Below are 135,393 nucleotides of genomic sequence, written 5' to 3'. Positions count from 1 at the left end.
TTCAGATGTTCTTTGAATGGTGACTGATCCTTTTTGAAGATGAGCTTGAATACGGTGCTTTGTTACAAACATAGCCAATAATAGGATGTGCAGACTTATACAACCATGTTACTGTAGTTCTTAATTGACTGTTTTTCTATCAAAAGATTTTTTTTTACTGGAGCTACATGGGGCACGGCTTATATTAAAGGAGGAAATAATGACATATAACAAAATCCTGGCATTTCAACCTTGGTGTGTATATATATATTTTTTATAACCACTGCATTTACAAATGTATAAAGCAGTTAAAATGCTGATTCATAGCAGCTTACCTTTTGGATTAAAGGGGTTATTTATACTAACAGGGAGGGTTCTTTATTCACAAGAAATCAAAATCACATCCTCCTTTGCATTTAAGATGATGGATGCGCCCCACTTTTCTGGGCTTGAGTGGACTAATGCAGTATAAACCTGCCAAAAGGACTTTTACTGGGAGAAGATGAATGTGTTCCTGAGCTGAGGTCCTGAGCAGTCTTCTCCTTTCTGTCATCCTTTTGCTTTAGTCCAACCGCACATACTTTTGGCTGTGACTCACCACGGATAGCGTTGCCAGGGAGCAGTCACAAGCCATCGGGATGAAATGTGTTGAGTAAAGCATTACCTCTTTCTTTCTGGAAGAAAACAAGCAGAAAGAACTCTGGCATTCGGACCATCGCTGTAATTCACTTCTGGCACTGAGAGCGTTGCACCCAGTAATCTCTTGCTCCGATCTAACTGAAAAAAGCACCTTTGAAAATACTGGAGGTCTGTGTGAGAATCACAGGAACTGGAAGTAAATCCCAGATGATGATCTGTGAAAGATAAAAAAGAATCTGCTCTACATATTTTTTTCATTTAAAAACAGATATTGCAGTATTACTAAACACACATGACAGGGAAAAAATGCCTTGTTAAAGTATTCGCACCCCCTAAACCTTTTCACATTTTGTCACTTCATAATCCTAAATCTCACTGGGATTTATGTGAAAGGCCAACATGATTTGTACATAAATGTGAAATGGAAGAACAACCTGGTTTTAAACAGCGTGTTGTGGATATGTATCCGGCCGTCTTTACCCAGATTGTCCTAAATAATACCTCAGTATTCCATAAAAAGTGAACAGAGAGGCGTGTTAGTGAACACTGGTGATCAAACAGCAACACGAAGACCAGTTAAAACTGGAGACAGGTCAAGTATAGAGTCATCACCCCAAAACGTAGAGAATGACAAAGCCGTAAACCTCAGAGACCCAAAGGTTTCTGGCACAACTTCATTTACTTCCAAGCTGGATGCAGAGGGACACATCTGGTAAGATGAAGACTCCAGGAACACTCAAAATACTGAGGGAACAACTTTATTAACAGACAAACACAGTTCATTTTATGGTCTTCAGAGTCATGGTAGACAGTTTGTGTTTAAATAAAAATATATACATAAGAAAATGATTCCAGTAACTGTAAATCTACCAAGACATAGCCGTATGCCTAACCAACAAACTGTGGAGGAGATTTGGAAATACGCTACTCTAATCTGTCCACAGGACTGGTGTTGATCACACACTCGACAAACTTATGGTGCTTTGAGTCAGTCTATGATATACCCACCCCCGAAATTCTCAGATGATGTTGTAGAAATGGTAAAAAAATAAATATATCAAGAGCTATAAATGTTTTCATAAGAAGGTCATAGATTCTTTTTTGTCCAATTTGTGCAGTATTGGTAAAAAATGCAAATATATATAAGGAAGAAAGAGTTCCCCATCGTTGGGAGCATCTAACCAGTTACCAGGGATAAATTGGAGCCCTGTGTCAATTCTTTTTGAATGACCTCATCTATCATATAAGCCTAGATTTACTTCACTGTTGCAGTTCTTGTCACACAACACCAACAGCTATCTGCAGCCAAAACCCAAATTGTAACAATGGCAGGGCTATTGTAGCCAGCATAATGTGCTGTACAATATCCTCATTCATTGCATGAGGGCTTTATTTACAGAACCCTCTAGGTAATGCAATGCCATGCTCTGATCACACACCAGCCCACTGCTTGTAATTATCCTGAGCCCGCTCTCCAATCTGTCACTGCCTAAACTCATTCATAAGTATGCATGTACATTGATTAAAGAAAATTCCGGTGCCACTGTGAGAAAAGAGAAAAAAAAAAAGTGAGGTGGGTTGTGGGGGATTGTGTCACTTCCCTCCCACCTTTCTCCATGCTGAAGGAGACAAAGCTACCAGAATCCACAAGGGAGACGGTGCAGATCGCCGACATTTCCAATGCATCTGTGGTACTGGGCTGGTACAGCAGTTGAGTTATAATAATTAAAGACATACAGCATCTCCTGGCTTCATTAATCATGGTTTATACGGACGTTGAAGCCATAATGAAAACCAGCTTGCCTCAGAGGGTTTGTTGCATGTGTACAAATTGTGGGGAATGGTGAAGTCCAAGAATGTCCACTTCCTGAGCGACTGCCACAGGTCTTGATGATAGAAAAACAAAAATGAATAAAAAAAAAATTTGCTGAAAACAATGGTACAATGGTGGGTATTTAGAGATGATTGGTCAAGGCTTATCCCCCTTGACCTTTTCTGTAATTTGGTACATTATAACCAAATGGATATGTTAAAACAACATAAGATAAGTATATAATTCTGAAGCTGGATGAACTTCAGATAGTTTTTACAAATTAAAATATCAAAATGTGACATGCATTCGTATTCAGCCCTCCTTACTCATTGAGATAAAGACACTCGATGCAATCTCTGGTGAACCATCTATAATTTGAATAATAAACTGATGTTCAGTCAGATTAAATGGGGAATGCGTGAAGAATTTTCCAAGTCTTGCTGTGGTTTCTATTAATTGAGTTGGGCTTTGATTGGGGCATCATAACACATTAATATGATTTGAGTTAGTCTCATGTCTATGTTCAGTGTAGTCCCAGTGTATGGTGTAGATCCACTCTATAATGGGGGTAGAAAAGGTTTTCCTTCAGGATGGTCCTGAAAGAAATGGTCCTCAATAGGACCATTTCTTTTTCGCGCCAACTCTGACCAGCATCATGGTACCACTGAGATGCTTCACAATTCAATAAGCTGTTCAGAGTGAGTTACTTTGTCAATTTTTATCTACACATCGTGCTTCATGTGCTTCTGCTTTTGACTCCACCACAACTTTATTCTTGAAGAAATTTGATTAATTTCTTAAAGTTCCTTAAACATACAGAATCTTACAATGTAAAAAGTGTGTCTCTGTGTCTTATTGGGGCCTGCAGGCTATGCATGTCCTTTGGCGGTGCTCTAATATTAGCCTTTTCAATCTTTTTCTCTTGGGTTGGTGCACTGCCTTGCTGCGCAAATGCAACATAATGAATGGCTCAAGTCCAATCACTCAACATGCTTGCGATTTTCCACATGCTATTGATTAGATTGTAGCTTTTTAGCAGTGTTGCTAATGTTTAGCATCAGAACGCTGGGTTCCAACTGACAGGCACACTTTGGCAGGCCCCGTTTAAATTTCTTCAGAAATTTTCTAGTCTTATATCTAATACATTATCACTGTCTTATCTTTTATGAAAAATAATCCAAAATTGTAAACGAAAAATTTCAGAGGCCTGTGTAAAATGCTTATCTGTCTGGTTTTGATCTTTTTATGCAGCAAATGCAATAATAAATATTTTCCATCGTATTACTTTCAACATCAGGAAGATTAGCCCATCCCTTCTCTGCAGACCAGCTTCAGCTCTGACAGTCGGTGGATTTTTTCACATTAAGTGCTCACTTGAGGCCATTACGTAGCATCAGCTGCGACTGTTTGTCTTTGATTCTAACCCATTTGATTTTTCCTTCTTTAACATTTGTCACACTGAAAAACTCCATTTATTTGTTTCAGATTCAGGGCCTGGCTTTTTTTTCTAAGTTAGCAGGAATAACTCAAAATACTTTGTTTAGTCTTGTGTTGGAAGGACATCACAGTGGGAATGAACATATATCCGAAACAGCTCGTTGCAGATCAAAGAGAAGGTTTGTGTTGATGAGGGGTTTGTATCACAGTCAGAGACAATCAGTGAGCATTAACATACTGCTGCTAATCATCTTAGCCCTTACACAGGCAGCCTTTCATGCACACATACAGAAAACAGAAGCCATGTTTGTGTTGGGCGTACTCCCACAGTCTGATGGTTCATCAGGTATTCCTGTTTATTTATAATGAACAGGATGGAGGGTCGCGGTCAAAGACTTCATGCATGCAGCCTATGTACGGCAGGTACAATCAGCCGTAAAATGAGGTTGCATGTAATGCATGAGCAATAGGTCCACACACACACGCATACACACCCACACACACATGCACTCACATGTGGGTCGTTTTGCAGGGGGAACCTTGTCTTGATTAACCTGGCCTGGGGAACCTGGTATGTTTTCCATTTTACGTCATCGCTAGTTTCCTGTGAGGCTCAGTGGAAGCCATCAATTTTAATTCTTCCGCGGTTTGAATCTTTTGTTAATCTGCATTTATCAGTGAGTCCCTGGTGGTCTTGAAGCCAGTGCTGAGTGATGATTGTAGTGTTATATTTTTTTACACATATTTTGTGGATGTTTTTGTTTTGTTTTGATTTTTTCTTTTTTTATTCTGTCTAGAAGTTAGCCTCACGGTTTCAGGGATCCATGAAAATTTGCTATTGATGTTTTAGAGTCAACGTTTTCATTTAGAATTACAGCTGCAGTGGAATAACGCTGCTTCCCTCTGAGCTGCGTGCTCTAAAGCTTATCACCCCCTTGACAGTCTTTGTTTTCACAAAGCATCAGAATGTCTGCTGATCTTGAGTGGATGCAAAGATGCTATGCCTGATTACAGTGACAGGGCAGGTCTTTGATGTCGCCACAGTGAAATTTGTTACATGTAAAGGCGGTGCTAATGTGATTATGGACATTGGTCCATTAAATCTACTGTAAAATGCTGCCCGCTCCAGTTTTGAAACCGATACGAAGAAGAAACGTGAGAGGTGAAACATTAAAGATGCTTTGATGTAATATTTAACCCATCTGCAGCGAATGGAGGGAACTGACCATAACACACACACACACACACACACACATACACACACACACACACACACACACACACACACACACACACACACACACACACACACACACACACGCACCCACACACACACACCCACACACAAGCTTTTAGGTAGAAGAAAGCTGGAGAGGTTGGTGCGAAAAGTGGCATGTGGGCTTTTTTCTACGGTTTCCATCAGCATTGCAGTATGTGGATGAAAAAGGGCAACTGGCTCTCATGATTACCCAAGAGTACGTTTACCAGAGCAATAAAAATTTGGTTCTGAGGAGCTGAAATATATGGTGAAACTCCCGTGCCTAAACCGAGACCCGACTGAGTTTCAGCCTGCCCGTCTCAATGCTCCGGTCAGTGGAACGTTTAGATTCATTTGGGGAAGTAGTACAGACAAAAAGCAACCAAAAAAACTAGCTGTTTTGCTCATAAATGGTTCCTCATTTTTTAAATCGTACATTATCAGATCCTACTTTTGTCATCATTCTGGTTTCTTGGGCCATCTTGTGATTAAGTGATCAAGTTTCGTCATCCTCCTAGTTCCTCTTCTCCCCATGCCGTCACACGCCATTGGGCAAATAAGAGCTTGGGGTTAATGAACTGAATTATAGCTTGTGAACATGAAAACTTGGTAATTATGTAATTAATTGGTTATTGCATAATGTATTTTTTGTATCTACTGTTAAAATATGAAGCAGTTATTTTTAGAATGGATCCAAAGCATTTGTAGATTTCAGGTACTCACGATAGGTTGTGTTTCGTTGTAATAGGGAATGAACAGACTGAGAAATCTAATACCAGAGACATGTTTCGTTACAATTTCAACCTGTGGAAAAAAGAAAGCCATAACTGTGCTGAGAGAAATGTGAATGATTATTACTTTTATTTGGATCTCCAAAAGTAATCAGTATGACATCTTATTGGAACATCCACAGTTCGAGGCCTTTCAGTCTGACCCATAATGCAACAAAGGTGTGGTGACTGTGTAATCTCCTTAAGCAGGCTCTCTATAGCAAAACCACAGCTTCACTTCTGGGCCCCAGAGCTTTGCCAAAAGAAACTGCATCCCTCCATCAGATCGCAACTTAGATAAAACCCCGTGATGACATCATGATCTCCCCCTTTAAAAAAACATCCCAGCGGTCTTCCCTTATTAGCATGTGCAGTGCAGCATGCAGAGAGAATAATAACCTGCTGTCTCTCCCTAACTCTAACTGAAGTATTTGGGTCGAAACCACAATGCCCAAGCCGGCAGCCAAGCTAAATACCAGCAAAGGGGGAAGATAGTCAAAGCATCACATTTGAAGGCGGTTTCGTTGGTTTTCTGCTCGTGCCAACAGCGTTGTTTATGCCAGAGATGTTTAGAAGTTTAAGCTGTCGAAGGAATCTGTGGAAAGCGTATGAAGATTTCGGATAGGAGAGGCTATAGTCGGCGGGTGCTGAGTGACCAGTAAAATGGGAATGAGATTTTTTATTTTATTTTATATATATATATATATATATATATATATATATTTATATATATATATATATATATATATATATATAGATATATATATTTTTTTTTTTTTGTTACAAGGAATGTCTACTGGAGCTGGACTAAATTCAAGCGAGTTTGTGCGAAGTTCAAGGAACGAGCAAGCCCACAAGAATGAATGAAGTGCCTTGTTCTAAACGGGGCAGCGGAGAACTCAAACAAACACTTCAGTCCGCCTCAGAGTTAGCAAGCTTTTTCTGTGATAGGAGCTCTGACTCTGACATATTAATTATTGATCCTTTATGAAGCAAAAGCACAGTTTATGCAACCCCTGGGCCCTGTCCAGGCCAGGCTCAACACTTCTCAGAGTCCCAACAGGCCCATGTGGGATTTCCCCTTTCTACAAACATGGCAGGCACAGTTTGAATATATTTGTGAAGTCCTAGGTTTTTGGCTGCATTACATGTTTTGCGAAAAGAAAAAAAAAAAGGTCTTTTGATGATATGTTGATTTTGAATAAGAAATATGTCTGCTAATTAATATTCTACATGCAAAACGGCCAGCTTGAGTATAACTTGCAGAATAGTTCAGATTTTGTCAAATATGTGAATCAGTTTCTTCTTCTTTTTTTCCATTTAGTGAGTCAAACATTCAGTGTAGGCATAAAGCATAACCAAACTATCCTGCTCCAGAGAGTGCAATAATAGCACTCGACCACTGCAATAAACAAAAGCTTAAAAAAAACTAAACAAAACACAAACAAACTGATTCCACCTTTAATTTTTTTATGCAGTTTATAGAAGTTTGTGAATAGCTCCTATAAAATTTTTTACGTTTACATTTCTAAGTTTTATTGTGAAGATTTAAAAAGATTTATAGCCTGTAGTCATTTTTAATAAATTAGAGTAAGAGTACCAATGAGGCTCATTTATCAGATTAGAACAACCTTTCAAAATAATATCATCCAAGCAGTTTTAAAACATAGTTCAATAACTTTTCAGAATAAAAACATGTCTTATAATATAATGTATTTTCTAAAATTATAAAGGTGAATCCCAGTCAATTAGAATTCCACTGTACTTTATTTTCCTCATTTTATGACTGCAGGTTCTTTACTTATTTTTCCAATTAAAATTTCAAGACTTTGTTCATTAAAAAGTTTGAATAGTTTACAAAAACAAAGTAAATGCTTTTTTTTCCCTTCTGGTGGTCTGTGTGTGTTTTTACGGTGCATAAACTTCAGTACTTTGTTGGGGCTCCTGCTGCATGAATTACTGTGACATTGCAGCAAAGCAACATTCACCTCCTCTGGATTACCGTTGCCCACAGTTGAAAGGACAACTTTCTACTAATATGCTAATAATATTCTGCAATAACTTGCAGAACTCTGGAAAACAATCTTCTTTAGCAGTAACAGTCTGTGGCTTACTATCTAAATGAGGGATGTTAATAATAGTCTGCTGGACAACTGACAAGTTCAAAGTCTTTCTCATTATTTAGTAAGTCAGACATTTTTCTGTATTTGCATTTTTCCAAGGATATGATTTGAACTTGTACATGTAGGCAAAGTTGTTTAAAATGAACAACAAATAAAAATACTCTGGAAATGTGGTAATATTTTTCTTCCCCTTTTTATTAAGATTATTGTGTTATATAATTATTTTTAAAGTAATAATTTCATGTTCAAAGTTCATTGTTCTTTAAATACTTTTGCTACTTGTTTCCAAGTTAGAGTCATATTTTATAAAGGTTTTTAACATGAATCAAATAAAATATGCTCATTAACGACTTGCCTCTCTGTCCTTGCTTTACCTCGTCTTCACTGAAACAACACAAGTCAGAAGATAAATAACACGGATACCATAATTTGTAAAACAAAATGCTGTTTAATTAATTAATGTGAAGTTATAATTTAAAGATGGAATAAATCCCATACCGACAGTTTTTTTTTTTTTGGGTGGGACCCAAATTAAACAGGAGAAAGAGGAAGTTCAACAAAATCTGGGTGCGAAGCTGGATCTATAAAGAAAGAAAGCAGCAGAGAATCTGAAAACCTGAGCACAAATAAAACCAGGAGCAGCAGGTAAGAGACATAATTTACACCGCGGAGACTCGAAGGAACAAGAGGAGAATAATTAAGTGAAAATGCAGCATTTACGAAAAGCAGAAAGAACGTAAACGCTTGAGCCATGTACAAATGACAAAGAATCATAGAGTAAGAAAAGAAAATGAGACCTACATAGACAGAACAAAGAAGAAGAAGAAAAAAAAAGAAAAAAACATTCAGTTAAAACTGAAAGTCCCACATATTGTAAAATGTTCCATAATTACGTCTATTTAATTGCTGGCCTAATAGCAAATCATGAGGAATGTCAGGTGCACAACACAATCACTTTGGCAATTTAAAACCAATATCCCGGTGTTGTGTTGGCTTATGGGCTTATTTGGACATGAGGCCCCAACCCGAGTTCAACCTGATGGCCTCATCCAATCTTGTGTTAGAAGTAATATTTTAGATATGTTTTTGCCAAATATTATTTCACTAATTATAGCAATTAAAAAGTTTGTTCACTGGCTATAAAGTAAATTGCTGCAGAAAATATATATATGTAAAAAAAACAAAAAAAAAACAACTGCAACAAGAATGTCTCTGTCGCCAGACCTGATGAGATAAATGTATTTACTCAGAAATAGAAATGAGTTTTTTGGCCTGACCCGTATTAGTTTTTTTTTTTTTTTCCCCTCACAACTGTAAAAATGAGGTGAAATAATTTGCCATTTGAACAGTCAGTGACCCCTACGCTGTCTGCTTCTCGGCGTGTCCACTAGATGGCGATAGGTGTACATGCACGCGTTCTGCTGGTTTGCGCGGCCTCGGCCTTCCGGGACGGGACTTCCAGAGCTCCGCTGTGCAAAGCGGAGGACAGCAGACACAGAGGGACACCTGATCGGCCTCGCTGCCCTCATATGCTCTCCTCACCGATTAACCGAGAGGACAGCTTCATGTAGTCTCAAACAAACAATCCTTTGCCAAATTAGGCTTTTAATGAAAACTTGTCTTTTTTTCCCCCCTCCCCAAACCAAAGCAAGCTTATAATATCGACAGAAATGAATACTCATCGCTCACAGCATAAAAGATGGGAAAAAGTCAAAAAATAAAAAGAAAGAAAAAATATAGGCCTATACATATATTTGCATGAAAATTTTTCACAAATGAATGCTGCTGATACTTTTTGTATGAGATAATTTAATACTGCTACTAATAAGAAATAATACTACTAAAACTAAAATACATGCTTTAATATGTATTGCCATCATGTAAAAAAAAAAATGGACAACTTGATGTCGATAAACGCTGATCTAGTGGTGAAATAAGTGTGTGATGACCAGGTTTAGTGTAATTATTTAGGGATTCAATTTTCTTAATATTCTGCATTATTTCTACGCTATAAAATATACAAAAATAGAAATCCCGACGTTTTTTTAAAAAAAGAAATAGAAAAATATTGCATCATATGAAAATAATTAATTATTATTATTATTAATAATAATAATAATAATAATAATAATAATAATAATAATAATAATCAGGCCATCCCGTTGTGAATTATTTACCAGATTGTCATTGATCGACTGTGGGCTGCAGCAGATCCCCGCACACGGCTCTCTCTGGTGTGCGGTGCAGTGGGCTGTACAGTGAATGTCCCGCAGCGAGCCGAGCCGGGATCGATAACCCCGGCAGGTTTGGGACGCTGCAGTTCGGGTCACGTGGCTGCAGATTCCATGAGAGAGGCAGCGCGGCGGGGCCAACCTTGACACTAAAAGGAATCTCGAGTTTCAAGACGCGGAGCGTTTCGTGTTTCAGCCCGACATGAGGTGGCCACAATTAATGAAAGCAAAATTACAGAAAAGACGTCTGCACGCCAGAGTTGCCCCTGTAAGGCTGTGGGTTTCAGTATGTATAACTACGTACATATACATGCATATTTAAGGGAAAAAGTTGCTATAAAAATATTTAATCAAAACTCTTCAATCTGGCACTGGAAATAAATTTAAAGAAATCGCACGGTACTCTAAGTAGGCTATATTTTAAATATGGATGTTGTTTGCATCGTTAAAAGGAACGGGGTGCTTTGGCAGTAAACAGTTTTTGCTTCTTTGGCATAAAGCAAAGACTGAGTAAGTGGAAAATAACCGTGTGTCTGCTATTAAATGTGCTGGAGGATGTGTGATGATGTGGGCTTGTTTCGCTTGCACAGCATCTTGTACTAAACGCAAAATACATTTAAGTAGGATAAACTTGCTGACTGCTGGTAAGCTGGAAATCTGTCAGAATAATGACGAAAAGCATATTGGTAAATTAACGGAGAAATGTTTTTTTTGGACATGAAGTCTATTTTCTTCATGGTCATCTCGGTCTCCAGACATAGATATGACAAAAACCTGTGGCTGTGGAGTCTCAGGGGTAAAACACAATCTATGTATGAAGGGTTTTGGTCCTCAATGCGACCGACACAGGTTCGAGTCCTGGCCTGATGACATTTGCTGCATGTCTTCCCCCTCTCTCATTGCCCACCTTCCCATCTGACCTTTCTCAAAAAAAGGCCTCTCGACACAATAAAAACTTAGAAAAAATAATAAAAAATCGATGGCATGAGCTAAAAAAAAAGAGAGGATCAGGCTGTGGGTTATGCGTTAAAAATTGTTAACATGCAATTATGCTCTAGACCAATTTATCCTGAGGCTTTTTGCACATTTTCACCAGGCTGCCAACAGACTTATGCGTTATTCTCTTTAATAGAATTAAGAGCAGAAACGCTGGCTTGGAACTTGTAAAAGTCCACAACAGAAAAGCGTTTCAATTAAACACAAAGCAATCAAGGCTGAATATCTGTTTTCACTTTTCCTTCTGATCAGACTCCAATTCTGCCCTGCCTCCAATAAAGTTCCCACCTGTCCTGGAAAGTGATGAAGCCACTCATCTCACTTGCATGCTTTGCCAGGAAGTGACGGCCTAATGCTCCTACTTAATGATTTCCACAGGATAGGCCGCGCATGACAGACGCCAGAGAATCAGCCCTCATCCTCACACCCCATCACACACACACACACACACACACACACACACACACACACACACACACACACACACACACACACACACACACACACACACACACACACACACACACACACACACACACACACACTACCGAATACTATCTATCAGAGGGACCTTGCACTTGGTCCAGTGCATCTCAGTCTTGCCTGTGTTTATATAGGCTTGATTTTCACAACTGGAAAGTAATAGCCATCTGTCCAAGCAAGCTGCAGGGGTATCATATGTGAGCAGGTAAGTAACTGATGGCTATTAAAATCACACATAGGTTCCCCTCTTTCTCCCTCTGACACAAGCATAAACACTCGTGTGCACACACATCAAACTATTGTAAGAGACTGAAAGAGAAGGCAAGAGGCAGGAAAGGGTGTAACACAGAGCAGACGCCTGTCTGTCAAAAAAAAAAACACACAAAACAAAAAAAAACTGGCCAGTACAACATATGATGGCCATGATTTATTGGCGTAACATATGAGACGTCTCCAGTTGAAGGCAGAGATTATACCGAGAGTCGGAGAAGTGACAGAGGTTTCTGATGTTGTGGGTGATGCCTGCCTCGTCCCCGTTCCCAGGCTTTGTCCCGCCAGGTTAGTGTGGGAAGGTAAACCTCCACTAAGCCCCTCCCCGTCGGCTTCTCCTCAAAGGGCATGTGCGACCCCGTGATGACACATGACCTCTTCAATGGCCCTCCCGAGCCGCATCTGTCATTTCCCACAATCCCGCTCCCATTTTCATCTCAGGGTAAGCTCGAAATTACAGGAAATAGTGACGGAGGCTTCCTCTCGCCATCAGGCTTTTGTACCAGTTAGTGTCAAAATGTTAGAAATGTAGGGACAGAAATCTGCAATATGACAAAAGTGCATTAAAAATCTGTTGTTTTTGTATGTTCTTTGTTTTACAGACATACAAAGCAAAATTATGGATTTGCCAGATAAAGACAAAAAGGAAGCATTTGTGCACAGTAACTGAGCAGAAAAGCTGCTCTTAACATCTCATTTATTTGGAGGATGTAGCGAGTGCTGATTTATTCCCCTGACTATCTATAATGGTCTAATTACCCTCTAAAAGCTTCTCCATTGGCGTCTGTGTAATGAGGCCCCTGCAGACAACAGGTTGACATGAGACTGCCTTCAGCTCACCCCCACAGCATCTTACTCCCCCCGCCCCGCCTCCTAGCAGGGGCAGAACTCTGTCCTGCTCCGGGCATAGCCTCCAGCAACCAATTGTGGATTGACCAGCAGGGTTCCATCTGCACAGACGGAAGCCGTTGAGGTGGAACATACAGGAGAGGTCCTGACAAGATAAAGATATCAGGAGCAGACAAGGGCAAAGGAACATATTGATAGAGAAGGCCTCTCTCAGGGCAGGCTGACACCAGATACCTGCTATTTAAAACAGTGGTTTCGCTTGCTCATGGATTTGTCCGTGCTGCAGTGCCATATCCCAACTGGAGTGGGGGTGCCATAAACTCTTTTGGTTCCATCTCGCTTCCCCCTCCAGCCACTTCAATCCCGCAGCACTTCTTCATCCTCTGAGCCGTCTTTTACACAGTGTGAAGCAGACAAACACAGCCACCGCTGTAACTGCTAATGCCACTGACACAAGGCTCAGGGTTTGGCTCCTTGTGAAACTGGAATACGTGTCACAGAGCTCCAAACTGGATAATATTAAAACGGTCATCCGTGGACTCTTCCACATAGTTAACCATTAGTACTCCTTTTAGTCTGTCATTGCGACGGGGGCCCCCAGTTCAGGCTTCGTTGGCTTAGGGCCAGGTCTCCTCGTAGGGATGAATGTCTGGGTCCAGTCTACCTTTGGCTTTGCATTGTGTGTGTGGGTGTGTGGAACAAAGTGACAGTGAGTGGTGGGCAACAGCTGAAAGCTCAGCTGGGGGGAGGGTTGTAGTTGCTTTTTGAGCTCAGACAAAATTGTGGACCGGAAAAAAATAAAATCAAATCATATTTTGTTGTCTCAGACAGGTAGTTTTTGAATTTAGATCTGCTAAACAAAGCACTCAAAAACCAAGTAATATTTCCGCCACTTGTTCTGTCTTAAATTTACATAAAAAAACGGTTGAGTCCAAACCCATAATATGTCTGTTTCCAAGTGAATGAATTTTGATTCAAAAAAACCTTTTTTGTTTATTTATTTCCATCACTTTGAGAAACCAGGTAGATTATATTGCAAATGGGTGTAACAGTTTGCTTTTTTTTTTCATAGGTAGCTATCTGTAGCTAATCCCCAAAACAAAGGTTTGTTTAGTTGATATACGTATTAAAGACAACTTACATATAAAGTTGTCAAATAATGTTCGACTTTAGTTGGAAGCTGGCCAGCATGACTTACGGGGTTATTGTTAATGCTACAAAGTCAACACATTTTCTTTGTCCCTTAAGTCAGCCACAAAAAAAAAAAAAAAACAAACAAAAAAAAATGTCAGTGGAAATCTTCTGTTTGGAAGGAAGATGTGCTGTTCAGTAGCAAACATTAGCAAATTTAACTTTGACATTAGTGCTTATGCTAAAATTGCTAAAACTGCAGCAAGGAGCTCAGAAAAAACCATGAACTTAGATTGAAATTTTGAACAAGCACACCCTGCAGGTCCCTCGTCTTTACTCTGCTGTGCCACAGCCCTCACAGCCCTCACAGCCCTCCGGCTACAAGAACTACCAAGAACTTGAGAAATCAACAGTTTTTCTGCCATTTCAGCTTGTTTTTCCACCATTGGCACAGTTGCAGCACACTGGCAATCTTTAGCTTGAACAGCGACATTAGCTGAATGTAGGAAGAGTGTGGGCAGTATACATGAGCTTGATTGACACTGCTAAGACAGTCCTCCCTCCTCACTCTGATTGTTTTTGAAGCAATGCATTTCTGAAAATGGCCGTAGGTCTACTGGGAGGAGCCAGGGAGACTTGATTTTTGTTTTTCACAGATTATCTGTATCATGTTCTACTGTTGGGATATAGTGACAGTTTTAACAGATATGCAAGAAATATTTTTTTAATCAAAGTTAGCTGCTGTAGCTTTAAGGCATATAATTTTATGAAAATGGGAAATGGAAATCGGTTTGAAAATGATGGAATACAAACTTTATCCCTGACAGTGACAACGTGTATGACTCGTATTGACAAAGACCGCTTTAGGGTTAAGAAGCTCAGCTTACTAGCAAGGTGAATTTCAGCATTAACGCTGTTCTTGTACCATTTAACACAAAAAAGACTGAAATAGTAATAAACCTTAGAAAAATTCAGAAAACCTCATTGCTTTCCTTGACAACTGCAGCTAATTTGTGTCATTCACTGTCAAAGACATCCTGAAAGTCCATAAGCTCAGTTTGCTAGCCAGTTGGACTTTAGCATCAGCACTGTCGCTGGCATAAAGTGTTACCGGAATAATAAAAACAATTTATCAAGAATATAAGCTAGACACAGTCTTAAATCTTGCTCAAATGCAATGGTTAAACTCTAAACAAAAAACTTGGACTTTATCGTCTCCATCTTTTGACAGAAGACTGACTTTTTCTTTTTGTGTGACTTGTCCCTCCAAAGCAGTAACACCCACTATAGCTCCTTCTGCCCCAGTCACCAGCCCTAGACTTGACTCTACTCCCTCCTGTCGCATACCCTTACCCCCGCCTTGTCTCACTCCAGCACTGATGGATGGTTAGGGTCAGTGGTTCAGCTGTGGAGTTCAAGCCTGCAGGCCCTGTGGAAACACCCCCATCCCCACCTCCAATCCTCTTGTCCACCCCCTTGTCACCCCCCCACAACATTTTACTAGTCCTGCTCTTCCTGCCCTCACCAAGATAAAAACAATGTCAGAAACCTAAAGCTGGACGCTCAGCTGAGAAAACTCATAACTCTCCCCTTTGCACCCAAGCGTCCTCAACACCCCACTGTTAACACTTTCATTCCTCCCAGGGCCCCCTCAAATAGAAGCGGCTTACCAGGGCCACATAAATCACTGAGAGGGTCAGGCAGGGCAGAGAGTAAAGACTCATCTCGCTTTGAATGAGCAGCGGCAGGTCCCACACTGTCGCTGGACTGTGAGTTATCTCTTCATAATGACGCCTCTTGGATGTCTGTGAATGTGTGTTTGTACATGTGAATGGTAGTCTTGCTTTTTATCATGAGAAAACGTTTTTGACGTTTTCTTGAACATTACCTTTGCCTGGGAACTCTATTAGCCCATCGACTCTTTATGGAGCTGTATCCTGCATGATTGCGCGATCCAACTGTTGTGGAGAATGAGCGCCGTTGCTGTTACTCACTGCTGTCCTTACGACTCTATAGTGGGGAAGTTTCTGGAGAGTCTCAGGTTGTAGGCCTAAATCTGTACTGACACACACTCTGCTCTTATGCTAATCACAATGTTTTGGGTGTATTGAACAGACAAGGGGTTAGGGGGGACTCGGTTCAGCTTGGAGGCTCGACGAATTCCAGTAGTCCTGAAACATGGCAATTATCAGCATAAGCCTGCACCCCGACCCAAACCACCAAAGCAAGCGGAAATGGCAGCAATCAAGCCCGATTTCCCTCCGAGATGCTCGACGGCCCGGACACACACATCCAGAGGAGATGGGCCCTCCGTTACGAAACAACCAGAGCTCCTCGAGCCCCCTGACAGATGGAAACTGAGTGAGGGCAAGTCCTAGGGCTGACGGCAACGCTGCCAAAATTGCTGTTGGATTGACTAACAATTAAGATATCAAAAGAGATCACGGCAGCTCACTGACAGCTGCTTCAATTGTTTGCACCTGCTCCTCTGGTGTTCTGCACATGTCTGGCATGGATTAGGTCGACTCGTGCTGGCCACATTTCACCTTTCCACAAGTGATTTACTCCAGAATCATCCTCCTGCCTCTCCAGCTTGTTGAACACGCCCTGTAGCTGCTCTCCCATTATGAAGAAGGTGGGCGGGCGGAGATGCGACGGCATCATTATCTTTGTCATTAGCAGTATTACTGCACATTGCTTTTGTCTCTGCTCTCTGTTGTTCAGCTGCAGCAGTGTGGTAAATGCTTCCAAGCATTGCGTTTTTTGCAGGCATAATTGCTAAATTCTGCTAAAAAGTCTTCTTGTTACAAATGCAAAATAAATAAATACAAATAAAATACACAACAGGGAAAGTAAATTATTAAACACAACCACTTTTGGTTAACATATTTCTAATGAAATTCAATTCAGTCCAACTGAGAATCCACACTTGAAAATTGCTGTTCTCAGACACCCTCCATCTAATCTGAAGTTGAGCTATTTCCTGAAAAACAATGGGTGTGGCACTTTTTGTTCACAGCCAGCCAATGGAGAAATAATATGAAATATTTGTTATTCTACTTCGAGTGAAGGCTGGTTTTACAAAGGATTGGCACTTCTGAGTTTTATTTCTAGAAAATGTATAAAAAAACATCAAATCTTTCTCCTCTTTCACGTTGACATAAAGAAGGAAACAGGACTTTTTGCATCTGTCTTAAAAACATCCAAATTAAATGGACTGAGCAGACTTAACAAAAATGGTTATGAAGAAAAGTTTGCATCTTTGATAGATGTGTGTATCTTAAAAACAAACAAACAAAAAACTACTCCACGAACTAATTGGACTTTTGCATGCACATATTAGATTGTTTTCAACCTTTGAAGAAGAGTGATTATTTTGTGGCAATTAATTATTTTTGAGTTGATTTAAGATTAAATTATTAGCAGATCTTGATGCACTAAGCCCTTAGATGAACACTGAGAAAGAGAGTTTCATGTTTGCTTCAAGGGATGTTGACCTAAGTTAATTTAATCTTCCATATTCTACCTGCAGCAACATATGGAGGAAGGGAGCCAATCAACTCAGGTGCCGTTTAGGCTGAGCTGCTGCGATTTACCTACCGATAGAGTTCACCATTTGGACTAGACATAGTTTTCCAAATGCACCTGAGTTAAAAGTGGCATCCTGTGTGTTTGTTTGCAGGTGAACAGATGGTCAGCATCGCTGTTCATTGTTCCCAGACTTATGTTTGTAAAGGGAAACAGCTGAAGGATAAAGAGAGAAAGAAAGAAAGACAGAGGGAGCGAGAGAGAGGAAAAGAGAGAGAGGGAGGGACCAAGAAAAAAGGGAATATATGCTCACACACATACGGGAGTGTGTGTACACGTAGTGGTGTGTTTGTATTTGTTTGCGTGTGTGTCCAATTATAATATATGCAGTTCAAACATGGCAGCTACCTGTTACTATTATTCCCTTCAGATCTATTAAATCCACATCCTTCCCCACACAAAGAGGCTTGGCTTACCTGTGTGCAGTAATTGTCCAAGATCACAAATCATGGTTATTTGTTTTCAACATGATGGAAAGTTTTGTCTTTGTGCATATATATGTATTTTTCCTATATGTAGATCCAAAGCTAACAAGCAAAAATATTTTTTTGAAAACAAAACACACAGCACTCCTCCTTTCCTCCCCTTTGACTGCCAAGGGGGAGAAGACCTGGTTGTACCCAGTACCAACCCAACTGGATCCTGGCCAGTTCCCCCGGATTCTCTAGATCTTATTCTGGTTTTGGCCGTTATGGCTGGTTGGTTACACTGTGTAACTCGAGCTCAGCCTCTGACACAGTACAGGTATGTCCCCTGTGGCCCAGATTACCAGGGGACTGTGTAAACAGCCTTGCTAATCTGAGGAAGTATCCTGCTGGCAGCAACCACTTTGGTATTTCATTTACAAAGTCACTGTGGGCATCGCAAGACTGATAGTTGAGGGGAGAGATCAACACAAAGCAAATTCTCTTTACATTTTTTTTTTCAAATTTTGAAAACAACATTAAACAATTAAAAATACACCTATAGATTTACAAAAATGAAAGAAAACAGACTTTTTTAAAACTGTCTTCATCAAGTAAAAACACTGTTAATGAAAAACAAATGTGTGTAAAAACACTGACACTTTTAAAAGTTACATCAAAAAAGAAATAAATAGGTGGGTATTTCTTTGACTTTGTGATAGCTGCTGAAATTACAAATACTTTCTTACAGAGGACAGTGTTGAGAGTGATCTCAGTTTGGAGATCTGGGATAAATTCTCAAGAAGAGTCAAGCTAATGAAGGAAGAAAGGCCTTTGATCAATAAAGGAATGCCTTAAAGGAGTGTGTGCACAGTTAGTTGTACATAGAAAGTAATAGACCAAGATACAAATGGAATTTGTATAAATTGAATTTTTCTCTCAGCATATACATTTTTTATTGATAAAAATGTTTAATTACATCAAAAATAATCTTATTTTGTGTTTTACATATGCACTAAACAGCTAGACATTGCATTTCTTATGACGTGCATTTAATTTCAAAGTAATAACAATGCTACAGTGTATAAAAGCAAAGTTTTGTAAATTTGAAAAGCATAGTTTATATTGTCATTATCTGGTAAAAAATGTATATATATATATATATATATATATATATATATATGATTTTTTTTCAACAAAAGCTGTTTCCTTCCAATGAAATCTCAGTGATTGAGAAGAATAAGGACCAAAATCAAAGCAAGCATTGTACCTGACTAATTGGGTAAGAAAAATTGCCTAATTTTAGATGCATCTCACTAAAACTGACATCAAAAACTTCAGTTCAAAATGAATAACTGTGTTGTATATTGACTCAAAATTACAACCAATCTCAAAGAAATTCTGTCTCATCTGCTTGACATTCTGTAATGGAAATTTTAGACCCCTGTGTCTTCAAGTCTCTTTAATTTGCTAACAGCTTGGGGTAAGACTACTTGGTCATTTCTGAGGCCCTCTTTCCATTGTCCTGCATGTCATCTCCAAGCAGACACTGTTTAGATATTAATGGCTGCGTGATGAGATGGCCTCTGTACAAGCCTGACCTTACTGGATAATTGATTGTGTAATGAATGACATGATGTGGTTCAGGTTTAGTTCGAGCCGTTGGAACGCAAATGCAGAATGATATTGGTAGCAAATATGAAATCTTTTCTTAAGTGCCTTCAATCTGAATAAAACTTGAAGGAAATTGGGTAAAATCCTGACAGACATAAATCATACATTTAAGTAATTATTCTTAGTGTGGAATACAAACATCTCTGAGTAGTTTCTTTGATGACTTTTCTTTTGCAGTAACTAATCCTAAGGCCAAATGAGAGAAAAAAATGAGCATTCTTTACTGACATGAGTGTGTTTATAGAAGCACAACTCTAGCATGTAAAGAGAGAGGCATGGAAGCACTTCTCTTCCTCAGAATAAAGCAATTAAGGCTCTCTCATGTGTGTGTTTTTTTTTTTGAGCCCTGTATGAGCCAAGGAACGCAACTCCCCGTATGCAAGCTGATCATAGCTGCAACTTGACATTCTGACCCAGACATTTAATTTATTGATCTTCATTTTATTCGGATGTAAAGACCTTTTGCTCTGTTAAATTAATCCAGGTTAATTTGGCCAGGCCCCTTATCCCACCCAGCATGAATGGGCTTTCTGTTGGACAGGGCAGGCCCTGGCCACCCAGTTTTATGGGAATCTGCAGTGAATTAGAAAATCTGTCAATGCGAGAGGAGCTCCGCGGCGCGGATATGCCGTGTCACTCCACCTGTAAAAGAACTGCTCTTTGTCCATTATCTCCCAGGCTTACCTGAGGAGAGTTAACCTTGAGGTCAATAACATCTCCATGGTGTTGCATGACTGGCTGGGCTTGGGCCGGGGGTCTGAGGGGAGCCATTGTTAACATGCAGGCTGTAGACCCACACTTCCTCCTGCTTTGGCTCTCCTCATCAAATACCTCTGGGAAACAGATCTGTAAAGAGCAGCGACAGGAGCCATAAAGATGTGATCACTTTCACAGGAGAGAGTGGCCACTGTACTAGTTGTGCTTAACAGTTAATTTCTTTGAATGAAGTTGTAGCTTCAAAATTTGTTTGATTTCTCCGCATTGTAGAAGACCTTTACCTGGAAATGTTTCACCTAGGTAATGCACAGCTCCTGTGACAAATTTTTTGTCATTGCTTGGGTTTGCAGTTAAGCATGATGGTATTATAGTTTAAGCATCCTGGATTGGAGTATGATTTGTTTGTCCATTTGTGTGGGAGATTTTACTATAATCTCCCACATCTTGGAAAATAATGAATAAGATTCTAATAAAGAGTTAGACTATCCTAAACTTTGAACTTGCTAACTTGTAGAAGAAGGTATTATTTTATTTGTTTTGCTTTTTGCTTACATGCAAAAGCTATGTGTGACCGATGTCTTAAAATACACATTACAAAAGTGATACATAGTCATGGCAGCATTATGCTGTGGGGATACTTTAAATTACGAAAGAAGCTGAATGTTTCCTTGAAACTCTATTGGACTGCAAGTGTTCACTTTCCGCCAGGACAATGATGCTAAACGTACAATCACATCTATAACAGAATGACTAAGAGCAGTGGCGCCCAAAGTTGGTCCTCGAGGGCCGGTAACCCGCATGTTTTAGTTCTCTCCCTGGTTTAAAGCACTTGGATCCAACAATGACTCACAGAAGGGCTGAGAAGAACATTGAAATGCTGAAAAGGTTCTTATTACCACCAGGGAGAGAACTAAAGCGTGCAGGACCAACTTGGGCAGCCCTGGTTTAGAGCAAAGTGCAGTCATGTGTTAGAACGGCCCAGTCTAAGTCCCTATATTAATCCAACCAAAAATCTTTGGCAAGAGATGGAAGTTGATACACAACCTCATTTCACTGGGCTGGAGTAATGCTCAAAACATAAACCATGAAAAAGTGGCAGGAGTTGCAGGAAGCCGCTAATGAAAGTTTACTTGCAGCGGCATTAATTTGATTATTATAATTTTTGCATCTGCTCAGACCTCATCCAAATCGGTGCATAATTCCAGGTCAGCGGGGTGTCTGTTTTGAAATGCTCCTCTGCTCAGACGGAGGCATTTGAATAGGATGTGGCCCACATGTAAATGACAGGTCGGCAGAAGTTTACTGTGAAAGCACTGAGGCAGGTGCAGAGCAGAAACAAGTCCAGGTGTGCTGAGAAGGACAAAGACCCAAACCCAGTCTATGATGCTGCTAGGCTTTTGTTCATAGACACAGTGATATATAATTTAAAGTGGAAAATGACTTGACTGAAATATTCATGCTCTTTTGCCGAGTTTCATTTTTGCAGCACAACTCTCATCAGACGACCCAAGGAAAGAGGAATTTGCCTAATTTGAATGGGTCTTTTTTTTTTTTTTTTTTTAAGTCAGCCGAGCATTTGTCAACAAAAGCTAGCAAAGCGAGACAGACAGCTCTGTGCTACGCAAGCTGACAGCAAATTAAACAGTGCTGGATTGATTACCGCTGGCTGTCCAGCATGGATTCATTTTACCAAACAAAATCAGAGACGGATGTCTTTTATTGAGATGATCATGTGAAAGTTTGTCCAGAGTCAAAAATAATCATCTAATGCCAAAGTTGTGCTGCATACACATTTTTTTTGTTTTTATTTTAACATCAGACAAATATAACCAGAGCAAAAACATAATTGACTAAGAGGAAATGGCTGAGCCTACCCTGGGCAAATTTTTGACTGAGCCATAACCGCCATTCTGTGTTTTCAATATCTATTATGAGTCTTTCATATTGTGGAGGAATTTTGGACTCATCTTCTTTGCAGAATTGCTTTAATTCAGCGACATCGCAGGGTTTACAATTGAGCTGAAAGTCACAAATCAATAGCTGAACATTTTACGTCTAGATTTTCTGGTACAGAGTGGCTCTTTGGTTCCATTAGTTGTAATAATCAAACTACAAACACTATGTTTGACTGTCTGTATAACGGTAGTTTCTGAAATAATTTGTAAGTTTTATGTTAGATGGTTCCATCTTTCTTTCACCAGTCTGCAGAATATTTTCCCAAAAGTCTTGGGGATAATCAAGCTTCTTTTCTACAAGTGTGAGAAGGACTTTTGAGTTCCTTCTGTTAAGCAGTGGTCTTATTTTTCCCCAGGCTCTTTCTTGTGGGTTAATTAAGAATACTGATATAACTTTGAGGCAAGTAGAGGCTGCAGTGCTTTGAATGTTCTGGATCATTTTATGACCTCCAAGACGAGTCACCAAGGCTCTCTTGGAGTTAAGTTTGGTTGTTTGGAAACTCCAAGAGGGCTCACCTTTCCATATTTCCTCCATTTTTTGGACAATATCTCTCACTATGGAATGGTCTTCCAGCCTTCTCAGGACTGACAGAACTGAACTACTCTGTTTTTAATCTGATCTTAAATTTTTTGAATGAAGGCATAATGTGCTAATTCATGTTATTATGTTCTCCTTAAGGGATGTTTTTGATTTTACAAGTTTAGCACTAATTGGGACTGGGTGTGACTTGTGAAATGTCCTGTTAAGGTATCAATTTGTGATGTAGAAATAGAGGATAATCTCTACTTTGGGATTTTTTCTTGGAAAACCATCCTATTGTCACACTTCTTAACAGCCCCCTGGGGCTGTTAAGAATTACTGCCAATATCAGAAAGTTATGGGGGTAAGAAAACATGATGGTGCAAAACATATCACCTGTTGTTTGAACAAAAATAGGCCACGACTCAAGAATCAGCAATAGCAGTGAGTAGTGCTCAGTAAGAGCAGCGACAGGCGTGTAACGGCTGATGGTGAGTGATGATTGCAGGCCTTCATTCACAACAAGGAGTCCCCAGTGGCCTCATTTCACTATACCTACCGCTAACGGTGGCCTGCCAGCAGCCATACCCAGAAATAATAAGCCTGGATTTGGTTTTCTATTTAGACCTCAAGTGAAATTACCAACAGGATAAATGCAATTATTTGTTTGGAAGTGGCAGTTTGTGCTCTGTGGCTGAGGTCATCTGTCCCATAAAGAAAGGATTAGAAAAGACAGAGCAAGCTAAGTGGAGTAAATCCTTTGAGGGGAAAAAAAGATGAAACTCCCATTTTCCCTCTGAAATCTGCATCTGAGTAACACAATCAAAAGATTAAAAGTGAAATAACCAGCCCTGATCAGTAATCAAAATCACAAATCTTTCCTAAAGTACGATTAAGTCATGGCTTATTCGTAATTGTCAAAGACAGTGGACTTTTTTGTTGACTTCGGCAGCTGCTTTTGACTTTTTTCAGGTTTCAGCTTGCATCTCATCTCGCTGCCATATTAAAACACAATAAACCACAAAAACAAATATTTGTTTTTGTTTTTCTCTGTGGAACCTGAGGGCTTTGAAATCCAAGTCAGCAACATTGTTGCTCAAACCAGTCCTGTGAAATCTAAAGTGACAAAGCATTTTTCTCTCTCCCCAACAAGCCTTTGGCCAGACTTTCTTTTCTTTTTTCAAATTTAACAACTGCAGATGTCTTTTTTTTTTTGTTTTGTTTTGTTTTGTTTTTGTCATCATTTGGAAAATGTACTCCTGTCTTTTTTTCCTCGGTTGTATACTTAATCGTTTGTGAAGGCTTGTGGTTATTTGCGGTCGTAATTAGGCTGTTTCCATTAAGAAATATTACTGCTAAATGGATCCATTACTCTGGACCCCACTTAGTCATCGGAAAATGCTCAACCACCATAGTAAAAGGCAGAAGGCTTAGCCAAGGCCTCAAAACAAAAAAGAGTCACACCTGAGGGAGACAGAGGCAAAAGTCGGGTTGCAAATTGTAATCTGAATCAATTATCTGTTGCTCTTCATGGTCCAGATCAAGTGGTTACAATGTCCTTTGCATCTTATATCTTTTCACTTGAAAATGTCTTTTTTCTTGGAGAATGCTTGTGATGCACCAATATTATTTTTGGACACAATCCTAAAATATGTTTTTATTGAGTACAACACACTTGATTAGACTTAGAACAAAACGTTTTTTTTTTTTTTTTTGGTTAATGTCTTTGATTTGTGTAAAAATGCTCTTTGACAATAAACCATCCACCATTATAAGAAAGGCTGTTTATTTGTGGATCGTCTCAGTTGAATATGTGTTTCACCCATGAAAAACCTACCGATACCAAACAACTGTTGGTGGTGGAAGCATGCTAGTGTGGGGTGGAGACTGTCCCAATGAAGACATGAGTTTATTCAACAGGCACAATCTTGTATCCCCACTCCAACCTCCAAGATCTCAGTGCTCTCATGAACTGGAGGAAATCCAGGTTAACAACAGGAGTGTGGAAATAGCGATATGAGGTGTGACAATGGAGAACACCAAACAAATTGAAATAAAGACCAGAATTACTGCTGTAAAATTAACTCAGATGTAAGTCACCCAGTCCAAGAAAGAATGACGAAAGGATTTGGTACTGTTAAAATAAAAAGGCTTGCTGAATCTCAGAGTGGCATCCATTCTGGAGCAAGTTTAACCTGTCAGTGGATGTGTAATGGTGCATGATAAAAATAAATCCAGAGAAAATTTCAGGGTACTGATTTCTGTACTGGGGAAAATACAAAAACAGCACCATTAAAACAATGTATCACAATGAGTTTTCTTGCTTAAGCTGGCTGAAAAAAACAACAACTGTATATAAGAAAAAAAAAAAAAGCATCCTAGTGTAACGTAAAGTCCTTTTGACTTAATAAAGTCAAAAGGACTTTTTTTAATAAGCCATGTGAAAAGTAAATAACTAGTATGTTCATAAAATGTTCAACATTTCTGAACATACTGAACATACAATCAAAACATTGTACTTCACTCAATGTTTTGAGTGGAATACATTCAAAACATTGCCAAGATGCTTAATCAGAAACACCTTAACTTTTATTGAGGAGAACACCTTTGCTCTCTAGGAAAAACAGAAAAGCCAGACTGAACTTTGTCAATATAGAAAAAGACCATGAGTTCTGGAACAATGTTCTTTAGACAGATGAGTCTAAAACTAACTGACAAACAACAAAACTGTGGACACGACAGCCTTAAAGCTGGGATAAGTAACTTCCATTTTAAAACAAGTTTTTTTTTTTGTTTTTTTTTTTTACGTTTGTTAATTCCTCCCAGTGCTGTTACTACATTCTGAAAAAATACAACACTCCCAATCTTAAACAACCAATCAGAGCCAGGAGGAGTGTCTCAGTGCTGTGAGTCATGCTTGTGGATGTGCTGCTGAATGAGAACCTACCATTTATTTGCCATCATCAGTAGCCATGCTAACTCGCCTGAGCATTGATGACAAGCTCTGCTGTGGGGAAGTAGCTGTAGCACAGCAGAGAGTAAGGAGCCTGATTTTTTCACATATACTTATCTTGTACTGTTACAAGATTTTATTTTAACAAATATGTAAAAAAAAAAATCATATTCAACAACTTTAAAATAACATGACATTCCTGGAAACGATCTTTATACCAACTGTGAAGGGCAATTAGGTGGAGGCATCATGATTTGAGGGTGCTTTGTTGTTGTGTCTCATTAAAGTAATTACTGCTGCATTTTCAAAAATTGTAAAATAATGTTAACCTTAGGTGTCTATTTTTGTTGTTGTTATTAAATCAGTTTGTATTCCAGTAATATTTTTTATACACTGATGTGTAAACATTTCCTAATAAAGAAAGGAATAGAGAGCCATTTTTTTCCCCACATACACAGAACTGGGTCATTCCAGAGCACCATCAGATTAATCAACTATAAGAACCACCAACATTTCACAATAGGTAGGGACATCTACCCAATGCGCATTGTCTTCTTAAAGTCTCTGACTCTGCTCCTCCCTATAAGGATCACACCACCACAGACAGAGTCCAAGAGCCGGCAGCATTTTGTGTTGCTGATCCGGCTGCTCTGTCCCCTAAATAGGTGACACCGACACCTGAATGTCTCCTGGACTTTGTTCCTTAACATCCCTGCGCCTCTCCACCCTCACCCCTAAGGGTGATTCCCAGCCTCGGCTCCGCTCACTCCTCCCTTTTTTATTGAGAGCAAAACAATGCATCCCGAGGCCTTAAGGGTATTTTTGCACCTCCAATCTTTGTCTCGTCTTCCCTCCTCATGCTTCTTGTGCAATGTGAAAAATTCAAAGGCACAAAGAAGGAACTCTGGAATAAGTGCACAACACCCATAGGACTATTCCATAAAAGCTTCATTATTGTCTTTTGTGAAGGCATCCATAGCACGGCTGAACTGAGGCAAGACTTCCTTTCAGTTAGAATAACATTCATTTTAATCATAGGGATAATTACTGCCAATATCAGAAAGTTATGTCGTTTTTCTATAAAAGACAGAACAAAACCCTTGTTTTGTTTTGTCACAATGTTATGACAATTTATAATAGCAAGAACAAAACCCTTGTTAATATTATGTTGCTCCTCAGTTCTTGATTTAGCTGATGGAAGTAAATCCCCCCTGTCCCCCAAAATAAGAAGAAGCATTACTGTCCATTATGAGCAGAATGAGCTTATTATCATAACTATGGTAGGAGTAGTTTAGTCTTTTACATGAAGCTGAAATCAGATCACCTCTCTAAAATAAACACACAGCACAGCAGAAAACCAAAGATCCTCCGGCAGATGATCTGTTTTTTTTACCTACTTGAAGTCATTAGAAAATAATGCACTTCCTTAAATTCTGCAGCAAATGCGTTCCACAGAAAATCATGCCAACCCTCAAATTAGCTCTAGTATTCAAAGCTGGCTTTGATTCCATCCGACATTATGCCCATGAAGCGTATCTATGGATCTTTATTCACTGCTATTAAGTTCCTTGTGTCCTTGTAGCCTTTTCTTGGGCTTAACTGTGACGACAACGATTTTTCAAATCCCAAACATTTAGAGCCCAGTGAACAGATTGCCGCTTTTATGCGAGCAAAAACTAAACAATAAATACCCGCTAACAGCACATATAAACAAATCGCCATAAGAATCTGAAAAAAAGAAGATAATATAAAGGAGGAAAACATTCTGAAGGTTGGTTTATCCCTACTGTAAGTCTGGAACAAACTACATAAATAATACCATGTGAATGCTTTGGCCCAGAAAGAATCGTCTGAACAGGGGAGTTTTGACCGTCTAGAATCCATAAGAGTTTGAAGAAGGCGGAGTTGAATGCCTTAATTCATTATACTCTTCTCCGCTTAAAATCCAAAATTTATTTGATAGTCAGAGTTCTGGGACACACACTGGTAGAGAATGCAAGGGGAAATACTCTGTCGAGCCTACTCTACATAAAGTCATGCTATTGCATCTCAATTAGATTTAACTTTGGAATTTGACTAGGCCACTCCAATGCTTTCACTTTAATTTTCTCTTTAAGTTTGTTCCTAGTACAATGTTTTTTTGTTTTTCTTAAATACTACATATTTTTGATGCATGATGTAAGTGTAATCTTTAAAAAGTTATACTTTTGTCTAGTCAGTCAACACAGTATTTTCAACAGAATGTTTAGTGGAAAACCAAAGAAGGGTCTTTTTGGTTTGATTTGGAACTTTTCTACAGATACAAAGTTTTCTCACATCTTTTCTTATCGTTGAATTACGGCCATTTACCTCCAGATCCTTGGTGTAAGTTTGGTAGATCCAGCCACTCCTGAAAAGGAATGCCACTATGTTCCGCTTCTGTTGATAATGATTCACTGGAGTGTTAAAAGCTCCGTCGTAGTCCTTTCCAGATATATGTCAATGACTTTGGTTGCAATCTGTGCTTAAGTTTTATTCAGATTAGAAGGTGATGTGCAGGTTTGTGTTTCCAGTTAGATTCTCTGAAATGATTTCTCTATTCCCCAGGTTTAGCACTAATTGGTCCAGTGCAAAGGGAAAATTACCTCAGCATTTTAGGATGTGTTCGTGTGTGTGCATGATAAATATAGCCCTAACTTGAAATGTGTATTTTGCATTCATTCCAGAGATATACCTATGTCTGATATTAAAGTTTGTTTGTTTAATTAAATCAATATGAATAAACATAACCATTTCCAATAACAAAATTTGACATGGTGTTTTTTCTTTTTCTATTTTTTTTTTTTTTTTTTTTGAGAGACCTCAATTGCAAAAAATTGTAAACTACAGCTGCCACAGAATTGCTCTGTCAAGTGAGCAGCAGGGGTGTAGCACTTTGGACATTTTTACATTAGCGCTGAATGCATTTGTATCCACTTTACGTTCGGCAGTTGGAAGCTAAATCCTTTATACTCCACAGTCTGTGCTTAAAGCAAACTCAGTGATGGATGGATTATCAATCTAATTACTTCCTGACTACTGTTAAGATTTCAATCAATCTTTTTTAGATCAAACCATCTCTTACTTTAAGTGTAGCAGTAAACCAAACCACATTGCAACATTGTATGATTTAAAATAATGTGCAAAATTGACAGACTTAAGTAAATATATATTTTAATTATTAATTATTGAAAACACTTTTGTAAATATATATTTTTATTTATTTTATGTGGTTAGAATTTTGTTAAATAAGATATCTTCTTTCCTTCTTTTCTATGAAATGAATACAGAAGTCCAGAAAAGACAGTGAAGGAGGCTTCTGTCGACTGTAGATCCTGGCAATCTTCCAATCAGAGCAACGTCTGTCTCTGCCTTCAGCCTCATTTGTGTGTGTAAATAAGTCTGAGACGTGACCGCAAAGGCCTTTGGCTCAGACATCAGCAATGGAAATGAGCTGTAGCGTGTCAACAGCCACAGAGCAGTTTTTATCAGCCTGCTCATCTGTCCGTCATGCAGTATCTTCTGTTTAGTCAAAGTACTCAAAGTATGACTCGGCGTCCGCCATGTTAGCATGTCATTTGTCTGAGTTTTGATTCGGCTTCAGCGAGTCGAACTTGCAGCGGACGCAGCCAACATCTGTTTCACTGTGAGCTGAAGTGACTCACCGAAAAATATTTTCATAACCAGCCAAAAACCATGAAGCCACCGATTTTCTGAGACAGTTTTGAGATTTGAGTATTGAAACCAACTCGGTGAGAGAAATCCTGCTGTCTGCGAGTTCTGCGCCTGCTAGCCAAATATGTAGCAGCAGGATAATGGTTGCCGTGAAGCTGACCTCCAGCAGCCCAGTCACTCCTGTTCCTAAGAGATGGAGCCTGTCTTTTATCAGTCCCCATTAGAGGGGACAGCAGTCTAGCATGGGTGTGTTGGTGTGTGTGCTTTTGTGTGTCTTTCTCTAGCAGCCACATTAATCTCCATGAGTGAGCGCTAGCAGGTGTTAACCTATGTCACTCCTAATCCTCATAGCAACCGAGTCGTGGCACCTGGAGGTGTCTGCGAGGTTGTGTCACGTTTTGATCATCACTTCCACCCACATCAGACACAGACATGTTTATTGCACTGTTAGCATTTATATAACTCGCATGTGACTCTTTTAGCATTAAGCGGGCAATTAAAAATAAAAAAATAGAAACTTGTGGAGTTTGAGAAACACTTTGAATGTGAGGAGTGAATTAATGTGGTCATTTTATGTAAGCAAAAACAGATTTGTAAAAAGTTTTAGTACCTTTCTTAAATGATCCGGTTTTCTAATTTAAAGAATTAGGACATTGAACGTGACACATGTGGTTTAATATTCAACTGAATAACAAACTACCTATTAGTAAAATTCAAAAGTTTCAAACACCTAAATACACACTTTTAGAAGAATACTTTCTTCATGTATTGTTTGATTCGCAAGCAGCTTTCAGTATTCTTTATTCTGACATGTTCAAACAAATGTGTTCCCTGCAGATTTCTCCAAATCTCCCAGATCTCTTGTTCACAATCGTCTTAAGGTGAACCCGTCTGCAATCTTTAGTTCTGGCTTTTCCAAAATATTACTTTTTTTTCCCCTGTCAAGGCCATCACATACTATAGGACAAACACATAAAAAAAAATAAGTCCTTCATTCCTGAGTGCATTTCCAAATTTGGTCTTTAATGTTGCCATTGGAAAAGAAAAACACTTCCTCTCCTATGGAAATTTGGTCCATGTATGTCCAAGAGTTAGTGAGTATAAATGCTGACTCTTTCTGGGGTTAAAACAAACATTTAACACGAACACGTCTGCAGGACTCAGATCCTTCTTCTTCATGGACAGAATAAAGACTGGACACGTGCTTGGTGTTTATGCCAGTGACTAAATGTTTGAACAAATGAATCTAGCATCTTCAGAGACCTGAAAATTGGACCTGGAAGAGATGATCAAGAGTTGAGGAGGCCCAAGAATTCTCTTCTAGGCTGAATTTTTAAAAGTTTTCCATGATACATGCGAGGAAACAGTATGCTTGAAGTGTTGCCTAGCACACAGCCACAGATGTGCCTCCATTAAACTCATAACTTTCCCAATGAGGATTCACAAATTGTTTACACATGGAAGTATATGTGAAGTTCTGTCTTTAGAGAAAGTAAGTGTATTTTCCAACCAAAAAAATACATTTTTCTGACAATCAGCAAAAAATAAATAAATCTTTCTTATACAAACTGGATACATTTTGGTTTCACTATGCTAACTGTTAGCTTCCAAAATTAATACCAAGCGACCATAATAATTCCAGTAGTTATGCACAAACAGGAGGAGGTAATATCCTTAATATTCCACAGCTATGTGAATAAGGAAAAAAATGGATTTGGTCATCTGCCTCCATTATAAGCAACTAAAGTATAGTATAATTTCCTACAAGGGATGTATCAAGCCATCTCTTTTTTAAGTCCTTTAACCTAAAGATGACACTATTTTTTGAGATTAGCTTCAAATATGTTCCGTACAGTGTAATCCTTTCGTCTGAGGTCAAGTACTGATGGTTTTTAGGAGAGCTCCCTTAATGCGGGTTTAAGTCCTTGGGCTCTTTTGCTTCCATTGGCTGGCAGACAGAGGTAAGCGATGGTCTGTGGAGGAAATGCTTTGGGAGCACTCGGGGCAGGAATGTGGCGCGGTGTGTTCCCAGAAGGCCCTTCTGCGGAGGCCCCAGTGTGGCTGCCACACGCCATGATTGCCAGGGGTCACTGCCTGAGCCTCGAGCCATCGCCTCTGTACTCATCACGTATGATTTGGGGTTAACGTGTCAGAATATTTCTCCCCCTGCAGGCTGAAACCCCCCCACTTACCGTTCTTGGGGGGACTGGGAGAACTCAGGAGGACGTGAATGAGAGAGATGAAGAACATGAAATAAGCAGAGATTTAAAAAAAAATGAAGAAAAGTTCGGAATGAGATAAACTGTGTCACTGCTGTAGTAGCAGCATTGTTTCCCCTCTCAAGGATATGCTGATGAAGCAGAGCCCGGCTAGCTAATGCTGGGTGGCAGCTCTCTGAGGCCGAGTTACCCCCTGGGTTTTGTGTTGGCTTGGCCCAGCTGTCATCTTTCTAATGATTTCTTTATTTTGCAGGAAGAACTTGTCGCCAGGGGAAACGCGCCACTTCCGGCATGGGGAAACCCGACGCTGGGCCAGGCCGACGCTGGGACCCGCTACGTCTGCGGCCACATCACAAGGGACTAACTCACCCTTTCATCCTGCCTCTGTTTCTTTGCTTTCTTTCTCCCTCTATCCACACAGTCATCAGTATCACCCTTTCTTTTAGAGCCCCCACTTGTCCTCAGGGGTTTAGCTTTACTTCTCAGTAGTAATAGTTGTCTTTTGACTACTAAAATGATTATTTAGTATTCATTATGCAGCAGGTTTGTTGATACTTTGATAAAATCTCATTAAAATTTTTATTTGAACAGTAGAGAAAACATGATTTAAGATAAATACTCGAAGGGAATGCCTTTCCAAATATTTGATGCTTATGAGGTCAAGACCATTAAGGAGAATATCCGACCTTTCATTAAAGTTTAATAGTCATATTTTATATATTGAGACGTCTGTGTGTTTAATGTGGATTTTAGGTAATAAACCAAATGATCTATGGCTACCAAAAATTTTAAAAATCCTTTACTATCAATTAAGTTCTGTATGATAACTAAACAGTTTTCTCCGATATATATTTTTACACACAGAATAAATTGGCTTGTTCTGTTCTAGGCTTTTAATGTCTAGGGTTCCAGATGGCCAAGGACCATCAAGCATTTTGAACAAACAAGTATAAATGGCAAGATAAAATAATAGTGTGAGTTTTGCTAAGATTTTTCTTCAGCAGTGTAGCATGTTAGAGTTGAAGGGAAGACAGATGGAGCTGAAAACCGGGCAATTGTGAAAGAATTTGAATTTCTTTCACAAAGGTCATGCAACGGGGTTGGTAGTTTATTTTTAGCAGGGCATTTTGACAGAGGCACTATTTTAATTATAGTTTTAAATTAGCAATAAACTCAGGGGATTGTCTAAGCATGCAATGCAACCTTCAAGAACTTTATATATAAATCAATAAAAACCTTGCAACATTTGCACTCAAAAAGCACTACTTTCTGTTTATCAAAGGAAGTCCCAGTAAAAAGAAAAAAAAAAGAAAAAGCAATTCAGGAGTGTAAAGAGTTTTTTCAAGGAAGTTAAACAATGATTTTGAACAAACTTAAGGAAATAGTTCCACTCTTGGAAACCTCACAGCAGTAAGATACACAGGTTTCTGTCTTAATCAACCACATCATTTCAATCAAATCTGAACCTTTGTGACTGATTTAGTATATCTGAAATCCATTAGTGAGTTTGGCCCTTGAATCATGAGTGGGATTACAGGCCTGTAATGACTGATCTCACCCTTAGTGAGGCTTCTCTCTGAGGCCGAGCTTGTGCTGGTCCCCGGAGTCCCCCGGCCCTCCATCAAAAATCTTGAAAGGGCCTTGAAGAAAAGAAAAAAAAGAGAAAAAACCTCCTTTCTCCTAACCCTTAGTCAAGCATAATCAGGCCCAGCCTCCCAATCACAAAACCCCAGCTAAGTGCGGCTTACAGACATTTCTCGGGCTTCTCTCCGGGCCCCTACTGCTGATTGTTCCAGAAACAACAGATGGAAACTGTGAGCGTAAACATGTAAACATTGGAGGAGTCATGGCCGAGAGCAACACGGAGCAGAGGTCCTCTCTGTTTCATCACGAGGAAGATATCAGAACATGCAATGGTGTAAAGCCTTTGCAAGACAGCTGTTCTGTGTTAGTTATCATGTCCACCCCAAAAAACAGGAGCAAAAATATGTGTCCACCCAAACATAAGACCAGCTGAATGACACCGTCATACTGGCGATTGTTTATTTTAGTACAAGTAAAAATGCGAGGAGACATCAAACAAGTACAATTTCAAATGAATGTGGGATCGCTAAAGGTTTTTAAACAACACTCTTCCATCTGAAAACCAAAGACAAAAGGTTGCATAAAGAAAATATGTCTGTGGACCTGAGCGAGGGTGTTCGGCATATAAAATTGCTCTAATTTTGGCAGATCTTAATTATGGGGCAGCAATCAATACAGGGGCACCTGAGAGTCAAAGCACGCAGCACCGCTGAAAAATGTAAACATTTTGAGAGACTGATTGGTATCCAAACCACAAGACCGTTACCTGTCAAGTCCCAGAAGTGAGTACTAACCTGATGACTGTGCGTGGGTGCGTGTGTGTGTGTGTGTGAATTAGTGTGTATGTACGTGATTATATTTGATTGAAATTGAGGCCTGCACGGGACATAAAAAAAAAAAAAAGCTCTGGTTAAAATCAGGGACTCTGCTCTGGTCTGACACGTCATTATATCATTTAAATTCTCGCAGGTGTGCATTTGAAAATACAGCGAGTCTCTAAGTCAGAAAAAAAGAGACTCCTTTAAAAACATGGCATCAAAAATAGAAAATTAAAACGTAATGTTTGCATACGTTTTGAGGTTTTTCATTTTTGCTCCAAAGAAATAAACAGAAGCATGATTTAAAAAAGCATTTATAAAGGTTTAAGAATATAATTAAGCATTTCACTTCTTCTTTTTCTATTTGAAATTAATATTTTGAAATATAATTTTCTTCTTATATCTAACAAGCAGAAGATTCAAAATATTTTTCATGTGAATAATAAACATTTTCAAACAAGTAAAAGGAATCAAATCAAATGGAAATGAAGAAAAATTATAATTTTTTCCCCGTAAAATAATATCATATTAAATTTTTGATATTTTTAATTTATCAAGTCACCTGCAATCTGCCTGAAATAACTGGCTATCAATGCAATGAATGACAAAACACTGTCATATCAGTTCCAGTAATTTTTTTAATTTCTATTTTTTCTAAAGTCTTGATTTTCCTGTTGTGGTTCCTGGAGATTCATTCCCTGCGCCGACGCTTCCGTGTTAAAGCGCACCGACGAACAGCTGGGGCGAGCCTGGAAACGCTGCTTGAGGCTCGACATTATGGGGAGGCTGCCATTGATATCCATTGTGTAATTTTCTATTGGCAGGTGGGGGATGACGGTGATTAAATCTGGGCTTTGGCTTCTGCCATCCGCATTATTGTGTCGGGATTCCCCGGGTCCCTACTCTGCGGATCCTCTGTCACATTCTGTCATGCCAGCTTTGGGCCATGCCAGCTGGCCCCAGCAGTATGGCACAATACTGACTCCCTATGAGATGTTCTGCCTTTATTATTATTTGTCAAAAAAAAAAAAAAAAAAGAAAGAAAATAATAATAAAAAAGTATTAGATGAATATATTCAGAGCTCTTGCTTTCGTCTTGAAGCCTCTTGATTTAGATTACTTTTCTGAAGCAATGCATCCATGCTGATCAGCAGCAGAAGAGATTCTCCTGTGGGTTTATAAAGTTGTTCTTGTTGGTACTAGGGATTATTTCTCAAACATGCGGGTCTTGTCTCGGCGGACACACACTGGGACAGCGGCTAAAGGTCAGGCATGCTCAAACAGAGGCGCTTCCTATCGCTGTCTGACTGGGTTGTTTGTTTAAGAGCAAGGAGGCGAGGAGAGCCACAAGAGCTCTCATTGGCTTTGAATGAGGCCACTTTACCTCACACATATAATTGAGGAGGCTTCAGCTTGGGTTTGAATCATCTCTGGAGCCACAACAACATAATTATCTCATTCGCCATCCAAACACGAGCAAATTATTCTGAAGTAATCTGACCTTCCCTGAACATGTAAAAAAGGGTTGATTCACTGATTTTAATTGTCAGAGGAACATGAAGTTAAATGTCCCGAGTATCTTTAGAGAAATTACTTTGAAAGGGTCAGATTTGGTCAGAGCCAGCTTGATTTTCTAACTATTTATTTATTATCACTTAAAAAAAATAAAAAATCAGTAAAAATTGCACTAATTAGATGCAGTAGGTGTGTCAGTGCCACAAATTTGCATGGATATCAGCTAAGTTGGGGAACAAAAATTGACCTAACAATCAAAAGTGGTGATTACCCCCCCACCCTCCCAATCTTGATCAACTATTTTTTAAGTATATCAGAACATCAAACTAATTTTAATTTGCCAAAGACAGCGCAAGTAAACACAAAATGCCGATTTTAAATGAAGGTATTTATTATTAAGGGAGAAAAAAGAAATCTACCCTGTGATCATTTTCAAGGATGAAAGCATAAGATTCAGGTCAGGACTTTGACTAGGACATTTCAAAGCCTTTGTTTTGCTTCTCTTCAGCCATTCAGAGGTGAAATTTCTGGTATACTTTGGCTTATTGTCCCACTGCAGAACCCAATCTGGTTTCAGATTGAGGTCACCAACAGCAAGTCTTCCAGATATGAAAGCAGCAAAAAAATAGCCCCAGATCATCACACTAACACCACCATGTCTCAGTGTTGGTCCAAAAAGCAGTTACTTTCATGCCAGATGCAAGACTTTGTCCACAGAACGTTTTCTCGAAAGTCTTGTGAATCATCAATATGTGTTCTAGAAAAATTGAGGTGAGCTTTAATATTCATTTTGCTCAACAGTGGTTTTCATCTTGGAACTGTGCCATGCAGGGCGTTTTTGCCCAGTCTCTCATGGTTCAGACATGAACCTTAAACTTAACTGATGCAAGTGAGGCCTGCAGTTCTTGGATGTTGTTGCAAGGTCTTTTGTGACCTCCTGGATGAGTCATCACCATGCTCATGAGACCACATGACCACCATTTCATGTTTTCTCCATTTGTTGTTATTGGCTTTTACTGTGGTTCACAGGATGCCCAAAATTTTTAGAAATGGCTTTGTAACCAAATGCTGTATTTTGTGTTAACTTGTGTTGTCTTTAAATAATATTTAAAATGGTTTGAGGTTTTGAAACACTTAAGTGGGACAGCCATGCAAACCCCCTCCACCCCGCAAACAACAACAAAAAATCAAAGATCAGGAAGGGTCAAATTTTTTTTTTCACACCAGTGTAGGTTGGTGAATACACAAGAGTTGAAAAATAATCTCCAAAAGAATATCCACAACCAAAATTAGACTTCGATCTCAATTCTTCTCACTCATGTAATTGGATGCAAATTGTCACATACGCAGTTATATTTCAGGATGAGTGCTGTGCCAGGACTGTGCACAAATATATTTGTGCATACTTAAATGGTTTTCTTCAAGTGACTTTTAATAATTATTCACACATTTTGCACTGTGATCAAAAATAATTGATTAGCAAAGATTTATAAAATATGAAATTAAATAATTTGCACCAATCAGAATGAACCTAATCTCTCTCAGTTCACAGGTGCTATTTTGTCGAGTTACATCTCCTCAAGGCTGAGCTTTCTTTAATTTTGTCACATGACCGAGGCTGTTCAAAATTAGCCCATGACACGTCAACTGGGTACAGTATATCACCAGTGCCTCGGACTCTCCAATAGCGCACCCCATGCTGTGAATGTGTCAATGTTATGAAGTGCTGTTATTTGATCTATTGGGGTCCATGTCGGTGGACAAGCTGTGTCTCCACACACGTTTACACACACACGCACACAAGTGAATGGGGAAACTAGTTACTGTGTTTATTCCTGATTATTGTTTTAATGAAACTGTTTATCGGCTCGCAATTTGTTGAATGCTGTCTTTCTGACTGAAAACACACCTGACTTTATTTTCACTACTATAAGATCGCGGCTCATAGACACTCAAGCTCTGTCAGCAGCATTGGCTTGAAGCCCCACGGATGTTGCTGTAGTTCTGTTGACTCAAAATCAAGGCCGGAAGGAGTAACGTGCCGCAGTCTGATGTTTGAAACATAACATAATGAACACTTGAAACATAGTGCCATTTGAAAAAAACTAGTGTACAATTTAAATCTCCTTCTTCTGTGTTTTCATACTTTCTTGGGCTGTGCATGCAGCAAAGGCCAAAAACAAACGAAGCCATTTCCAACGAATGCTCAAAGGCAGCCTGTCTACCTGATTTCAGCATTGACAATATTTACAAAATAAGTAGGAGAGTGGAAATCCACTATTAGTGTTGCTTGTTTTTGTTCCAGCTTTTGTTCATACTGTATCTGTAATGTATGTTGGCTTGCAAAAAACGTTCTTAAATGTTTATCAAATCTGTTTAGCTGGGATTGTGGAGGATTCCTTTGGGAGCTTGAATGGTTTTTGCTAATGACCTCATCCAATTTTGACAATTGTCAACTGAAATGAGGCTGTGACAGCTCCATGCAGCACAATTTGCTGGAGCATTCTTCATTAAAGCAGATCTGAAAAAAAATGTGAGAAACTTAACAAGGGCTATGTTGAAAAAAAAATAAAAATAAAATGCCTGTTTATTGAACAAGAATTTTGCTTCCATTTAAAATTGAAATGAAAGTTTCTCAAAATATAACCATTTATTGAACCCATTTTTCAGTGGGTTCAAAGCCCAACACATCCTGCCAGGCATAATTATTAATTTATTTAACACAAAGGGCTCTCAAATCTGAATGACATTTGCAGTAGTTTGTGGGCAGGATGAACTCCTCTGAAGCTCCAGGTGAGCTGCAGGAGTTTTGACTCTCCCAGAGAGAATGAGGAACTGGACACATCAAAGTCCTGTTCCTGGTCAAGTCAGAGGCAGAACTTATCACACTCTAGATATTGAGTTGCAATGTTTCTCTTTGTTTAGTGTGGAAAAGAATGCTGAAATGGGTGGATACTATAGGCTTTCCAGGAGTTTTGCAATTACTTTTTTTGTGAAGTATGAAGTGTTTGAGTCAGAATTTTTTGCATTTTGGGTTCTCAAGTAGACAAGACAAAAATTGACTTTAAGCCTGACAATCCGAGGTTCTAAAAATCATTTATTGAAAATCTTGAGTGTGCGCTAAACTTTTAGACGTTTCATCTTTTTTATTGAAAAATAATCAATACCTTGAGTCAATTTTGATTTATGTAATTTTTTTTTTTTTTACATTAGAGACTCTTGTAACTTATCAAGAGTACACTGGGAATCTACTCATCAAAGAGAGCAAAATTGAATTTTTAAGCTTGACTTCACTTACAGTCTCTTTGAAGAATTGCCCAAAAGTCTAACAATCCAATCAATGATTTGCGTAATGTCTGAAATTATTAGACATTATTTAAATCCATGTGTTATTCAAATACAAACAGACACAATCTTTCTTACTCCACCCGTGTCTGGGACGCGGCGAATATTGCATCGGGGCGGAAACCACATTAAAGGTGAGTGTTGTTATTCTGCCTTTGGTCCTGCTAGACTCATCAGTTATCCTCTATGGCCTCCAGGATGTCTGCCATCCCCTCCCCTCCCTTGTGTTTGTTTTAAGAAAAATCCCGCTCCAAGATGGGAGCGCGGAGTCTGACACAAAAGTAAAAACACATCTTTCATGGCTAAATAAATCTGACAAAGAAATGCTTTATGGACTGCCACCTGAAGGTAGTCCTAAAAGCCGCGGTGAGCAAAGTGGCCGTAACGTTTAATCCAATTGGCTTCCTCACTCCAAAACAGTCTTAGCAGATGGTAGGGTGTAATATGAAAGTTATTCACCCACTCACTACTGCAGCGCGTCTGTTATATCACCATGTCCTATTATTCTTTATGGGTTCCATAGGCACTAAAGAGGAGAGAAGTTATTTTCTTTTCATTACTCCTCTCTCTTGGGGACTGCAAGACTTGGTCCAGCTCTTCCCTTTCAGTCCAGAAATTCTTTTCAATTAAAGGCCTATCCTACCAGATGGTAGAGACATTAGACCAGGGCTCTGCTGATGTGCAGTCCCTGCAGCCAACGGACAGCCATTTCATTTACCAGGCAGTAAATCTTATGGCACCTATGCACCCACCGAACAGGCAGGCGGCAACCCATCAGCTCGCACCAGCCTGACAACAGTGTCACAGATTGAGTTGAACTTTTGCCGTGCAGATTTCCTTGCCCTCAATCACACATGTATTGTCTTTGCCTCGGATCAATTAAAAGGAGGAGGTCTAAAAAAAGGGTCCATTTGTAAAATGGACGTCCTCTAAGAACTGAAACAGCAGCAGAGAGCATTGGAAGCGTGAATAATTTATCCCGAAACCCTATCACAGTGTTTGTATCAGTTTCCATCATAAAGCTTTGGCCAGGGAGCAGGGTGGAGGGGCATACATCAGCAAGTGTGACAGGCTCTGCAGGGAGGGTACAGTAGTGGGTTCTTCTGGGCAACCACATACACATAAATCCATTTGCTGTCACCGGAGGAAGAGGATAGGAGGAAATGGCGCAGTGAAAGTGGTCTTGGCTAAATCACATGCATTTAAAAGGTCTCTTTATATAGATAGATGTTTTACAGTGTTGTGCACTGTACATAATTTATGTTGTCCTTGGCATCTGTTTGTTATGTTGTTTTACTTCTTAACTATTCTTTTTTTTGTTCATGATCGTAAATTATTGCCTTGCAAAAGTATGAATACTGTGTAAACTTTTCTACATTTTAAGTCACAACCACAAACTTTAATCTGATTTATTGGGAGTGTATGTGACAGACAAACACAATGCAGTGGAGGAGTCTGTGTGTTTGCTCAATGTCCATGTCTTGACAGAACAGCTGGATTTACACAAAGATTAAATTACACACTAGCGGTATTTAAAAGGTACTGGTTGCATCGGATCTTATTTATGCATAGCAGAGAAAAGGGGACACTTTTTAAATTTTCATTTTCAGAGACGTTTTGAAAACAAGGCATAATTTTCTATTTCCATAATAGTCATGTGCTATCTTATGTTGGTTTATCAAATAAAAAAAACCCCTCAAATTTGTGTTTGTAATATAACTAAATTGTAAAAATATTGACTATGTTTGGCACTGCACACAATTAGCCATATGCAACTTCAACAACTTGCACTGTGATTGTGCACTTTAAAAGTCTGGGTTCAGCTACAGGATTGCACAAACATGTAAAGGAAGTGGAGTCACTCATCACCCGTCTTCTTTCTGTTTGTTTTTCCTTTCATAATGAAACTCTGAGTCCAGGATCAAACCTGCTCCTCCGCCAATTTTTACTCTATGCCACTTACATCAAAAATACTGCTTATCACAGGAATGTGCGAGAGCCAGAAATAAATTATGCATGTGTTCTGTGTTATTTTAGTTTGGTTAACATTATTTGTGTGTCATGAGATACAGGCTCCACCCTACTGGGAAGAGGAAATTCAGTTGGAAGGATTAATGATGACATTTTATTTTTTTGGGGCCAAAATGTAATACTTCTGTCAGCTATGCCTAATCTCGTGGTACATCATTATCCACGCTCATTTTTTTTCTAAGTAGCCCACATGGTGGGGAATTGTGTATGTCAGGCTGAATCCTTATCTATTCTATGAATAATCACCACAATCTCCTACCACTCTATCACATTACAGTGGCAAGTTTCACATTTCCTTGGAAGAATCATTTAAAAGCACATTGACACCCATTGACTTGATTACCAGATTGATAAATCTTTTTTTTTTCTCTTATGTGATGATAAGAACTGTGGTTTATACAGATTATTTATCCCTAATTGTTTCTCTTATTACAGTTAATAGGATCAGACACCATAACTTTGCAGATGACAAACTTCTCTATGAGAAAATGTCATCAGTTGACTATGAACACATTGAAGCACCGAGCGGAGGCATAGAACAAATCAATGCTTGAATAAGCCTTCAACTGAATAGAAACAAGACTAAAGTTTCGACAAAAAGAAGAGCAGTCTAGAGTCAGCACACATCTTCAGCTGTAACAACTAAAACTTTCTGATTGGGACTGAAATCTTGAAATAATGACAGACTCAGACCTGAAGTGACCTAAAGTTTGTTTGAATATTTAAATGTCAAGCAGAACAAAAATGCTCCAAAAGTACGAACAAGCATTGCATTGTGGGCTAAGACAAGCAAAAAAAAAAAAAAAAAAAAAAAAAAACACAAAAATGTACTTCCTTCAGTAGTTCTTGGTGCAGCACCACAGGCAAGGGGCAAATAAATGTTTTGCTAATTTCACACACTGCAGTGTGAAAGAGAACTGCACCAACTGAGTTTTCGGGACTTTCAGAGGAGAAAACACCCTAAAAACCTTTTATAGTTTACCAATCACTTTTGTTATATCAACCTTCCAGACCAACTAGGCCGTCTGGTTCAAGTCCATACCCAGAAAAAGAACCAAACATGGAACAACAGCATTCAGTTTTTATGCTCCACTACCCTAATGAAAATAAACCTATCCAACAGTTTTTCTGTGACTTGTTTGGGAAAGAAACCCTCTATTAAATACATAAAATGTTTTAATTTTAAGTTGATTGTAAGTCATTTTAGTAATATACTTTATGTGGTTGTTAAAAGTTACGTCAGAATCCAAACCTGTCATAATGAGTGTGGCAGTTGGACACAGGGAAAGCTGGAGCCAGACACACACTTGAATATTTAATAAAGATACTAACTAAACGTACAGGCAAGGAAGTTTATTATCAGGCATAAATCCAGGAAGAACAAAGAACAGAGTGACCCATCCACCTATTCATATGACAGATTCACTGAGTTGGTAGCTTTAATCTGCCTTTAAGTGAAGTTTAAAACTATTCATTCTGCTGCCAATACATTTGTTTCTAATTAAAAATGACTCAAGGATTTCCTTTCCTCACTTTGTACTTTGAAGCTTCAGTGAAGTAAATAACCAGAATGTAGCAAACACAAATAGCTAATAAATAATGTTTATTAAATAGTTTACCAATTTTCAGCCAGAACTTTGAAATAATCACAAGCAAAGATACTTCATGTTAAAATGGCACTGACAGCCATGGAATGACAAAATACCTAAACATAAAAATAGAAAAAACTTTAATATGAGGGAAACAAGCACCAGCAAAAGCTCTTATGAAAAGATTTTTATAACAGCCCACTGCTTCTTAGATTGCAAAATATTAGTAAAAATAAATAGGAAAAATGGCTTCCTGTTTTTATGACTTTACAAAAGTTTGCATGTCTTCCCAAAATAAAGAAAGAATAAAGAAATGTGCAAATCCAATTATTTGGGTGAATATTCTGATGAGCTTAGCACTGCTACGAACGTAAGAACAGCTTGAGTTTGATTTCTACTTCTGCAAGTCCCGTCCCAATATGTCCCACATGTAACATATGAAACTGGTCTGCATTTTCCCCCCTGGTTCAACAGCACATTTTGAGGGTGAAGTGTCATTTTACTCAACATCCAGAAATAGAACATGCACAGCATATCCCCAATGGAGGTGAATGCATATCATGTTAGCAGGGCTGAGTAGGTGCTAACCTGCTGCTGGCAACCTAAACGCTAAACAATACTTGTTACAGAGAAACACAGAAATTGGATCACTGTTGTGTGAAAAGTGAACTAATGTTATGTGGAGTAAAACACAAGAAAGTGTAACGCAATCTAATGCTTATTGTTGTCAAGTGCTAACTCCCTTGACGGAATTATATTACAAGCAAAAGAAACAACACGGATGTCTTTAGGTTCCATCGTGGCACGTATGTGATTGAAGATAAAGTGAAACTATGAGCTGGAACTGAAAAAGTCACATAAATATTGGGTTGTCTGGTTTTCAGCTGTGGTCTTTTTGTTAACGCCAGTGGGACAACAGATTCAATCCTTGCCTTATCCTACTGGCGTTGCCTGAGAAAAAAAAAAAAGTATTTCAACACAAAAATGTAACATCTGCTATACAATTCAGCAAATGTATGGCCATTATAAAGTATCATCTCATCTAGCATGTGCAGATTAACACTGGAAAAAAAAAAAAAAGAAGTATGATGCACTGGCATCTAAATTTGTTATGGGTATGAAAGATTAATTCAATGAAAAAAAGGTAAAAACATATTTGTACACATTTTTTTCTAAATAAAAAGAAAATCCATATCTTTCTGGCTTCCAGCTTTCTTCAATAAGAAAGAAATTAGTATTTCATAAATCTTGGATCTCAATCCCTATATCTTGCATAATCTTGTCTATTTTTTTTTCTGCTGTGATCATTTCAGACCCTAAACAAAAAAACTTAGGCTTGTGGTTAGCCAAGCAACAAAGTGTGAACATCTGATGCAATAGGACAACTTCAATTATAAATACCACAACATTACTTTTGAAATAGAGCAGAGACAGCACCATTTTCATCTTTGACAAGACACACATGCAGGTATTCCCCTGAATTTCTATTGGAAAATCAATCACAGCCCAAAGTATAGCCTTAGGCTCAGAACAAGCTGCCTGCAAAACCACTAACAAGTCTGCTTCCTTTCTGAACACTATCTCTTACCCAGTAAAAGTTTCCAAGCCATTCCACTGACAGAAAGATGTGATAAGTAATATAGTCTTGGCTACCCTAAGCATACCCGAAGCAATCACAAGCCTATTGTTGTCACGCTCTTATGAAGCCTGGCAAAAAAATATCAAAGTGTTGGAAGCAGAAAGAGCTGCAAACAATTAGTTTCTGGCTGGATGTCAGAAAAATGTTAGACAACGACAGTGAAAAAGAGTGAAACTGGCAACCGAGGAGAGAAAAACCTGTGTATCTGCGGCAATTTTCTTTTCCCATTTCTGACTGATGAGACGAGGCATGGGTGTGTGAACTGAGATATTAGTGTCCCAGTGCATGACAGCTTGACAAGGCAGACTTCAGTTTAAGCTTCACAAGAAGGAGCATGATGTTCACAAGCCCTGGCATGTGAGTGGACTGCCACAGATGCAAACATTCAACACTGTCACACACCAACACACACGTAGGCATGTTCAGGAATTTGTCTTAGTATAACACTATACTGCTACAAGACTTTTCTTCAATGTGTTAAGAGCAGACAGGCCAGGATGGATGCCAAGTGCCTTGGTTCATCTTGTTTCCAGAAGAAACGTATCTTCCAACTAGGTATCTATCTCATGACCGAGCAAGAGAAGAAGAGGAAGCATAGCAGCTGAGGAAGGTCTGGTCTAGCTGAAGCCTGTGCTGCAACCTGGTTCCCAGCCAGTGCAGGAAATGAAGAAATAGGATCACACCAAAATATGCACTTGCTATCATCCTCGGTACACGTTTCCAAAGGCCACACACAAGCCAAGCACTTTTAGTGTTTGTCCAGATGAAACAGTTTTATACCACTTATTGAGAAATGTGTTGTACAAATGAGCAATAATCACTGTAATGATTGCAATATAAACTAATTTTTTCAGTCAACTTGTCAGAAATTACCACAAATAATTTCAAATAAAAGGTATTATGAATGGTAAACAAAGAAGCTCAGACTGAACACTATGGCTAAGACATTTTCAAAATCTTTACTCACTGAAATCTGATTAAAGTTGATCTGAACTCAACACCAAATCAAACCACTGACTGTAAAAGAGTCATGGATAATTGTTAAATGTTGTAGCCATGAGCACAAAGTTTTACTTCTATTGAATCAAGACTATTCAACAGCAAAAATGTACATTAGTCCGAGCAATATAAGTGTTTACTTTCAAAAAATATGACTAAATATGACAGTTATAAAAGTAAACTGGAACATTTCTGTAGAAACTAAAAAGGGGATGCAAAGATGTCATAAATGCCTATTCAAAGTCAGGCTTTAAACGTAAACCACAGCATCACTATTAAACATGCACTTCATGAAACAATATTAAAAAGTGTCTAGATTCCAGTGATGAATAAAACTCATCACCAAATGTCGCAAACGCCGGAAGATGGTGTCAATAGCAACACAACTCAATGACTTTCCTTCTTTTTACATTGGACCAGGTAAGTAAAATTTTTTGCACTGAATGAAATTACTATCAGAACAAGGTATTTTATGTGTAACCAAAGTATTTTTGTCTGATGTTAAAATTTTGTCCCGATAAAGGAAAACATTTACCTATTTTCAAACTAAAATCTTTGCTATTGACATTTTCTTGCTGATTTAAATCGTCAGCAAAAACTTGACGCGTTTTGGGACAAAAGACGAAGTCAGAAAGCATTAAGAGAAGGAGTGGTAAAGAGAAGTGTGTAGGGGGCACAGGAGATGAAGATGTAAATATATCACTCTGAAGAGCTAAGAGAGGAGGAAGCTGCAGGGAGCGGCGCAGGAGCAGAGGGGTGGGCTGTTTCTCTCCTAGTGTGCAGTGATTACTGTTGGCTGAGGTCCACCATGCCTGCAGCTAGCAAAATATTATCTATGACTTGGTGAATTCTGTTTTATTCAGTCTGATTTTTTATTTTTCCTTGACGGTGAGGGATGATTTAGCTCCAAAGCGGGCAACCATGATGCTAAACTTAGAAGTCTAGAAGTTCAAAGCAAGACTTTTGGTGTTATCTTAAACTTTCTATCACTTGTAGACAATTGTTAGAACCAGGGGAGCTCGACACAGGCCCCTGATCAGTTTACTGTTCATTAGGAAACACTTACACTCTTCTCCTGAACATTATCTGTCAGTTCGTGACACACATTCGTAGAACATTTGTCAGGATTTCTAATGTCTCCCAGAAGAAACAAAATCTCAGTTGAGGTCCTTAAGCTTAAATATTTCTTATTAAATCCTTGGAAACAATAAATGTTGTCAGGATAAACTCCTAACGGGGTAAAAACTGAGTCATGGGTATAAGCTTGGCTCCATTCTTCCCCTTACAGTCAGTCTCTTCATTGAGATGTGGGGAGCTCATAAAGAGACAGCGAGTGGAGGATCTGGGTGATGTAATTTGCTCTTAGCGTCAGTGGAGGAGCAATCCAGTGATTTAGCGGGAGTGCGCCGAAGACATGACAAAGACTAATTGCTTTCATTAATCACGTTTCTGCTGGGCCCATTCTGAGGTAAACTAATAGAAATCCTCTTACCTGTCAGGATGCCAAGCATTGTGCACCCGGCAGGAGTCACGGAGGAAAGAGGGGGGCAAAAAGGTGCAAGGGAAAGAGTGCAGAAGGAACAGACAGGAAATGAAGCTCTAACTACAAATAAACCCTGTCTTTGTCTAGACAAATCTCTTTTCAAGCCATAATGCTCTCTGAAATGTGTTAATGTCATGTAAAGTCTTTCAGGGGGCTGTGGAGCTGAGGAGAAGCCAAGCACAAATGTGGCTTGGGAAGAAAGGCTCTTTTCCAGCATAAAATACCAAATCAAATTATTCCCCTGTTCCAGCTGCCAGCGGCAGCAGGAGAGAAAGAGAAAGAGGCTTGAGGTCTTAATACCTTCGTGTGTGACAGGGGCCCTTACTAAGACCCCTATATGGTGGAACACAACAGAGACGTCAGGACAGGCACATCTTAGCAGACAGATGGAAGGCAAGACAGAGATGGAAGAGAATGCATTCCCCAACAAGGAAAGACTGCAAATAGCCTCCAGCAGTAAACTACTTTCACCATCACTTTGTACTTAAAATGAAGCACTCAGAGTGGCTGACTGGTATCTTCATAAAACGTGAAGAAAAACAGGTTATACTTGGGCCAGGATGCATCTAGAAAGCGTTGCAGAACAAGAACATCATGTGAGATTGGAACGGAAAAAGTCCCTGCATGATGTTACAGGTGTCCAGTGGGCACACTTCAATTTTGTTGAAGTGTGCAGCCAGCATCGCAGTTTCTTTCTACACTTTTTTGCCACTACTTGCAATAACCAAATCTAGTTCCTCACATCTAATTGAAATTGCACCTTCAATGTAGCAATAACATTAACACCATTAACACCAACACAATGTTCACACTCACGTTCAACAAGACTGTGCCAATCATTCCTCCTCTGGCTGCGATAGACCTTTAATGTTCATTTCTTCTTCTTCTTGATTTTTAATGGGGGTTGGCAAGAAACGTGAAGCATTTCAGTGGTCATATATACGTTTTTTTCAAATGACTCATTGGAGAATTTTCTTGCCTGTCGTCTTTTCTTCAGTGTTGGTTAGTAATGTAAAAATTACTCTACTTCCACATGGGTTCTTCCTTTGGATTTTTGGCGTTTGGCAAAAAACGTGAAGTAGCATTATCTCCACCTACTGGTATGGAGTAGGCACTTCCTACCGACCTACCTGTGTATATGTGTGTGTATGTATATATATATATATATATATATATATATATATATATATATATATATATATATATATATATATATATATATATATATATATATATATATATATGTATGTATATATGTATGTATATATATATATATATATATATATATATATATATATATATATATATATATATATACTAGTTTTTAATCTTAGATAACAGAAAAGTTTATTCTTTCTGTTTGAGTCTTTCCATTTTTATGACATAACTTTAGGAATTATTTTCTTATTCTTTTAAAATATGCTCTAGCCTTTGCTATATTTATGAACAATTTACAATTTTTTTGCATTGAAAATGTGTGACTTTGTTGTGCTTTTACTTGGCTAATATCCTCCTACTAATCAATACAATGCATTCTCCTGTATGAGTTGTAAATTAAAGCGGTACCCCCACCTGCATATGCGTGCACTCTTAGGCACACAAAAAGACACCTTTTTGTCTGGCGGTGGTATTCAGGAGTTGCGTGGAGGACAAATGCAATAGTGATTGCCGTGTGAAAGGCCCTCCTCCTGCCTTCAGAGTGCGTCTCCAGTTACGAGGTCACAGACAATTAGACAGAAAGGATCAGACAGCTCCAATGTTGTCATGGTGCTGCGTTGTGACTCTGCTGCAACATACTCATGTGAACCAGCACGCATGGTCATAATGCATAAGCAGCACACAAGCTGACAGCTATTTACAGTGACTTCAGCACTCTGTGGCTACACACGAAACAGGGTCATACATGACCACATGAGCTAATATGTAAACATGCGTTTTTACTGTTGCAACTACTGTCAGCTCACACCATGTCTTGCCTTGCATTTCCTCTTCCTACTGCACCAGACAGACATTGCCTGCAGCTTTGTGAGGCTTTGAAAGGTGACTGTAATATAAGCATCAGGAATAATTTTATGCACCAAAAAAAAAAAAAAAGAAAACATCTGCTGATTCTGGGGATGTTCACTTTCCTCTGTACGCCTCTTGTTAGTGATGTGCTGCCTTCCCTGCTGTTGTACAGAGGTGGAGTAGGGCCTGCAGGGACACGGGCAGACTCAAGATCTTATCGCTGTTACCATCCCGTGTTAGGTTACATCCATTTTTTAATTTAGCATACTGGGAGACAAGTCAGCATTAACAATGAAGCCTTTATGATCCGTGTCACCTCGGTACCAGCTATGAGTAGCTCGCCTCATAACCTGTTACTCAAATGATTTCGCTCTCAATCTAGAAAATAAATAGAAAAATAAATTATTTGTATGTATTTTAACAGTTATTTTACTGTTTCATTTATTTTATAGACACTATTGACAGAATAATTGGATTGGAGGATATTTAAGAAAAGGGTCATCTTTTGATGATGCACCTTTTTCTTATCTCCTCGGAAACAAATGTTTATTTGTAATTATGTTTCATTCAGAATTTCAACAGAGTTTGTAATGCTATTAATTGTTAACACAAATCCTATCAGTTGTGAGAAATACCCTCCATTGTAGAAGACAACTTCCATCCTGCTGGCTGTTTCCTCTTTGTTGCCATTTTTAACTTTATGTGCATACCTTCTGGATATGTTTCCAGGATTTTTATACTTTTTGATAATACGCTGATTTACAGGCTGCCCATTTAAAAGTGAAATTCTAAATGATTGTTGAAAATCTGAACCAATTTTTGTCCTTATAGTTGGTAAGTGATAACTGACATTAAATCTTCTTAAAATGTTTTTTTTTTGTTGCGCCTTTAGTACCAGCGTTTAGGTAGAAGTTTCATTATGCATTTATTGAGTTGCTATACATGGGACTCCCTGATTGACAGCTAACCCATTTACATTTCAAATATATCTTTCTGTAAGATTGATCTCAAATCCAAATAAAGTCTTGAAGATGTTGGGTGGCCAGCATAGCCAACATTCAATTTTGTGAGCCGAGACTCAAACTCTCATACCACCCACTGTAGACATCTAAGTTTATGTGCTTGTCAGTGACGAGTTGAAGATAAGGAGACAAATAAGTTTATGTTATCAATTATTTAAAACGAATGAATAAATAAAAACTTTCTTGCAAGTAACATGGTATGTGACCTGCATTTGCGTTGCCACTTGGCCATCTGAGTACCTCCACTAAGGAAGCAGAGAGTGAGATGGACAGAGTGGGGTTTCAAATCAACAACCCACCAGTTTTAGGACCGACTGCTACCCCTTGAGTCACTGTCACCTTATGAAAAATTACCATGGTTCTGACTTTTCTGACTCTGTCTCTTACAATGATTTTGTATTAGAAGTAAAATATGCCACTCAAAAATTCTTGACCGTGATCCATGGGTGGGGTTTATTTGTTAGAAGGTAGGACACTAATCTGGGGATGAGGAGTGAACAAAGTGATGGTCGTCATCCCCAGATGGTTGCATTGTTAGATTATCTCTGGGGAAGGGTAAACATTCAGGTGAGTGAAAGGTTGACTTTTTTTCAGGTTTATTTGTAATTGGCATAAAAGCATTTTGCCATCATTAATGATCGACTAAGGAATAAGTTCAGGTGAACTAGTGCACATTGCACCATGGGTCTTGAGCAGCTCATGGACAACATGGTCCAGTTAGCATAGTGAACTATTGTCAGTGCTCCAGTCCTCTGTGTTTGTGGTTCAGAGACGATTACACTGAGCACATAGTCATGTATCTGCTGTGTAATACTCCTCAGTTTATTTAAGTGAGGTCATGATGCAACACATGTATCCTTCACATTTAAAAGCAGAGGAACAAGCCGCCCATCCTCTTATCATTCCTACCTGGATGTGTGTTTTGTATGACATATTCCGCTGTGTGTTCTCTCACAGAACTACAAATGATCAGTGAAAGTGGAAGGGTTTAGCAAAGGGTGATGACAGAAAGAGGGCACCACATTTGGTGAAAGTGGGGTGTGTGTTGCAGGGCAGCTGGGGGCATGGGGAATGGGACAGGGGGAAGTGTGGGGAACAGGGGAAACAGGAGGGGGGGAAGCAGCCTTGGTTTCCTGTTCCCCAAATTCCCAGCTCCTGTCTGCAGAGCAGGTACACAAAGCCTCCCTTGAAAGTTTTTGGAGACGGGCGGCGGGATGAAACGCAGCCACTGATGGTTAACAGATCTGTCCCCCTGGACTCCCTCTCCCTTCCTTACACCCTCCCACTCCGCAAACCAGCACTACCAGTTTGTTTACTCTCTTCCAAACCTTTTTAGCATTTTCTGGCCAGGTCCGTTAGTCTTGGCGCGGCTCCATGCTGCTGATTGCTATATTCCCAGACCAGAAATGTCACTTACCACTTTACTCTCCTTCATCCGCCAGTAAAACCCTTTGTAATCCCCAAAAACAGCAGAGTCACCCAGGATATAGAATATTTTATCCTGTCCCCAATGACCCCTACATCCCTTCTGTGTCCCCAGCCCAGCTAGAGGCAGAGCAAACCTTTTTCAGCCAATTGGAACAGAACATTAACATTCCTACTAAACCAGTCAAGACAACCTAAGCCAGACAGGAGAAAAATATGCTGTAATACAGTGATGGTTTGTCTCTGTAGGAAAAAATGTGCTTCCTGATTTTTATGCTTTTCAAAGCTGAGACAAAAAGGTAAATACCTTTAATAATTCCTTTCCAGATATTGATTTAAGTTTATAAAGTCCACAAGTAAACACATTTCTTGTGAAATTAATATTTACATTTTGAAGCGGTTCTGCCAGAGTCTCAACTTAAATCTGCAGAGAAGGCTAACGATTAGGGTGATGGCAAGGAGGCTCTCCAACTTGTGGAGATATGCAAAATGCTGGTCAGCTGGTTGAGCCATGAGACAAAAACTCTGCTGTTCTTTGTAAAAAAGGTACTGAGATGTTAGATGTTTAGAGGAAGAGTCCTATTATTGGATAGTTGACTAAAGTTTGAGTGGTCATATCAACGAGCTGTCCATCTAAAGGTCTATAAAAAATAAGGAGATATACTCTGGAAACAAATGTATTTTGATCATTTGAGGAGAGGAAGACTTCTGATGGTGCATTTTTTTTTGATGAGCTAAAAACATTAAAGTGTGAAAAAAAAACATTTTCATAGCATTATGCAGTTAAATAAAAATATTCTGCAGTATGCAAACACACAATGTGTTAGTTGAAGTAGAAAATAATGGCATTTACGCAGTTTGGGGAGAAATATGTCTCTTTGGACCTGTGCTTGGACAAATTCAGAGGAAGCTAATTCAATTTCCTTTTCATGATAATTAACAGCAGCAGCCGTTCCAAGCCTTTCAAGGAAATACCTGCAATTCAAACACAGCAAGTTCACCTTAGAACTAGAGCTAGTGTTTCTTTTCTATGTTGACACTCTATGGCCACACAGTTTAGTGCAAAAATATGGACAATATCCCAGCTTATCTATTAAGCAAAAACAAACTGAGCTGGAACACATGTGCATTAGTGACAGTTTGTTAAAACGGCTCCTTTAAAAAGGAGCCGTTTTGGTTTGAAGGGGGGACTGCCTGGCCGAGAACCAAGGCTTGACCAAGGAGCAGTGTTCCACTTAACAGCAGAGAGGGACAATGTTACAAAGATACTCACACAGGCTCACGCACTCAACACAGGGAGGTCCGAGGAGATTGCAATTATAAACCCTCAGGGACCTCGTAGCTCACAGCTCATGAGTTACCTGGAGAAGTCATGAACGAGGACACCGGCACACACGTTCTCACTGTAGTGGGGTGGCCTCAGCTCTCCTTATAAATCTTTGCCACTCACCTTTAGATGGGCCGGTGCGGTGGGCCCTGTAAATAGTGGGGTGTGTATGTGTGTGTGTGTGTCTGACCACAGATGCAGGTGGAGCTGTGGTGCGGTTGGGTAAGACGGCAAGCATCGGTTCAACTCCGGGCTGAGCGTTGCCACTCAATCTCGCGACAACCCAAACACTGCAGCCTCACAGTGGTTATGCACTGCGGGGAGAGGTTACATAAAAGTGTTGCTGAGTTTATACAGCCAATTAGTTTGAGTCCAGACAGAGATGTACCTTCTTCTGTATAAGGAATACTTTGTAGGAGCAGTTGGAGGGGAGTTTTGATTTCCAAAATGCATGAAGGGGAAAAACTTAGTAGGCAGCGACATAAAGGCCAACATCTCTAGTTTTTTCATAAACGAGGACAGACTGGACAAAAGGGACGTTATTCATCCCCAGTATGGGCGCTATTCTTATTATGAGACCTATTCTTAGTTTGAATCACAAATAAAACAGATTTCACTGATCCAGATCATAAAATTACAAAGCCTTGTTTGGCAATGTTTCATCCCTTCTTATTATTCAAATGTTGACACTCTATGGCCACACACTTTAATGCAAATAATTTTAAGTTTATTTAAAGTTTATGTAGACCAGAGAAAGTAGTGCACAGTTTTGGGAATAGAGGGACTTAATAACAATTCTTAAAAGAGTCAATCGAGTTAACCGCAGAATTTGTGATCGATTAATTGTAATTAAATTTTTTCCTTATTCTTTAAACGTGTGACACGGTTTTAAGCCATTTTTCACTCTTAAATTTGTCACTCGTAAATAAGATACAGTGTTACCAATTGACTCTGACTTAAGTATTTCTGTATTCATGAGAAATTTATTCTCTGAACAAAATACAGCTGTTCTGTGAAGGCGCCATTAGTTTTTTTAGAGAACTGGTTCAGTGAACCAGCAGCGTCATTAAAACTCCTTAGTTTTATTCTTCCTCTTTCTGGAAAATGTGATGTTTTTTTTGCGTAATATCACTACTGTCATGTAATGGAACTTTAGTGGTGAAAAAGGTACAGTAAGAAAGTTCTCATCTAGTTGATCCCTGGATGTGTAGGGTAGCCAAACCATAAAGACCCCTAGGTGCCTCAACTGGCTCTCTGGCTCTATTAACCCCAAAGACCAGAACGTTGTTGACCCCACTAAAATACATTAATAGCATTTGACAATCCTAACTCATTTGGGAATGCCCAGTCTGCATCGGACAGGCATGGCTGTGGACACAGGCCCACTCTGGAGCTGGCCCTCCTGGCTGAGATCCCTGGCATCCGTGGCTTCCTGATGACCAGCTGTCCCTGCCCTGCTCCGTCGTTCAAATCCCAGGAACTGAGAAATGAACAGACGGTAAACAAAGGGTCTAGTTTAGCACCACCACCACGACTGCTACAGCATGACAACAGGTTTGCTACTGTCACTGCCTGCCGCGGCTGACTGAGCGAGTCAAGGGCTGGGATCTGCTCAACGGGAGCAAGAGGCCTTTGTTTTGTTACTGCAGTCAGACACATTAGCTTTGTCTACCCAGCTTCAAAACAAGTAAGATAAGTCAAAAACAAGAATAAAGAAAAGGATAATGAAGCTCACAGCTTGAGTTTTTCAGGATGGTCTTTTTCTAAGGATGGTCTTTTTGCCTAATTCTTCCTTTTTAATTCCCTCTTTTGCCTATTGTCTGAATCTGTGGACAGCTGTTCTCTACAGATGCAAATTCCCCTAACTTGAGACACTTTAGCCACCAAAAGAACACAAGCCTATTAATAGGCTTCCCGCTCGTAAAAGAGATGTGGCTCATGTGCGTGTGGATCAGGTTTTTTGGGGCGACTTTGATACGTGTGTAATACGATATCAGTTCAATTGCGATGCATCGTCAGAGGGCCCCTTCTATGGAAATCTGCGTGAAATCACTGTCTGGGCAAGGTCGTAAATCACCAATGGCATTGTTTGTTATTCCAGTACAGTTTTATGGAGGGTGGGCACTTTGATGGGACGTCACGGAGAAGAATGACCAAATCAAGACTTAAGAGGGAAGAGATGCTTTATTTTTATTCCGTAAATGTAGATGCGCATGAGAAACCACCAATAATAAGCATAAAACTCAACCATGCAGCAGCCACAAATATTAAATTGACGATGATAAATCTCAGCAAAAATCAAAGCTATGACAGAGAAATTGAGAGTAAGCTAAAAGAGACGAGTTGAGCAGAAAGAATCTGGCTCCCCTCTGTTCTGCTAAAACAGCCAGAGCGGCTGGCTGGCTGGCTGGCTGGCTGGCGTGCATCGACACCCACTCTTTTCAAAGAAATGTCTGGTCTGGTCCTGTCTGGCTATTTCTTCCAGATCTCCAAGCATCAGGAAAACTTATCAGAGGGAGAAGACATTTAGTCTGCGACAGAGTAGTGCTTCTCTCCAAGAAGGAAAGCAAGCCAGGATCTCAGACACTTTCACCTGTTCAGAAGTTGGAAAAGCACATTTAACAATCACTGTGATGCGAACTTCTGATGAGAGGATCCAGAGTTTGGTCGGCTCAGTCTTGCAGATGTCCGTCACTCCTCTTTCGTATGTTAACATAATTGCTCTGGATATTAGACAATTTGTGCAGCTGTAATAAAATTCCATGCATTCTTAATCATTCGAAGTGGTTCAGGAGGCCGGAGGTATGAAGCACAAGTCTTACATGTCAAGACTTGTGTTACATACTGAAGCTTTTAAGCAATGACCACCTCATTAAAACCTACCTCACATGCATATGCATTTTTTTAAAAATATTGTTTAAACAGTACTTTAACCAACTCGGCTCCCTTTGGATTTGAGTGGTTTGGCCATTTTGCACAGAAGACTTCAGACATAAACAGTGATTTTCTTGCGTGGGTTTTAATATATTAAGGATATTAGGCTTCTTATAGGCTTGATGAAAAATACAGTTAGCAGATGTGGGACTTTAATAAAATTGCTTATCCAGGGAATCAAAGATGTATTTCGAGAAGTTGATGTATATTTGAGCATTTTGAGTAATGCTCAAATATACATTATTAGCAAATATACATTGTTTGAGCAAGTGCGCTCAAACAGCAAGCACTCTAATTCAGATTTCTTGAAATATTCAAAGGTACAGATCAAGTGAGGAGAAAACCCTTTTCATTAAAATGAAAAAAAGACAAAGACAAAAAAGGCACCAAATTCCTGGTGCAATTGTTTGTTCATGCTCCACTTGCGCTAAACATTTTCAAGAGCAGCTTTTTTGTCTTTTAATTGCGTCTAATTAAAAGACAAAAAAGTACCTTGATAACTTCTTTACTTATTTTTCTTAATCTAGTTTTACATTTTTGATGTTTCACAAAGTTAACAAATGTTTGCCCTGAAAATATTTGATCATATATCTGAGTGTAAATTTGAATGGCTCAATTAAAATAAAATAATAAAAATAAAAAAACGGGAAAAAAAAAACATTTATTGTGATTTTTTTTTTTTCTGAAACTGCTAAAAATCTAGCAGTAAGTATTTTTGACAATTAAAAACAGAACGGGTGTCGAATACTTATTAGGTTTAATAATCATTTTGAAGGTGGTGAATGTTTGCTGAGGGGATACGTAAACATGAGCTTGTTCTATTTTGATTTGACTTGTTGATAATCTGGATCATAAAACGTTTAATGGTGGTTTCAGTTGTGTGGATGACGCTTTACTTGCATGATTTAGAAATGAAGCACTAATAAAAGCTAATATTATTGTCCTTATTTGTTACAGTAGCATGATCCATTATGCTCAGGTTTGTCACATGAAGCAGCCAGTGAAGACTCAGCTGAACATGTCCTAAAAATAAAAGGAGTCTATATTGACTTGCTATTTGGTCCACATCCAGGTTTGAGTGCAAACTTTATAAATCAATGGTGTATGGGATGATTACTTGCTACTAAGTATTACTGGATTAAGTTCTGGGCCATCAGATTTAGTCTGAAGTCCAGAATGATATTATTGAACCTTTTAAATCTTGTAACCACATTAATTCACATTTGAAAAATGGGAGGAAAAAAACCCTCTATTTTAACACATGCTAAAAATACGCTTTTGCATACCAAAGAAATCAAGACGACATGCAACAGCTCACAAATCAGTTTTATTAATTTAAACACAATCAAATAATAATGTCAAAAACATCTGTACACATATTTTTGCAGACACAACAATCTTTTGCGTTTTCACGATGAGGCCCATGAAGTGTAAATTATTTCCAGTTTGCATTTATGATTGCAACATAATAAAAAAAGCGTGCTGTATGAATCTATAAAACATTTTCTCTATTTACCTACCTTTTCCTTGATCTAGCAGCAGTATGTGAGTGTGTGTGTGTGTATGCGTGTGTGTGGAGGTTGTTTCGACACAAGGGGGGCTCTGTTCGAGCAGAGAGGGATCTGAAGTTAAATGCGAAGGCCAAGAGTGAACATGTGCAAAGGAGGGAAAAATTAGAAACACAACAAGTTGGTTTCTATTTAAGAAATTCACAGTTGATAGCACATGTCCTGTAAGTTCCCCAATCCCTTAAAGTTAGTGGCTTTTCTTTCACTGTTAATTATGATTACCCCGTCGAAGTCAATGTTGAAATAAAAACACTACATCATACAAAATTATGCTCACTGTACAAGAGTTCTTATAGTGCTTGTATAAAAGATAATAAAACCTATTCAAGCTTGCTTCTTTAAAGATCAGATTTATCTGAAATGCAGTTAAAATGCCCCGCAGGAGGCAGGAAACTGCCTTTTGCTGCGATTCTTTAAACCTTCACCAGAGTTAATTTTGTCGTTTCAATATGTTGAGATCAGGGTTGCAAGCTGGTGAAATGCCATAAGGACACAAGTGGAGCGCTACCTCTCTGAGTGACTAACATAAACCCTTTTCCCCTTCAAATATGGAACATATAGTAGAGGAGACAAGGATGAGACACAACTCAGAATCAAAAGAAAGCTCCTTGACCCTTTGATATCAACGATTTTGGTCTTGACGAACAATTGATCACACGATCCCAATATCTACACCGTTTTAACAAAATTCAACTTGAATACATCCAACACTTTCAGGTGTCCTCCACAAGCTTGTGGGCAATTTAATTCCTTTATAGTTTTACTTCAATTAAAAAGCAAAGCCGCCTTTCAAGAGCATGTACCTAAATGATTATAGGAAGGAATAGTCCAGTGATTACAAACTTACACACAGAAAAAAAAACAGGATTTCCTCTGTACATGATTGTCTTAGTGTTGTAAATAAGTTTTTTGTTAATTTTCTTAAATTATTAGAAAACCCCCTTTTATTTTTATTTTTTGATTCTTCCATGAATGTCTTCCTCTCACCGTTTCTTTGTAAAAGGCACAAGTCTTATCGAGGTACCTTCTCAGTGGCACGGGGGCCACTTGCAAAGTCTGTTCATAAATAAGAAGCACAGGACTCCCACGCTAAGGCTGACAGAAATCACCTCAAGTCTGTCTGTCCGCTTACAGAGAGAGGAGACCAAAAAGGTGGTGAATCGAAAGAACAACTGGGAAAGAGCAAAGTACGTGGAGAAAAAGGCGGAAAGCTTGGCCGGCAGCTGAAGCTGAGTTCTGCGGCGCGGAAGGCGAGGCCATCAGTAGCTCTGCTCTCCTCTAAGGTGTGAAACCTGATGGAGCCCCGGCACAAACGGGAAGGTGTGTAGGGGCCGTAAAACACTTTGGCAGCTTCAGAAAGCAGCCGATTCACAGTAACCAGGGCGAGCAGCTGCTGCGCCATAAATTCACCTCTCTCTCCCGTTCTTTGTGTCGCAGGGAAGAGAAATGAAAAATTTCAGGGTTAAGACAATGCGTGACTTTATGTCAGCACATTAACCGCATGCTTCTTTTTTTCCCCCCCACTCTCCTCTTCTTTTCTTCTTTCCATTCATTGTAGCGAAAGACAGCCGGGCAGCACATGAGGAAGAGCTGGGGTTTGTGTATGAGAGTATTGTGGGGGTGCTCTTCCTATTTTCTGAGCTCTGGAAGCCACAGCAAAGCAAAGGATAAGGGCTAGAGGGCAAAGGTGAAAGGTCGCTTGATGTCCTGATGTGCAGAGAGGGGTTTACTGTGGTGTTGGTGTAGTGCTACAAGTACTCCAGGTCGAGAGCGTGGTGCAGGGCCATGAGGTCCGAATGACTGGAGATCCTCCAGAAGGGCATGTTGTGCTGTGAGACAAAGAGAAGCATCATGTTAGGACTTCATCGAAACATTCTGCCATGATGTATGACTCGTTATAGAGTAGAAAATCATCAGCTATTATTATTGAAGAACTACAGGAAATGTTTAATATTAGACATAAATGTCCAAAAACAATGCTTTGAAAAGCTGGGATTGAGGCATACAGTAATTGGAAAAGTATTTATAGCCTTTGAATTTTTTTTTACATTTTGTCACATAAAAACAACTTTTGAATGTAAATTTATTGAGATTGTATGTGGTTGTCTGACAAAGTAGTGCATAGTTGTGAAGAAATACATGTACAGACAGACAGTTTTGCTTTATCTTCGCGAAGACTCAGATTGGGTGGAGGGGGGCGGTCAACATAGTGTCTCGCATGTGGCACTTTGAGGATTTATCTGTATTTCTTTTGCACGGCATGATGCTGCCACCACCATGCGTTGTGTTTTTGGTGTAATATGCAGTGTTAGTTTCCTAACATGGATGGTAGCTAGCTTCAATGGGACTTCCTCTTGCCACTCTTTCAGGTACGGGGAGTGTGTGAGTAATGATGGTTGTGTCAACAGAATCCTACTCCAGAAATATGAATCTTTGCACCTCCCTCAGGGTTCTTGGTTACGTCTTTAAAGTTAAGTTTGCAGTTGTGTCATGCTTCTTCCACTTTAAGATGGCAGACTGAACAGTGTCTTATGAGATTTTGTAATAATAAAGCTAATTGAAAATGTGTTGTTTCCCTGAGACCTCACATTTAAGCAGTACTTTGTGTTGTTGCATCAAGGTGTTTAATCTCAAATTAAACACCTTGAAAGGTGAAGTTGTAACATGACAAAACATAAAAAGACTTGCAGGGGTGTGAATATTTTTGCAAACAATGAGCAATACTTATGTATAATTATAAACCATGAAAGTAATTATGGTAGATTTAATTTTTTTAAATTTAAGGCTGTCCATTAAATAAACCAGGACCAAATTGTCAACTTCCCAGAAAAAACAAAAACAAACAGTTGTAACTCTGAGACACATCATACCTCAAAATTACTTTCTCTGCAGCATCAGTGAATTGTTTTATAGCCCTGATCTAAGCCAGCAGCTTTTTTCAGGCATAACAGAAGTGAACTCCCCATGGTGTCTTTTCACTGAGCTTCCTGCTTGCCAGTGTGTTTTTAGGACAGTGCAAATGAGCTGTTGTTCCCGAGCAAAGGACGGAGGAGAAACCTGAGTCGCAGAGAATGAAAGGAGCTTGTCAGGTAGAGTCCTCAGCTCTTCAGTGTGTGGAGCCCATTACCCTCCCCTTATTAAAGGTATTGCCTCTCCCAGGCGTATGTTCCGCTTAGGAGAGCCTGCACTGACCCTTAAAAAGCTCTTTGCTTTTTGTTTTGTAAATTGTCTTTGCTTTTAAGTTTAAAAGCAGGAGATGTTATCTCAGCCTTTTCTCCCAGGCGATGGTAATAACTGAAGACAGAATTGTTTCGGTGATTTTTTTTTTTGTTGTTTAAAAGGTGAAGGAATGAAGACTTTGAGACTTTTGCTTTTGTAGTTCCACACGGTGTCACGTCTGATGTGCGCCTCCTGACGGGTGAAATTGTCGTGTTATTCCACGTTCTCTCTGATGTTGACACAGAAACCTTTTACTCTTGTGCCATCTCATGGGACTCGCACCACTCAGATGGGAAAAATAACACCTTATCCTTCCATCAATGTCACACTCCAACAACTCAAGACTGAGCAAAAATATTTGCATCTATTTCAACAATCGTCTCTCAAGATTGGATTCGCAGAGTGTGTTCACTTTTCATAATATAGAGCTATTGTTTTACACTTTAACTCACAGTAAAAAGTTGTTGGCTCTCTGCTAATCACTGTCCATTTACCCCAGTGCTTCTGCTTAGGGTTTTCTGACAAACAGGTGAAGGGACAAAGAGCTGGCGACGTTTCAAAGAAAATGTGAGTCTTCAGCCTGACAAAGAGCTCCATGGTAACTGTCAGGGAGACATGCTTCAAAGCCGCTAATAAATTTCAGAATGAATACATTTGCGGCAAACAGCCTTTTGATTTGCATCTAAACTTGACATAAATGCTCAATACACAACAGAAGGAGCAGAAGCCAGCTGGCAACATTTAAAAAAGCCAAGTCAGACTCGTCTGAAGAAAAAAAAAACGTTTCCTCGAACGGCTTTGAGCCCAATCCATCTCGTGCTAACAGGCCTGTCATTGCAGTAAATATTCTAATTTCATCAACAATGATTTAAGTCTTCTTTATGTGCGCTCTATTTACGATGTGCCTTCAACATGCCTGAAAGGGCTTGTCTAGCATTACACATGCAGCTTTCACACTGCTCCGAGCAGAGAGCAGGAATATATAATTATGCCATCTCCCTCCTCTCCGGCTCTGTAAACCTGAGCTGGAGGAGGAAGAGCGCTGATTACAGCCTACCAACTTTCCTTCTTGTACTTGGACGCCTAATAAGAGGATAAACGGATGAGATTGTGAAGGAGAACTGGAGTGCTAATTACTTTCTTCGGAGTGGTATGGCAGGTATGTTTTGTGTGTTCTCTGAGTGCCCATAACAAGCTTCTGGCATTATGGAATGAAAAGTTGGAAGAAATAAGCCGTTTTGTGCCTCTCACCTTTTTTGAGCCTTGCTCTTCTTCCACCCCGTCTCCGATAACAATGTAAACAACTTTCCTCCCGAATCTTTGAATTACTCTCTCAAAGCAGCTTTCCTTCCCTGCGAAGAAAGTCAGGATGTTAGTGGAGCGTCGCATGGATGCAAGCAGAAACACACTCCCGCAATGGCCACCGAGTCCCACGTTGATTGTGACAAGAGCCCCTTTAAAAACACCACACTCACAAAGCAAGGAAGAATGTAAACATTGCTCAGGAAATAGGTGTGATAAGACATTTTTTTATTCTACTGCATTTGTAATTAAATATGCTTTACATTACTTTATTAGTATATTTTTTTCAGTTCACTATTTTAGATCACGTCATAAATAAAAGTCTGTGCGTATGTTTTATTATTAGTATGTATTTGTCTTATGGTTAATAAAGATTTTCTATGTTAGAGATTTTAAGTGTTTTATATTATTTGTCAGTAACTTTTTACCCTTTAGTACTACTACTAATACTAATACTAATAAACGTGTAACACTAGTATTCCAAGTCAGTAATACTTCTTATTTTATTAAATATATTTGAATTGTGTTTTTTGTTGATTGATGTTTGTTAGCTATTTTTTCCTTTTTCTGAACCTCAGCAAAACACTTTTTGTTACATCAGTAACATGAATAAAACTTGATTGCTTGATAAATTGATGCTATTCATTCCTTGCCAACTGCAGTATGAAAATAGTCTTAACTTAAATGTTATGGGTGACGCTCAAGCTGTTTTTTTCTCACGCAGAAAAAAAACAGCTTAGTTTTTCCTTCTTGTGAGTAAAATGTGTAATAGCCCCCAAATCTGCTCCAATATTCCATGAAAAGGATGCTGGCTATTCTACCTCCTTTGCGTGGTCGGTACACAATGTACCAACCATGCGTCAATTAATTCCCACCAGGGGTGTCATAGCTGGTTTGGCAACCAATGGTGTAAAGTAATTTGCTAAATTTGGCATATTTTCTACTGTAAGGAAATGCGTTTATATGACTCAATTAAAAGTTAAATTATTTTTGGTTTAATCTGGGGTCAAATACTGAACCAAATGGTGAATGAAACTAAAAAGGTACAAAAAGTGCTACATAAGGTTTTTAAATTATAATTTAATTTTAATTACACATAATGTGTCAATGTCTTGATGACCATTTAGCTCTACAATTTATGAAAATATTATCTACAAGAAAAAAAAGTGCATAAGTACACGAGCATACAGTAGTTTGTTGGTGTGTTCAAAATGGAAAGGACAAATTTAAACTGTACACCTAAAATCAGGATATGAAATTGCAAATGCATGAATTGATCCAGAGACATTGGAAAACCTCCCAACAGGGGAGTTCAATGTTTATTTTGTATTTGAAACAGTGAAAAGGGGCGAAAGTGGAAGAAAAATTGGAGGAATAAGAGGAGGAGGAGCAGGAGAGGGGCTTCTGTTTCTCTAGAATGACATAAACGCGCAGAAGTGGTTTCATATGCAGAGGCGAGGACCAGAGGCCCAGCACAGGTCCTGCTCCAAGAAAATAATCCCAGGTTGATTAGGACTATTCCCTCACTGAAGAACATCAACCCTCTCCGGTGACAAAAATCCACGCCTTCCACCCCATCCCCCCAGCTGGAGTCCTGTCCCTGAGCGTCTCTTGGCTGCTTAAACAATACGCATGTCCCAAAGCAATAGGCTCAAAATAATGAAGCAAATATAGGAAAGCATACTTTACCTATTTTTGTAGCGCTATAAATATTCTCTATGGGGAAGACGACTCCCAAGCCGTAGAGCAAGACCTTCGCCAGGGCTGGGATGAGCTGTGTGGTGGTCACAAGAATATTCACACAGTTTGACCTGAGGAGGAGAGTGAAGTGGTGACATCATTTCAAATCGCTTTGAGAGAGGAGAAAAGAAAACACAACGTACTGCATAAAAGACAAAGCAATGTATCAAGTCCCCAAAACATGTCTAACATTGAAGGATTGGCTCGTTTTTCAGCTCAGATCTTTTAGCACACTTATTTGTCAAAATTAGAATAGGCAGGCTGTCCAAAAAAAAAAAAAAAAAAAAAAGATCCATAGCGGAGTTTTGTCTTTTTTTTTTTTTAATTGCCTCAGACACACTTGGCTTATTTACACCACATACAGGCTTATGGATGTGCGGTGTAGATCTGGGTACTATTTTGCTCTCTGGAGTCCTACCTTGAGTGGATTAATGTTAGTGCTTTTAGTGCCAGTGTTAACCAGGAGTCCGTCAAGGCTTCAATTTCTGCTCGCAATTGCAACCAGGCTTCCCTTTTGGCAGGGCCCAGCAGACCTGAAACGCAGGGTAACAATGTTTGGGTTGGACCAGCCATCCGAATACCACTGAAATTTTCAAAATTTGACCCCCCCAAACTTACGCAGGCACTCACATAAACGGCCACACAAAGAGGGCACACAAGCACCCACGAGCATATGTGCAGACTCATTTTTGCCCAGCAGAACTGTGCATGCAGCACTGCTTGTTGGGGATTACCTCCAACGTTATTTTTGTAGGTGGTGTAGATTTCTTTTACTCGTCTGTAGCGGAAGGCCAGCTTTCTCATCCAGTCCACGCCTCCCCGAACGCCTGTGGCCAGACACAGGTTGGCACTCGTAGCTGCTGCGTGGAAACCATCAGCGCTGAAGTTATACGTACTAAAATAAAAACCAAGAGGAGATGTGTTAGCTCTAGCTACTCCACTGTTTTTGACAAATCATCAGACACTATGAACCTTAGATCCTGGCCGTTATCATCTGAAGACACATCATCAATATGTACCTGGTCACATTCCTGAAACACACAAAGCATTCATTTTAGATTATAAGACGATCAAGACATTTTTGATCATGTTTTTTTCAGAAACAGTTCTGTTTTCTTAAATACTTGATAGAGATTTTTATTTATTTATTTTTTTATCTGGAAAGTGTGCTTTGGCTTTATAAGTCTTTCCATCAACTATAAAAGCTTTATATTTTTTCAAACCAATCTTTGCATTTCTTTGCTGAATCCTTAAAGTGGCCCCAATCAAATCTCAAGTGTCAAAGTCTTCCTTTTTCACTGATTGGCTGGTTTTGAGGTCACTGGGTGCACCTTAACTCTTGATCACCAGCAGTTTACATAATCCACACTTTAATATGGCTTCCCCAAAGAGTTGTGGCAGGAAGTTTTTTTTATTTTATTTATTTTTTATGTCTGCTCAATAGAAATATGCTTGAGTGGAAAACAGGAAACGCTTTCTGGCAATGTTAAAAACCTGTGAAACATACCTGAGCAAAACGTAGCTTCAGAGTACTCACAGTTTATTAAACTAGAGAGAGATGCCAGCATGGTAGTTAAGCTAACAGCTGTTAGAAACCAAGACAGACACTTCCTAGCATTTCTTTAAACAACTCGTATCACACTACAAGGAAGAATTTGCAGTTTCCTGACTGACATTTTTCTGTACAAAAATGATCCATTTTTCACAGAAGGTATTGTACAGCCATTTGCCAATTGGTCTTCATGTGCTGCTTTGTACTTATTCAGACAACTAAAGACTTAAGGTAACTTTCTAAAATTTTGAACTCAAGGTATTAAGTATTATAAAGTAAGATATAATAAAAATATATAAAATTAAGGATTTAAAGATTGTATAGTTTAAGAAAATACCACAAGAAATAAACTGAACTTAAATGCAATGTTAAGTACAGGAGAATGAAATGAATTGTTAATAGATACAAGTACTGATTTTATTTATTAAACTTCAAATAAAAAAACAATAAAATAAAGAGACTTCACAAAAGTTGTTCTGCCTTCAGTATGTCATATACAAATAACCTGTAAAAATATGCAAAGAATAATATGTAAATTTTGTTGAATTTTTAATTTCTTTCAAAATTAGATAAGCATCATTCTGAAAGGAGTAATTCTTCAAGAGAGGCTTAAAAAACAAATAACTTTCATGTGAACATCTGTTATAAACCGCAGACAAACATAGGTTCACACACAAAAGATTTTAAAAGAAGATTCATAGTTAATCTGGTTCAGAGGTTTTGGGGTATAAAACTGATTAACTTAACCAGAATGTGTCTCTGCGCATTTCTAAAGACTTGCATGCTGGAGTTCTCCTTTGCGGTTGCCTGGCTCGTCTTGGAAAGGTAGAGGGATCCTGCAGCTCTGCACTGATTCCACCGTTACACAGTAACACAATCCAGACTTTCTGGTAAATGTAACCTACTAGAAAAATTGAACCTGATGCTAACCGCCAATGAAATTATGACCTCTGATTGCTGCTGCGCCACACACCAACACTGCCCCGGGGCTAGAGAGCCAGCCAGCCGGCCGGCCAGCAAAGCAGCACAGGATGCAGCAGGCAGAAGAAAAAAACCTATTAGTTTTCCATTTATAGGAGTGCTTTAGTGCCTATCCCCTACTTTCACTCTCTCAATACCATCATCATGTTTGAAATGTGAAGTTATGCTGCCTTGAAATTCAGTTCAACACTGCATCTTTTGCATGCAGTGTTTACTAAATGTTAATATGAAAAAAATGTTAATTTAAAAAACTAATGTTAATAGAACAGGAGTTTGAGCAATGTGGTAATTGTGAAGGATGACAATTTGTGAAATATTATGATTTAACTTTGTTTCTGGCACCTGGCAAATGCTGTATTACCAGAAAGAATACTAGCTATTACAGTGATGCAGTTTATTTTCCAATTTATCTAAAAATCTGCAGCCTTTTAAAAGGTAAAGCAACTGCCAAACATGTCAGTTTCACCTGTTTAACATTATGTGAGAAATAATAATTTCTCATGGAAATTGATCCTTGAGCAAAAGAATGTCCCTGGTTTAAAGTATGAAAAATCCATTTACATTTTTTGAGCTTTTTAATTAAGTTTCATCCGGTTGTTAAGACACCCAAACACAAAAAGGACTTCCTTGTTTTAGGTCAGTCTAAGCGAGGCCAAATGCTGACGTTATTGCATTCCTCTCTAATGCTCAAGCAGGGTAAGGGTAAGGGCTTTGGACCGTAAACCTTTTTTATTTTACTGGTTCCCCTCTGAACAAATTTTTCATCTCCCTGGATTTGTGGAGAGAGGGAGGGAATAGCGACGCGAGGAGAAACTCAAACCAGCTGTTCTTTAACAGAATTAAAATCTTGACCCCCAACCCCAGCTCTAATGCAGCCATTCTCTCGCCAAGTCTCTCCCAGCAAGCCGTAAGATCCAAAGAGGAAAAGACTTTGACCTTGTGACCCCTAGCCCCTCCTCTCGGGGGCTCCGGCACCCAGATAAGGGGGGAGCAAGGGTACAGAGGAGGAAACAGAGGAGCGCAATGGGTAAAATGCGAGGAGTCCATGGTGACCTCACATGGAGCCAGCAAACAGCTTTGCGTTCCAGAAGATGGACTGCCAACGAACACTGGCGGGGGCTCATTGCTCTGTTGCTCTAACATGTTTCCACTCGCTTGCAGATTGTTAATAGTTGAAGAAAGCTGTGGTTGGTCCCATGTTGAGCATCTCAAACAAAAGGTAACCTTGATGTTGTTGTTGCCTTCCTCGATTGTGAAGGCAAACCAGTTTGTTTAGAAAAAGAAAAACAACTCGCTGAGTTAAGCCTCCAGTAGAGGATGCCTCGAAATACCCCCCATTCTGGTGCAAGCGACTGGAATGCTTCTATTATCAAGTAATTACCTGCAATGAATCAGACACAATCTTCCAACAATCAGCTCCCACCACGTCTTTCACTGCATTGGTACAGAGGCATTCACTTCCACCCATTTGGCACTGGATCCAAAATTACACGCTGTCTCCTTGTACCCTGTTGACAATAGCTGCCCATGTTTGTTCTCCCCATGTAATTTGTTTCTTTCAGAGTGTGACAGCCAGCATGGATCAAAACAGATATTTGAGAACAATGTTTTTCTGTGTGTTAATTATAGACCCATTTAAGTTCCTACAGCCAAAAGAATCCCAAACACATACATATGGCTCAGTAATTAGGCCAAACACAGCCGCCATAACTGCAGCCTGATTATGAATGACTTTTTATGGACTCAAAGCTAATAAACACAGCAAACCTCAACAAATGTAAAGAATTTAAGACCCAAAAGGCCAAGAAAAATATAATAGCCTGAACCTACAACTTGAGTGTCTCCTTTCCCCTACTACATTGTTTTTGTATGTTTATAGTATCTTAACTATGAAACAATGCCCGATTAAATGATGGACAGGGTTTTAGGACCTCCAACAAAGAAATTTGTCCGTTTGTGTGCACATGGGGAAAAAAATGGGGAAACTTGCTGGAAGAATGAGCAAGACTCCAGGAATTACTATTCCCAGCTGGTGCTGGTATAAACCTCTGCACCGGCTCCCTGTGAGGACTGGAAAAGCTAATAGAGGAGGTGGCTGCGGGGAATGTTGTACAGTAACCCTCACACGTACTCATTAGGAGCCACTTCTGACGCCCTCGTAAACACCACAGAGCCATGAATGGTGCTGTAAGAAGCGGATGGAATTGAAAGAAATATTGTTAGTTGGTGAATTTTACTGTTCAGATTATCATTTGGAATTTGACAAATTAACACCTGGTAGAGAACCTGCAGGTATAATTAATGTTGTAAATTGTAGAGTCAGAGTTCTTTTTGTGGCAAGGTTTCTGAGTCAGATAAGGTTATTGGAAGAAATGCACAGGTGAGAATTTTGTGGCCAATATCCATTCAGGTTTTGCAAAGCTTTGCTGAACACTGATAATGATTTTAACCTATTCTTATTTCTCAGCAGCAACATAAGAAGACTTAAGAACCATAGGGCAAACACTCATTCTTCTGACTCTTGTTTTTATTATCATCATACAATGTCCTCAAAGCTTCTATGAGCAGCAGTATTTAAATAATATACACATTGAGTGAAGATATTAAGACCAACTAGCGATATGTTCACACAACAGAAAAATGCAACCAAAATCCATTTTTTAGGGGAAAGGATCCATATCTGACTTTTTCACTGTAGACCCAATTCCAATTTTTTACACCCAAAAATAATATAGGATTTGTACCACTTTCATACTAAACAGGATACATATCTGGTAGTTTTCAAGGACGTCTCAAATTTGAAATAATTGATGTGCGACATGCATCATAATTCTGCACCAGAAAATAGCAGACATGTTAAAACCGTATCTAAACACTGGCTGAAGATCAAAATTATGAAAATTATGAAATTATAAAAAGTCTGCATCAAAGACGCACATCACATTCCATGGTGCACAACTCCTGCTTATGACTACTCATCCAAACAGACATGCTCCACAAAAGCCCATCACTTTATCAGCTTCCTCCATTTCAAGGTCTTGTGACAATACTGTCAACTCTTTAAAATCAATTCACTGATAATAGGATTAATTATGTCTTTCGTAACAGTGTGCTGTTTTGTGACGTCTATGTTCTTTTGCGGATGCGAGACACTTTGTAAACTGTTCGCAGAGAAGGCTGATTGTGGTCACATTATGTAATATGTCTGCCCATGCGAGCAGATATTTGTACTGTAAAAAAAAAAAATTAGAGTACAAATATCTTACCAGGGCTGTACCTCAGCAGCCCTTTATTATTGGAATATTGTAGTGATATTGTGGGAGTAACAATGTATATTCCCTGGAATAAAAGAGCTTTCCTTAACTATTAGATTTCAAACAGGGTTATAAACATTTCAAAATAAAGCATTTTTTATGACAGAAAATTTAAAGTCCGGCTGTGGTTGCCAGAATAAATCTTAGAATTGTGTGTCCTCTGACTTCAGTAATCTCTCATTGATACTGAAAATAGATAGCAGAGATGTTCCTCTCTCAGTAACAGCATCATCATCATTTTGACAGTACTTATGCTTATACACATCATGTGCGATCAAAATATATTTTTATATAATAGAGGCACATTCGGGGGAAATCTTTAATTTCTTAGAACATTTTCAGCATTGCTCTTCTATTGAATTTCCTTTCTTGCTCCTCACCAAGCTCTATAATTATCACTAACTAACACCAGATGTTCTTACTGTACCAAAGAGTGAAGAAGCCATTGCTACTGGTCTATCCAAACACTGAGCAGCTTTGTTCATTACATAAGCAACATTATTTTCTTTTATCTGTGTTCATTTGACTTTCTAGCAGCTCAAGAAAAAAGAAAAAGCCAAAACGGCAACAAAAAAATCCCACAAGAACTCAGGATGTTCACTGTCTTCCTTTTTCTATCTCTATCTTTCCACTGGAGTGCTGAAAGCCTTTCACTGAGGAGGAGGCTATCAGAGCCCTCTTTGTTCTCTCAGCATCTGTCATTAAGCAATCAGCAATGACGGCCCGAGTCTTCCTGTAGCTCTCGGAAGAGCTCAGAGTGGTGACTGGAACAGTCATAGGCATGGAGAAGAAAGACAGGGCAACTCTGCCAAAATACATACAAGGAAGGCCATGTTCATTTTCTTTGAGAGTTGTTTTAATTTCTTGAAGGCGTAGTTCACTCACCGACATACAATGGCGTCAGTTTTTTTTAGAAATAGCGCCCTCTCTTCTTCTGTTATCTCTATCAGGTGAGCTGCAACTTTGACAGGGTTGGGGTGGGGAGCAGCAGCCATCATGGCAAATGGTATTGTGACCCTGCAGGCTAATTCCATGTGAACATGGCTCATCAATTGTTCACAGGTTCTCAATACCGCCACTCTACTGGCAAGAGGCTGTCATCCAGCCCCCTCCCGCCTCTCCTGCCCCTTGTCTATGACCCCCAGCAACTTCCTTGTCCGTTCCCACCACAGGGACCCCTGTCCAGAGGTGGGTGGAGGAGGGTTGTGATTATCTGGGGGTCAAACACAGGATGTGAGTAACAAAGGGAGAGTTCTTCAAACCCTCTTCATTCCAATCCACAATCTTTGCTTGAACAGTCACGGAATTCAAACAGCAGTGCCAAACAAAGCACAGGTACAGAGATGTCTATGCTGGTTTTACAGGAGGGGGAAGAGAACTCCCACAGCTGGGCATGGGGACACAGGGAGCAAAACTGTATTTCAACAAAGTGGGACTTTGAAGCCTTGTTTCTGAGAAGTTGGGACAAGAGCAGCACCCTACACCTCACAGGTAGGCAGTAAATTAGTTACATCTGATAGATGAGCTGCTGCTCATTATTTCCTAATTTTGGCATTTTACATCCAAACCACACCTCAAGGCAAGCAACACTAAGTGCTATATCAAATCTCTGTCACATCAGCATTTTCTCCTCACAACAGTGAAACAGTTTTATTCCTGCCAAGTAGAACAAATCTGTGAAAGTTAATGCTCATTTTTCCCATCAAACCCATGTTGAACAGGTGTTCTGTCTCCATTTTTTTAAATATTAAAATATAATTTGTCATCAGACAGTAATGCAATATTTTCCACACACTCTCAGCACTGATTGGCGTGTGGCTGCGAATTGGTGCTACAGAGTGATGTGAAGTGGAGCGCTGCAGTGTGATGACTGACAGGGTGGCTTTAAAACCTCCACCTTCTGTCTGTAGTCTTTCCAGAACACATCAGGGGTGCAACCTTGAGACTTGACGGAGGAGTATGACAGGATTCCTACATCAGTGGCCAGGCAAATACTCAAATGAGTGTTTGGATTATATCTGAAAGCACATAGCTCCTTGAAAAGATGTTTGTAACCCTTCAACCTCTTCACATCTTGTCAAATCCCAACCAATATACGGAGACAGACCAACACAAAGAACTGCTTGATTGCAAAGTGAAATAAAAAGGAGACACTGTTTTTTTTTTGGGGGGGGGTTTTGCAAGTAAAAAAATTGGAAAAACTTATGTTCTTATTTTGGATTCAAAGCAACTCAGGAAGATCAACATCCAAGCTATGTTGCAGACTCCTATCTGGTAAAAATCTTAATGATTTGAAAAAGGTATTGGTCTTAATTTTAAAATAAAAATAAATAAGGCTGCACCGTTTTAAGCGCTTATTGGTAGCTAATCAGTAGAGCAACTTATTATCCAAATTCAAAGAAAAGCATCAGGTTCCACCTTAAGAGGAAAGAAAATCATAGAAAAATAAACCATATGGGAGAACATAATTAAAGCTACCACTCTCATGTCATGGCAAGCACAGGATCTGACTCTTGGCAGTGGGATGTTAAACTAACAGAACGGCTCCAACCTAAGAGGCTCAGGAGGACCATTTCAGCCACGAGGCAAAGGTAACCGTGCATTTCACTGCATCCCTCATTAACAGTCAGCCTCTGGGTGAGAGTGACAGAGGAGGTTTCAGGCCTGCAAATGCGGACTGGGAGCTATAAATGGGAGTCAGCATACAGTGTTACAGGACTGCTACACAGGTATGTGTGCATTTGTGTGGGTGGGTTCACTAGCATGTGTAAAGTAAGTACATGTCTTACTGACTTTGCAGCACCACATGTTTTCAGGGCATGTGTTCTACATAGAACATTCTATTTAAAATGTTCCCACCTTTAAAGACCTCTTACCCTTTCCCTCTCTCGCTGAGTGTTTTGCCCCCATGCCCTTTTTTTTCCAGACAGGGAGGGTTGTTTTCTCGGCAGCCCTCGTACCCCACTGAGAGGGGATCACAGGGGGCTCGGTAAGCTAGAACGAGGCCCCCGGTTCCCACATACTGTTCGGCACTGGAGTCCTGGCTGCAGCAACACACCTATAGTAAACCCTCCACCCTCCAATGACCTGAGCAATGGCAGAGCTGTCAGTCTTCCCAGCAAACTCAACCTCAGTGGGCTTCATTATAAACATCACTTCAGACCATCAGTTAACTCCACCGTGTCGCAGATTTTCCAGTTTAGGTGATTTTAATAGATTTCACAATGTGGACAATAAATCCTCTTAAGAATCCCCTCAAATAAATCAGTTACATGTACATAGAGGCAATTACAGTGTTGTGCAAAAGTATTCATGCTGTTTTTGTCCCAATTTGTTCACATAACTGTAGCGATCAGTGAATCCTGGACCAGAGCTGTTGAGCTAACAAGTAATAGAACAAATAATTTTTTAAGACACTGTAATTACATTACTCATATAAAGTTAGCATTATTATGATTTTGTAAAAAAAATTATTTGATAGATGATTGGTCAAAGCAATTTGCTTTGCTCATCTGTGATGCAAACCTTGATGTAAAAATAATGGAGGGAATAACATCAATGAGGATCATATTGCCTTGAATTACTTTTCTCATTGCTTCACTGAGAACATTTCTGATGGAATCCCCCCCCCCAAAAAACAAAACAAAAAACAAAAAAACAATTGTGCTGATCATATAATCTACCATCCTTTAAAGGGCTGAGTGGTAAATGGTTTGTGCCAAACAATCAATAAGATATCTGCAGGGGAATGTGTTAAATTTTTGGGAGTCTTTATTAGGAGTCTTTTGGTGAGGCTGTGGTATTTCTAAGACTCACCTAAAAAGAAAAGCACCCTAAAAAAAGTGTGCCGATCCAGAAAAAGTTTGAAGAAAATAGAGGGAGAGAGAAAGAGAGACATAAAGGTGAAACTGATCCCTGTTGACCCCTTCGGCATGCCCTCTTTCTTTTTATGACTTTCCCCCGAATCATCACTCACCAGCTCTATCAACACGGCCTGGCCTCCACTCACACACATCCACACGAAGAACACACGTAGAACATCAGCTAATATTGTGCCTTTGTGGTCTCTGCAGACTGGGGACATTTTTATGCTTTAAGGTAACGGTTCAAAAAGGTCTCCAGAAAAAAATTATGCTATAATTTATCTTTAAAAAATATTGCAAAATTCAAACCGTATTGCAAATTGTGCAAAATTTAAGAACCTTATCTGATGTCTTTGTGCAAAGGCCAGCAATGTTAAAACTTGGATGCACCATTCAAACACTATTTGGCCACTAACTCTGCACCTGTGTTCCTTCACAGCCTCTGGGGTCTCCCTTTATGGCTTAGACTAAATTAGATGGACCAAATGCATTTCTGCACATGCTTAAATACATAACTGCTGTTGGCTGCGGTATTTATAGTGGGACTCTATTTAGCTCTGTTTGAGATGGTAGACTGTAAATCAGGAGAGAGGAAACACAACTGGTAAGGCACTGCTGAGAACTGGTAATTAACACTCAGATAGGCTGGGCTCAGTTTAGGAGAGAGGATGAATATGCCTTTGAGAGAATGTCACCCCGTCTCTGGTATGATTATTAATGACAATCAGTGCAGCGTCTGTAGAGTTTGGTCATCCTGGAACGCGTTCCATGAACTGACCACAACATTTTCAGTCATCACAGTTTAAAGGGGAAAAAATGCTGAATCTTTAAAGTGTCAAAACAAAATCCAACAGTTTTGTTCCTGAGAAAAAGCAGAAGAAATACACATGCAGGGTTTTCAAATAATTTTTAAGTAGTCTGAACTGCCAATTCATCTATGAGCACATGAAAAGAAATCAAAACATGGGACAGATGTTGAGAAAAACCACATTTAAGGGTTGTCACAAACTGCCTTTTTTTTTCAAGTGATTGGGGCACATCTATTAAATAAAGTGCAGCTAGATGGATTCTACACAGCCAGAGCATAAGGAAATATTTAACCAGCCAATTGGAGCCAATTAACTTTGATCACAATGACTGCACTTGGAATCTCAGTCACTTGTCCATCTAAGGGAGTTTGCACATATTTTCCTGTCTCTTAACTCTCTGAGTTTTCTTTTTCTTATTGCTGGACATGCTTCGTGTAGCAAAGCCGAAAATGGTGGTATGAAATGAGACTTGGCAAACTGGCTACATCTCTTCACACTTCATTATCAAGAAAAACATTTACTCTTTTACAACGTGAGAATAAAGCAGGACACTCAGGAAAAGAGGGGAGTCATTGTGATAAGATGGAAGAAATTTGGATAAAATTAAGGAAATTCTAAAGCAACAAAAGCAGAATTAATTACTGCTAAATTATGAATGCAAAATGATAATGGACAGGTGCAGGGACATTGTTCGGATGAAATGTGGGTACACATTTCAACAAATGCAACATACCATTTCCGTGGTAATAGTATGTTGCCTCATACCATTTCTGTACACTGAGTATCTGAGTCGCTTACTACTTAGGTTGTTTTTAAATATTTCTATTAAAGAAATTTCAGATTTCCAACATACGGAAAATTACAGAACCTTGTGTAAGAATTCACTGCATTTTCAATACTTTCTACATTTCATCAACTTAAAACTACACATTTTATTTTATTTTTATGGGATTTTATGTGACAAACAAACATAAAATTACAATTCATTGTGAGGGAATAGGGACTCAATACATGGTTTTCAAAAGAGGTGCACTAATAAACCAACCAGCTGATAAATATTCCCCAATTTTCTTACTTTTGGGAGATCGGTGATGGGCCGATACTTACATGTAAATCTATTCTTATCCAAAGATCTCATCTACCTTGACAAAGATCTAAAAATCAACTACTGTCCCTTTTTTCTCTGCAGTGAGAGCGGTTTGACTGACAGCCCTACTCACCAGGTTATGAATCCGTTTGGAGTAAACAATAGTCTCTCCACTGTTACCAACTCACCAGCTTTCTTGATATATTGAGCAAAATTTCAGACAAAAAAATCTGTATCAACCAAAATTGTAATCAACAGGTGCACCCTTAGTTTTCAAAAGTGTTATCTAATATATGAAACCAATCAATCAATCAAATTTTATTTGTATAGCACATTTCAGCAGCAAGGCATTTCAAAGTGCTTTACATCATAAACACAAAAACACAAAGTCATGCATCATGGAATAAACAATACATTGTTACATATTATGTTTCAAATACAATTCTAAACAGGTGTGTTTTTAGTCGAGATTTAAAGGAAGTCAGGGTTTTCGCTGTTTTACAGTTTTCTGGAAGTTTGTTCCAAATTTTTGGTGCATAGATGCTGAAAGCTGCTTCTCCTCTCTTGGTTCTGGTTCTGGGGATGCAAAGCAGACCAGAACCAGAAGACCTGAGAGGTCTGGAAGGTTGATACAACAACAGCAGATCTTTGATGTATTGTGGTGCTAAACCGTTCAGTGATTTGTAAACCAACAACAGTATTTTGAAATCAATTCTTTGAGCTACAGGGAGCCAGTGGAGGGACTTTAAAACTTGTGTTATGTCAGTACTGGCCTTTCGTCAGTGCAACTGCACTCCACTATAGCATATAGCAGGCTTTCTTGCAGTGTATCTCTCTTCCTATCAACTCTGACTAGCTTCACTGTCCCTACTGAAAATAAGCATCACCACAGGATGATACTGATGGCACAATGCGTTTAAGGAGTTGTGCTGTGTTAGCAGACTACCACACAACATTTCGCATGTAGGTCAAACTGTTTAATACAATTTTTTTCTCACCAGTACACGGTCTTGCTATTTCGTATTTCCCTTATGTGTGAGGAACTGTAAAATGTTATTCTTCTATTACTTTTTCTCAATAGAGGCTCTCTTCTTAATATTCTTGACACTTTATAAATGTCTGATTTGAATAGTGCAACACTAATAGTTATCCTATACAAATATTGTCACATCGGAGCTTTGAATTTCTGCAGCTCTTGCAGTTACCTTCTTCCGATTGCTCTCCTTGCACAAGTAGTCAGTTTATGTGGAAAGTCACATCTTGGTAGGTTTGCAATTTTGTATTTTTAAAGATTAAGATATTACTTCATAACCACAATTGTCCCTGACCTTTCTGCTGTGTTCTTTGGTCTTTGTGATGCTTATTAAAAGATTTGAAAATCAGGTATCAATATGCTACTTTGTTTTGGTCTACCACATACATTTCAATTCAAATACCTAAAAGTTTGGAAATACAAAGTGAAAAATTTCAATGGGTCTGAATACAATATACCGTCCTATCATGACCTATGTACTGATTTTCCTCCAGAGGAAGATCTTACACAACATCTATCAGTGAGGCAAAGACCCCTGAGAGGGATGATGGTAGGGGATTGTGTGCTGTGATGGAGTTTGTGGAGTAGGAAGCCATTGACACCAAGCACATAGCATGACACACCGGCAGACAGGAGAGCAACAGAAACACTAGAGCCTGACAAATTGCACTAGCGGCCATTAGAGTGGGAACGAGCTGGGGGCAGGGGCAGGGCTAGCAACCCAGGAGACTGACAGCACATGTGAAATTCACTGTATCCCTTAGGGACTGAGGTAATACTTCACTGAAATGGGGGGATAACTGAGAGAAAAGCTCTATGTAATACTGCAGATGTTGCTTCCTTTACTACAATTGAACTTATTCAGCTTCCATTCAAATATGATTATGCATCTACACCCAATGAAATCAACACATTGAATTGTGCATTATCAAACAAAAAGAGAGTAAAATAGGACCAGAGAAACTCACCTCTAAGTCGTTAAAGAATAAGTGTGTGTCTGCCAAGTTGAAGATCATTTCTTCCATCCTTAGTCCTAATGATACAGATGTTGGAGGGTCCTTAAACACACAAAAATACCTAAATCAAACAAAGAATTCTTGGGTTTGAAGTGTGTTCTGTTGCTTTGTTCAAAAAAGAAAATTAGGCAGATCTGGTAAATGCAGTAAGTTACAAATTTCACTCTGAGTCACTCAATTAAAAGACAATCCCGTTAAATTCCACTGCAGGCTTCTCCCATAAAAGACTTGAAAGTTTCAAACTCTTTTTTACAGCCCTCTCAAAAGGACCAAAATAGTCATCAGAAATGCCACAGACTTGAATGAAGGCCATAAAAGCATGTGTCTTCTCAGGAAGGTAGTTGATTTAGAAGAGCCGAGGTCACAACCCAAAATCGTAAACGGCCTTGTTCTCCGCATATTTGTGCTAATGCATCATTTGACGATATGTGTAGGTGATATAACTCTGTTTGCTTAAACATTTTAGAAGTTGTAGGTTCATGGGAGAGAAAATAAGCTGAACACAAAATACAAACTTCAAGAATTTTCCTTTTAATTAATTAAATGATGACATGTCAGTAATCTGTTTATTGCTGTAATGGCAATATGATCCCACCACCTGTGAGGTAAGACCTGTTAAAGATTTAATAAATATTGAAAATGTGACAATGTGAGCATCTTTATTTTTAAAAAGATAATTTATTTTTAAATATTTACATCTGAGAAAAGATTCAGAGATGTGGTCCTTATTCAAACCATGTTTTTGTCTTAACTCTCTAATCAGCAAATTGTCTTTAGTAAGTTAAGGATGAATGAAGACAATAGCTGTCTCCCCAAGCAGCTGGATGAGATCTGCCTTTAAGTCAGGCCAGGCAGGACCAGAAGCAGGGATTACCGAGTTAAACCACCAAAAGACACACCTGAGCTCTCCGCTGATTAGCTGTCACACCCCACAATCCTTATGTTTTCACTAAAATGACAGAGTGCAAACCACACAAGTAGAGCTCAATCCTCCACTTCTCCAGGCTTTCTCCTTCCTCTCAGCCTCCCAGTTTGAATCAATCTTTCAGTAGGAATTCATCAAAAACAATTACCCCCCCTCCTTACATCAACAAGCTACCTCCCTCTTTCCAATGTCTGCCGCTGCTGGGAGATTTAGCGTTACGGACGGGATCGGTGGGAAAAGGCGATCCTCTCTGGCGCAAGTGAATCCTTTCCAATTAAATCTAAACAATCAGTCAGTGAGGGAGTTAAGCATACAAGCAGGCCAGAAGGCCAAAGTGCTGCTGCTGTCACTGCTGCAGGACCACCTGTCCTGAGATGTCACTGCCTCCAGGGGGGTGCCAACATTCACCCCCACTCCTTCCAAACCTCTTAGCAATAACACCACCCCCACCCACACACATCCACTCTTACCCACTTTGAGCCTGAGCTCTAGCCTGCCCAATAGCAGCACAGCTGGCCTCAGCCATCAGCTTTATGGGGGTGAGTGTCTTGATGCCAATTAAAAGGGCTGATAAAAAGAGCAGTCTGTTTATGTGTGCATGTGGGAGGGAGGGAATAGTTAGAGAGAGTGGCTACGAGGTCACAGTGAGTAAGAGAAAGTGTGCATGTCAACTTGCTCAGATACTCATCCATTTATAGCAAGTGCAGAGCAGCAAAGAGAAAATAATCTGCTTTGTAACTTTTTTGTGTGTACTCCCCTAAGATATCTGTCAGTCAAATAGATCTGACTGACAGATTTGCAGGAGGACAAAGAGGGAAAAGGCAGGTTGAGGAAGCAAAGTGGTGGTTGGGAATAGAGATGCAGCAAGAAATCATCAGTTGAATAAAATCTGATCCATTTCTTGTTAGTTTGTAGGTGGTTGTTTGTTAAAAGTCACTAAAAACAACCGTTGTAGTAAATGTTGCACTACCAATAGTAGTATTATACTGAGTAGACTAGCTAAGTTCAGTGACTTTAAAAGCTATTTCTACAAGATAGTTTATTTGTGCTTCAAAGAGCAAGAACCATGTCCCCATGTAAGTCAACTGGGGACAAGGACTCAGATCTTTCCAATGGCTCTTAAAAAACAACTGGCACTAAATCTAACCACTTTTGCTGGTCTTATTAGGGACTTTTTGAGACTCACACATGAAAGCATGTGTATTTTTTAGTAGAACACGCACCACGCCTTGTCTCATTAATTTAGAAATATTGGTACATCTAACACGTCAGATTTGTTGTGCTAAAGTGAACAAAAATAGATCAGATTTCTGGAGGTCTGGTGCATATTGTTTCATAGTATAAAATAATATATTTTAAAGTGCATCTGACATCATCTTTGTGCGTCAGATGCAGTATTGTTATTAGTGGGCAGTGGGGGCTTCAGTGGGTCCCACCCCATCCTAAGCTGCTTGTGAGCGAGCTCACAGACAGCCCAGTCCTTGTGAAGCCTTACATTCTTGCTGCTATCAGAAATAAGATGTTCACCTCCCGAAGTTTAGGCAACAAATAATTTAAGGTTACCATTGATACTTTTTTCTATTGGCCCTGTTTTGTCAGTTTATTTTATATAGATTGCATAAAGAAAAAAAAAACTTAATGATGGCCATGTTTATCCATTACAATTATGTGCTAATGGTTAATTATGCAAATTAGCTGATTATTTTATTTAACGACTTCTAGTAACCTTTAGGACAGCTAATATCTTCACTGAGAAATTAGGATTATAAAATGTCAGCAGACTTTTGGAAGTCTTAGCGTTAAGTCAAAGGAAGACAAACAGAAAAAGTGCTTTTAGTAACTGCCAATGTAAGATGTCATAATCATTTTGACTTTGTTTTACACTCATAAAACCAGTTGGAGCCTGATGAAAAAAGTGACTAAATTGTGCTTGAAGGAGAAAAAGAGGGAACAAAAGGGAAAACAGGGAGTGAGAGAGGGGCTTTAGTGGTTGTCACATCCCATATGAGCTCTGATGGAATGGGCCCTTATGGAGTTAGGAGTGTTTCCTGTTTCAGAGGAGCCCATTGGAGAACCCTATGGGTCTTTGCGTGTCTGTTGGTGTGTTTGCATGTGTGTGTGTTTGGTGTGAGCGCCCCTCATCATGGAGCCAAAGCTCCTGAGCTTTAGGTCTCCCTTTACCCAGCATGCAGGCCTGAGAATAAAGTAAATAAACAGTGGAGGGTCGTGGGGCAGTCCTCCTTCACCCCAGAAACAAAACACTGCCCCCATCAAACACCCCCTCAATACCAGAACAAAGGCACAGAACATTGGCTGCAGACACTAAGCTTTTTGACACTTGAGTAGTAATATTTCACATCTTGACTTCAAAACCAGTCAAATCTGTAGCCAAAACAGGTGACAATTTGAGATGGTGCACACTGGCTAAAACACATAAAATTTGGATGTATTGATGACTTTACCATAAACAATATCTCTATTAGTGTTCTACATGTACAAGGAAAAAGCAGAGAGATAACCTGTGACCTTAACAAAACCATGAGAATATAATTCTGCCTTATTTCCCAAAAAGTTTGTTTTGAAAGTTTAAATTTAGAGGAGCAATTTAAATGAAACAACAAATAGCAAAGCCTGGAAAAGCAAATTCTTTATCTTATGAGAATACACATTGACCTTGGTAAGAAAATGACCTTCTTCTTCAACAATAAATAGAAAGGCACCAAAATAAAATCAGTTCCTGGCCAGAATATGATCATTTTTAGCTTGATCAGCACTGGGTATTAGGAAAATCAAAATTCAGCTTTCTTTTTTTTTCGAATTGGTGAACATACTGTCAAGAAATGTTCACCAAGTGCAATGTTGGCAAATTTTCAGATGTAGAAAGGAGTTTAAAATGAAGTCATTGGAAACACAAAGTATGTTCTATGAATGTCTGAATAAGAGAGAGCAAAACTTGTATGCGGATTTTGCATAAATCTTGTGAGTTAACTTGAATTAATTCAAAATCCAGAAAGCTGTTGAGCAGTCAATAACTGAAAATTAATTTTCTTTGGCCTAGGTCCAGATTTAGGTAGGAATGAGTCCTAAAATAATTTGTATCAAACATATTTTCCACTCAATAAAAAGAAGACCTATCTTCTGTGGGCTCCCGTATCACAGCTGCTAACCATGCTAATTGCAAATAAATATGCTAAAGACATATTTAAATGTCAAAATTATAACTGCATCTGAATTACAAAATTTAGAGCTCAAACAACAAAATGTTAATTAATATATTTCTAATAATAAATTTGTTAGGATTTATCATCCTGAATGTTGAAAGAAGACAGGTTTAAGTAATCTCTCCATTTTAATTTGAATGCAAGCCGTTTGTTGGACTCAGCCTGGTTCGGTCTCCAGGGAGATCCTTGCCTGAAAGGAAAGGATTGAGCAGCACTTAATTAAACTAACAATGTGGCATTTCTGAAGAAGAAAGAAACACTCAAGATGTGTCAAGAGTCAGTCAGAGTGCAACTGTTGCGAGCTCCTACAACCAAGCCCTGACCAGCCATGCATAGCTCCAACAGCTGCAAAGAGCAGTCAAATACTTGCCAGGCCTCATTGGAGGCCTAGCAAGTATATTAAAAAAAGAAACAATTATCTGTACATTGAGTTCCGCTTTGTCGTCTTACTAAGACCAACAGTGAACTCTACTCTCTGCTCAATGGAAATGACCACCTGGTGGACCTTGTTCTCCTTTCAGTATTTATAAACATTTTTGCTCATAAAGTGCACTGCTGCCGCTGCCACAGACTTGATGTCACTCACCCGTCCATATCTGTTGGCATAAGACCCCGTGAGCAAGGAATGGAAAACGATGATTGTTTCATCCAGGTCCCAGATGAAAACTCGCTAGAGAGATGGCATCATGAGGCGGGGTGTGGGGTTGGGAGAAAGACACAAAGAAAGAAAAAAATAGAGAGAAAAGAAACAAAATCAATGGTGCACTCTGTAGGGTTGCAAGGTGATCCTGCTGGTCAATAGGCCAGGAGTGTGTATTTGTGTGCCACAGGGACCGGGATCCATTTGCTTGGACTGGTCACCGCAACACTTCTCTCGTCACCCCACTACACACATTCCACCCTCTTACACTTTACATTAGCTTAATCAATACTGACAAACTAATTAACTAGATATGTTAACACGCCATGATGTCAGCACTATAATAGCAGCTATTATCCTTATTCAAATTAATAAGGTATTAATGAGATAATTCTGGGTTCATTTTGACATATGGTCCCCATCAGGTAGCAAGCAGCTCAGAGACTACAACATATATTCGAATTACAAGCCTTGTTGTTTATTTACACGTTATACACATGAACTTTATATATGATATGCGTTGAGTCATATATTCCACAATGCTTTTAATAATTTATTGGTAGTTAAGGAACACAGTGTTAAGATTTAATGCCCATCAAGAGTTTAAGTGGCAGCCATAAAGTAAGTGGATTAACGTCTATGCACTTCAGACAGGGCGAGGCCGTCTGTCGCCAAGGTAGAGGTCTCATCCTACCTCAAGGTCAGAGTCGGGCGGTGGTGATGGGTTGTTGTTCCTTCTTCCACGGCCACGTGACTTTCCATCCGAGGCCCGGCGCAATCGATCCGAATCTGAATCTTTAATGGGGGTTGATGGACTGTGGATGGTGCTGTACTCTGCTGAAAGGAAGGAAAGGCCGAGGAAGGAGATTATGAAAGGGAGCACATCAAAGATCAGCTGGTATTCACTCTTAGAAAAGATGTCTGATTGACCATTTGTCTTTATGCAGGACAGACTGCATCCTGCGTGAGATATTTTTCAGAAAGAACTGATTTAGAAAAGCAGATAACATTATAATTTGGTTACGGAACAGAAAAGCTATTGTGCACTAGTCCGATTAAATAAACAAGAGGTAACGGAGTGCAGAACAAAAAGACATTGAAGGGGCTTCTTTTATCTTAATTGGATGAGTGTGTGAAACGATGTTAAGTTAAAGCTGTCGTCTGTGTTGTCTGCTGACAATTTCAAATGCAGTCAAAAAATTTGGAGTGACTGGCACAGATGCAATCTTAATTGCCAGGTCATGCATTAATGTCACATGAAATTACAATGAATTCCACATCTGATTTCAGTTTAGACTCTTTACTTTCCCTTTTCCATGCCACAAAAAATGCCTTCTCTAGTTCCTAAAATGTAGCGTTAGAACCGCTATTTCAATCCTATTCTTGGCACCATTCAGCCTGAATCAGGAATGATTCTTACCTGCAGGGTTGTCTGTGAGAGCTTGACTGGTGATACCAGCAGGAGGCTCCTGGAGAGTGTATGTGGTGGTGGTGGAAGGCGTGCTGGGGCTGGTGTTATTACTTGTCATGTAGGGTGAGGTATACGGGGAACTGTTGTAATACTGAGCGTACTGGCCCTGGCCAAAGCCTGGATATCCAGGGTAGTCCTGTGGAGCAAGACAGTGGAGGAAGACAGTGGAGGAATAAGAAAGTTTAAATCTAGATTAGAGCAAAAGTGAATGTAAAATGAAAGTTCAGGCACTTCTTTCTTGCCATTTTGTCAAATTCTAGGTATTTTGTAAAATAGATGTTAGTCCAGGTAAGCAATCTTTAGTATTTTTAGGCTGCAATAGAGACAATTTTAAACAGAAAACAAGAGTCTAAACAGAATACAGCAAAGCTGCTCTTCTTTAGCTCTTTTGTGGTGGAAGGACTTTGTTTTGATATATTTAATAAATAGAAAACAAAATAAAATGTGATTCTTCAAATATCAGGTCCGATCTGAGCAGATCACTGAGAAATTGATGAATTTGGATCTCAGGATCAGGGTATTTGTAAAGATTTTGAAATAAAAAGATGGAGAAAAAGAGAGAAAATGTAGCAGAGTAGAAGAAAAAAATAAGTGGGTGGTTTGGCAACGTAATCTGAGATATGCCCTGCACCAGTGTTGCTACTTTACAGAGGAGATTCCAAAAAATAAATGCAAACACATGTCTGTTCGCCGCTACATCTGGACAACGATATGTCTTGTTTTTTTTCTCTCTTTTCACTATGGCATAATACATATGTTCAAGAGGTACAATAGATAATCCTTTTGTCATTCTAAGTGATTTATGAGGACTGAGTCATGGCTGAAATGTAACATACCGCATTTGCTTGTTTCAAGAAGATTTCAAGGTTGGAATTTGAAACACAAACCTTAGCTTTATTTTCAAACCAGATCAGATACTAAGAAAGATAGGAAAGATGTGTGCACATACCTGTTGTGTGTTGTTAAAGCCTGTCGAGTTTGTCAAAGAGTTATTTCCTGCATACAGCCCTGATGTTGTTGTGAAAGAACCACCTTCAGGGACAAGAAAAAATTAAATAAAATCAGGCGCATATCTCAATGTGAATGGTTAGAATTGGAGAGAAATGCAGTTGTGCATATGAAATTACATAGTGTTAAAATATGCTGCTTTTTCCCTTTTTTTTTCGAAACATCAATTTGAAAATGTGAACAGAAGGAATCGTCAGAGAGTGCATCTAACAGTGGTCTTATCTTTCTCCTCTTCCTTTCTTATCAGTGATTGGATCAGGTCTGATGAATGACGGGGTGGGTGGTGGGGGTGCAGAACCAGCTACGAAGCCCGCACAATGAGAGGAACAGAGGAGCCTGTTGTGTGTGGACTACTGAAGGGTAGCACGGGGTGAAAAGAAAACAGGGTGAAAATGCAGGGAGTGTGCATAAAGAATAAGGGGATAAAACAAGGAAGGCCTGAGCTTGAAATACAAGGGCTTGAGTGGGTTTGCTACTGAAATCTAGTCCTAATGAATATGTAGGCTTTTCTTTTCACTTGCTCGAGGGGTGGTCCTCCTGGGTAATTAAGTCATTCAAAAGGGTTGATAAAATCTAATGGCTTAATTATACAGAAGCTATGGGGTAAACAGAGAATAGCTATGTCAGGCCTTTGGGACAAAATATCTCCTTAGTAAACTTTAGCGAAATATTTCAAACATCAACTTTGTGGTGATTTTGTCTTTAGTTTCAAATAAAAGTTAAACCCTGTTTCACAGTCATTAATCTCTTTCACACAGTGTGACATTACCTTTTCTTGTAATGTAAAATAATGACCACTCATGGCGGGAACGATAGAAACCAGTAGCTTGAATACTATTTTTGCATTTAACACTGTAATTGTTAAAGAGAACTTTTTACAGGTGAAAAAAATAAAAACAACATGAGGTCAGAAATTGGCTAGAAAACTAACTGCAACTTCAGTCAAACAAGTTCTGAAACTACACCTGATACAGCTTGATTTTTCCTTCTAATTCTTGTGCATAAAAATAAAGGCACGAGGGACAAAAATAGGCACTTTATGAAAGCCATCCTCCCGTTTTATCACAGCAGAAAAGGTTTCCTACAGTTACAGTGAAAACTATTCAGGAGATAAATTTACTGTTTCTAAATGAGGCCGTAATTACACCTTTGTTGTCAGAGACAAACAGAGGGAGCTCCTTTCATCCTCTGGTCATTGACCCCATCAGAAGGGCCCTCCCACACTGTGACAAATGTGAAGCAGCTTTCAGAAAGAGGGAAATGATTTGAGGACGCTTTTGCATTTTTTTATTTTTTTGTTTTGGCCTGGACAGAAGGGCAGTGTGGCAAGGGATTGAATGTTTTGTATAGCGACATAAAGCAAAGACACAGTAGTGTTTGTGAGTAACAGCTAGAGTCTAAGCATGAGATAACTCTGTTAAGAGTTTGGTCTCTATCAGCAATTTTATCAAAACGCTTCACTCTCCCTGTTGTTTTGTTTAATTGGTTCAAGATGAACTGGGGATTAGGAACAGATTTTTGATCTGTGTTGAAAGTTCAAAATCAAGTGAAAGTGCACCAGAATAATAAGAGCGAGAAAAGGAGGAGTAATGCTGTGAAGGACAACAAATTAGCCTAATACACAGTTCAAACAGTCATAAAAACTCTCACTGGGAGTGTTTGAGGGTTGCTCTAGGGAGACTAAGGAGCCACATAAAAGCTTCAGGGACCCCTACTACCCAGTGAGAATGAACCCATGCTGTTGAGAGGGGTGGTGCTGGTTATGGAAGGGGAGAAAGAGGGAGGGAAGCGGGACTGCTGCGGTTTCCCGGGGGGCATGTTTTCTCTCCCTCCCCCTGTCCTGCTGTAGTTAGTTCACTCACTCAAGACCAGACACCATCCCTCCCTCCTATCCTTCTTCCCGCTTGCCTTCTGGCTCCACAATTGGAAGTCCATTTGCTTTGCTTGATCAGTCCCTTTGCCACAGGCTATGTCTATCATCAGTGCACAATATTTGTAGCAGAAGTTGCTATGCTCCACTTGGGAATAGACTATCAGGACCAGATGGGGTTTTACTTTTAGAAAAGGTAACTGAGGCTTCAGCTTCTTCAGTTTGCTCAGACTTTGGGAAAGAATGCTGGAATCCAATTATTCACCTAATTAGCATCTACATGATCTCACTTTCTGTAGCCGTTTAAAACTAATCCTAGATTATAACCTTTTATTGAGATTAAAATTCCCAATATGAAATAAAAAAGGGTTCCAAAAGTGACTTTGACCCTTATATAATGTTGGTTTCGGAATTGCACAAACTTCTAAAGGCAAGAGCTAGAAACATTAATTTGATCATTTTGTGTGTTGACAGCTGGCTGGTTGCAGGGACATTGATAGAAAGGGGAGTATCAGATGTGGAAAAAGTCTTTGGTTTGGGACACCCAAGCCTGAGGCGCATCGCCCAGGCAGATCAATAGGCCACAAAGAGTAATGATGATGGTGTGGCAGCAGGCCAGAGCCACAGTTAGAGAACCAAGGGCCAGAAGAGTGGCCAATCTGTCATCTAACATGCCTGTCAATTACTGCTGCACTTAAAACTAACAGAACATGCAACAACAGTAAGAGATAGCTAGAGAGAGTGAGGGAAACAAAAACAGGAGAAGCATAGTACTTAGAAGATGAATGAGCACATTCTTAAGTCATTTTAAGTCAAACTGCCAAGAACAATATGGCAACTTTTGTATTTCCCTGTATTTGTTCTCACTCTTGAGTCCAATTTTAGCTACTTGGATGCACACTGCAAAACTCTTACTGCGGCCAACTGTATTTGCTTAAGAGGTGTGGAAAAAAGATTTTTCCATAAGACATCTGCTGCTGAGCTGGCGTTACGTATTGTGAAATGCTCTGGAGGCTTTTCAGAAACATGTAGAGATATTTCAAATGTGACACTTAGAGATATCACAGGAGAGAAAATAAACACTGAGCTAGCTGCTTGCTAACTGTCCCCATACAGTGAAAGTGAGACGGTTTACCTCAAAAGTATAGTTCAGGATAAGCAGAGTTTATATAAAATTGTTACATTTAGCTAATATTATATCTGGTGTAAGCTTTTTGCTTGGTTTTTGTCATTTAGAAAACAGATGGAAAGTGAACTGGTAAATGGACAGTGCAGTTGCACAAAACAATTGTGACAATTAAAAAAATGAGAATCACAGAAGAAACACATAGATTGTTAAAAACTCAAAACTTTTTGTCAGTCCCTCTTTTTAGCATAAAATAACAAGAGTGTACATGGGGATGCTTGTAAAGTTACCCAAACAGAGAAACGACAAAAGTTGCCTTCAAATTAAAAAATAAATAAATAAATGAGAGTATCACTATGTAGGTGATACAAAGATTTTAAATATCCTATTATCAATTTCTAACTAGGTGCCATCCGGTGCAAGTGGTACAAACATATTTGCATATTTTGCTATGCTGTTCTGTGATGGTAGAAGTTCAATTCTCAGCCTTCAGGACAAACTTAATGGAGTGAAAACTTCAACAGAGACTCTTTTTGACCCTTTTTAACAGAATCCTGCTTCAAAAGTCTTGAACTATCCCCATAAGAACTGATCCACATCTAAACAGAATTCATGACTGGACAGCAAGAGGAAAGAGAAGGGGTGCACAGAGTGCCACAACTCATCGTTATTGGTTTCAAGGCAATAAATCTCTTTGGTCTCAGCGCTTAAACAAATACAAATATGATCACAGGGAGAAAAAAAAAACAAAGGATGAAGAGCACTATGGCTGATGTCTCCTAAGCGCCTGACATTTTTCCATCTGTGTTGATTTTTTTAAGAGGAGAGAACAGGGAGGCAGTCTTTGCGGCTGCACACCGCACTCCTGGGATGCAACCATCGTCCCGGGTGAGGACAAGGCCTGTGTCTTGACTCAGTCTACAAAATCAGAAACAGAGGTCTGTTTCTTTTATCCTTTTCAAAACAATACAGAAAACCTAATTTAGTTGGCCAACCAGGGGGATGAATATTTATACAAGGGACTGAAAAACTACAGATGCCCAAAGAGATAGACCAATTAGAGAAAAAACAAATTCAACAAGAAATTAAAGCCGCCATGTCTTCCGATTTTTGGAGAAAACTGTTTTTGCACAGATGTCATCATGTTAACCATTTCATACATGCTTATTTTAACCTCCTGACAACAAAGCTTTCTCCTCTGAAGACACATAGCTAGATATAGACAGAAGTGACAAAAGATGTCCTCACCCTGCATCTGGTAACTGTAAGGGGCCTGTCCCGTCTGAGGTGTGGTGAAGCCAGAGCCGTAGCTCAGGAAGCCCGTCTGTCCTGGGGACTGGGACTGGCTCAGACCCCCCTCGGTCTTTATGCCTGCCCACAATGGACCTAAATCAGTTAGTGACACCAGATCGGTTTGATGCACAGACAACAGTCAACACAGGTTTAAATTACATTGGACACAGCAAAGGGACTCTGACTCTGTCTGTTAGCATAACACACTAATAACAATGGCTGAACAGAGATAAGCTGATAACTGATTTTCACTATGCTCTGCTGTTTAGAAATACTATCCCGCACACATAAGGAGCTACTTGGCTGTAAAAACAAAGACATGTTTAGACTATCCTTGTTTTATTTAGTAATAAAATATATTATTATCATTTAGGTCATAAGTGAAATAATGCACAACTAATAAAACATGTGGCTTGTGTTTGTGACTTACACTGACCACTGCCTTGGCTGAATGAGACAGAGTGTTGTTTCTGTGCAACAGTAGGTTGCAGGGCTCCACTCAAATAAACAGTGTAAATTCCTCCACATATTGCAGAATTTTCTGGGGTCAAAACGCTCCAAAGACTTTAGACAAATAAAGACATTTATTCTTTGCTTTCTCTTACATTGCCAGTGGAAACCGGTTTCTGTTTTCAGATTTATGTCACTAATCTTTCTGATCTATCTGAACAGCTTCACAAGCAAATCTTGCACTGACTGTGAATATACAGGCACTAAACAACAAGTCAGCATCTCTCAGCAACAACTGCTCTTGTTCTGATGGAGAAATTGTGGGAACATGAGTTTGTTAGGAGCAAGGTGTTACTCCTGACCTTCAGCAAAAAAAAATAAAAAAATAAAAAAAAAATAAAAAAAGACAATCTCTTACTTAAAGATACATTGTTTAGCAGAAGTTTTCTGATGTGTGTAAATCTCACCATAAGCAGAGATGCCATAGGGCTGGCCTGGCTGAGGGTAGCTAGCATATGCTGTGGCCTGCTGCATTCCTGTGGTGTACTGCGTCTGCCCATACGCAGCCATGTTTTGAGACGAAGGAGTAGGCAGAATATGTGGGTATGTCCTGCTATTAAAGGGCAGAAAAAAAACATGGAAGTGGAAAACAGTGACAGGAAGATCCCTAACGCTATAGGTCTAACTTTACTGAGAGACAACTTTTTGTACTTGTCCTTTCACTAAACAGTTAGCCAACCCGTAAGACTGATGGCGTCCCAAAGCTCATACACAAAGAAACAACAATAAATGGGAAAGGAAATTTTTACAAGATAACAATTACAACAGATTTCAGAAGGCACAAACTGAAGGCGTTTAGGCAATCAAAGCCAGTCAGAAAGCCTCAATCTAACAGAAGGATCTGATTAAAGATCCAAATGAAGCTGGATGCTGCTTATTTTTTTAAAAGGAAAAATAAAAGAAACCTTACTTGGACGGGTAAATCTGCGGAGAGAACTGGTGAGTTTGTCTTGGGCTGAAGCCACTGGTTCCAATAGCTGAGGAGAGTCAAAAAAGAAAAGAGGCAAGCACATATTTAAACATTAAGAAATAAGGTAAATATTATTTTCTGCCAAAAAGAACTGCTGGACTTCAAGAAAAGGGCAATAACAACGCTCTCCTCTGTTTATTGTTGTCAACTTACTTAATGTTAAGAAGGGGGGAGCAATAATGGAGTCAAATAATTTGGTAAGTAAAAACTGTGTAATTCTGGGGTCTAAATCTCAGCCCGGGGACACTTACAAATAAAGATGCACAAAGAGATTGGATGATGACCAGGATTTATCCATTTTTAGCATCATTTTCCAACCGTTAATCAACTGGTTGGAAAATGAAAAAAGAAATGAAAAATAAATAAATAAATCTTGTTCCAATAAATGCACGCAACATTTCAAAGCATCACTCCACATGCTGACAACTTGGGCTTTAACAATTAGGTCAGAAGAAGCAGAGAGATGTAAAACATAATGTAAAAGGAAATATCATTACTGAAGACACATAAAGACATGCCTGCACGTCTTTCAGGTTTTGATAATGTGAGAGGACAAGACTTGCAGTGAAAAACATAATACTTAAACAAACTACAGCAATGTAACTCAGTTGTATCATTTAAAATTTTTTTAAAGTTGTCTGCATTGGAACATGCTGAATTTAGAAATGTTGAAAATCTTTTGGAAATCCTTGAGTTGAGCTGAGGGTCTACATTCTCTGAGTAATTTACACGGAGACTGGATTTAGCATTGCTAGCCACAGTAAAAGTACTCATTATTAATTTAGCATGCTGAGGTCTTTTTAAATAATTGACTTCGCATCTGCTCTTAATTAAAATAATTAATGATTACCCATGACACAAAGGCTAGAAATATTTTTTTTATGTTGTTCCTCATCTTCTTAAAACTATTGAAGAGAAAGTGGAATCGGCTTGTAACTGACGAGCAAATCTTTCATATAAAAACAAAAAAAAAAATCTCAGTGCATCTCTGTTTATAAGCTTTCAGGACAAATGGAAATGACAACACTGAATGCAGATGGTTGATTGATAATGCACTATTTTAAATCTACCTAGTTCCACAAAGCTCTTTTTTCACTATAGTTTTATCCATATTTTAAAAACGATGCATGTGTTTTACGTGAAATTATTAATACAAATTTGCTTTTTAAGTACTATATGTTGCTTCTAAAATTTTATACTGTTTAAAAAATATATATTTCTGTTTCTCTCTAAATACTAATTGAATTATTTTGCCAAAACACTATGTTCCTTGTGGACAAATAAGAAAAAAGTAAAAATAACAATGATTTATTAAAATTACAAGAATTTCACCCCGCAAAATACCAGCTGCTAACTTAGAGATAACTGTAATATTAATGAAAAAAACAACTTTATTCTAAGTATGAATAAAAAACCTGCACGATTATATATGTATATAAAAAGAGTGGTAAATTAGAATATCTTAAATTTATAAAACGTCATCAAGATTCCAGGATGCTGCCAGCAGCTTTTGTTGGTGCAGTGGCATGGCAAAGTTTCGAAATATCTGTCTAATTGGGCATGACATGTCAAATGAGGGATTTTGCTGCAGGGGAGTGCTTACTGTATGAAACTGTATGCCTCTGTTACCCCTCACACACATTATTAATACTGAACACTTTTCCCACATCGGCAGCACCTGCCACTGGACAACACTTTCTCCTCTGAACAGAGCTTTGGGTTTCCCCACGGAGAATATGGGGTATAAGATTACTAAATTTCATTAATATTGTCAGAGACAAAAGTCATGCAGTGATTTATGCTGTTCTAACGTTAAGTATCAAGTACTTAGTTAAATGGTTGAGAAAATACAGGAAAATTTGCAGTAAGTTAATACCACACACTTCTATTAATGAATTTTAACACAAAACGAATTTCAACACAAAATGCCTCATTCTGCGGCAAAGTGATACCGCAGAGGGTGGAAGAAAGACGGCTTCGGCCTTAGGTAGCAATGTGTTTATGTGTGTGTGTCTGTCTGATGTTTCTTTACTGAAAGGAAGGTGTGAAAACACTGGCTCTGATGGGACGATAGGGTAACAGCCCACGGAGAGTGAGGGCCACTGGGACGCCATGTCACTCCAGTGGACAGACAGACTTTGGGCTCAGCAGGTCATAATTCAGCTCTCACTGACATGGGAACCAACAGAGTGAACAACTACACCCACACATGTAAGCACGCATATAAATTTGCTGACAAAGTCAGGAAAATGTATTTTGTGCCTAAGCGCACAGGAATACAAGCACACACATTAGATTCGACTGACAGCTGGAACACTTACTAAGGCCTGACTTATCAGCCACCCATCTCTAGGCTCATCACATCATCAGTTTGCATGTGGTTGTGTGTGTTAGTTCACACATACTCAAAAACGTTCACATGAGACAATGTTTTCCCCTCACCTGATCCTGAGAAGCTGTCTAAAGCAGAGTCTGTGACTGAAGAGGCGATTTCGCTGCTGCTCATTGGCTCTGTTTTAACTGTAAATAAAAAGTCACATTGTCACCAAATTAAGTTAGGATGAAAAATGGACATTATCTACAGTGCTAAAAAAAAGCTAAAAAAACCCAAAAAACTACAGAAAACCGAAAAGAGCAACAGATTGCTTCTGAATTTCAAGAATGCCAAATTTAAATTCCTTTAATATTACTTTGTCATTAATTCTCATATGTATATTTAGAGATGCACAGATAAGGCTTTTCCTGACTAATACCACTTTTGTTTCTTTTCTCTCATCTACTGATTCAGATTTTAAATATTTTCAGAGTATTATTTATTTGTGAGGGTAACATGTAACGGATAAAACGTAAGTTTAACAGAAAATGAGGAAATTGCAAGAGTCTTTGCATTAAGTATCCAAGCCTGTTCCTTTAGCTCCTTTTTGTTTTTAAAATTTTTTTATCAAACAAAAAAGGATGTAACATTGTTTGATGCACTTAAAGTTTTTTTTCAGTAAATTTGGAAGGTATTATTTTCCAGTTTTTATTGTTTAAGCAACTCAAGTAAAAATGAGCCGATTCCGATCTCTGGCTGATCGATTCCTGCAAGTTATTTATACTAAGTTTTGAAATAACTATAAAACTGTATTTTTGCAGTTCTGAAAGAACACAGTCGACCTGTCATATTTGACTAAGAGATGATTTGAAAGCTAGTGAGAAAAAGAACGCGTGTAAGACATGCAACTTCTATTGAAATGTCAAGAAAATATATAGTATATAAAATCGTTTTAAGAGTGTAGCTAACACGGTTTGACCTTGACTCCATTATACAGCCCAGCAATAGATTTGCAAAGACAATTTCACAGCTTTCTGACAGCTCAGGAATCTTTGAAATCAATTCATTTCACTTCAGGCGGGCTAAGGGATTTTTTTTTTCTTTTTTTTGTGGCAAAGCAAATTGACAATGTGGGCGAAGGAGTCATGCTTAGTAGAATCCCTCATGGTTGGAGAAGCCATTTGCTGTCATGTTATACATGTTTCTGCAGTGCTTGCACACATGTCGATGAGGGGTAACACCTTTGAACAACACAACGGTAATAATATGGTCACATAGTGCATGCATAAACTAGCACACACTGGGGGTCACATAGCAAACAATAACCACTATGTTCAAGAGGCAGCATGGAGGATCCCAACAAGAAGTTCACAGTCTGACCACTTTGTAACAATGAACTCAAGACCAGTTGGTGTCAAATCATGCTTGAAACAAAATACCAGAAAATCCAAAGAGTTTCTTAATGAAAGGCACAATAGTTGAGGCACTTTTGTACTTTTGGCAACTAATGACCTTTGCATTTGAGGGAGTTTTTGATGAAAACAAATTACTTTACCAAGAGGGAAAATTGGGGAAAAATGAGTACTTCTATTTGAGTTTGGAAAAAACACCAAGTATTGTCCTTTCATTGTGTCACTAAAAGTACACAAACCTGCTGTAGACTGTAAGTTAGAACCTAACAACCAGTCTGCAGTGGTAAGCATTGTGATGTTATCTCCTATGGGAAAGACAGAATGGCAAAAGGGACACATGACAGTCTGCAAGGCGAGAAACATAAACTCTGAGCCCCGGGCTAATATAAAACATAGAGATTACACGGCAAGGGATCATTTTAATAATTTGTTGGGTTGTGACTGCTTCACTAAACAAAGGCTCAGATTTAAAGCACAGGCGAATCACCTGAGCAAATAAGTATGTACAGAGGAGACCACATTCAAAACGCAATCATTTCCATGCTGCGGGCTTTGAATAATTACATGGATGCTTGAATAAACAGCTAATAGTCACTGAAAACAATTACTGTGCAACATATAGATTTACCAGCAGAAAAAAGAATTAAAAGCTTCACAGTAACAATCACGATTAATCTACATCTTGGTCTCAAAGAGATTTTGTTGCTTCTATTCTTATACATATATCTTTACATTCAAATGGCTAATTTCTACAATAACATTTTAAAATTTCTTATTAAAACACAGCAAACGCACCTTCTGTGCCATTGGGTGTCATGGAATTGTTGCTGATATGTGAGTTGTCGAGGCTGGGACCATTCGGAGATTCGCTGCTTCCACTTACTCGGCTGTGAGGACTGGCTAGATCCTGCATTTCCATAGACCTGAAAGGACACACATAAACACACACACACGCACACACACACACAGCAAATCAAATTACACAAATCATTGTAGTTTCAGTGACAACATAAGACTCAGACGTGCAATGCTGAATATAAAGGCCGTACATTTTTTAAAGCACAAAGATAGTGTTAACGAGGGACAGCTAAATATATAAAAAAAATATGAGTAACTGTGTGTGTGTGTTTGCAATGGTTTCATCATAATTTTACAAGTTGTTTTACGAAATGTTTACGGTCTAATTAATCTGTTTCATGCAGATAAAATGATCTTAAGTGTATATCGTTTTGGGGGTGATGATGAGTGCAAACAGATGTTTTGCTGGTTTGAGGCAATGCTTAATGTGTTAGGAGCATAGCATTCTGCCTGATTATAAGAGCCAATACCTCAGTGATGGGCGGATGAGAAGTTCATGAGGCGTGTGTTTGCTCTGGCAAGCTCCTTAATTGTTTCTGTGTTTATACAAAAGACCACGCCACAGAAAACATTATTCTATCTTCTCATCTGTGCACTCAAAGGACTTGATCGTCCACAGACAACAGTGTAGATAGGAGCCACAAGAGATTTGAAAAAAATAAAAAAGTACAAGAAAATAAAACTACTGTTCTTATCGCAACGATTTTGGATTATTATTTTTTGCTTCAATTCATTTTCAAAGTTTCTGAATGTTTGCTGCTGATAAACAAATAAATTTCAATAAAGGGCTTGTTACAATAATACCAGGGGTCAAAAACCAGATTTTAACTAGATTAAAATATAACTACCAGTCACTACATTTTGACACACACATACGCACACGCACATGCACATATGTATATGTATGTAGATCCACCAACACACACACACGCCCACACACACACAGGCATGTCAAAAACCTAATGAAAGAATGTAAAGGAGATATCAATTTTTGAAGATGTATTTTTTAATTTAAACTTTCAAATTTTAGGCAGAAATATGGGTGTGTGTGTGTAGTGTACAAACACGCACATACACACACGCGCACGCACGCAAACATATTTATACGATATAAATGTAATAGTTACATGGATGCCACATGTTTATTCTGACCTAAAGTAGTCTCATGAAAAATCTATGAATGGAGCTATAAATTAAGGTGATGGCAAGAAGGTCATCACCACAGAGAAATTATCCAAACATCAGAGGAAACATATAAACTGCTGCTCAATAATTATAAGAGAGGTTTCATTTATCTCCAAGTCTCCAAAATTCTGATAAAAGTTGTTTATAAAAACGTGCACTTCTTTAATTATTTCTTGAGATGCCTGTCTCATTTCCTATCACCGAAAAAAAAAAAGACAGTTGAATGATAGCAATCTGCCACATGTTTAAATACTTTTGCGAAGGACCAGAATGAACTCAAAAAAGGTGGGTAAAAACAGGAAATAATCAAAGAAAAATGCAAAACAGAAAAGCAACAAGAAAAAGAATACTTATGGGGACAAGAATATATTTTACTCCCAGAGTTTACTCGTTAACTCATGTTAAAATTATCACACCCTACAAGCTTGAGGAAAATGAAGGGACACTAAATCTTTTCCTTGCAAACACTTTTCCTGCAAAGTCTGTACTCTCCTATGAGGGCCAACATTTGCAGTCACATACTGCCAGCATAAAAGTCTCCTGGAGTTAGGAAACACATTTAGCAGAGAAATGCCCATTTTTAAAGCAATCCCTGATGCCACACAAAGAGCTACATTTCTTTGGCGCAACTGGAACTGACACAACTTTGCTCTTACCTGGACCTAGACAGCTCTGAGTCCTCTCAAACCACACTCCCCTTTCTTTATTCTGCCTCCACCTGCCCCAGGCAGGAAACAATGTCAGTCCTTGTTACTGCAGCTTGATGTCACAGTCCGGAGCCATCCATGACACAAAAAGGCTTATCAGAGAAAACATTATTGTTATTCTGGAGCAAAATGGGAAGAGAGCGCTGGCGAAGGAACAGAGGCTCACATTGTCTGTCTCTGAGCCGCAGCCCAACTCCACTGTTGTTTCGTCCTCCAGGTCCTCCCTCCTCCCTAAGTAAGGGGAGCATGGCCAAATGACGGAAAGGTGATTCATCATTGGTCTACGACAGCTGCAAACTGGATTAGCCCTCCCCCAATCAACATGCAAAGCAGCTTAGCCAAGGTAAGCAGGAAGGGTGGGTGGGGGGAACTGTGTAGTGGGGCTAAAGAAGCGAAGGTAGGCAGCAGGGTGAGGGGCTGGGGGTACAAGGGGCTGAGGGGAAGCGGAGTGTGGGAGAGTCTTTCTACTTTCCTGCTGACTGAAAGAAGATGGGACTTGTTGAGCAGAGGCAAGTCGACCGTGACACCCCTAGCATCTTCAGCAAATCTTTCATCTGCAATTGACACTATCTGAATTTATCAGTACTCCTCCTCCAGGCATAATGACAAGTCCTAATGACCAACGGGGCCCCTTCCTACAGGCCTGCCCCAGCCTGTGGCAATTACACAGAAAGAAACTATGAAACAGCCTAGCTCTGAATCCCAAAAAACAACACACGGAATGAGTATGTGCACTCACATTATCAAGACATACCAAAAATTTAAAAAGCTTAAGACTGCTAAGATTTTCTGCCATAATTCTTGTAGTTCAAAACCCTTACAACAAAAGGCCAGAGATCATGTTGAAGTGACGGACAAAGAGCAATGCATCGGTGCCCCTCACCCAACTGTTGCTACACACTTCCAGTCAGCTGACTGAAAGAGAGCTACTACAATCTAATACTCGCAGGAAAGGTTTGAGGAGTGATAACAACGTAAAATCACTACAGTTTAAAAGTATCATAGAAGTTACAAAAAAATATTTTAAAAATCCCCAAAGCATTTCCACATGATCCCATTGTTTTTATTTAAGACGCAAAGGAATAAAAACTATTTCTATTGTCATAAAGTATTGTAATAAATAGACTAAAAGATATAATGATGTTTTCATAATATTTGTCAGTCTAATTATGATAAAACAGAAATTGAATTCTTCCAATTTGTAATTTGCCAACTCTGGCTATAAATTAAAGCTTCTTAGAAAGAGCAAAAGGTGGTACTCCTTTGGTTTTTGTGTTTGTAATAATTATAAAAAGCCAGTTTTGTCTTTTTTCTTAGCAAGGGAAAGTGCATTTCATTAGAAACAATATAATTTTCAAGGCAAGATATTTTTGAATCTAGAACTTTTTAAAGCAATGCTTTATCTTGATACCAGTAACCAACCAATGCCTGTTAAAAATGTGAAAAATGAAAACAATTAACACATAAAAAGGTAGTTAAAATTATTAGTGTGATAATCAGTATTTTGTTATTTGGACGGAAGTAGTAAAATGCATTAAGTTATATAATTTATTATTTTTTTGTATTAAATTTGTGTGGAGATTTTCAAAAAGTGTGGTATTCTGACCTAAATTATTAAAAAGCTATAATCTCATAGCTTTTTATGCATAATTACGCTAAACCCAACTATTTGTGTCGATGACTTTACTTTTGCAAACAAAGACACATAACTCATGCCTGTTTGGTAGCATATATCTAGTGCAGGGCACTCAGGGGCCCCAGATCAGAGTGGTGTAAATGCACACACACGCGCACGCACATCTTAGTCTCTTTCATACACACCAACGCAAGGCACTTTAGAGGCCCCCAGATCAGTGGTGCATCTCAGACAATGAAGCAGACTGGAAACAAGAACATGGAGAGCATATGGAGCCACATATGTTTTCTATGACGCCGCGAATGCCTCTATTACTCTCCTTTAGCTGACAGTTACATTTTGCTGTCCACTCCTGCTTGGGCCTGCCTCTCTGCAAACATCAAGCGGGGCCATTTACTCGCATGGTTGTGGCACTACATTAGACTTGACTCTGACCCTCCGTGGGAATAGATGGTCCAGAAAAAGGTCAAAGGTATTCATCTGCTCAGGGAAATAAAAAAAGAGAGATATAATGTGCTTTTTCTTCCCAAATCGGAGCAGGATTTTTTTCTTAATGGCCCACTGTTTACATGAGCCAAGGTAACCTGAGCTCGATGGTCTTTTTTTTTTTTTTTCAAACAGGCTTTGCTCTTCACACCACAGCAAAGCCTTCATGAATACCATTCTATCTTTACAATTTGCCTCGTCTCCCATAACTAGTAACAGAACATAACCATTATATTCCATTTTCACGTTTAAACATAAAAAAACACCAAAATGTATGTATTTTCATTCAACAGTAAAAATAGAATAATATTTAAGAAAAAAAATAAATCTCAAAGTAAAATCCACAGAGCTAAAAATTATAAGAAGAAAGAGAAACCCATTCTGCCACTGCACATCAACAGCGATCACAAGGTCGGGAGGGGGTTCCTGTGGTGGACTAATGTGGTATTCTAAGTGGTGAATGGTGCAGCCCAATAAAGCCATTACCTTGCTGGTGTCTCTACCACCTCCAGCAGGTGAAAAGATGAGGAAAGTAAAAACGAAGAGGAGAGGAACGAAGGCATGAATTAAAAAAAAAAAAAAAAAACTTTTCTCTTTACCACAAAATATTTATCATGTAAAGAAGAAAGGCCACATTCAGCATCTTTGATGTTCATCTTGCTTCAACCTGAACTGCCAAGTCTTTGAAGCCTTAGCAAGAACAAAGAGAAGCTAGATGAAGCGGTAGAAGTGTCATTAAGAAGACGAAGTGCCACAACAAGCTTCATTCACGGTGGTTTGCTAGCCTTTTAGTTTCGCTTTACTTATTTCAAAACCTGCATTGCCAAAGGTAAATATAGCCCAAGCCAAGCTTTTAACACAGATAATCACAACATGCAAGGCGTCTGATCTGTATGACCTGTGTTACGATGCATGCGGTGCCCTTCTCATTCACATTGATGTTACTGTTTTGAATGCAAAATCTGAGGACTTAATTTATTTATTTTTCATGAATAAAAAATTAATACGCCTAAAATAAAATACAATATGCAATGAGATATTTTACAGTGTGTTCTTGAAGTGTGATTTGTCATAACTTTTGCAAAAACAATTCTTTAATCAAAATCTGAGTTTAAAACATCTAATCCCCACTTAAACTGGTCAGCTGAATCCACATGGTAGCCCAGGAAAAATAAATCTACTTGCAAAAGAATGTAGATGTAGACAACAATTGGACACAGATGTGAGGGTACAGTTTACAAAAAGCTGTGATTCACTTGTGATTTTTATTTTTTGCGTAAAAATACTAGGTGCCAAAAACTCAACATTAAAATATATGTATTTGTATTTAATATTTTAACAAGTTGTATTTCTGAACTTACAGTGTGTTATTATATTTTCATTTGAAAATTGGCCATCCCATATATATCCACTAAAAAAGTTTACTTGTTCAGCTCCATGTTTAAATTTTATTTAAAAATTTTATTCAACAGTGTGACTTTATTTTCTTGACTGTGAATAAAAACATAGTCTCCGCAGATGCGTGCTGATGCGCAATTTGTCGCTGTAATTTGAATTTAATCTGCTATTGTGCCTCAGCAGGTCCTTCCGCAGCCACGTTAAATCTGTTAATACCACCTTCTTCAACCCTCAAAATTATTTCCAGAAGGTGGTTCTGCCTTTGAGAGGCTATCAAATAAGATTTAAGGTGGACATTTTATCACAACCTGCCAACCACTGTGGCCACTGAGGGGCCAGGAGATATTTTTTACAAGCCAGAGCAGAAAGCAGGTCAAGCGACAAATGTTAATGATTTTGTATGTGTGGCGCTTTTGACTTGTACTTTTAATCCTTTCAGTTATGAAATATGTTGTTTCTTTTATTTTTAAGAAAATATTAGGATGAAATACCAAGCACAAACATTTGTGCTTGAAAATAGACAATATGTAATAGGCCAATTCACCACAACCCTCACATCAAGATATTTACAAGTAGACACAGGAAAGATTTCAGTGATTAGAGATCTGTAAGGCAGTCATCTAAAAGCTCATTTCCTGCTCTTTCAACCAAATATTTCAGATCCAAACAGTGGCGTGTTAAGAAAACAACACCCCACGGTATTTAGTAAACACCCCCAGCCCACTAATCACCTACTACAGGCTACTTAATAGAGGATCCCTATTACCTTCTTCCTTCTCTTGTGCCCTGTTTTCAACTCCCCATCTTTCCTCTCTATTTTCTGAATGAAGATGGATCAATTAGCACTCTGTGTCTTTCACCGTTTTCAATCTGCAGGCCAAGAGCCCGGCCGAATAGACGCATCTAACCCGAAAGACATCAGTCCTAAGGCAAACAATGCCACCGTCACCGGCGCACACTGCAGCTAGACATGCACCCTAATCTCTGTCTGTGTAAAGCAAATAGGCAGTGTAAACAGCCTTTAAATCAGCCTGCTCATTATCTGTTAATTGAATAAATACGGTTATTGTTTGTGTGTGAATAGCAGCAGCAGGCAGTCAAACACGCTGTCACGCTTGTCTTCATGGCACAGAGGACAGGCAGGCTGCCTCACTAATGCTCATTTTCTCTCTTTCATTAACACACAGAAAGAGAAAGAATTAGATGCTGAACAAAGTCAACAGGAATAAAGGCCAACCTCTAAAAGATATATTCCTATCACACATCCTTACACACCGAACTGTAACCTTTTGTTTTTATTTTTACTTTCAAGGTAAGCAAGGACTCGAAGGCAAGAACATTAAATCGGAACATCCTTCATTTAGCGAGGCTGGTGATTACAGTCGGATGAATCATCATCATCTTCCCTGCACGTGAAATGATGGCGAGCGGAGACGCCGCACAGCCGGGAGTCGAGGCCTGTCGTCCTGGTGAGACGCTCGGAGGCTCTCGGGTCTCTTCACGGCATTCCTGGCCTCAGCAGATGGCATTGGATGTCAGCTGCTTTGACTGTGTTCGTTTTCTTGAGTCTGCCTGGAGAAAATTAACTACTGCAGTGTAAAGTATGCCTTCTTTCTCGGATAAAAAAAAGCTAATCTGCACCAAGAAAAAAGACAGAAAAACTAAATTGGCAAATATTTAGATGAGGATGTTAAATTTGATGTCACTTAAGCAATTTTAATTTCTCATTTTTATTAACAAACAATAAAGGATTTAGAAGACAATATATATATTTTTATCTATGTATTCATTTAGGGAGTCTGAACCTTGTGTGTCACATGTATTATTGCCAGCAAAAATTAAGTAAAATTTTTAACAAATATTTAACATGCAGGTAAAAATTATCACCTTAGAAACAATGGTTTATATGGTGTCACCAGATAATTTTTTAAAATTAAATATTGCATGTAATTTTCTCTTTATTATTTTGTTTGAGTAATTTTGCTTTTTTGTAAATAGTCAAGAAGCCCTTTATTTTATTTACTTATTATTAATTAATTTTATAAATGGCCAAAAATCTGTTAGGTTTTTTATTTTATTTATTTTTTCAAATAAATGAAATCTTGCAGGGTTTCTTTCAATTTTAATAATATCACAAGATTTGGCCAAAAATTGAGAATAAATAATACCAGTTTTCTGGAAATTTGCAGTAATTGGGAATTACATACTGTAATAGTAATTTACGCGATAAAATAACTAATTACGGAGTCAGTCACACCAAAAGCCAAAACAAGTCAGGACAGGACAGTTAGTTGTGTCAAACATGAGAAAGAAATTAAAGTTATACTCACTACTATTACAGTTGAATCCCTGTGCGTTTATCCCCTCTTTTTATCTTCCCCTTCAAAAAAGAAATCTTCTGGAAAAAGGGTCGGGCAGTCCAGCAGAGAGGACAACACGCTGTCTTAAACAGCTCTCAGAGTGTTGGTAGAATCTGTAGCGCAGTAAATGTAAACTACAGGACTACTTTTTTTCTTTCTCATTTTAGGTGTTGGAACCCATTGAGCCCAGCTCGGTATCTCAGGAGACTGTCTTATTGAGAACGAGAGTTGTCCGATTACTGCTTCAGGCAGTGACTGGTGAGTGTCTGAGGAAGAGGGGGGAAAAAGGAGAGAGAGGGAGTGTGTGAGGGCAACACAGAGGGAGGGAGGGACGGAGGGAGGAAAGCAGTGAATGAGTTAGAGGGAGAGAGAGGCTGCTGCTGCTGTTTGAAAAAGCTGAAAAGTTGCTCAGCGCTCTCACAGGAAGACTTTGGGGCTGGAGGAGGCACAGGGGAGTTGTGCCGCACACAAGCTCCTCCATATGTCATTCACTCCCAGCTTTAAGAAAAAGAGTCCTCTCCAGATTGTATCAGTGCAGACTAAGACAATGCTCAACAGCAGGCTTTGCTCACACAGCCCGAGGGCTCAAACTTTTCTTCTCACCCCCCTCCTCTTTCTCTCTTGTTTTTGGTATGCTCATTTTTCTCCCCACCGCAAACCACATCTTTTTTGGGGGGTTTTGCTTTCTCTTGTGAGCTCAGGGTCAAAGATGGATTTCTTTCTGACACAGAAGGACTTCTGAGAGCAAACAGAGGGCTAGGTCATTAGCTTATAGGTGATGGGGAGCCAGAGGTTTAACAACGGCCGAGAGTCTCGCCTCTGCCCGTCTCCGCAGCACTCTAGTGGAAGTCCTCCGTCAACACATACGCACAGCGTCTATGTGCAAGGTAATGATTGCCTTCTGTCTGCTCCAGGTTATTATTTCAACTGAGCGAAGCTGCATCGAAGGGCCGCACTGCTACCGATGAGCTGAAACTGGTGATTTATTCTAGCTGGTGATGAGGCCTGAACAGATTTAGCTGCAAAATGTCATGACTTTATTTCTAAGGATATCATTTGTGTGTAAACTGGTCAAAATACCAGTGAACCATTAAAAATTTGTTTAATTTCCATGCCTTAAAAAAACCTGTAGATGAAAAACCAAATGTAATAATGACAAATGATTATGAGGAAAGAGGAAATCATACATTTACTATGGTAAGGAGGTGGTGAGAGAGAAAAAACACCCACGGCTGGAAGAATAGTCTGCTGTGTTTCAGTCTGGACTTCTTTTAAAACTCTGTTACCTCCTCGTCAGTTCTTCATAATAAGTAACCGAGATGAGCTGGTTCCCAGTATCAAGGTATGGAAATATTTCAAAAGTTACTGTTTTAAAAACTGCTGAAATGTCCCATCATTCTGTCCCTATGATTACTTTTAAAGTACATTTAAAGAGATACTGAAAGTTCCTATGAACATGCAAAACCCTAGTGGTTAAATTAATTATTATTTTAAATAAACTTTGAAATAAATGTTCCCTCCTGTCCCTCCTGTTGTATTTCTGTCTGAACTCTGTTATACCTAATTAATCTGGTATAAAAAATAGCCATATAAGCATCACCTTAGGGATATGTCTAATATTAATGTCAAGGGTTAGTTTTAAAAACCATTAGGATTTTCATAATACTATTCATACAGATTGAAGTCCTTTTAATGACAGTACTGCAGTGATCTATTTTTTCTAGGCTTGTTTGAAGCTTGGAGAAACAAGTCATAAATTAGTCATTTCTGTTGCTGTGCACTGCCTGTTTGCTTGCTGAAAAAACCTACACTATGAGAGAGGTGGCATAAATACACTTACACAAACCAACAACAAGTTTATATTAACTATCTTGTTTTAGCAGCTGCAGTTAGACGTGGTTCAAATGCACAAATCCAGAGGTACACCAATGCTTTAAAAACCTTGAAAAACAATTACGTTTCAAAACCAGTGACATTTTCCAACCTACCAGTCCTAGAACTTTAATATAAGTGGGCAGAGTTTCTTTTCCCCAAGTTGTGCAGAACAAAGAGTGGCTCAAAACTGCCCCTCCCAAACCTGTTGCTGTGTTCTACTACAACAGGTAGAAAGAACATATACAGGAAAGACTGTAGATTATCACTCTACAAAGAAGATAAAGATAAAGAGTATATTGTAAACAATGAGTCAATTTACTTTAAGAATTGTACTTAATTTTGAATTTGTTCATTCTGTAGATGTTGGTTGAGTTGATGCTTAAGTTCAAGCGCCAAAATAAAACAAACATTAATATGTTTTACACATAACAAAATACCTATGATAACGAACATGTTACTTTAAGGGGAGGATGACTAGTTGACCTTATGTTTAATATAAAACGTATTTCATTATATTATAATTTTTTTCTTAAAGTTTGTGTAGATGTAATGTAAAACCATGGCATAACCATTTAATTACTGCATGTGATCATTACCTCTACTTTAGCCTGTGCAAATCTTTTTAGCCTTTTATTGACAGTAGTTTTGCAATTACAGCTGATTATGTATGCCTTAATTCTTTAAGCTGGCAATGAGTACTAGTTGTAAATTAGCTATGACCAGAAAACACTATACATTTTATATAAAATGTGAAGAAATATTCACTACTTTTATCTCTGTTAAATAAGTTAAATAAATAAAAATAAACTGGTATTTATCATACTGTGAGAACCACTAGTGACCTTATCTTAAGGAATTAAAAACATTTTTTAATGAAAGACAACCTTTTATATGTGATTTATAATAATTATTAAAGTGATAAATTAGCCAGTTCTTGTTTGAATAGCTGAGGTGTAACTTATCCAGCCAAACAAAACTGTGCCAACATGAGCATAACTGAAATCAATAAAGAAATGAACAAAATAGATCAATCATCTTTCCTGACTGAAACACACAGCAGTGACACTATGGACACTGTCTGAAACAGAACACTCTGGTTCATTTTCCAACCCAAATGCCCAAAGGTAAAGCTATACGATCACATGATAGCATCAGAGCATGAAATATATTGCATATAGAGCAGGTTGCTGATAACTCAATTGACTAATAAAAGATGCTGGGGGACTCTCAGGTAACTATTTCAATAGCAGTTAGGCACACATTCCAGTTATGTAGCTGCATTCAGGCATTGGCTCTTTCTCTCTCTGTGTCAATAAGCAGCTGTATAAAATTAGATGGAGACGAAATTTTGCAAGTGAGTTATTTTCAAATTCCATGGTATAATCATGCAGCATTGTTTATGCCTTAAATAAACTTAGATTTTCCTCCTGAATGCAGTGCTCTGCGGCATGTTTTGAATAAGAGCTCCAATCATCGCAACAGTTTGACTGAAGAAGAAATAAATTAGAGGCTGTCAAACCCAAACAATCTCACTAAAAGGGCAAATTAAGCTTTAAATTTTAAATTGGGATTGCGTTGACTTACTAGAATTAAACATTTGCACATGTTAAAAAAAGTAGACAGATTTAAAACTGAGATGTGTTGTGCAGAAACAATAAAATTATAATTTGTGCAACAATAAAATCTAAATTCCCCAGTGTCTGCCAAATGGAGGCTTAACAGAAGATGCACAGATACGGTCCAGTTGACATAAGCGCTAAAACGGCACTTGCCAAAAACTATATCAAGTAAGAAATTTGAGAAGCAAGCTAAGATTAAATGTGAAGCCGTTCTTTATTAAGGATTATCTTGATGGGACTCAATGGTCTTCATGTGGGGTTGCAAGGATGCCTGTCTGCAATTTAGAGTGAGGAGAGATCTGAACTGTCCTCCGCTGCCAATAGGTTATCCCCTCAGCTACTCACACACATGAAAATAGACCTAACTCCAATTTCCAGATTCTGTTTTTAAGATAAGGGCTAATGCAAATTTAAATAGACTCTTACTACTTTTTAAGTGACGTTTTATTTATTTTTTTCCTTTTTAACAATCTGATAAAGTGAGTTTACTTATCTTGATTTAGAATATATAAACAGTTTGAAGGAGGTAGGAACACTGTGACAAGGGATCAAATGGTTCAGATGAAACAAAACGCTCACACTCTGGTGACACAGTTGCAATATTTTCATATGCATGTGCTGCAACATTGTTTGGGTAGAGCTACTACAATGTTTATTCAGCATCACACATTGGGGGGATCAAGTTCCTTCTTTGACATAAGTCTCAGCAGAGCATTACACATTTTAAACCTTCACCCCAAGAAGGGAAATCTGAACTTGGGATAACTTTGAATAAAATAACAGTTTTATATATTTTTACAGTCATCAGCAACTGAAGTGTTCAACTGTTGATTTAAAAGTAAATACAAAGAAAAAAAAGAAAGCTTAATTATACATGCCTCTTTTAAAAAGCTTTAAATATTGCCTCTGAGTCATGTGGGACAAAGTTTGCATGATGTCAATTTGTTGAAGAGCTCTATTACTGTGATGTACTGGAACATCCAGTACCTTACAGAACCAAAACAATAGTGGTTAAGTGAAAAGCAATACCAGTTCAAATAAATTTTGAAATAAAGCTTTTTTCTCTTCCTACTGCCATCTAACAAATTTCTGCTCTATGTTATTTAAAATCTTGTTTAGAGACACTTTCCAATATCAAGGTATAGAAACGTTTTCAAAAGTTGAAGTTTTTTCATGATGCAGTTTTTTCGGTTCAGTGTACTATTAGTGACCACAGATTTAGGGAGAATATCGCACTGGCCTTCCTCCAAAAGATACTAATTATTGTTGATTAGTTGACTGAAAGAAGTGTACTACATCTTTGTCTTGCTGACAAATTAAAAAATCCAGCTGATAGGAAATACAGTTATGGTGAGAAAACTAATTGGGTGTCATCTTTCAACCTTATCAAGGTAATGCAAAATTACAGTTATAAAGCAATGGGCATCATTTATGTAAAGTAGCAGATTTTCTCATTGACATGCTCAGTTGGAGGGATAATTATAATTAGCAGAGCAAGCTGAAAAAACTTTGGTGTATATACTGTGATACCACAAAACCGTGATATTTTTACTCCGGTTTCATATCATCAGGATCTCATGCCTAAGCTTATGTGACAAATAAAATAAAGCAAAGTAAATAAACTAAAACCAGAACTACTTTGAGGATCAAAACCAAGTTACTGTGATATATAAAAATGCCTTTCAGCACAGTATATACAGCGAAAAATTCACTCATCTTGGAAGCTTTCATTAAACTCCAAAGGAAGTCTTTCAGGATGACAGACTATGACCACAAAAAAGGTTTTGACAGTGCAGACAGATAATTTTGAAGTCCCTTTAGGTAAATTAGTAGCAAGTAGAGTGCTTTCAAGTGGTGAATGAAAGTTCTGAACATTTCATAAACAAACATCAGGTTGGCCTGCTTTCTGTAAGGAGCAGAGATGAAAGTAAACACAGCATACCTCAACAAGGAAATACATGGGAGTTTTCTTCCACAGACAGCCAGGAACAAAGAAAATGGTTAACCTCTTGGAACGTCAAAAGCTAAAAATAACAGAGTTGCCTTTCTGCGCAGTAATTACAGGTCCAAACAAAACAAGCACAATATTTTTCTGAATCAGGTGAAACATTTTTTTTTCTAACATATTAAAATTGTATCAAATTAAACTTTTGCTCATGTAATTATCAAAAAGAATTAATATATTCTGCAGTTGTTACGGTGCATACAAACCAATCTGTAGTTAAAATTCTCTATGAATACATTTGTTTATGCTATGTGAACAGAGTTCACTTTACAACCAGTGAAGCACACCTGGGGAAAGTCTAAGAGGACCTCAAAAATCCTCAGACAAAACTTTATTGCTCTCCAGTGGCCCTAAAAGAGCAAAACAAGCACACTTTGGAGACCTATTACTCAGAAAGAGACCTTTCTGAGGCAAAGGACCACTGACAGCATAACAGAGCGAACACATATCCAAATGAAAGTCGTTAATCACACATATAAGATAATTAAATTGTGTAACCACTGGCATCTTCTTACTGGCATCTTCTTAAAGTATAACTCAATATTATTTTTTCATGATTTTATAATAAAATTAACAGAAAAATATGTTATAGCTATTTAAACACAGCATAAAATATATATATATATATATATATATATATATATATATATATATATATATATATATATGTGTGTGTGTGTGTGTGTGTGTGTGTGTGTGTGTGCGTGTGTGTGTGTGTGTGTGTGTGTCCTGATCAGTGCTCAGCCAAATAAAGACGACTAAGATGGTAATTAAATTACAAGGAGATGTAAGATCTTAAAATTATTCTAGATTTAATCTTTGTAAAAACAGCAAAAATTCAAAGTAAATAGAAAATAGAAAAAAATACTGTGGATGGTCTTTTTAATTTATTTCAAAAACAGAAAAAGAGACAGAAAATTAACAATATTTTTAACAACTTAAACTTAAAAGTCTAAAAAAAAACCTGCATGTTTCATAAAGCTTCACTAGAGTTATAATTTGAGTATACATGCAAGAAGCAAGAAATCTTCACTTACAAACTGGTCAAATAGTGCTAGATGTTTAAAAAGTATTATCCAAAATGGCACTAAGTGAGTACTGTGGTGATAATCTGACATTCTGATTTGAAGACAGAACCTCAGCTGGAACACTACTAAATCAAAATCAGCTGCACCCTAAAATACCAATATGTTTGGTAATAAATTTTCCACACCGCCCCTAATGGCAGCATTTGTCAGGGTCGCCCCAACTGTCTGAGATTGGCTTCTTACTGGGGCGATCCAGGCGCCCAGTAATGTGGCACTCCCCATCTTCTCCACAGCTGCCCAGGTCAGTGGAGCAGAGGGAGCTGGGCTGCTGATCAGACGGCTTGCAGTGTGATCTATGCCACATTCATCAGTAGAACTTATGTTCAGCACACCACCAACTCCCAGTAGGTTAGAGTGCAAAATGCAGAGGTTATACACATAACTGTGGCCTTGCAATCCCCCTCCCTGAGGCTGACTCTGTGTCTCCCCTCTCTGACTCACTTATCCAAACCCCCACTAGTCCAGCCACTGTGACATTTGTGAAGCCAGGAGTCCACATAACAAAAACACATTAGGCAAATGTCTGGGGTCACACGTCTGTTTGAATTGGCCAGATGAAAGACACTTAGACTGGGCCTGCGCCATTCTCCTCAATGACTAAACCCAGTTACAAAAGACTTAGTGCAGTGCAAGCTGGGGTTTGTCTTACTGACAATATAGATGTGCTTCCACTATATCTGAGCCAGGAACATTATTATACAGCCATCTAACTCAACAGACTTTAACAGACACAACACAACTGGAAGATCATTTATATTTAACCTACTTCCACATTTGTCCACAAGAAGCACAGCTTGATGAATAGGAACTCCCACTGGACACCAACTCTAAGAAGGACTCCAGACTTAACAGCTGAGCTTAGCTATAGATATTACTTTGTGTATGTGCAGTGCAAAAAATTATAAATGGATTATTTGGTCATGAGTAATTCATTTCCAACTACAGCAAATATACTGAGCATCACAACTTTATAGTATGCACAAAAGTTACCATTAGAACTACAGGAACTTTCCAGTCATGGATAAAGCTGGAGAGACTTTATAATTAGCATTTCATAAAGTTTACAACAGTTTTGTAACTTTTTCATTTCAAACATAGGCTTCCAGCTCATAAGTATTTATAAAAAAGCATAAAATAAGAAGAAGAAATAAAAAACAGTACATTTGGGATGCAAAACTCAAACGTCAGAAGCTGCAAAGTGACAAAATATATTTGGTGAGAAAGTCAGGCAAAAGTTAGGAGATTGGAGTCTTAAATCAATTTCCTACTCTAAAGATTTACAGGGGTTCTGTGGTGAGCAAAGTCTCCTTGTAATTTATCACAGTGGTAAATGATCACAAGATAAAAACTGAAACAAAAAACACAACAGTTCTAGTATAATTTAGGCAGACATTAACATTTATACTACTGTTCTCACTCGAACTGCTTCCCTGATGCACAAAGGCAGTTTAGCCTCTTGGGGTGAGCAATGATTCATGAAACTATCACTTTTCTACACATAACCAATCCCATATTTCACTCAAAAGGGCATAATTGTGCTATAGTAATGTCGCTCAATTCATAGGACACCATTAGTCATGCCATTCAAACTTAGCATTTGTGATTAGTTTCTACTCAACTACATGTTGTTTGATCCTAAAAAAGTTACTTTTAGTTAACACTACATGTGGATAAAAGAAGGGAAGTTGCAGCATCTATACTCACATTGGTCAGACATGGGAAACTAAAACAATGGCAGGTGCATTTAATTATCGAGGATAAACACACAGGAGGAACATTTAGAGAGAGCACACTGTGTGCACAATTATTAGGCAAGTCTTAGTTTTGAGGATTATTTTTATTAATCACCAACTAGAGTGTTCTCAGTTAATCCAAAAATACTAATAAACCGAGAATGCTAGAAAGTAAAAATGGAGTTTGGGATTTTTTAGGAAAATATCCATGCGTGCGCAATTATTGGGCAACTGTTTCTGTGCAGAATTATTACGTAACTAAATGAAAAACACATATTTTTCCCTCACGTTTTTATTTTTATCTGTTCAAGTGAGAATTATAAATAAGTCAAAACTTTCCATAGACGTTTCTGAAGTAAAGACTCCTCTTTTTCAGCAATAGTGATACATCTTCTATTCATGACGTCTGACAGTTTCTTGATCTACTCAGAATCAACCTTTTATACAGCAGCAATCCCAGCCTCCAAGACACTGTTCGGAGAGGTGAACTGTTTTTCTTCACTTTTAATCTCCTGTTGAAGAACTGCCCACAAGTTCTCATTTGGGTTCAGGTCAGATGAGGAAAGGGGACCATGTCATAACTTTTCATTTTTACCATCGTTACTGCCTAACCATTAAGAGGAGTAGTTGAATGCAAGTGATGAAGTTTTGTCCTGCATGAAAAATAACCTTTTGGAAGATGTAGACTTCTTGCAGCCACATTTCTTGTGGCTATTTTGACTATTTGAAACAAAGTGTTTGATCACACCTCAACATCTTAGTAAGTTCAAGATTGCTGCTTCCTTATGAGAGACTTTTTGTAATTACTGAGTTTTTAAAAGTTCATAAATAAGTAAAAGGAGATGCTAAATAATTACATCAATCACATCTTGATCTAGGGTATTTAACTTTCAGATCACATCACAGACAGATGAGCATCACCTGCACTGGTTAAATCTATTAAGCATTCAAGTTTGTTTAGTTTAGACTTAGAAAATATGACTAAAAATGATCTTGCGATCAAAATACTCTCTTGGCTCATAATTGTCCTCAGTGTTAATTCATATGTCAAATGAATGTGCAGCAACTTTGTTATGACACAAAAGAGGATAGTGATCTCTTTATTTTCAGAGATCGTCATGGCAGAAAAGTAAGAGCTTAAAAACTAAAAACAGTTTTTTTTTGTAAATGCAGGATTATTTAACAGTCTAAGTCTTAGTTTTAAGAGAAAAAAACAAAATTAAGGGATAAAGAAAAAACACTGTTTATGTTTGGAAAGATATCTTGAGCTAGGAGTCAACAATCAGATTCCCACAAATTGATACTGTTTATTATGTTTTCCTTTTACGATAGCTCTTACTTTTTGTGTCCTGTCAGTGGACAACATCTGCTGATGTCATCTTTTTAGTAGGAATACAATGTGTTTTCTATCTACAGCAAAAAAAATAAAAAATAGATTGGCAGGCTTCCAGATGCTATAGTAACGGATGTTATTATGGATATATGTAAATGTGAATCTGATTTAGAGAACCATTTCTTTGCCAACAGAGAGAACATTTGTGATTTATTTATGTTTTGTACTTTTTTCCATTTTCTGCCTCTAAAATACAATAAAGGAGTATTTCAATGGAGGCCCAATCCACACGCTAAGTCCTGGTGGCTTCCATTTATTATTATTACTTTTCACAGTAATCATAATTAGGAAGGAAGACAGCCTTTCGTACACTGTTTTTTCTGAAGACTATCTTTGTGCTGCCACCATTAAGTACACAGGAGTGCTGTCAAAGTAAATTTAAATATGACAATATAACCAAGTCTTTATCATTCAAGATAAAGGTGAGCAAAACAAAAACCAAAAAATCTACATGTTCCTAAAAATGGAATAATAACTAATATTGCCATTGCACAGAGAGCACAGACTTCCTGATGCAGCACATTTTTTTTACAAACACATCATTGTGAGGTATGCCACTAAAACTTAATGATATGCAGTATTTGTTTCCTCTTGAGGTGTTTGCAGCAGCAGTTTTCCTGTTAAAGGGTGACTTCCTCTTGGAGAAAATGGAGTTTGCAATGAACTTTCCACAAAACACTTAGTCTTTGTTCTTGTAAGGAAATATTGACACACACGCACACTGGTGCAGTTGGTACCATTGTTGCCTTACAAGAAGGTTCTGAGTTCGAAACCTGGCCCAAGGTCTTTCTGCATGGAGTTTCCAGTTTCTCTCTGTGCATGTTTGGGTTTTCTCTGTGTATTCTGGCTTCCTCCCACGGTCCAAAAATATGACTGTCATGTTGATTGATCTCTCTAAACTCTCTTTAGGTGTGGGTGTGTGCATCCATGTTTGTTTGTGCTGTTTTCTCTGTGTTGCCCTGCCAGGATGAGCCCGGTCTCTCTCCCACTGGAGGTAGGCACCAGCAGTCTCATGACCCCACAGGGGATAAGTGTGTTAGATAATGGATGGCTAGAATGGACGAAATATCCATCTCATCAGGAACATGAACTGATTTTTAAAAAAAGCATCAATTATATTTGTAGTGTACAGTACATATTCTTGATTTTATTAGCTTGCAACACTATAGTGGGAAATGCGTAAAAAAAATATTTCTGGAAAATTATTCATCAGAAGCATATGCTTACAAAAGTTTTTTTTTCTTGTTAGTATTTGGATTAAACTGCTTAGTACAAGCTGATATATAGAGAGGATTTTCAGAAACAGTAGAGAACGCAAGTGGTTTTTTTGGGGGCGTTGCAACAGAGCGCATACCATCCTGGCATTAGCTTTATGCCCCATTTACAGAGCCGGTTTTCAGTGAACCCATTTGTTGCAATCCAACTGCTCGTTTATTCATCTAGAGTGATTAGACTCTCTCACAGCCGTACACCCCCTGTGGAGGTGTGAAATAGTTCACAGGTGTAAAACACAATGGCAGGTAGCACTGTACTGTGCATGCTACTTAACCAGTTCAGTATAACACAACTTCTGATACAGAAAATGTGTTAAATAAAGAGATAGATTATTGTTTCCCAAATGAGGGGGTAGCTAGTGAGGTGAAAGCTAAGGGTCAAAAGCGCATGTGAGTTTCGACAACTTGCTAAAATGACAGCACCATATATTGCCTTGCCATAAAACTACAGAAGAAACAAGGCGTCTAAACATGGAACGTGTTCCCAATCAAAATCCAACAATACTACCAGTTGCTCCTTTTTATCCCAGTTCATTATTCCTCTCATCCTTTCAATAGTCCTAAACACAATCATCAGAATTCTCCTGCAAAGTATGAAAAGTTCTTAAAATACACCTGAAAAGCCTCACAATTTAATTCAGCCTATGTACAATTTGGAGGTGTGTTTCCGCTTTTCCACAGTTAGGAGCCTAGCACATAAAAGCCACTGAACTACAGGGGTCTGATCATCAAAATGTACTAATATTTTCTAGCCATTTGCTGAGATCGTTTTTATTGTAACCACAGCAGTGTCTGTACATAAGCTGCACAATAGAGTTCAATATAGACTTGTTAAATTACATGGAAAGCTGCCAGTTTGGTGTGGGTGTGATTAGATTGTTGCCTTGGCGAGAGGCCAGTGCTGCCACTTGTCCTTCAACTTCTCTGATGACTAATCCTCGCATGTGTGTTCAGACTACATGTCATTGGTTAGCTACCACTGCTGCAGTAACACTGGTCCAGACAGGGGTACCCAGGATATAATAAATGCAAATGTAAGCAATTGATTAGCGTAATTTTTATAAATGAATACTTTTAAGACCTTTTCTAAAGGACAATTATGAATTAAAATCAAGACAAACATGTTGCTTAAATTACCCAATAGAGTTATATTAAACAAAACCCATGTCAGCTTAAAAAACGGCACTTTTCTATATTGAGTACTTGAGTACTTTTACAACTAGAGTATTTAACTTGAACACTTTCCTAAAGTGAATTTTAAGAACCAGAACAAGTCCTAGGAAAGAGTTTGCCATGATGAGGAATCCAGGATTGGATAATGTAGAAGAATGTTTAGAACTTGTCAAAACAAGCAATTATGAACTAGTAAGAAAACTCCAGGAACAGAATTATTTTTGCACACTTTTAAGAAAGACTCAACATCCAGGAGTAAATTTTGACTAATATGTTTGTTTTTTCTCAGAGTTTGATAATACTTAGGTTCCTCGGCCAACTCGCAATACTATTGAATATATCAACACATTTTTTAAAATAAAAAAAGTTGTAAAAATAAGCCCATGTTGGATGTATTTGGAAATTTAATACATGACTAAATATTTGTTATTTTATGGTAAAGCTTTCACATTTAATTCTAGTTAAGATCCAATATTGAGGGTATTAAATTGAAGAGTTTCCAATTTAATAAAAGTCTTCAATTTATTAATTGAAGACTGATTGAGGAAAGGGATTTTGTTCTGGAAACACTGCAGAAGAACAGCCCTGGCCTTGTAGGGATCCTGCCTGTTCTGGCTGACTTATGTCATGATGTGACTCTTTGTCTGGTGTAATGATGAGGAACGTTGATAAAATATATTACCATTTTAATTCTATTATGCCACTAATTTTCAGCTAGTTCTTGATATGTTTTACGTATTTAATAAAGCAGTACAATAAAAAGGAACTGAATATTTGGTATATTCAACAGTAACAAATTTAATGTTTCCTACTATGATCTGGCTCTGTTCAGTGGTACAAGTCAACATTAGAAGGACTGATATTTACTTTATGTGTTGTCTAGAAAGTAACAGAAAAATACGAAGAAAAAGCAATAAGATATTTTGGAACTGGAGTTAAACTTTCAAGTCCTTTGCCTTTAGGAATATTTTTTTTTCCTTAAATCTGGACCGTAAATCTCTTCACAGTGAATACATATTTTATGATGTGATGAAAACAGATAAATTCTCCTTTTAAAACTACATTGTTGGAAGAGAAATGTGATATGTTTTAGTGAACTCTGCTGATATATCCCTGATTCAGCAGGACTTTGTTAAAATCAAAAATGAAGCCACAACAAGTCTGCTTATGCTGGGAATCGCAGATTACTCCAAAATAAACACTGCATTTGTTACAGGGATCCATTTCTACAATGAGAAGCATAGTGCACACAATGGGACATTTGGTAATGGACTGTGAAGTTTTTATCCTTTTGATTTGGTTACTTTATGACTGAAACAGCAGGTGTTTTAGTTCCAAAAACATCTAGTTGGCTCAAGCACAACACCAGAAACATTGTCTTCTTTCAATATGTGACTTAGCAAAGCTTTCTGAGCTTATGTCTACCAGCTAGACAGGTCCAAAAGTAGCTCAGCAGCCTTGTATTGAAACAAACAGTAGCAATAGTTCATATTACTTACTGGAGAACTAAATGTTTATAGCAAAAAATAAATAAATAAAATAAAAACTTCTATTGCCACAGAAACAAGGTGGAAGAATAGAGCATTTTGTAGGTAGAACAGGTAAAACTAGTCAGACCATTTAGAAGACATTTTTCTCTCAACGGGAACTGTCAAAAGATTCGCAAGGGGTAATTGAGAGGTTTGTTCATTTACTAGGTATACAGCTCCAGCATCTTAAACTGCTCACGAAAGAATGAAAGAAAGGACAAAGAGCTTGCTAGTTCTTTTTGTTTCTTTTTTTAAAAATCTGCCAGCGACTTATCTCCATAGGAAAATCCAGTTTCCTAACAATAACGTCTATGTTGTGTTCAAGAATATAATAATTCATAGGCAATTTTAATTATTTTATTTCTATTTCTATTTCATTTGAATTTATATTCTATTTTGTTTTGTATATTATGCTATGTTATTTGAAAAAAGACAGTGTTTTTCTCTATGTGATTGACTGATTATTTGATTGATTTAAAATGCATACAATTAGGTATAGATTAGAACATGTAATAATACATAAATATATATGGCAATGTAAAAAGGAAAATTGAAAAAAAAAAATTTATTAAATTTTTGTGCATCAGGTGCACTTTTTATTTAATATGCAAAAAACCTAAGTTTGCTGAGATTCAGTTTGTAGCCAAATTCTCCCAAATATCACAGCTAAAATAAAAAAATTGTTCAATCATTTAGTAATACAAGGATTACCATTATTTTACTCCCGGTATCAAAGGTTTCCTGATAAACAGAAACTACTGTAGGTAAAGTATATTTTAAGTGTAAAAACCCATATATTGTTACCTGTTGCATACAATCGAATGCACATTCCATGTTTCTATACAGTAATCTTTCTATGAGGGCCTTTATTTCCTCACTGTATATCTAACAACATTACAAGCACATCTGGATTAAACTTCAGGGAGACGGCCCTGGTCCATTCACAGCATGATGACTAAGCAATTTACAAAATTACAAGCTGGCTGAAACCCTGCCCTATAGAAGCCCCAGACTGTGCCTGAATTATTAATTAGGTATTGATGAAGGCCTGATAAATGCACCCAGCTCTCCAGCCCAATGACATCCTTGTCTTAGATTAAGTCACTTCTGCTGTTTTGTTTCCTCTAAGCTCTTATCTGTTCGCGACACTTTTCAATGTAAAATGTGCTACCTCAATCATAAATTTCACAGTGTCATCTTACAGATCTCAAATGTGCAATTCTGGCTGCCCAGTAAAAGCAAAAAAAAAAAAAAAAAGCATATTATCAAACCAGCTAATTTTAGTTTTACACAGTGTAACAATCTTCCCCAATTCTGCTGGCCAGACACCAAAGTGGTTTAACGTGATCACACTTGGGGAATCAACCTACTAATCTGATGGAAATATGCAAGAATCAACAAAGAAAGGAAACAAGGTGTGATTACTTTTCTGGTGCAGGCATTGACTGAAAATCTAGTTAGCTTTAAGTAACTCAAATTAAATGTACTAAAAATACATATATGCGTTTTTTTACAGCTATGTGAATAGCTGTATAATTGGGACCATATTTAATACCATGACAGGCATTTAAATATAATTATGAAGCAGTTCAACAGCCTGTCTAACCGACCTTTGCGTCTGGACATCTTCACCACTGACACATTTAGCAGCTGCACAGCACTTAATAAATTACACCTTTAACAAAAGGAAAAGGTATTGAATTGAAAAATGTTTAGCCCTTTAATGCATTATTAATGGTGTCTCTCCCTCAAATCGGTCACTGATGAATAATTAAAATTAATCTCATTATGGCTGTTTTCATTATAAGGTAATTTAATTAAATGAAAGCTCAAGGACCTTTGTGGGGCCTATAGGCCACTAGGGGCCCCATGCTCTGCTCCTCTAATGGATCGAAAACAGTAGAGTGCACTGTTAATGCACAACAGCCCATACATTTTTTAATGGATTTCAGTATGGGCAGATCAATGATAACCTGTCATCTTTTTAGCCTGTTGAAGTCTTCTGGGGACCACTGTGAGATAAATCCCTCAACAGAAACAGCAAGAATATCTTTGCACTCAGATGAAACCTTCTGAACAATGAGCAAATACATTTTTGCATTATTTTTAGAAGAACATTTCTTGATTGTTTTGTGATAATAGGCACTCCTAAAGAGAGAATACAAGGATTACCAATAATAAATGACAATGCAACAAGAGGTTGCAAAATAAAGAGTAAAGAGTAAGCCTTTAAGTCTTTTTGTCCATATTGCAGTTAACATCCAGAATACTTCAGCATGAATGGTGAATGGTACAAGGTGTACACCTGATACCAAACAATAAATGATATCTGAGTCAAATGGGAGCCATTAAAGACCTTCTTAGTGAAGGAGAAGAGGGGCTGAAGAGGAAGAGAGTATCTAGGTTTGTCTTTGCTCAAGGAGCACTTAAGCACTCTAATTATTACATTGCAGTAAAGAGGCACTCATATAACTCACACTTAGAGGACTTTAGCCACTTTTCCTCTGCACATGCCAAGGTGTCTTGGCTGTCTACAAAAGCAGCTTACCAAATAATGAGTACACAATAACAATACTTCAGTGTTCAACTACAAATCTGTGTAGTATCTGCTTTAAAAGATTAGCTGATAATAAAAATACTGTCTCTTAAAATCTTATATTTGTACAATCAAGCATGCTATTAGAGCATGTTTGATTGTATAAAGAAGTTCAGAGTACATCCAGCATGTGTAGGAATAAGTCCTTTTACTACATGCTTTCAAATAGATGATGAATTATTGCAAGTCAATGATCTGATTCAATCATCTTGAGAACTACGTGGAATAAGTGCAGCAACTCAGATGCCCACAAATGCAGTACGGTTCTGACATGTGCATAAGACTGGATGATACCATTACTGAATCCTGTGCTATACCATGCAAACTTTTTGTCTAAATACTGATGAAGATTCACTCAGCTCTGCTCTTTGAGGCAACGTCAATATCTGTGGAGCACAGAACTTTCAGCCCAAGATGATCAGGTAATGACTAAGTATGTAAAAAGAACAAGGACATGTCTAATTTTTCTGCAAAAAGAAACTTATCCTGTCATTGTTAAATTCACACCTTTCCTCCCATAGACACGTACAGTATCTTATAAGAGTATACTATAAACACAGGTACTAAAGTAAGTTTTTTCACCTCTATATCCATGTGAAAGGCATTTTATAAAACCTAATGTATATAAAAATGTATGAAATAATCTTACTGCATAAGTAAGAATAAAAGCTGTTCTCAGTTATTTAAATTACAGTGGCTTCAGTTATAAATGTCGAATTATGCAGTGAATTGTCTTAATAGTTAAAGGGTAAGAAACTGATCAGACTTGTTTTTCCCGAATTAAAAATAATTTTGTTTCTGCTGTGTGAAATGCCCTTCTAACACATGAAATGTTTTGTCAGTAATGCAACACTCATTGTTACAGCAAAAAGAAAGCAAAAATACACACTGGGCCCAAACTTGATTACTTTTCTTATCATTTTCAAAATAAGTTTGTTACTTAGACCTTCCTCTGTTTGCCAGACGTATATAAAGTAAATGATGAATACAGTTATTTTTGCTTAAATCACAGTGGAAAGTGTATATATATGCACATCAGGTCTGCATTTCAGAGAGGAAATCTTTAACATAAACATCTGCATTTTGTGAAAACAACTGGGTAATTAGTTTAAGGCATAATAAGCTAGAGTAGGCACACAATGAAAGAAAGCATTCTGGCTTTAAAATGAATAAAAATTGATTGTGTCCCAATAAAAAACGAATTGGCAGAGTGTTAACTGGATTCCACATAAACGTCTGTAGCAGTCCCTGGCCGCTTTATTGTGTGCTAATGCAATAGAGAACACTTAGCAATAAATGCTCCTCTCTGATGAGCTCACAGAGGCTTTCCAAGATGGCCTGATGAAATTGTAAAAATTAGATTTCAGCTAGCTGCTAATGACTCCTAAAACAAAGGAAAATCTCCAAATAGAATTAGCCTGCCCTCTTCTTCTCTAAATACATCATATGTAAATTACTGTCATTTGGAGAAATATGCTTGCCTGGAAGGTAAAGCCTTCATTAGGAAATCTCAGTAGGTTTGGGACTCAAACCAGAACTCCTCCAGGACATTTAAAAAGTTTGAGCACTAAGTGAAGGTAGGTATTGTTCACTCATAGCAGCAAACCATAGGCATGACTTACAAATTAATTTCATATTATCTTTGTCAAGCGGGACCAATTTTGCCCCAAGGCTGAAAGCATAAATAGCTTCAATAAGAAACAAATAATTTATGTAAAATTGCATTTCTGTTATCCATTTTTGTATTTCATTTAAAATCCACAAACAGCATGTTCGCTTAGATACAATATCTTCTTTAAATCACTTCATTCATGCATAGAAAGCAATATAGTATCGCACTGAAAGTTATTTAATACTTTAATTAAATGACTGAAAGGCTGATACATTATGATAGCCACTTAGAGAATTATATACTGTTACTATATTAAGCTTTTAACAAGATGGACTAACAATCCATCAAAATCTGCTGTGAATGCTAAAAGTTGCCTTAAAACTATTATAGATTATAGTTTTACAGAATAATATCATTCATAATAAAATATAAGGCCTGCTTGCATGTTTGCCCTTAAAAGTGCCCTTGACTGCATTTCAAGTGCATGCATATTTTTAAGAACATGTATTTCAGCTGCAATGTATGGATTCATTTAAAAATTGGTTGAACAGGTGTTATGTCTGAATGTTTTACTTGCCAAGGACAAAAGAACATCCATTTTGAATATTTTACATAAAGCAGGAAAAATAAATCTGGATAATGACTCAGATTGCAAACACAAGATTCTACTATAAAGACTTTGAAACCAGTAAGGTCAGACTGCACTGCTTTTAAGCTTTGGTTTAGTTTTTTTCACCTTCAGACTTAAATACTTTTATATTTCAACTTATTTTTAATGACTGTTTTCCATAGATTAAAAATTCAGCTTTTGTTAAAAACAAAAAATAGGCTTAACATGTTGCTTATGGGGCACATTTCCAATTTCACCAGTCACCTCCTGGTAAGCATTGTTTATAATGTTGAGGTTTTTTGCCAAGCTGAGGCAACATGTTTGAGTCCAACTCATTTAGCAGAATTGACTTTTTAAACTCATAATGTTTTTATGATGCTTGGCTGTGAAATATCTTCTGTAAATCATAAAAATTTCATACATCAAATATCTAAATTCTGATGGTTAAAGTCATTTTAATGAAATACAAGAGAAAGTGTGTAAGTCACTGGAGTTTTCTACTGCTATATGCAGTTAAAACAGCACTGTCCCTTTCTCACTTGTGACTGCAGAAATATAGAAAGGTGGATGAAAGAAGTAATCAAAAATTGTCCATTTGTCTGACACCCCACATTATATTAATGAGTCTTGCACTACTCTAATCCTAAAATTGAAAAAATGGGTAAACTGTGTGAAAAATCTAGTTATTTAATCTAATCCTATAAAGTTATATGCTCATGCTCATTGTTTCCATTTACCTTCATAATCTTACTTTATAAAGGAAAAGTGCAGGTTACCCAGGTGTTGTCTTTTTTAGTTTCTCTAAACAGTCTGCATATGTGTCTGAACTGGATGCTTGTGTTAATTAAATGTCTGTGAAATGGACACAAAGTGACAGAATTTCACAAATTCTTCATTTTTGTTGCTCTTAAAGTGCTTTGTTCTCATTTAGAAAAACTGTGAGAAAGTCGTATATAAGTGAAGATAGGAAAGCAGTTAGAAAACAATCTACTGGTTAGTAGAGATGTTCTAAAGCTCTACTTATCTCCATCAGTGGTTTGTTGGACACATGTTTGCAGGACTGGAAGTGGCAGAAGGGCTGCACGGCTGTGAAGCTTGAGTGTTTTCTGGGGGTCACTCTTGGGGCAAGAAGCAGACTGCAGCTGTGGGGTATTTCCACCATCCATAAGCACCTATGTATTAATGGGCTTACACAAACTGAAAAGCAAAGCTTACATCTGTCAAACCAAATACGAGGAGGTATCCTATATCCTCATTTTCCGCCAAAGCAAAGTATTGCTAATATCTATGCTCTAGCCCAAGGGAACAAGACAGATAATAAGGCAAGAGGGGAATTATACTGATAAAATCTGTAGCTTTTATACCCCAAAATGACACTTTTGAAATTTCTCAGCTAATTTATCCATATTTATGGATTGTACTGTACATGACATATCTGATGTATCTAAATAGTGGTTTTCTTGAAGGAGTGAAGCACCAGATTACACTAATTGAAAGTCTATACTGTGACAGAAATAGCTGTTCTCACACAGGGGCTAGACCCACTGGTGCCTTTTGCTGTCTGTTGGCGAGAACTAAATATATTTTCTGCATTCTGAATGGCATTCCACTCTAAAGCATATGTGCCAGTAGTTAGCTGTGCCCGAGAATAAATAGCTTCCTCAGCCAAGCCTTGAGACATGTCAAAGATGTGTGCACATGTATGTGATTTATTTGTTTTGGGGAGAAATATTAATACACTTGCAGCAGGTGGGAAAAAGTGTCCCTTTCTCAGTTTTTAATTCAGTAACAAACTCACAGTAATTTTTTTCTTAAAGTGGTCCAACATTTTATGTCACTGGAGTTTTTTACTGTTGTATGCATAAAAGCAGGCCAAATTTTAAGCCATTCTGACCACCTGCCCAGTGGACAAACGTCACCGGCTGCAAGGCGTTCCGGCACGTATCCAAAATGTGAACTTCTGAACCAGGGAGGCTGCTGTTTCATTCGTGCAGAAGAAGGAGGCAGCAGTGTGTAGCAACAGGCACTCTAATTTCGTGGTGGCTGAGGGAAGCTTTACATAAGTGATGTGATGTTCTGTGGCTGTCACTCAATCTCCTTCTGATTGCCAAATAAATACATGAGGCTGATTCACGTTCACGTCACCTGAAGGCTACTGGAAGATTGAATATCAGCAGCAAAAATGTTAAGTGGACATTGTCCGATGCCACTGAAGGAAGTTAATAGTTCCTTCTTTGGAAGTTTCCTGCATTTGCAGTTGATGTTACCTATTTAGTATGTGGATTTTTGAAAACAACTGAAAATTGACCTTATAACAACACTAAAAGAAAGCATGAGAGAAACATGTTGTGGTTTATGTCTGTCCTCAAGGAAAAGTTACAGTACAGGTGTAGAGTAAACACTTTGTATTTCTCTTGGACTGAGACTTGAAAATAGCTGTGCCAGCACTTGTGGACCACACACAGCTGTTAGTGCTGTGGTTTTGCTCACATCATGGAGGTTGTTGCCAATTAGTTGCCATGCCTATTTGTAGGGACTGAATGAAAATAGTTGGACTGTTCTCCAAAATCCTGTGGCCGTGCAGTTAACTAATTTAGATTTTTTTTTCTCGTAACAATCAATAAACAAAGACATAAGGAGTATTTAGAATAGTTTAAAAAATGCAGTGTCTTTTGGTCCTCTGTGTGAAAGAAAACAATTAACAAAGAGGGTATGTTATCAGCTGATCTATGCTAAAGGCTGATAAACCATGTAAATAGTGGTATTGCTTATCTTCCTATTTTAAACTACTGGGAGACCTTACAAATTATTAATAAGACAGAGACACACAAAGGGTGACATTTTTCAGCTTGTGCTACTCCTTTACAGAAAAACCCCAAGAAGTTGTGTTGAGTTTTGGTGAAGGAGACACATTTCACAGAAGTTGAAGCTTTATAACTAGCTAGCAACAAACCTATATTACTAGCAACAGTGCAAACAAATATTGGCCAATTTTCAGCATTTATTATAGTTTCTAGGATGTGTGAAATGATGTGTTTCTTCAGTATTGCCTTTTTGACACTGGTGACATAATGCAGAAGAAAGCTGCTGGTGCACAGGGAACCTTCTCTGTTCTTACTTTTTATATACCTATTTAAGAACAGCAGCCTTTCACACCACGTTCAGCAGGAAGACGCAGTAAAATGAAATGGGCAAGACCTACAGTATTTCATAATTAATAGGTAGCTCCAACAAGCGGGCTGTGCACTGACGTAAAAAGATCAACAACACATAAAGGTGATCATTCACTCTCCTTAAAATTACAGACCCCCCCAAAAAATCTTTTTTTTTTTTTTTTTTTTTTTTTTGCAGAGGGTTATTCATTTTACAAAAAGAAAACAACAATCTGTTTGAATTGAGTCAGGCCTTTTACAATGTCTGATTGCTCTGTTTCATTTGGACGTCCGACAGAGTTGCTACTCTACCTGGCTAAATGATCTAGTTTGTTGCTAAGGTGGTCCTTGGCTCTTTCCAGGTCACCACCTGCAAGCAGTACTGTAAATTACTCGGTGGGCCTAATTGCCCGTGTCCGCTATGTTACTATAAACTACCACTGGTGTGCTAACTCTATTGTCAGGTACTTCATCAATGCACTAGATTTATTTCTCAGACTTAACTTTGAGGACAAGAGTAAGTGTTCTTTGGTATTGGAAACCTTTTTCGGCATGCAAAATTAACCACCTATTTTCAGTGACATCTGAAGGGTTAGAAATGATAGCAATAATGTTATCAACCAAAACCATATGAGCTCTTGCCTCCTCCGTACGTGCACGTACAAAAAAGCACAATAGATCCAGATGTTGCTCAGAATGACCCTACCTAGGGGGGTATGAGGCCATTATGCCAGTCAAACACTGTAACACTTTAAGTCACAGCCCTAAGGCAGAATGGTGAAAATGTGTTTCTTACCTCACACATGCGCCAGTAGCAACAGGGACTGAAATGAGCTCAGATTTCCCTTTGTACACCTAAAGCAGGAAAAAAATGCAAATTTTTAATTACTTTAAATACCTTTTTTTTTTTTTTTGCTTCGTTATTTTAGATTTTTCCAGCGACATAAAATGATTGTTTAAAAGTGGAACAGACAATTAACCCGTTAAATCCCAATTTTTTTTCTGCAAAATAAGTGCATGCATTTCCATCCTTGGACCTCCCGAACACATGATATTTATAAATTAATAAATTTTATGTTGGTTATGTTCATAAAAATGTAGATTTTATATTCAGCAACAATGGTTGCTGGTGGGAAACTGCATAGTCTGAATTTTATACATATAAAAAAAATATGACATGCACAACCTATTATAACAAAGAATGGTTCCAAGAGTGTTCAGAAATATTTTAGATACATAAAGATTCAATGCTACATCCTGCAGATGTCATTGTCTCAATGTGACAAATGACCTTTGACCCCATTTGGTCATTTCATCAATGAGAGGAAATTCCCTCTGTTCCATCAGACCAAGAAGCACACCTTTGCTCTGTCCTAAAGTAGTTTCAGGCATGGCGTCATCTTGTCGCTGTCATTCTGTGCATAAGCCACATTTTGTGGAAAGGCTCGAATTTTAGGGAGCGAAATAGGGGAGGGTTTCAACTCTGGGAATGACAGTAATGTAAAAAAGATCATTTTGAGGTTCCTTCAGATCTAAAATATCTGATAGTTTTAAGCTGTGTGGGAACATATAGAATAAATAGCGCAGCTATGGACACATAGCATAGTGTTATCAAGGTATTATGCTTGCCGCAAGCATTCACTTTTCTTATGATCAAAAGATGAATGAAGGGATACACTTTTCTTTACATATCAGTAGAAGATACTTGAAAGAACATATCTTAAAAATATCTTTTGTATTTGTTTATTAAAAAAATTTTACTGACTTCCTCTTGTAGAGGTTTGTGACTGACATTAACCTCCAGTGTTACAGGCAGGAAGTAAAGAGGTCTGGTCATGTGACCTTTCACACTAGAAACATAAAATTGATATTGCTTAGAGTAGACAGATAATTATTTTATTTTAAAACTTCAATCAGCTGCCAAAAGTCAAAACAACTGTTCCAGAGCTTCCAGAAGTTAGAAAAAATGTCTGGCAACAATTGTTGCCAGTGGGATTAAATAGGTTAAGGTGAAATTATTTTGAAATGACACTCTTCACTACTGATTCTCAAAATCTAGACTCAGAGGTTTGATTCGATCCAGACCCTGACCATAGTACACTCTTTATTAGGGGAGCCTTAGCTGAGCCACAATAGAGAACAGTGCAGTATGGTGCTATAATTCTTGTTATTAAATTATCTTCAAACAACAACATAAATTTTGGATCAGAAGAACAACAGTTTCTGTAGAGCTCATACAAAACAACAAAAGCCATGAAAAAATATTGTGAATCTCTAAGCAATTCAGGACATGTCCTGAATTGTCAGGACATGTTATACATCAAATTGTTAACAAGTCATATCAAAACTCAGAGGAAGCATGATAGTCTAGCTCTCCACCAAATGTCTCCTTGTACAAAGATCCTCAGCACATAATCACTAACGCAGGAAACTGCTATATAAATATGTTTTTACATATATTTTTTAAAACTGTCACTATATCCTGATAATTTATGATGTAGATAATCTGTGAAAAAAAACCTTCCTCAGCCTCCTCCCTGTGGTCCTACTGCCATCTGCAGAAATACATTGCTTGGTCAGAAACAATCAATCAAAGCCATAAGGAAGGTCTTAAAACTGTGAATCACATTTGTATACACACTGCTCAACACTCCCTCCTCCCTCCTGCACCATAGCTGCTTCCCCCCAGTGGAGCCTGCCATGAATGTGCATGCTACTTAGCATGCCACCGATAAACAGTCCATCTGGAACAGTAAGTTGTTACTCCTCCATTAGCTAATGATTGATAGTGGTAAGACCTAACTTCCTCCATCGTGGCTCTGTTTGGTTTCTGATCAGGAGCAGTGGAAGAAGTAGAGGAGCTTGATTGTTTATTTATTTTTTAATATTTGTCTCATGTCATACCGTTACAACAGTTTTTAATATATATGTTGAAAACATGTTTTATAAAAGTTATCTACCGGAGCTTTAAACTGAGTAAGGCAGTTCTTTAGAAATAAGTGATAACATTGAGTTTGGCTGAAGTGTTTTTAAAACTTTACAGCAGTTTTCTGAGACCTAGCTGTTGAAGCAAAAAAGACACAAATCATGTCCAATAAATATAAATCTTCTTGGAAATTATTTCATAGCATCTAGCAAGAATAAGCAATACAAAATATCTTTAAATGGACAAAACTCTTAACCAAAGTCAATAAGTGTAGATTCTTAAACATGCAAATATACAGACACACAGAGAGAAAGAAAATTGAAAACTTAAAAAAAAGAATTGTGCTCATTATGTTCAACAAATTTGAACAAAGAGGGTCACAAACAAATTGTTATAAACATAACGTACCATTACATTTGCTTATAATTTGTAAGAAAATACCATAAAAATCATTGGCTCATCACTAGTTGTTCCTGAATCTTTAAACTTGTAAAGAACTTTTTTTTCTTTTTTACAAGATCTCTTAGAATCCCTGTGCAAAACAGTCCTTTTATTATTGATTTATTTGATATCTTTGGCAAGAATGTAAGACAGTAAAAGCACAATTTACAAGTTGAAAATGCATACAATTATACAAAAAGCTATAAACTGGTTTTAATTTAACATGTTTGAGAAAATAAATATATTTTTAAGTACCCCCAAAAAAAAACTTACACAAAACAACTTAAACTGAATAAGTTCATAACAGTGATTTCCAGCATCAAAAATGTTCAGTCAATGATAAAAAAAAAATTAATAAATTAAATTTGAAGCAATGAAATGCAGCACTGTACAGCCTGAGAACAGAGTAAACCCCGAGCATGCACAGGGGATGTGGTCAGTGTAGGGATGTCAGAAGCATAATGGGCCGCTGAGTCATAGGTTATAAAAAGCTGTCATTAGGGATTTCTGTCCTCAGCAGCTCATCACGCAGGACTTGTGAATTATTTATTAGGATGGAAACTCAAGTGGCCCGTTACTCAAAGATCGCCTAGTTTCCTGCACTATGCTTTCTTCGGGCCTGTTTATTAAAAGCATATCATCTTCTTGTTGCAATTAACGTCTGACCTATATCTGCTAGGGTGACAACTGCAGGTGTTTTATTCAACAGAGCATTCAGATTCAATATTTTTATGTTTATATTTATGTATATATACAATCTAAGGAAAATAAAAAATGCAAATGAAAAAAATTATGAGGCTTTCACTGATCAATACTGATTTCTAGTTTTTGTTTTAGATTTATCAACTTTGGCTGATTCAAATAAAAAAAGAGAACTATGTGACATGAAAGATTTGTAAAATGATGTAGCAGTTTTTGAAAAGAGAAAATGGTTTTAAATTCATCATTAAAAATAAGGAATTGTCCAAATGTATGCATTAAAGCATAAGTTTGTTTTTTCCATTTGATTTTTACCAAACAAATATAGTACATTAAAGCTTTTGGTCAATGCTTTTATAGTCTGATAATGGAGGGAGTTTTAATGCAATTAATTAATGGGAAAAACATATTTTTTTGCATGTAACATGTCAATTGCAGAAACAATGGCTGAGTCTTATTTGTGAATGAGTGTTTGGTACACCCCTAAAAATAATGGACATTTTTAATGAAAACTGTTTCCCCTTCATGTGTTTTTAAGATGATCAAAATTATTAAACTCCTATGCAGCATATCCATCCTCTACTTAACAAATTTTGGAAAAACGAAATTCAACCACTCCTTTAAATCACCATCACTTAAATTGTTCCTCTCTTTTTTTTGATAGGAAAGTCAATGCAAATCAGCTCAGGCATTTTTCCTCACTTTGTTTTGTTCTCAGTGTATGAAAATGGTTAAAAATCCCATGGGTCAGTGAAAACGATCCCCCCTCCACTCCAGTCGCCTGCTCTAAGTCAGCCAAAACATTCCAGACTTCAAAAGACGGCTTTAGCCTACCAGGGCCATTTCAGTGTCCCAACCTCCATGGCCCAGGAGGACTTGGTTATTTGGATAAATTAATTTCTGGAGTCTGCCTGAGTTGCAAAAACAACCTCCTGCCTGACAGCAAATTAGTCTAACTTTAGAAAAAACTAGAAAATATATCAGGTTAAAGAAAACATAGACTTCTTCTTTAGACCAACCTGATTTTTGTTTAACCGCTCCCCTACTTTGTTTATGATTGCACCTAGTTCTGGAAAATTTTAATACTATCATATAAAAATATCATGCAATACATCTGCAAACCAAGCTGTTGGCAGGTGAAGAGTTTCAATAGGCACCATCAGCAGAGCGGCCATAAAACACACAGGCTATGTACAGTACACAGCTTACCGCCTGTGTACCATAAAAGAGCCTGATGTGAAAGTTTAACAACTGTCAGTGGTATTAAAAAAACTGTTATAAAACTGAACTATCTTGACGACAAACATTTGTGAAGGAGAAAAAAAATATGAATCTGAGAAAAGAGACTATGAAAATAGGGAAAGGAAAACGGTTACGGAGGGAAAATTATGCAAACAGATGAAGACAATCCAGAATTAATGGTCCGCAACATTTTCAGGCACTCAAAGAGCTGTCCAAGGACACCATGGGGGGAGACTGCATGCCCCCCCCAGTAATTGGAGGAGCATGTAACTTCAAAAGTAAGGAGAATAGACTGGAGAACTCGCCTCTGAAGTTAAGTCTTAAAGCAAACGTGAAGCACATGTAGTGTACAGTAGGGAATATAGTGCATGTGTGAATGAAAATTGTTCTGTTGAGACATAAGTTGAATCAGTTTCGCTGCTTTTACAACTGACTAAGGTCTGAGCTGCAATCTTTTGATTACTGAGTTTCCTTATCGAGTTGTTCACTTTTGATGCATAGCGCTCTGAAGCTGAAACTATATATTCGATAATGTCAATAAATATTTCCGTAAAATGCAGCATTCAAAGGATGTGAGATCATGGTATTAAAATAAAAAGCTATAGCATATTTTGACCGCAAGTATTAATAAATATGTCAATCACAGTGTGGGATTGTAACCACATTCCCACAAAACAGAAGATCACAGTCCAAGCAACAGTCATTGGACCATGCAAATGTCTATCTCTATAGGCATTTGAAATTCACTATAGATTAAGATAATTTCTGACTGCAAAGTTTATCCTAACAAATGCTAATTGTAGGCATTTTTAAAAGTGTATGCAATATTAAGAAAAACGTATTCCTGTTAGCATATACTTGTAAAAAAATTAATGCTCTTGCACACTCTACCCTGGTGCTCTTCACACGGAAAGTTACAAACATTTGGTTGTGTTTGACTAACCAAGATGACAGAACACTGTCCCTCCAGACTGGGTGTGGACACATTGTGTCATGAGAAACAGTATGTATGCCTAATCGTAACGCAGCACAGTACAGGCCAGCTAACCAAGCCAATCCTACTTAAACAGCTAAGATCTGGCTGTCCGACTACTAGTGTTATGTTACTCTATGAAGAGCACAAGTATAAGAAGCAAAGTATTATACAGAATTTGGAGATTTGTTTAGAGTTTCTTGGCCCAAGTAGTAAAGATTTAACACCTTTGTCTTATTTTAAAGAGACTGTTAATCACGTCTCTTATACGTAGCAAACATATATGTACATGTATACATTTTTTTCACACATATATATGTGTACCAAAATAAATAAAAAAACCTCTTACATTATCATAATTGTGCTGATAAATCTATAACTTAACAGCAGCAATGTAATAACTATTACAATTAGAAGCAATCAGATTATGCAATAAATACATTTTATATATTTGTGTTAATACAGCAATAACCTGGTTCAGTTGTCCTTTTGGTTACAGAAAAGATAAAAACATAGGCAACTGATAGGCCCAATGTGACATCGATAGACTGATTCATCATCAGAAAATGAAATAAGTACGAATCTAAAAGCTTTCTTTTGAAAGAAAGCTGTGTTATTTTTCCTTCAAAATTCCCACCAGTTTCAGTGGAGGAACATATTTTCAACAAGCATATACTTGGAAGTGCTTGGTTTTGAGATTAAAACAAAGCAACTGATGATTGAAAAGGTGATTTTCTGGTCGATTCTGGCCAGGAATCCTAACATTTAGCCCATTTAAAGTGCCTGCACAACCTTAAAATTTGTAACATTTTTATGGAATTTTGTTTGTGCAACTTAATTTATTTTTTCTTCAATTATTAAGACACAAAAGAATAGTAAGAACACCTTAAAGCAAATTAAAGCAAAAAATAAATAGCTGCAACTTAAAAAAAAAAAAACTTATGGGCTAGATTTAAATGTTTCCTGAAATAACCTTACGAGTGCTTACATCTGACACTGATTATCCGACTACATTAGAAAAACAGAGACTGAATAATACAGACAAAGAAAACGTCATTAGTGTTTTCTGGTCCACTTTTTTAGGTTGTGATTGTTACGCCACACAGTTTGTTTAACCATGAAGACCTTCTCGCATGGCCTCCACTGAGAGGAAAGCCAACCTTCAGCAGAAAACCTCATCATAACATTTAATCAGGTGTACAAATTTGACAGCTTGATGAACTCACTTTTAGATACCAAAGAACAACTGATATCTGACAATGTTGCCTAGCAGGACAAAGAAAAAAAGCGAAACAGGGGAAAGTGCTGGCTTTAAACAGAGGATCCAGTGAGTTGTGTGTGTTCAGTGCTGCAGAACAAGCAGAGAGGGCCTGCCTCTGCAAAGACTGTAATCATGATGGCATATCTTTGACATAACCTACACTTCTGTCTTTATGATGTGCTTCAGCTATATATCATGAAAATGAGTCCAAGCCAGGGTAAAATGAAGACAAAGTGTATCATGATGGAATGGGAAAAGCAGAGAGGAACAGAATCTTTCCAAGGACCTTTGGTCCGAGGGAAGAATGCCAAGCATCGCTTGAGTCAATCCAACATACACCACGTGAAAAGAAAATGTCCATTTTTAACCTGTTATCCATCACTGTCAAATGTGGTGTGCAGGCAGAGAAAAAAAAGGAAATAATCAAACAGAAAAATGACCGCCGTCTTGGGCAGAATGGATGAGAGCAAAACCTACAACTGTTGTTAACTTAAGGCAAATGAAATTTTGACAAATGTCTCTTATGAAACTTGTACTAACGGCTCTTCATTTCACAGAGTAAAAACATGTTATTTAAAGTCAGTGAACAGCCATAACGTAATGCACAGGTAAGTTTAACATTTCTTTGATATTTTTTATGGTTCCATAACATTCAGTATTGCTACAAGAAGGTGAATGTAAATACATAGAGCACATTAATTATTTTATGGGTTTGTTTTGAAAACAAAATTCAAATGCCCATTTTTATTAGTATTGGGCAAATTGTGACAACTTTAAGCAGTTCCTAAAAGACACTTTCGAAGTCTCCAGAAAAACCTGCATAGCTGGAACCACAATGCAGGAAAATGAAAAGATACAATAACTATCCATTGTGCCATTTTTGCAGGTGGGATTTTTGGGGATGTTATATCCACAGTAAAAGCTTAAGAGAAATGATTATATTTTACATAAACTGTCCATGATGGCACATACTCACTATTCAGTTTATTTATTTGCTTCCTGTCACAACTGTAGCACAACAAACTTTTGGTCTGCCAAATTGTCTGGTTTGACAGAAAGTGAGCAGATTTATTTCTAAGTACATTCTTACTAACAATGAACTCACATCATATTTGCAATACATTTCATCAACGGTTTGCAGAAAAGCACAAGCGTTATTATTGAATGGGATTCATAAGAGCGACACATGGCATCCTTGACAACCAAAAGCAACACTAATATTGTCAATGCAATCTCCATTCAAAACAGGGAAAAACATTTGTTTCTATCAGCAAATGAAGATAGATCTGCAACTGCCATTTTTCTCACTTACCTTCACTGCCTCCCTTCAAAAACGATTTACAGTTGAGAATACAAAAAAACTCGGAATACAATTTATCATCCATTCTTTTTCAATCATATCCCCTGTTAGACATTGCAAGAGGTGATAAATTGCTTCACTAACGACTCCTTTCATATTTTAATAAATGGTCCAAAAAGTGCAGTGTAATTGGTAACTGGACCCTGCACTCAGTCATTTTGGTTTGACTGTAAAAGCACCTGTGCTGAAAACTGGTGATGCATTTACATCCTCCTGCCCCCTCACCTGCCAGCAGCCAGAGGGTGGTAGTAGAAATACAAAAATATGCACACCAAACAATTGGTTTCTCTAAATTGTCTTTAGGTGTGAGTGAGTGTGTGCATAGGTGTTTGTCCTGTCTGTCTCTGTGTTGCCCTGCGGCAGACTGGCAACCTGTCCAGGGTGTACGCCGCCTCTCACCCGAAACGTTTGCTGGAGATAGGCACCAGAACCCCCTCCCGCACTCACTATGGACAAGGGTGTACAGAAAATGGATGGACGGATGCACATCAAACACCAAAGTGTTGTGAACGCCGTGTACAAAACTCCAGTCTTACTTTTGCTCCATTTAAGACGAGAGCAAATGTTGAGCAAAAGTTGATAAGTGTACCTCTGAGTTTCTGACCACATTTTTTAGAAAACAAACTGAATCATTTTTGCAGTGTTTTAAGTTTACATATAAATAAATAAGCAATTGAATCTTCCTCCCTAAAAATTGCAGAACATTGTATGAAAAAATGTGCAAAGAACCTCTCTATAAGGGTTACATTCATATGAACAATAAATAACGAAGTATGAAAACTGGATTTTGGAAATTGACATTTGGGTTTCAGGCTGTTTTTATACTCAGTAGTACCCACTACCACTTTGTGTAACGCTCTCTAATATCACCTATTAAATAATAGCGTGGCCTTTATTATGCTCAGCAGATGAGCTTTAAATAAAGCAGCTTCCATTTAATTTGCTACGTGGTTTATTTTTGCCCGTCACAAATCCTTCTGTGACTTTAAACTCAAGTGTCGTAGCTGTCCACCAGTTCCACCGGCTCTGTCTCCGCCCATTTTAAAAACGTCTCAATAATACGCTGTCAATCAACGTCACAAATTTGACACATTGCCAGAATCACAATGGTTAAAGCGGAGAGAGAAAAAAAGAAAGAAAGAAGGAAGGAAGGAAAAAGTGCTTTCAAATACCCCTACCTTTTCACACAAAAAAAATAGCCGCTGCCTGTCACCGCATGCAACAAGTCTCCCTGTCTATGAACAAGAATGTCACAGACGCCTCCTTTTCCTCCTCCCTGCTGCTTGCTGGCAGTAGTCTCTGCGCGTATAAAACTCTAGTGGAAATGACCCTTAAAAATCGTATCATTGCTTACTGCGAAGTTCTGGCGGCCGAGTCGGAGGAAGGTTACTGTGAATTTGAAAGACATGCGCGTGCGAGTGCGCGCGCGCGCTCTGAGTATCATATGTAAGCGGAATAATTATTGGAAGAAACGGACGTTTATTCTTGCATGCATGTGCTTTTCTGTTTCTTTCTTTCTTTATTTATTTTTTCTCTACAACTTTATTGTGAGTATAAGAAATTACTCTGACAGATTTTAATAGTGTCAGATTAAAGCGAACCAATAGTTACAAGGAAGGCGCAATGCTACTGAGTTATTATTGTACCAGTAAGAATTTTTCATCTGAATTTGATTTAGAACGCCACCTATAGGCCCACATGCATATCAATAAAAGTTATTCTCAGATAAAGTGAAATGACGGCAGCAAAGGAAAAACATCAAATTTAACTACATTTTTAATGGCAAACTTTAATGGAATTTATAATGTATAAATTTCGAGATAACTAAAGTTTATTATTGGATCTTTTTGTCATAATTCATAATGAGAAAAGCAAAACAAACCTTGTGGCATCCAGAAAAAAAGTTATAAACCAGTTCTTTTCTAGAGGAAGTTAATCTTTTTTTTAGTTTTCAAGTCATTGTAATTTAAAATAGGAAAACATACTTTTGCCAAAGTCTTGTGTGTCACGAATGTAGTCAATTTCAGTGTAAAGACATAATTTCAGTTTATTATTTAATGTGTGAAATGATGGTGTCAGAAGTGAAAGTTAAAAAAAATTGCCAATCACCTGTAAAAATAATATAGAATTTAAAGTTTAATGCAAAAATGTATATGTTTTAGTATTTACCATTTCTTGCAACACCCCTTGAGCGTTTTCTTTTCATCTTGTCAGGTTAGCTTGTTGTGTTTCTGTTATAGACCATCATAAACTCAGGGCCTCAATTTGAAGTGAAAGAAAAATTATGATTGCCATTTTCTTCATGACTAAAATTTTAAAATCAATGCGTGTAATAAAAACACAAAAAGAAAACTCAATATAACAAATAAACCCAGTTGCTTTCAGAAATGACCTTTTCCTAATATAATCCAATTGTGTACAACTGAATATTAGTTGTTCTGTGAAGGCCTCAGCGGTTTCAACCAAATGATTTAACGA

At 38.2% G+C, this 135,393-nt stretch overlaps 1 protein-coding gene across 20 annotated transcripts; it reads right to left on the bottom strand.

Moving 5' to 3' along the window:
• Positions 1–56,787: 56,787 nt before the first annotated feature.
• Positions 56,788–134,300, bottom strand: eya1 (EYA transcriptional coactivator and phosphatase 1). 20 transcript variants are annotated; one of them, XM_055037264.1, is made up of 20 exons: positions 134,270–134,300; positions 124,810–124,868; positions 102,325–102,620; positions 94,520–94,647; positions 93,964–94,029; positions 92,441–92,518; positions 89,939–90,005; positions 89,436–89,581; positions 88,474–88,611; positions 84,171–84,253; positions 83,171–83,357; positions 82,445–82,587; positions 81,697–81,780; positions 76,917–77,006; positions 64,282–64,340; positions 64,044–64,204; positions 63,728–63,842; positions 63,259–63,380; positions 61,519–61,619; positions 56,788–58,877 (listed from the first exon to the last, which is right to left on the bottom strand). In XM_055037264.1, the coding sequence occupies exons 4-20, from the start codon at positions 94,641–94,643 to the stop codon at positions 58,797–58,799; spliced, it is 1,845 nt and encodes a 614-aa protein (XP_054893239.1). In that variant the 5' UTR covers positions 94,644–94,647; positions 102,325–102,620; positions 124,810–124,868; positions 134,270–134,300; the 3' UTR covers positions 56,788–58,796. The 20 variants fall into 20 exon arrangements, with proteins under 20 accessions (XP_054893239.1, XP_054893235.1, XP_054893244.1 ...); XM_055037260.1 differs by having other exon boundaries at positions 134,094–134,294; XM_055037269.1 differs by having other exon boundaries at positions 82,445–82,584; positions 134,094–134,294.
• Positions 134,301–135,393: the final 1,093 nt, after the last annotated feature.

This window comes from Poeciliopsis prolifica, unplaced genomic scaffold (genome assembly GCF_027474105.1).
Source record: "Poeciliopsis prolifica strain line A6 unplaced genomic scaffold, Auburn_PproV2 SCAFFOLD012, whole genome shotgun sequence".
Taxonomy (NCBI): domain Eukaryota; kingdom Metazoa; phylum Chordata; class Actinopteri; order Cyprinodontiformes; family Poeciliidae; genus Poeciliopsis; species Poeciliopsis prolifica.
The sequence above is the reverse complement of the archived record's forward strand: the minus strand, read 5'-3'. Positions and strand labels throughout refer to the sequence as shown.

Excerpts from the sequence above, each read along its gene's own strand:
- eya1 (XM_055037264.1), bottom strand. The coding sequence starts at position 94,643 with ATGGAAATGCAGGATCTAGCCAGTCCTCACAGCCGAGTAAGTGGAAGC. Across the intron at positions 83,358-84,170 it reads GCTTTAACAACACACAACAG|GACTACCCTGGATATCCAGG; the intron begins GTATGTGCACAC and ends CTTGCTCCACAG. Across the intron at positions 63,843-64,043 it reads CTACAAAAATAACGTTGGAG|GTCTGCTGGGCCCTGCCAAA; the intron begins GTAATCCCCAAC and ends CCTGCGTTTCAG.